At 45.7% G+C, this 144,179-nt stretch overlaps 2 protein-coding genes and 1 long non-coding RNA gene across 3 annotated transcripts in view; 2 read left to right on the top strand and 1 right to left on the bottom strand.

The window, feature by feature from the left end:
• The window catches only part of LOC147107743 (proto-oncogene tyrosine-protein kinase ROS-like), a 281,208-nt gene extending 240,412 nt beyond the window's left edge, over positions 1-40,796 (top strand). The window contains exon 44 of the mRNA XM_086007024.1: positions 28,678-40,796. Within this exon, the coding sequence (XP_085863150.1) occupies positions 28,678-29,429 (752 nt within the window). The 3' untranslated portion in view covers positions 29,430-40,796. The remainder of the gene's footprint in view (positions 1-28,677) is intronic.
• An 8,293-nt stretch (positions 40,797-49,089) lies between these two features.
• On the bottom strand, positions 49,090-60,942 carry vgll3 (vestigial-like family member 3). Its single transcript, XM_086007025.1, is given in 6 exon segments — positions 49,090-51,422; positions 51,425-51,453; positions 53,985-54,054; positions 56,357-56,845; positions 58,359-58,608; positions 60,581-60,942. Coding segments are annotated over 6 exon segments (987 nt in total). The 5' UTR covers positions 60,695-60,942; the 3' UTR covers positions 49,090-51,387.
• On the top strand, positions 60,495-98,027 carry LOC147107745 (uncharacterized). The gene is made up of 3 exons (XR_015080857.1): positions 60,495-60,639; positions 94,386-94,547; positions 94,703-98,027. It is a non-coding gene; the product is annotated as an uncharacterized LOC147107745 (long non-coding RNA).
• Positions 98,028-144,179: the final 46,152 nt, after the last annotated feature.

Raw genomic sequence — 144,179 nt, forward strand, 5'->3', positions numbered from 1 at the left:
CCTTGCAATAAAGGCCAACCCCCTTGCAATAAAGGCCAACATGCCATTTGCCTTCCTTATTGCTTGCTGTACCTGCATGCTAGCTTTCTGTGTTTCTTGCATGAGGACACCCATATTGTGCACAAAGATAAGCTTACAAAGCATAAAAGTAAAATATTTTGTCCCAATACAATTGGGTATGACCACCGCTGCTAGCTGTGGGAATTCACAAATTTGAAATGCTGATGAAGAAAGTATAGTATAGAAAAGTACGCTTTGCAGATATGTACTATAATATCATGGATGGCGTAAATGAACAGAGAAATTCCCTCTGAGTTGAAAGGGCAACCCGTGACAAAACAGAGGGTCCAGCAAGCATGAGGAACAATCACATAGGCAGTCAATGCAGTCTCAATGATCTTTTACATTTGTAAGGATCAACAGATCAAGGTATCTGATTTGAAGACAAAGCAAGTAGTGAGGATCACTGTGAATTACCTTACACTGCTATATATGACTGTGACAGTCAGTTAATTTAGATGGTCATATGTTATTGAGTACTAACTGTATGAGATGCTGGAGGCTGCAGTGGGTAGAATTGCGGATTCTACCAATCAGTTGGGAAGTGGTGTGCAGCATGGGTTATCTGCTCTGCGTACTGCCATTGAGAGAATATAGCATCAGTGACATCTACTGGGGAGACCTCAGGTACACGGGTGGTGAGCACAGTTAGATCATTTCAGAGGCCGAAGCCCTGAGAAAATTTTAACCTACTTGGAAACAGTAGACACAGCTACCAAGAAGAAATTTATAGACCTCACATCAGTGCAGCAGTCAATGCATGGAGAGATCAGTGGCTGCTTCTCAGCCACCACCAATTCCCTGCTAGCACCTCCATCCACTCAAGTGACAGAAGAAACAGCTTAAAGCATGCCAGTCCATCCAACTGCATGTGCAGGAACACCCGAGTCTGCAGTATGTGAAATTAGCTGGCCAGTGGAGTTACAAGTAGATCCTTAAGAGACCTCCGCAGAGTCTTCCACATTTACTCCTTCCAATAGGACATCATTTAAAATAAGGCAGGAGAAAGAACACTGCATATTACACCACACAATGCTGTAATTGTCATTTTCTGATAGCATGTTATGTGCAGTGTCCTTTGTAAATGAAAACGCTAATCTTCCATTTTAGACAATGAAACATCAGTCAAAAAAAATGACAAAGAAATGGTTATATAGAATGGTTCTATCTACACTAAACTGCATTTATGCATGGAGTTGAACTACATATACATTCAGCTATCTAGTATGTAGTTTACAAATTAATTGATCTGAATTATTCCATTTTCTTGCACTAATCACTATCAGTCCTCTTCAGGGCATTGAACAAGCTTGAGCTGTACTGCATATTCTTAATGGGAACCCTCAGGTTTTTTTTTGTACGGTGCACATGTGGACTTTGTCTCTTTACTTTTGTTCATTAAATTTTATTGGCAGTTCGAGTATACATGGGTATGCAAATTGACACTAACCATACGTTGACAGAGTGAAGGACAACATCACATTCAAGGTCTGCAGATATCCCATAGAAATTAACAAAAAAAGTAATCAGTCGCAGTCTTTACCTTATGAGAAACAAATGTTGCATTAAATTTTAGACATAGGATATTCTGGTTTTATTAAACAGGATTACACGTTATGAGAACATGTCTGAATATGTCTCTTTATAGTACAGATGGGGATACTAGGAAGATATGATATTTTTGTTTTTGAACATGTTACAAAACTGCTACTGGAGCCCTCAAAAGGTTAAACTAGTAATTTATTTTGCCTATTTGCACAATAATAAACATGGTTTAAAATTAGCTTCTGTTTCTGTGCACCTTCAAGGTCATTGATTAAATTCATTGTTAAAAAATCTCCACACTCTGGAGAGTATTGCCAGGATTCGCCTCTTCAGGGCAGAATTCTGGTAGGTGGGAATTTTGTCTGCCTCTCTGGATCTGCCCTAACCTAACCCCTTCCCTGGGTCAGGGGTCACTCTATGCAAAGCTGACGACAGCAAGATTCCCGCCACCAAGAGGGAGACTACCTGTGCAAGGGTGGAAAATCCCAGTGGTGCTGCAGTAGGTAAGTGGGGCCAGATTGGAGAGACAGGAGGCCACGACAAGACCCTTTTCCTTCATTGGGGGGAACTTGTGGCACTTTACTGCCACTCCCCAAGGCCTACCGCCACCATCCAGTGAATCCGAGGAAGAGGCGGTAAATCGAGTGGATGGAAGGCACCCGGGCCCTAGTACCCACCACCATTTGCATACAGTGGATATGGAGGGTGCTTCCGACAGGGTTGAGTAAATGCAAATCCCGGTGGAGGCACTAGGGAAGCCTCACCACCTGAATTTTCCCTCATTCTTTGCCATGATCCTGCCCAATTTCAGGCAGAATTGCAGAGGTGAATTCCCTTAATGGGTCATATTTTCCTATGGGTGTTAAGTGTAATGAAGTAACAAAGGTGAATAATGACTGATTTTCATAAGGTAAGACAAGAACTGTTCAGTGACTTGGTAACTAGAGGGCGTAAGTTTAAGATCATCACCAAAAGAATGAAGGAACTGGTTAGGAGATTTTGTTTTATATATGCAGAGGGTTATTGGGGTGTGGAATGCCATTATCAAAAACAGTGGTGGAAGCAGAATCCATAGTAAATTTTAAAAGAGAAATGAATAAATATTTGAAAAAGATACATTTGGAAGGATATGGGGAATGGGACTCATCAATAGCTCTTTCAGAGAGCTGGCGAATGGCCTCCTTCTATGCTGTAGCATTCTATAATGCTATGAAAAGGGAGCAAGAGTGTACAAAGTGGCAACTTTATACAACAGTAATATAGGGAACTTTTATTAAGTGGTGAGCGTGGAGTTCTCTACAGGACTTAATGCTATGCTGCAAAGTTGTCTGTTCTGGCAGTGTGTTCAGTCCATCCATTGTGTTCTGCCCTAGGGCAGGTCCCAACTCAAGTCTCACACATGAGATTTTTGAGCCGTTTACTAGGGAAGAGTATCTGAGCTGGTTTCCTGCAGCCTCCCTCATGGTTTTTATCTTCAGAGTACCTTCTCCTGGGTGGGCTGCAACTAAGGCGAAAGAGCTCCACCTAACCTTAAGGATTGAGGTGGTACGTGCCCCCACTGGATGCAAGTACTCCCACTGGCCATCAATCCAGTATTCAGAACAGATGCTCCATGCGCCAGGACAACAGCAACAACTTGTATTTATATAGCGCCTTTAATGTAGTAAAACGTCCCAAGGCACTTCACAGGAGTATTATAAAACAACATTTGACACCGAGCCACCTAAGGAGAAATTAGGGCAGGTGACCAAAAGCTTGGTCAAAGAGGTATGTTTTAAGGAGCGTCTTAAAGGAGGAAAGAGAAGTAGTGAGGCGGAGAGGTTTAGGGAGGGAATTCCAGAGCTTAGGGCCTTAGCAGCTGAAGGCACGGCCACCAATGGTGGAGTGATTGAAATTGGGGATGCTCAAATGGCCAGAATTAGAGGAGTGCAGATATCTGAGGGTTGTGGGGCTGGAGGAGATTACAGAGATAGGGGCGAGACCATGGATGGATTTGAAAACAAGAATGAGACTTTCGAAATCGAGGCGTTGCTTAACCAGGAGCCAATGTAGGTCAGCGAGCACAGGGGTGATGGGTGAACGGCACTTGGTGCGAGTTAGGACACGGGCAGCAGAGTTTTGGATGAGCTCAAGTTTACAGAGGGTAGAACGTGGGAGGCCAGCCAGGAGTGCGTTGGAATAGTCAGGACTAGAGGTAACAAAGGCATGGACGAGGGATTCAGCAGCGGATGAGCTGAGGCAGGGACAGAGTTGAGCGATGTTCAGGAGGTGGAAGTAGACTTAGTGATGGCGCTGTTATGTGGTCGGAAGCTCATCTTGGGGTCAAATACAGTAATCCCTCCCCAACCGCGGGGGATACGTCCCTGAAAACCCCCATGGTTAGTAAAACCGCGGTTGGCAAATACTGTATAAATGTTCAAATAACACAATAAAAAAGAATATAAAAGCAATAAAATCATGTTATTTACCTTAATCCTAAATTAAAAACCGCGTATACGTAAAATTCACTGCCGCGGTTGGCAAAAGTTGTCGCAGAGAGGAAACCATGTGTACTTGAAATCCACGCATGGCAAAACCGCGGTTGGGGTGGGATTCCTGTATAACACCAAGGTTGTGAACAGTCTGGTTCAGCCTCAAGCAGTTGCCAGGGAGAGGGATGGAGTTGGTGGCTAGGGAAGGGAGTTTGTGGCGGGGACCAAAGACAATGGCTTCAGTCTTCCCGAAATTTAGTTAGAGGAAATTTCTGCTCATCCAGTACTGAATGTCGGACAAGCAGTCTGACAGTTTAGGCCGGAATTTTCCCGTTGCCGAGCGTTCGGGTTTGGGGCGAGTGCGTCGGGAACCCACCGTCATCCTGCCACCTCGCGCATTTAACTCCGGCAGCTTTGAAGGCGCAACATGGACCCGATCGGCAGAGGCAAGAGACCTCATTCAAGTCATTATCTGCTTGTTGAGAGACCCTGAAGAGGGTTTTTAATGCCAGTTTTTGACTTTTACTGCCGGAGCACAGGATTCACACATCTCGGGTACCTCGCCTGTGAAGGAGGCGGAAGCTCCGTGGCCTTGGCGCGTTCATTCATTGAGATCTGGGAAAAGCACATAAGTACTCCAACATTACACCTCATTACCTTGCCTCATGGAAAGGCTCTTGCTGACTCCATTTTGTCCACAGATTTAGGTGTCAGCAGTTTGCAGGTCTTTTCTGAAACCTCGGAAGCCACTCTCACCACATTGCTATTCACTATCACAACATTGAGGGATTGGCCTTCTGATCTACACTTTACCTGCCATCTACATCAGCATGGGTGCCGCTTATACTGTCTGACCTTGGACCTCAGAATCGGACCAAGGTGAGCCCCACCAACAGCAGCAGCAGCAGCAACCTCAACAGCAGCAGCTACAGCAACCACAACACCAACCTTCTCCTCAACGACCTGACGCTCCACAGGAGAGAGGGGGGCACCACAGGGCTGCAGCGTGCCAGAAGCGACACCCCCAACACGGGGTATACAGGCAGCGGATGAGCTTCCTCAACATGACTGAGCAGCAGTGCTTCAGGAGGCTCAGGCTATTGTGCCAGGTCATCGCAGACATTTGTAGCTTGCTGGAACAAGACCTGCTGTCTAGAGGTCCTGGTGGGCACTCCTTACCAGTGGCTGTCAAAGTCACCACTGCCCTCAGCTTTAAACTAAATAGTGGGGGGGGGGGGGGGGCGCGGGATGGGAAAGGTACAGGTGAAGGGGAATTCAGTGAATCAAAGAGAAAGGAGAAGGCAATAGTGCAGCGTAGCAATGGGGTAATGATAGCGAAAGTATGACGGGAAGAGACAGAGTATACAAACTTAAGAGTGCACCAGCAAATAGGGTCAGAGTAGAGAAAGCTGGTAAAAAGACAAAATTAAAGGCTCTTTATCTGAATGCACGCAGCATTTGTAACAAGATAGATGAATTGACAGCACAAATAGAAATAAATGGGTATGATCTGATAGCCATTACAGAGACATGGTTGCAAGGTGACCAAGGCTGGGAACTGAATATTCAGGGGTATTTGATGTTTCGGAAGGATAGGCAGAAAGGAAAACGAGGTGGGGTAGCTCTCTTAATAAAGGATGAGATCAGTGCAGTGGTGAAAAATGATATTGGCTCAGAAGATCAAGATGTAGAATTCGTTTGGATGGAGATAAGAAATAATAAGGGAAAGAAGTCACTGGTGGGAGTAGCCTATAGACCCCTTAACAGTAGCTACACTGTAGGAGAGAGTATAAATCAAGAAATAATGGGGCTTGTAAGAAAGGTACTGCAATAATCATGGGTGATTTTAATCTTCATATAGATTGGACAAATCAAATTGGCAAGGGTAGCCTTGAGGACGAGTTCATAGAATGTATTCAGGATGGTTTCTTAGAACAATATGTTGTGGAACCAACCAGGGAGCAGGCTATTTTAGATCTGCTAATGTGTAATGAGACAGGATTAATTAATGATCTCATTGTAAAGAATCCTCTAGGGAAGAGTGATCATAGCACGATAGAATTTCAAATTCAGTTTGAAGGTGAGAAACCTGGGTCTGAAACTAATGTCCTAAACTTAAATAAAGGCAATTACAAAGATATGAAGACAGAATTGGCTAAAGTGGACGGGGAAAATAGATTAAAGGTTAAGATGGTAGATAAGCAGTGGCAGACCTTTAAGGAGATATTTCATAACTCTCAGCAAAGGTTTATTCCAGTGAGAAAGAAAGACTATGAGAAGGATGAACCATCTGTGGCTAACTAAGGAAGTTAAGGATGGCATCAAATTGAAAGAAAAGGCATACGATTTTGAGAAGATTAGTGGTAGGCCAGTGGATTGGGAAATTTTTAGAAACCAGCAAAGGATGACTAAAACAATAATAAAGAGGGAGAAGATAGCTTATGAGAGTAAACTAGCAAAAAATATAAAAACAGACAGCAAGAGCTTCTACAGGTATATAAAAAGGAAGAGAGTAGCTAAAGTAAACGTTGGTCCGTTAGAAGATGAGACTGGGGAATTAATAATGGGAAACAGGGAAATGGCAGACACTTCGACAAATATTTTGTATCGGTTTTCATAGTAGAATACACTAAAAGCATCCCAATAATAATTGATAATCAAGGGGCTATAGGGAGGGAGGAACTTAAAACAAACACTATCACTAGAGCAAATGTACTAGGTAAACTAATGGGGCTAGAGTCATAAGGGGAAAAATTGAGTTGCGCCCCCTTTGGGGCGGTAACTTCGCCGGGGCGCTACTCTTAGCGCCTTGAAAAATTAGCGCCCCCGCAGCCGAAATTCATCGGTAGCGCCCCAAGAGGGAAACGGGGCACTACTGGAAGCACCCCGCCTCCCTCTTGGGGCGCTGCGAGGGAATATCGAGGAGCTATGTGCTGCAGTACTGCAGGCCTTCCTCCCCTTCTTAAAGGGGAGGGGCCTTGCGCAGCGCGAACTGGGGCCTAGCTGGGAGCGCAGCCGTCACTCCGCGGGGGGGTCTGGTCAGGAGGCTGGAGACGGCAACGGGGGCAGGTGGCCAGCCAGCAACAAAAATGGCCGCCTGGCACCTCACCTTTAATTAGCGCCCATCCGACGGTAAGTCGGGGGCGCTACCAAAGATCGCGGCCGGGGCACGAGCTGGACACTGCACACAGCAATGACGTCATCGCCGGCGGCGCAGCACCGCGGAGTGCTAACGGTTACCGCCACCGCTAACCACCCGCTGAATTTCGTGAGAGGCGTTGGCAGCGCCACGCCCGGGCGTTAATTGCTTTGCACCCCGTTAGGGCGCTAATGAGAGGCGCAAAGCAACCAAATTTTTAGGCCATAGAGTTATAACAGCACAGAAGGAGGCCATTCCTCACATCGAGTCCGTGCCGGCTCTCCGTAGTGCAATCCAGTCAGTCCCAATCCCCCGCTCTATCACCATAGCCCTACAACTTTATTTCCCTAAAGTGCCTATACAGTCTCCCCTTGAAAACATTGAGTGTCTTCGCTTCCACCACTTCCATCGGCAACGAGTTCCAGGTCCTCACCACTCGCGCGTAAAAAAGTTTTCCCTCACACCCACTCTGTGGCCTAGAAATTGGGTTGTGGGCTCGCCAGGGCTGTAGCGCCAGAAATTTTGCGCCAGCGTTAATGCGGCAGCGCCCGACGAAAATTCGGTTGCGCCGGCCCCAGAGGGCGGCGGGCGCTAAAGGAGGGTTTTAGCGCCTGAAAACGGGCGTTGAATTGGGTTTCCCGGCGCTAATCCCCCACTGCGGCACCCGATGCAGTGCGGCAGGCTGGGGAACTGCAGGCCTCCTCCTTCTGTTAAGGAGGAGCTGCCTGCAGCCGACAACTGTCCGGCGGATTCCCCCGACATCTGAGCCCGGCACCTCGGGGAAGTGCCGGGCTCGCAGCACACACCCATCAGGGCCGCGGGGGGGGTGATGCAGGAGTCCGGGAAGGGAGGTGCGGGCAGGCGGCCGCCGGGAATGCGGCCGGCCGCCGCTCCACCTTTATGCGCCGGCGCAAAGGCGTGTAAGAACACTTTTCACATTCGTTAGTTGCGCCTGCCACGGGCGAGGCGGGCGCAACTGAATTTGGGCTTGGGGCCGGGTTACCACGGCAACCGGGACGCTGCGCACACCGATGACGTCATCGGTGCCGGCGCAGCGCTACCGGCTAACGCTGATGGTAAGGCCCAAGTCAATTTGCAAAACGGCTATAAGTCCGGCGCAAGGCCCTCTAGCGCCACTAATTGGGCGCTAAGCCCACTCAATTTCTAGGCCTGTATCTCTTGCCCAAAATCTTAAATCATTGTCCCCTAGTCCTTGTACCATCAACTAGTGGGGACAGCCATTCCCCGTCTAGCCTATCCAAACCCATCATAATCTTGTACACCTCTATCAAATCACCTCTCGACCTCCTTTGCTCCAGTGAAAACAAATCCAGCTTCTCCAACCTGTCCTTGTAGCTAAGATCCCCCATCCCTGGAACCATTCTGGTAAATCTCCTCTGCACTCTCTCAAGGGCCTTCATATCCTTCCTAAAGTGTGGTGACAAGAACTGGATGCAATACTCCAGTTATAGTCTAACCAGTACTTTACAAAGGTTCAGCATAACTTATCTATTTTTCTACTCAATACCTCTATTTATGAAACCCAAGATCCCATATGCTTTGCTAACCACTCTCTCAATATGTCCTGCCACCTTCAGGGACCTATGCACATTAACTCCCAGGTTCCTCTGTCCCTGCACACTCTTTAAAACTGTGCCATTAAGTGTATATTGCCTCATCTTGTTCCTTCTGCCAAAATGCATCACATCACACTTCTCTGTATTAAATTCCATCTGCCACTTGTCTGCCCATTCTACTAGCCTTCCTATGTCCTGATGCAGTCGATTGGTATCATCCTCATTGTTTGCCACACCCCCAAGTTTGGTGTCATCGACAAATTTAGAAATTTTACTCTCTATTCCAATATCCAGGTCATTTATATATATCAAAAAAAGCAGTGGCCCCAGCACTGACCCTTGGGGAACACCACTGTCTACCATTCTCCAGTCTGAAAAACAGCCATTTACCACAACTCGCTGTTTTCTGTCCTTAAACCAATTCCTTATCCAAGCTGCCACTGACCCATCTATTCCATGAGCCTCAATTTTGTTAACCAACCTTCTGTGTGGTACTTTGTCAAATGCCTTCTGAAAATTCATGTAGACAACATCCATTGCATTCCCTTCATCAATCCTCCCTGTTACTTCATCAAAAAATTCAATTAGATTAGTCAAACATGATCTGCCTTTTACAAATCCATGTTGGCTCTCCTTAATTAGCTTAAACCTCTCCAAGTGCCCGTTAACTTTTCCTTGATTATTGTTTCTAAAACTTTACCCACCACTGATAAACTGACCAGCTTGTAGTTACTAGGATTGTCCTTACACCCTTTCTTGAACAATGGTGTCACATTTACCACTTTCCAATCCTCAGGCACCACCCCCACATCTAGGGAAGATTGGAAAATTATGGCAAGCCCTTCCGCTATCTCCTCCCCCAATTCCCTTAGCAACCTGGGATGCAAGCCATCTGGACCAGGCGACTTATCTACTCTAAGCATACCCAGCCTTTCTAGTACATCCTGTCTATCAATTTTCACCCCTGCCATTGCTTCTCCCTTTTCCACTTCTACCGATATTTTGTCAGCATCCGCCTCCTTAGTAAACACTGATACAAAGTATTCATTGAGTATTCTAGCCTTGCCCTGTGCCTCTAAGCATAAATGACCTTCTTTGTTCCTAATAGGCCCCATCCTGCCTCTTACTACCTGCTTACTGTTTACATGCCGGTAGAAAATTTTTGGGTTCCATTTTATCTTAACCGCCATTCTACTCTCATATTCTCTCTTTGCCAATCTTATTTTCATCTTCGCATCCCCTCTCAACTTATTGTATTTGGTCTGGTTCTCCCTTGAAGAATTCACCTGACATGCATCACACACCCTCTTCTTTTGTTTCATCATCTTCTCTATCTCCCTCGTCATCCAAGAAGCCCTTGCTTTAGTTCCATTACCCTTCCCTCTTGTTGGAATGTACCTAGCCTGTACTTGGAACATCTCCTCCTTAAAGATCAACCATTGTTCCATTACAGTTTTTCCTGTCAATCTTTGGTTCCATTTTAACCTGGCTAGATCCTTTCGCATCCCATTGAAGTTAGCCCTATTCCCGTTTAGAAGTTCCACTCTAGATTGTTCCTTGCTCCTCTCCATTGCTAATCTAAATCTTATCATACGATGATCACTCGTACCCAAGTGTTCTCCCACAGACACTTGGTCGACCTGGCCCTCCTCATTCCCGAGCACCAGATCCAGCAATGCCTCCTTCCTAGTTGGTCCAAGAACATACTGGTCAAGGAAATTCTCCTGAACACATTTCAGAAATTCCTCCCCCTCGATTCCCTTTACCCTAGCATTATCCCAATTGATATTTGGGTAATTAAAGTCCCCCAATATCACCACTCTATAGCTCTTGCATATCTCTGCAATTTCCCTGCAGATTTGCTCCTCTACCTCCCTCTCACTATTTGGAGGTCTATAGAATACCCCCAACAGAGTGATCTTACCCATTTTGCTCCTCAGCTCCCCTCAAAAACATCCTCCCTTTCCAACATTACAATGTCTTCCTTAATCAACACTGCCAGCCCACCTCCCTTTTTTCCTTCCCTATCTTTTCTGGACACCTTGTATCCTTGAATATTAAGTGTTCAGTCCTCACTGTTTTTAAGCCACATTTCCATGATTGCCACAACATCATATTGCCACACAGCTAATTGTGCTTGTAGCTCACCAACCTTATTCACCACACTTTGTGCATTTACGTACATGCATTCTAAACCCATTTCTGAGTTTTTCGTAGTCTTTCTTGGTCTGCTCCTATCTAATATGGTACTACATCCGCCTCTAGTACTACTTTCTTCTCTAGTACTATCCAACACACTCACTCTTCTATGGACCTTATTCCTCATTTCTACTTCTATATGCTGGTGCCCATCCCCCTGCCAAGCTAGTTTAAACACTCTCCAACAGCACTAGCAAACCTCTCCACGAGAAAATTGGTCCCGGCTCTGTTGAGGCTGACAAGTACCCTGAACTTGATGGCCTGCATCCTAGGGTCTTCAAAGAAGTGGCTGCAGAGATAGTGGATGCGTTGGTTGTAATCTACCAACATTTCCTGGATTCTGGAGAGGTCCCAGACAATTGGAAAACCGCAAATGTAACTCCCCTATTCAAGAAAGGGAGATAGAAAGCAGGAAACTATAAGTCAGTTAGCCTAACATCTGTCATTGGGAAAATGCTGGAATCCATTATTAAGGAAGTAATAGCAGGACATTTAGAAAATCATAATACAATCAAGCAGAGTCAACATGGTTTAATGAAAGGGAAATCGTGTTTGACAAATTTCGTAGAGTTCTTTGAGGATGTAACGAGCAGAGTGGATAAAGGGGAACCAGTAGATGTAGTGTATTTGGATTTCCAGAAGACATTCGATAAGGTGCCGCATAAAAGGTTACTGCACACGATAAGAGTTAACGGTGTTGGGGGTAATATATTAGCATGGATAGAGGATTGGCTAACTAACAGAAAACAGAGAGTCGGGATAAATGGGTCATTTTCCAGTTGGCAAACTGTAACTAGTGGGGTGCCACAGGGATCAGTGCTGGAGCCTCAACTATTTACAATCTATATTAATGACTTGGATGAAGGGGCTGAGTGTACTGTAGCCAAATTTGCTGATGATACAGAGATAGGTGAGAAAGCACGTTGTGAGGAGGACACAAAGGTCTCGATTTTGCCATTGGTGCGGGCTGGGGGCGTGTCAGCCACTTTTCGTGTTAGCCACCCGACTCCAATTTGATGTGGGAAAAATATGCGATTTTCCCCTAATTGGGCAATTGATTTCCAGCGTGTGGGAATCCCTGGCCCACTTAGTCTTTCCATCCTGAAAGTCGCCTCCGATGAAGTCATCAGTGCTGCTGGATTTAAGGCCTGCAAGCAGCCTTGCTTCTTCTGCAGACTGCAAACCTTATACCCTTTGCTGTGATAGATTCCTCCAGCCAATATGTCCAGCAGTAGGCCAAAGTCTGCACCAAGGTTTGATGACGCTGCCCTGCAAGCTCTGGTGGAGGGAGCAAGAGGAAATAAGGAGGTGCTCTTCCCTTCCGCAGGGAGGAAGAAGCCTCCCCAGCAGACAAAAGCTATGTGGATGCAAGTGGCCCAGGAGATCAACTCTTTGTCTATGTGCCGCAGAACCTGGCTGCAGTGCAGAAAGAGGTTTCATGACCTTCTGCGCACTGGAAAAGTGAGTATGACTTTCCCATCACCCTCAATCTGATCCCTATTGCCTCTCCTCACCAGCACTCAGCTTTGACAACCTCTTCCTCCACATCCCACTTGACACTGACATCCCTGCACCCTTACCCATTCCCTCTCTCTCTATGGTCAGATTCACCTAACTATTCGACTATGCAACCCTCACACTCCCTATCGCTGTGATGCTATGAAAACAACTTACAACACACAGGGACGGCCCTTGGTTTTTCCACCTCACTTCATCTTTGTCTCCTTCTAAGCATCTATGCTATGGATTCTCTACACTCACTCCTTCATTCTCATTCAAACTCCACTTGTCTCCCTCATTGCAGGAAAAGAGAGCTCACAATAAGAGGGAAAGAGCGAGGACAGGAGGAGGGCCACCCTCAGTAGCCCAGCTCACCCCCTGGGAGGAGGTGGCCCTGGAGATCGTGAGAGTGGAGGAGGATTTGCAAGTGGGGGACAGACAGACGGGTGCATCAGAGGAAGCTGGTGACAGAATAGTTTATCATCTCTCTCATTGACATTGCATGAGTCACTGATAATGATTCTGATGCTCTAACTGATTGACTTTTAATCATCTGCAATATTCAATGTGCATGTAACCTTGGCCTCACATCTCTGACTCTTTCCTTTACTCCCCCACAGGACCATCGAAAGCCCCCGTCCCCACTATCCAGGAGGAACAGCCTGAGCCTCCAGACTCCTCAGAGGAAGCTGCAGCCTCTGAGGGCGCAGCGTCAGCAGATTTCAATGCACCAGCACCAGCGCAGACACTCACACCTCGGTGGTACCTTTGTGAGATAATGCAGTGTTGTCACATGGTGTATCACAGCTCACAAGTGAGCATCAGCAGATGGTGGAGTTAGGGACAGCAGTGGAGAGTCCTAGTCGGAGGGTGCAGGACTCTGCCAGCTCGGCTGAGCTGCATGTCGACCCTCTGCCTCTGGGTCCATCCAGAAGAAGAGCGGTGCTGGAACTCCAGGAAGACGTGCAGGAGTCTCTAGCAGGTTTTGTCTCCAGGGTCGCTGCGAGTGAGGAGCGAATGGAGGAGTCCATCGATAACATGAGCAGAGCCTTTGTGGAGGCATTGGCGCATGAACGCATCACCACGGAAAGGATGGCAACCTCCGTGGAAATGATGGCTACCTCCATGGTAAGGCTGGCTACCGTAGAGGAGAGGAGGGCTACGTCCATGGAGGAGCTTAGTCGCCTGGGTATCGAAAACATGGTATTTGTTCAGAATAGACTGACATCTCTTGAGTAGCGATGGTCAGCTCTTGAGCAAACAAACCAGACCTTCAGGCAAGTCCTCGGGAGTAGGACTTCCAGTACAGAAACGGGTCCTCATGGCTCCCCTGAATTGCAGCAAGGTGCTGTCAAGCCACTTGCTAGCTCTGAAGTGGGCTGACCCATGAGAGGGATGTTGGTGGCATACAGCAAGGAAGTGGGGGCTCCTCTCTAAGCGCTCACACGACCATGCCACTGCAGAGCCCTCGGTCAGAGCCCCACCAGAGTCCCCATCCAACTGAGATCGGCGTCTCAACCCCTGCACAGCCGCAGGAGCAGCAGACTGTTGCCGAGCCCTCACAGGTTCGCAACCCCAGAGCACGCCCGCCAAAGGTGTCAAGACAGGAGCAGCAAGAAAGTGAGCAAGGGGCCTCCACATCTGCTGAAGCCACAGGGGAAGCACCACATAGGAGCACGTGTAAGAGGAAGGTAATGCACAAGTAGTCACAAGGGTAGTCACTTGGGTGAAATGTTCTGTTTAATGTTGAAAAGCCATCAGTTGGCTATTGTCATTAAAAATTCTGATGTCAACTGTTGCAGTTGTGGCATGCGTCATATCGCTAATGGGGCTTCCACATTGAGGGCTTAGGATGACTTGCAATTGTCAGTATGGCGGTCAGAGTGGTAGGAACTGCAGGTTCTTCTCCATTGTCGATGCTCTGATAAGAAGCTGCGAGGCAAAAGTGCTTGATTGGCTAGGCTAAGCAAATCCGGCCAAGATGAGTGCGTGCCTTGCATCCCGGCCAGCAATATGCTCGCAAGCTGCTGGCGCCGGTTGCGCTTCTGCAAGCTGGTCGTTGTCGCTCTCCTCCTCCTCCTCCTCCTTATCTGAAGAGGCTATGTGATGAGCTACTTGGTCGTCAGGAATCTGCAAGCCATGACGCTGAAGTGCACAGCAAACCACGACGATTCTGGAGACCCTGGCTGCTGAGTACTGCAGGGCTCCATCTGATCTATCCAGGCATCTGAAGCGCATCTTCAGCAAGCCGATGGTTTGCTCGATTATGGATCTGGTGGAAATGTTGTTGGAGTTGTAGCGCTCCTCAGCTTCATTGGATGGGCTCCTCAACGGCGTCATTAGCCACGTCTTCAGGGGATAGCCCTTGTCTCCAAGTAGCCATCCGTTAAGTTGGTCTGGCGGACTGAAGAGCGGAGGCACACTAGACTGGCACAGGACGAAGGAGTCATGGCAACTGCCAGGGTACGTGGCACAAACATGCAAAATTTCCTTCTTGTGGTCACACACCAGCTGTACATTGAGGGAGTGGAAGCCCTTGCGGTTGACAAAAATACTTGGATTGTGATGGAGTGACTTAAGGGCCACATGTGCAGTCAGCGATGCCCTGCACCCTTGGAAAGCCTGCCAGATTGTCAAACCCAACTGAACGTGTAGTTACATTGGCTTGATCCTTGGAGAAATGGATGTGATTGTGCGCGATGGCGAAGAGGGCATCGGTTACCTGCGTGATGCAAGTGTCTGTGCCGCCTGGGAGACGCCACTGATGTCTGCTGCTGATCCCTGGAATGAGCCTGAAGCAAGAAAGTTGAGTGCAGTGGTGACTTTGACGGCCACTAATAAGAGGTGTCCACCTGCACCTCTAGGCTCCAGGTCTGCTGCAGCATTGCACAGATGTCACCCGCTACCTCTCGCGAAAGTCTAGCCTCCTTTGGCACTGCTGCTCAGTCATGTTGAGGTAGCTCATCCTCTGTCTGTAGGCCCTGTTTGGGGGGTATCTCCTGCACCGACGGGCTTCCATGCGCTCGCGCCTTCTGGCCTGTGAAGGTTCAGGTGGGTGAACAGCAGCTTGGAGCTCCTGCTGTTGCTCCTGCAGTTGGTGCTGCTGTTGTTCAGGGTTCTGCTGCTGCCATGGCTGGTCTTCGTCCGAATCTGATGTCCAGGAGGAAAGGAAATAAATGGTTCCCATTCTTCTGGCATATACCTCAGTTGAGGAAGTGCTCATTCAAGGTGGGGAGAGGGGTTTCCCAGGAGGTCACACTGGAGATGGGTGTCAGGCTCCAAACTTCCACAACAATGAGTAGGCCTGTTAAAAGTTCCCCCAGACCTGAGACAACAAAGTTCTGCCACCTGCAAATGATTGGTGAAAACTCCTTTTTAATGGTGGAGCTGCAGCTGTTAGTAAGCAATCCACTTGTGCTGCCGCCAGGTTTCACTGGCGTGTTTCAGAGGAGGCGTGCAGCACGTGGGAAAACTGTTAAAATCAGAAAGGCCTCTCAAAATGGGATTATGGAGGCACTTAACTGGTTGTTAAGGGCCTTAAGGGCCTATCCCGCCTCTTGGAGGCAGGATGGAGACAGGGTCAGAAAACTTGCATGTGGGAAAATTGCTCGGAGGCGGGATGGAAGCGGGATCGGGCCCGCCCGCCAGTTTTTGCGATTTTAACACCTCACGCCTCCAATCCCCCCTCCTCGTGCCTGGCAAAATCGAGCCCAAAGAGTCTGCAAAGGGATAAGTGAATGGGCAAAAATTTGGCAGATGGAGTATAATGTGGGAAAATGTGAGGTTATCCACTTTGGTAGGAAGAATAAGAAAGCAAATTATTATTTAAATGGAGAGAGACTACAATATGCTGCGTTACAGAGGGATTTGGGGGTCCTCGTACATGAAATACAAAAAGTTAGCATGCAGGTACAGCAAGTAATTAGGAAGGCAAATGAAATGTTGGCCCTTATTACAAGGGGGATGGAGTATAAAAGTAGGGAAGTCTTGCTACAACTGTCCAGGGTGCTGGTGAGACCACATCTGGAGTACTGCGTGCAGTTTTGGTCTCCTTATTTAAGGAGGGATATACTTGCATTGGAGGCAGTTCAGAGAAGCTTTACTAGGTTGATTCCTGAGATGAAGGGGTTGTCTTATGAGGAAAGGTTGAGCAGGTTGGGCCTATACTCATTGGAGTTTAGAAGAATGAGAGGTGATCTTACTGAAACATATAAGATTCTGAGGGGGCTTGACAGGGTAGATGCAGAGAGGATGTTTCCCCTCGTGGAGGAATCTAGAACTAGGGGGAATAGTTTCAGAATAAGGGGTTGCCCATTTAAAATGGAGATGAGGAGGAATTTCTTCTCTGAGGGTTATGAATCTTTGGAATTCTCTACCCCAGAGAGCTGTGGAGGCGGAGTCATTGAATATATTCAAGGTGGAGATAGACAGATATTTGAGCTACAGGGGCGTCAAGGGTTATGGGGAGCGGGCGGAAAAGTGGAGTTGAGGGCAAGATCAGATCAGCCATGATCTTATTGAATGGCAGAGCAGGCTCGAGGGGCCAAATGGCCTACTCCTGCTCCTATTTCTTATGTTCTAACTTCTTCGCCTCCAGTTCCTTCCAGGGATCTGCAGCAGACTTTTGCGGGACCTCGCAGTCGGCCACTCACAGATGCATCACACAGGACACCGATGCCCTGTCTCACAAGTCAGCCAATTATATCAACTTTGCCACTGATGAAGCCAGTGTTACTGAGTGGGTGCTCGCCTTTGTGGCTCTGGCTGACTTCTCACAGGTGCAGGACGTCATCGACTGCACACATGTGGCCATGAAGGCACCCCATCTTTACCCAGGAGTGTTTGTGAATCACAAAGGCTACAATCCATCAATGTGCAGCTCGTCTGCAACCATAAAAAGATGATCATGCATGTGTGCGCCACATTCCCTGGCAGTTGACTCTTTCGTGCTGTGCCAGTCCACCCTTCCTCAGCTCTTCGCACCTCCAAACAGACTTACCGGCTGGCTGCTTGGAGAAAGGGCTATCCACTGAAGAGCTGGCTTATGACACTCTTGAGGACGCCAAGTACTGAGGCCGAGGAGAGTTATGAGAGCCACATGTCCACCAGATGTGTCAAAGAACAAGCAATAGGCATGCTGAAGATACACTTCAGATGCCTTGACAGATCTGGAGGAGCCCTTCAGTATGCACCAGCCAGGGTTTTCAGAATCATCATCATTTGCTGCGCGCTGCACAACATAACGCAGCAGCGAGGATTGGAGCTGCATGAGGAGCAAGGCACAGAGCGCACAGCTTCTTCGGAGGAGGAGCAGGCGGAAGATGAGGAGGAGGAGGAAGTACCTGAGGTGGAGATGGCACCAGTAGTGGCACACATTGCTGCCCGGGATGGCCTCATCATGGCCAGATTAACTTAACTTGCTCCAACGCAGCCACGTGGCTGCCACATGCTGTACTAAGTTTCCCCCCACCCCAACGACACCATAAAGCATCCCTACAATGACCAAGCCATTCCTCTCACCCAAACCCCCAGTGCTTGAGGGTAAGTAATGTCTCCCCATTCACTCCAAGTGACAAAGCCACTTCCAAGGTAGCAGGCAAAAATGGACAAGACCGGAAAGTGGTGCAAAGAAGTATACTAACATTTTTTCATACACCCATGTGCATCTACTTTTGTGCATTTTTTCTTTTCCGAGTGCTTCTCCGAGGTGCAACCCCTGTGGCTCCAGCAGTGGTAGAGGCAGGCTGCTCACTTCCCTGCTACGTCTCGTTAGACACTTTTGGCGGATGTCCTCTGGGTTTTGGAGCCTGTGATGGCCCCGCCCAAGTCTGCTCCTCCTGCAACTGTGCAGGGGCAGACTCGGCCATCGAGATCCAAGGAAGCATCTGGGGCTCTGACTAAGGGGAAGGCAATGGGTGGGAAGTGTCAGTGCTTTGAGAAGAGCTCCCACTTCCCTGTCCCCTCTCACCATCATCCCTCTCATGGGCCACCTGCACTTCCCTGCTAGCAAGGAACTAGAGAGCACCTTGCTGCACAGCAGTGGGGCGAGGAATGCCCAAGTCTACGTTCATATCCCTCCTAGAGAGGAGCTCTATGAACATCTGCCATCTGTTGCCCACAGCTAGCGTGTGCTCCTGTGAGTGGCACATTTGCTGCTGAATGCAGATGGCTATCCTTTCCATGGAACAGCACATTGTCGCCATCACCTGCGACATGGTGGTGCTCATGTTGGAGATGGACTCCTCCATTTTCTGCACATTTGCAGACATCATGGCTGCAAAAGCTGCCAGAGCCTCATGCGATTGTTGCTGCCCTTACAAGATCACCCTCTTTCTCGATGGCCCCCGAGGCTCAGCATCTGCATGCTCAGCATGGAGCGTCCTGCGCCCTCCGGCGCGGAGTCTCCACTGCTGTCCCTGTCAACACCATCTGCTCTTGCTCACTCGTGAAGTGTGAGACACCAGGTAACAACTCTATGACGCACCGGACCCACCGAGGTGTGCGTATCTGTGCTGGTGCTGGGTACGTTTGGGTCTGCTTGAAGGGATAATTACTAGTCCTAGTCCTTTTCGGGCTACCCCAGATCAGGCATATTCCCCAGACGTTCACCTTCAACTAAAGTTAGAGATAGCCGAATTCTATAAGATGCTTAATTGGGTCTAAAGGTCCAGGCTATCTCTCTCTAAAGGAATGGAATGACTGAAGATGTTACCATCCTCCAGATAGCACTTTTAATAAGTTTAACTAGACTGTAACCTTCCGGATATTATGAGGGTCTGGAAAACCCCCCAGAATTCTGCAACTCCTCACAAAAGAGTATACAGAAATTGAGTTTGTGAGTTTGATACAGAAATACTAATTGAGACGATTCTAAAAATATATAAATTTATTAAAGAACCGACATTCAGTTAACAGCTTGTGATTCAATCGCGACTTTAACAGTTCAAAATACAAATAGCTTACATTCCTTATTCTCAAATCTTAACTTCGTACATTTTTACATTTCTTATTATTTCTAAGTCCAGAATATCCACCAAAATCAAATAAGAGTACCTCTTGATCCCCAAGACTCAAAGAATTAAAAACTTACAGAGACTGCCTCTGAAGTTGAGAAACGCTTGCCCTTTCCAGCGACTTCTGACTTTCCATCTGAAAAGCTCTATTTTTATACCTTTTTTAGTGGTTTATTCTTTGAAGTTTTCTGCTGATGTAAGCTAATTATCTCTAGTCATTCTTTGTTGAATTCTTTTCTATTCTTACTGTCATTTCAGCTGCCAACTCTCAGAATCCTGTCTACTGTATAGGTGTTTCAAAAACTTATCATAAAATGGCTACAACAGATGTATCTCTTTGATGTCATTCTTATCGAAGGTCTTCCATTCAATTCTTAATATCACCTTAACTGGTTATTATCAGACGTCGTGACTCCTATGTGTTCCAAGTTCAACACAAACACAATGTGATTGCTTGGTGCATCTATTGAAGTCATATTTTCAAAGTGTTCTGTAGGTATCTTTTACAACATGTAAATCAAAAACACTTCAATTAGGGTGTTTGTTTTCCTAGCCACCTTAGTTGGTTATATTACTGACTTATGTTTCCTGTCTTTCATTTGATGTTACTTTTATCAAAGGCACATGGTTTTTTAATATTCTGTGTTTCTGTTCAAAGTGTAAGTTTTTAATACTTTACTTGGGCATTGCTATTGTGTTGGTTCCAAACTGCAGCCATTCTGGAAGCTACAACTTGCTGTTTCAATAGGGCCATTGTCTTAGTATTAACAATCAATTCCCATTTCAAAAGCTTGTGTGGTGTTTACAACTTGTGTTAACAACTGATCTTATCTCAAAAGCCTGTGTTCTGTTTGCAGCCTGTGTCATTGAGGCTTTTCAGGCTTTTAAACCCAGTATGTCATGTATTAATAATATCAGAAATCTGTTCATAGGATGGTGTATCTCTTGGAACATGACTATTTCCTTTACATGCCGATGGTGCATCCTCGGAGGCTGGAGCTTCCTCTGAGGAGTCGTCTTCCTCCTCTGGCTGGATGGTGGCGGGGGACACTTGATGAACCTGTGGGAGAGTAAAGAAATGAATTAGAAGTGTTATAATAAGAATGGGTAACGTTACCATTATGCACATGATGGCATTTCACTGGCTGTTGACATCAGTCACCATATGAGTGACTGCTGTATGACATGTGGCTGTATGAGATGTAATTCTGTCACCAGGTTGCTAGGATGTCCCCCTCTCTCCATATCCCACAACCAGCAGCACTGCAACTCCCGATATCTCCAGGGCCCCCACCTCTGCTGGTGTTAGTTGGGTGAATACTGGAGGTCCATCTCTGGTTCTCTGCCTCTCTCGTATGTTCTGGGCTCTTTTCTCCTGCAAGGAGAGAAAGAAGAGAAGTTGGAGTGAGAGTGATGGAATGAGTGTAAGGAATGGATGGGTTAAATCTAAGGAGGGTGACTATGAGGGAGTGGCATAATATTGCCAAATGGCCTCCTTCTGTGGTGTTACTTGTTATGATTGCATTAGGATGAGGGTGAGTGTGAGGGGTGGTTAGTCAGATGGGGATGTGAGTGTGTACATAGATGTGCAAAGTAGGTTGGTGTGAGGAATGATGTGCAGGAGTAGGCTTGGGAAGGCAGAGTGATGGGGATATGGCGACAGGCATTTCAGGATGAAGGTGAGTGTGGCATTGCACTCACCTTTCCTGACCTCATGAGATCATTGAATAGTTTCCTGCACTGGATTCAGCTCCTACTGACCACATCCCTGCTGGTGACCTCTGCTATACCCAGCCAGGCTCTTTTGGTGTCTTTTTGGAGGTCCCTTGCACCTATCTGCAGGGAACAGGACCTCCCTGCCTCCACCAGAGTATGCAGGGATGTGTCAGAAAATCGTAGTACAGCCCTCAGCCTTTGACTGTCCATCATTTATAGTTTAGAACAGTACTCAACCCTTTGTATTTCAGCTTCCACACTCCTCTAGCAATCTTCAAATAGTTGAGTGTGAGGCTGCTTTAAATATCGGCGCTGGAAACGAGTCACCAATGACGTCATCAGACCCGCACCATTTAATTGGGCAGGGAAACGCGCATTTCTGCTATAAGTGGGGCCATTAAGTTAAAGCCGCCCTGAAGAACTCATTGAGCAGAACATCGCGTTCCCGACCCATTACATGGCCTGCACACATTCCGGCCTTAGATACAGTGGCGCGGAAGAGAGAGGTGGTGGTGAGGTAGAGCTGGATGTCATCAGCGTACATGTGGAAACTGATGATGTGTTTTCAGATGATGTCGCCGACGGGAAGGCTGTAGATGAGAAATAAGAGGGGATCCTTGGGAGACACCAGAGGTAATGGTGCAGGAGCAGGAAGAGAAGCCATTGCAGGTGAATCTCTGGCTACGATTATTTAGGTAAGAATGGAACCAAGCAAGTGCTCTGGACCTCCAGAGTGGGGCCGAACCTAATCCTTCTGACTTGGAAATGGAGACAGCGGTCACTCTGTTCGGACGCGAGTGCCTCGCTGGATGTCAACCCAGTATTTAGAGACCATATTCTGGTCTCCGTTTGCTGATGCTGTCTAGATTGGGGCTCGAACCCTTCAACTTCTTACTCAGAGGCGGGAATACTCCCACTAGGCTCATTCCAATGTGTTTAGTATATTGCAACATATCTACAAAGCAACATGGTATTGTGAATAAATTTAGTGCCAACACTAATTCTGCAAATTTAAACTTCCTTTTAAACGGACTGTAGTAAGACAATATGCTGAAGTGTTGGCACTTTATTTTTATTGAAAGTTAGGAACATAGGAATTGCTAGATGAAAAAAGATCACGGTCCATTTAGTTCACCTTCTACCATCCTGGTAATGGAGTTGTTGACTAATTATGGCAATGAATCAGTCTACAACAAAGTTAGACCTTTCTTTTTCAAAAGGCTGTTATTTCAAAGCTAGTTAAAATGCAGCTTCCAGTTTGAGTTAATATGAATATTTCTTGAGCAGTTTTGGGCGTTTTTATTATGCAGCTTATTTTTTAGTGCTGTGATTTCTGCAACAAACAGTGAGACATTCAGTCCATGTCCATACAAATGATGCCTGGTGTTAGAAATATGAAACTGAGAAGCTAGATAACTTTGAAAAGGGGATACTGTACTGCAGGCTTGTTAAATCTCACAGCGCTTGTCATAATATTTATTAGGCCGCTCATAGATTTCCTGTTTAACTTGGTAACAGTTAAGATGTATTGATTAAAGATGTGATTTAAAAGCAACAAATTTTCATCGGTAGCTCCTAGGCAAACTAAAGTAGCTTTTATTACTCAAGGACGAACACAAGTATTCAGTTCTGATGAATGGTTGCACCCAGAATTAAAGGCTGCATTTATACCAAAGTTAAATCTCGGAGACTGGTAGCTACAGAATCAATTCCAGCCTGGCAGAACTGGATTAATTTCGAATCGAATCCACAGGATCAGGAGGGAGCTCTGCGGATGCACTCACAAGCACTCAGAGCTTTGCCCCCATCCATTGAATTTGTATTGAGGTGGGATTGTCTACATTCTCAAAGCAGTTAAAACAACTCTTGTGTAAGTTTACAAAAATCTGCAGAATATTCATGGTATCCCGAGTACTTTTGAAACCAACTTTGGAGTTAGATTCGAATCTACAATGGGCCGTATTTTGCGATCCCTACGGGAGCATACGAGGTGCAAAGCGCATGCGCTAAAACCCGGAACTTGCGACCTGTCAAGAATCCTCTTGACAGATCCTCCGTATCCCCAGGAGAAGGGCCTCTGCGGGTGGAGAGTTGCGCTATTTGCCCAACTTCCGCCCGTTGAGTGCCTGTGAAATTCTTATGCCTGGCACAAGCAGGTGTGAGGCCTGCTTTTACCAGCATAAGAGATTTAAAATATAGAAAAATAAAATGTTATCACTCATTTATACCTTGAAAACCCTGTCCAATAAGGTAAGTGTATTTTTAGCCCCGTTAAAACATATAGGGGGAGAAATTGGGTATAGCCCTGTTTGGGGCGTTAGAATTGGCGCTGTGCAAATTTTTCGCCAGGCGCAACTTATCACCACCTCGAGCGATATTGGGTTGCTGCGCCCCTAAAGGTGACTGCGGCGTTGATTCAGGCACTGCACGAGAGTCTTAAGGCGCTAACCCGGTGGCGCTACTCAATATGTCGGCGGCCAGGCGCAGCGCAGGTGCTGTCAATAATCGATTACCCTGAGACATGCTGGCGCCGGCCAGCTCTTAAAGGGGCGGGTCAATTAGGAGCAGCAGCCACACTCTGCGCCTTGTAGGCCTTAAAATCGGCGCTTGCTTTCTGTGGCGTTCCAAACTTTGAACATATGGAGAGGGTGAGGCAGAGAGCGGAGTGCTTTACCGATGGGGCATTGGATGCTTTGGTTGGGGAAGTGGAGCGCCGGCGAGCTGTGCTGTACCCCGACAATGGCAGGAGGCCTTATCAGAGCGAGTACCGCAGGGCTTGGAGGGAAGTTTGTCAAAGAGCCACCTCAACCAGCGTGGTGGCCAGGACTCCTGTGCAATGCAGGAAGAAGTTCAACGACCTCACTCGGGTCGTTAGGGTGAGTGCCTTTTTCGCCATCTTCTTCATCCCTCCATCTGCACCTGACATTATGGCCAGAGGGTGCGCGAAACCCCAATGGCCATCTGTCAGCCAGCACCCATGGCCCTTTCTGGAAACACACATGCACATTCAGCTCAATGCATAATGGAAGGGCTATTCTACCATGGGGGGCATGTGATGTCAGCTCAGGCCAGCATGTTTCATCACTTCCTGTCCTTTCTCCTGCAGGCCAAGCTGGCCAGGAACCGGAGGGAGCAGCTTCGCACCGGAGGAGGCCCTCCTCAGCTGCAGACACTCATGGACCTGGAGGAACGAGTCCACCAGGTTGTTGGAGGCTGGATGACTGGTCCTGTCACCACTGGAGCTGCCGACCCCATTGTGCACAGCGATGGTAAGGTCATCACCTTTTTGAACTCTCTCCTTCCACTTCTTCCCCCCACCAACATGCTTTTTCACTCTGGACCCATGTCAGAGCATTGCAGCACTCATGCATCCCTTGCTGCCACCCTGTCCTTTTCGCTAAAGCCACTCTTCAAACTCCCTGCTTTCAGATGCTGCATCACCAGCTCGGGAGCCGGGCCCTCAAGCTGCCACTGTCACTGACTCCGGAGGCGATGAGCAGGAGGAAGCTGGACCATCCCTGCCACCCTCAGGCGAGCCAGCCCCTCTGCAGACTGGGGAGACTACTTCCCTGGAGGGGAGCAGGGGGGAATGCTCTGAGGAGGAAGCAGTTCCAGGAGCCAGCGGGCTGCAGCAATGCAAGGGGGGTAGGGAAGCTCGGGGGCCATCTCCCTGGAGGGCGAGTCAGGCCGCGAGTACTGCTGCACAGAGCGCAGAAGAGGTGCGTTCCCTCGCAGAAATGAGCGCCCAGGCTCGGCTCAGGCTGCAGTGGCAAGGATGCCTGAATCCATCGAGACACTGGCAAGGAGTGTCCAAGACTTCGGGGCAACACAGGCAAGGAGTGCGCAGGACTTCGGGGCAGCACAGGCAAGGAGTGCGCAGGACTTTGGGGCAGCACAGGCAAGGAGTGCGCAGGACTTTGGGGCAGCACAGGCAACGAGTGCGCAGGACTTTGGGGCAGCACTGGAAAGGACTGTCCAGGACTTCGGGGCATCGCTGGAAAGGACTGTCCACGGCTTCGGGGCAGCACTGGAAAGGACTGTCCAGGGCTTGACCGAAGCAGTGAAAAGGACTGTCCCGGCCTTCAGCGAAGCACTGGAAAGGACTGTCCAGGGCTTCACCGAAGCACTGGCACCTGCCACGCAAGTGCTGAGTGCTGCCACGCAGTCACTCGCTGGTCTCATGCAGACGCATATTGAGGCCACGCGACCAATGACTGCTGCTACCCTCGCTGGATCAGGCGGGATTACCCGGGGCCCTTGCAGCACCACAGCAGGGCCTCAATCTGTGGACCAGCCGATTGGTGCGCATGCTGCAGCGCTGCCCCGTCAGAGTGCCAGTGTGTCGTTCGACCAGGGAGCTGCTGTCCGCTCTCAGGATGTCAGCATTCCTGGTGCCACCGCTGGCACGTCTCCACTGCAGCTGCCACCACCTGCAGGACAGACTACTTCCACCCATGCACAGTTGGAGCAGTCAGCATCCGGGCCCTCCAAGGCCAGAGGTCGTCCAGGACGTCCCTCAGGGGCATCTGCGCTTTTGGACAGCCAGCAGGCCTCCCCCAGCCTTGATGCAGCCACTGGGGTCCCATTACGGAGGAGCTGCAGGGAGGGAAGGGGCCGACCTCGCAAGAGAAGTAGATCACCATCAAGGGGGAAAGAGTAGAAGGTGCAGCTGAGACGTCTTATTTGTAGAAATCAAGGCCGTGGATGCTGGTCTGAATGTTAGTAATGTTTTGGATAGTCTCCCGGGTGTGCGAGGCACTTATGTGTTAGTGTGTTAGTTTTGCTTTCTGTTGCCATTGCTTTGTCATGTTGGAAGGAAGCACATTTAACAAAATAAACAACTTTTTTTTATTGACATTGGCCATGTCTGATATTTACATTCACTGCCCTTCATAGGCTGTGGGTTATCCGGACGGTTCCATTCCTCCTCATCGAATGGCACCAAGCATTCCGTCAGAGGGGCCTAGAAGCGGCTTGTTATCAGCCTCTGACGGACGGCCCTTCCAGTTTGTACCTCCTTCCCGTCTTGGTCCTCCTCCTCCTCCGCTGGTGCTTCAATGGCTGGTGGCATTGGCTGTGTGCGTAGGATGGCGAGGTTATGCAGCATGCAACAGACTATGACGAAGTGGGAGAGTCGCTCTGGTGAGTACTGCAAGGCACCTCCGGAATGGTCCAGACAGTGGAACCGCTGCTTCAGCACACTGATTGTGTGCTCCACAATGTTCCTCATCACCTGATGGCTCGCATTGAAGCGCTCTTCAGCAGGAGTGCTGGGCGAACGGAGCAGGGTCATCAGCCATGGGCACAGAGGATAGCCCTTGTCTCCGAGAAGCCAGCCTCCTGGGTGAGCCGAGGCCTCGAATAGGTCTGCAACTGAAGTCTGGCGCAGGATGAAGGCGTCGTGGCTGCTGCCAGGGAACTGCGCATTGACTGCGAGGATCAGCTGTCGGTGGTCACAGACCAGCTGAACATTCAAGGAATGGAACCCCTTGCGGTTGCGGAACTCCTCCGGATTCAAAACAGGCGCCCGCAAAGCCACGTGCGTACAGTCAATGGCGCCCTGCACCATGGGGAAGTCCACTATTGCTGCGAAGCCCTCTGTGCGCTCCCGTTGCTTCTCCAGTGTCACAGGGAAGGAGATGTACTGCCGCCTCCTTTTAAATAGGGCATCTGTTACTTGACGGATGCAGCAATGCACCGCAAACTGCGATATGTTAGCGATGTCCCCAGTTGCGGCCTGGAAGGAGCTGCTCGCATAGAAATTCAGGGCAACAGTCATCTTGACAGCCACCGACCGAGAGGTCCTGCACCTTATCTGAGGCTGCAGATCTGGCTGAAGCAGGTGGCACAGCTCAGTCACCACCTCCTTTCTGAAGCGCAGCCTTCTAAGACACTGCTCCTCTGACATGTTCAAGTAACAGAACTGCTGTCGGAAAACCCTGGCAGCGTAAGGTCTGGTGTGGCGACGTCTGTTGGCCCTCCTCCGTCTGGCCATTCCTGCCCCTCTCTCCCTGCGTCTCCGTGCCCTTTCCAGATGGTTCAGCAGCAGGACGTTCCCCTCCAATGCAGCCCCCATAGTAATAGCGCACAAGAAATTGTAAACGTTGTAAATGCTCACCAGCTGCAAGGTGATGGTCAGAAGGCTGAAGTTCCTCTGGCCAGCACTGGCTCACTGGTGCAATGGCTCTGAGTGCAGCTCAGCAACTCTGTGAAAGTCTCGAGGAAGTTGTGCTCCCAAAATGGCTGCCGCTTTTATACCAGTGCAGTCCCTTTTAAAGAGCGCCCCCCCTAGCCCGAAAGCGACTGGGGAACGTTCCAGGTAAGCAGTCCTTATTAGCGCCAGGCGGAACGGAGGGGCGCAACACTGAATTTCCGGTCCGGGGTGCCCAAAAGGCGTTGCACACTGAAATGATGTCATGATCTGCCTGCGCCCGCGAGCGGGCGCTAAGGTTTAGCGCCGGCGCAAAATGCCCACTCAATATGGGAGGAGGCGCTGGGTTCACTGCGCCCGGCTGAAAATTGGCTAACGCCCCACTTCTCGGCCTCTTTAGGCGCTAATTGGAAGTGCTGCCAACCGAATTTCTCCCCCATACTTTTTTCTAAATTAAATTTTTGTTTAAAATATTTAATAAAATGGCATTTTAAATATGTAATTTAAATTTTTTTTATTTCATGTGTTTGTATATTTTTTAAGTGATCCCCATTCATACTTGTGGAGATTCTGTACGTACGGAACTCCCATAAGTATGAATGGGGATTCCCTTCTTCTATTGGTTGGGCCAGTCCACATGATCCCAGGGGCTTGCGAACTGCATGTGCCCCGGGATACGTGGGCCTCTGCCCACACATTCCCGGAGAGACCCAGGATCGCAAGACTCCATATCTCCCGGGCCACTAGGTAAATGCGTAGATACTTTAAAGGTCGGAGGCATCCGCCCGCGGGAAGCCTCCGATCACAAATGTTGGGCCATTGTGTGACGCTGCCTCTCTGCAGGGATCTCACGGCTCACTGTTTCACGCCAGAATCGGGACTGAGCCGGATTCCAGAGTTACATAGAATGTACAGCACACAAACAGGCCATTCGGACCAACTGGTCCATGCCGATGTTTATGCTCCACACGAACCTCCTTCTACCCCTCTTCATCTCACCCTATCAACACAACCTACAACCAAAAGTTATACTTTTGCAGTTGACATGTTCGATGCTTTCATGCTTTGCAGTCCGGGAGGCCGTTTTCGGGCATTCGGTTGTCTTCATGATGACATTAGCTGGCAAATTCTCGGTGAACTAGCACACAGGCAGTCCACGTGTGGTTGTCATCAGCCCCCCACTTTTGCAGTGATCCAAAAGTGGCAGTATAACTGGAGATTTAACTTGGATTTTTCCTTCAAAAGCTGCCATGTATTTCACGCATTTTCTGTTTTCATGTCACATAAACATTTGTTTGTTTCTTAGGGGAGGAGCGCGAAAGGCAGAAAAGCGATGATGACAGTGCTACTGGTATAACGCTGACATCAATGGCCAATGAAGAAGGAGATGGACTTCATTACGTCATGTATCATCACTCCCCTGACATCTGCTCAAAGGTTGATTCACTTGAAATGAGAAGTGATCCAAGTATGCTGCAAGAGGGAGCTATCAACTATGCTTATGTAACAAGCGGAGAAGATGAGGAAGCTGTCATAAGCATCGAGTACTTAGATGGTCAGGGGGATTATGATAGATGTCACAACAGGCAAAGTCTGCCTCTATACAAAAAAACAGCTGTGCGTGCTGCACCAGATTCAGTGAATAAAGACAATAGACGATACAGTTTACACAGGACTTCTAAATGCTCAATAACCAAGTCACAGCAACTAGAAAAGAAATCCATTTCTATCACACCTGGGCCAACAGAATTTCAAAATAGCAGCACACAGCCTAGTTTAGATGGTATGACTGTTCCATTCCTGTTCTGTACCACAGTGGAGTGGGAAAATACACCATTAACACCAACAAAAGACAAGTACCGTAGTGGGATCAAAGATGCAGTGAGCTGCTGTGTCTCTGAAGTCAGTAACACATTTAAATGCAGCAAAAATCCAGAGGGATGGTTAGAGCCGAAGGGAGCGTATGAGGAAAATAGTGAAAAGATAGAAGAAGCCACTATTAACCAAAATAATATCCTGATTGCTGCAACTAACTTAGAGGAGCCAGTCTCCATCTGATAAAGTCGAAATTTGTTTTATCTGATTTTTTAAGCTCAAGTTTTATCTACTAAAAGACCTTCTGATTTTCCATATGTGCAACTTTTCTTTTAGATTGTCATTTTTTTTAATCAATCAAGAAATTTTAGGACATGTCTTAATTGTAGAATATAAGAATATTATGTGTATTAGGGTTTTAGGGGGAAAATTGAGTTGCGCCCCCTTTGGGGCGCTAACTTCGCCGGGGCGCTACTTTTAGCGCCCCCGCAGCTGAAATTCTTCGGTAGCGCCCCAAGAGGGAAGCGGGGTGCTACTGGAAGCGCCCCGCCTCCCTTTTGGGGCACTGCGAGGTACTTCAGGCCTTCCTCCCCTTCTTAAAGGGGAGGGGCCTTGCGCAGCGCGACCCGGGGCCCAGCTGGGCCACCAGGGATTGGAGTGCTGGCAAAAGAGCCCGGCACTCAAGAGAAGTGCCGGGCACATGGAGCGCAGCCAGCACTCCGTGGGAGGGCTGGTCAGGAGGCCGGGGACGGCAACAGGGGCAGGTGCTGGCAGGCGGCCAGCAACAAAAATGGCCGCCCGGCACCTCGCCTTTAATTAGCGCTGCCCCGGCCGCAGGTAGGCCCCCCGACCCTGTCGGACATAGCGTCCAGCAGTAAGTCAGGGGGCGCTACCGAAGAACGTGGCTGGAGCGCGAGCAGGGCGCTGCGAACGGTGATGACGTCATCGCTGGCGGCGCAGCGCCGCAGGGTGCTAACAGTTACCGCCGCCGCTAACCTCCCGCTGAATTTCGCGGGAGGCGTTGGCAGCGCCGCGCCCGGGTACTAGGGCGCTAACGGGAAGTGCAAAGCAACTGAATTTTTAGACCTTAGTGTAGAAATACTACTGCAGGCGTCACAGGATAGACTTCATGTTATGACTGCTGATGGACAATGACTTTTTCCAAATTGGGTAGGTCTCCTGGTTCATGGTATACAGATAAACCAGATCCTTGTGACAGCACATCTTAAACTTTAGAAATTTGTGATTATAAATGTGGGTTGTTGAATGTGGGTTTGCAATAATCATCCTCATATCACAAGCTATCCCACTCTCACCTACCATGCTTAAGGGGTGGTGGGCATGCCCACCTCATTCACAACAATTTAGATATGTTTTAGGAATTAACATTCATCCTGAGTGTTTGGTAGTATTTTAATAGAAAAGTACTTTTGATTTCTTTTATTCAAAAAGATGTTTTGATAAAGAAACATTCTGAATTTTGTATTCTTCATAAGATACAATTTGATGAAGTCATTTTCAATGTGACTTCCTATGTGCCTATAACTTCTCCCCACCCTAGTAGTGCAGATAGTAGTGCACTGATGCGCAAGGTTTGGTTGAAATTGTCTAGCTTCTCTGGCCACCATGAAATGAAATTTCCAGAGTAGCCCATACCATGTGCATATTAGCCAGCTTCCACATCATCCAAAATACAGTGGGGGCAATTTTCAACTGCCACCTGTCCTGTTTACACTGGAAAATAGGGCCAGTTGAAAAGTGATATATAAAAAAAATCATCTACCCGCTAGCCATCACGTTCTACTCAATGAGATCGTCAAGCAGGCCTTGAAATGGGCATCTAGCATTCCCACCTGTAACGGGCAGGAGCCTTATTAAAATATTTAAATTAAGTTCCCACACCCAATGGCATTTTGTGTACCAAAGGATGGAACACAGCGTAGGGTACATTAGCGTAGTGGTTAAGTTACTGGACTAGTAATCCAGAGGCCTGGACTAATGATCCGGAGATATGAGTTTAAGTCCCACCATGGCCGCTGGGAATTTAAATTCAGTTAATTAAATAAATCTGGAATTAAAAAACTAGTATCAGTACTTGTGACCGTGAAACTACCGGACTGTCATAAAAACCCATCCAGTTCACTAATGTCCTTTAGGGAAGGAAATCTGCCGTCCTTACCTGGTCTGGCCTATACGTGACTCCAGACCCACAGCAATGTGGTTGACTATTAACTGCCCTCTGAAATGGCCTAGGAAGCCACTCAGTTGTAAGAAACCGCTACGAAAAACAATAAGAATAAAACTGACGGACCACCCGGCATCGACCTAGGCACCAGATTCGGACACGACAAAGGCACACCCAGCACAGTCGACCCTGCAAAGTTCCCCTGACTAACATCTGGGGTCCTGTGCCAAAATTGGAAGAGCTGTCCCACTGACCAGTCAAGCAACAGCCTGACATAGTCATACTCACAGAATCATACCTTTGAGCTATCGTCCCAGACTCTTCCATTACCATCCCTGGGCAGACCCACCAGCGCAGACCCACCAGGTGTAGCGGCACAGGGGTAAACAGTCGGGAGGGAGTGGCCCTGGGAATCCTCAACATTGACTCCAGACCCCATGAAGTCTCATGGCATCAGGTCAAACATGGGCAAGGAAACCTCCTACTGATTACCACCTACCGCCCTCCCTCAGCTGATGAATCAGTACCCCTCCCTGTTGAACACCACTTGGAAGAAGCACTGAGAGTAGCAAGGGCACAGAATGTACTCTGGTTGGGGGACTTCAATGTCCATCACCAAGAGTGGCTCAGTAGCACCAATACTGACCGAGCCGTGAAGGGCATAGCTGCTAGCCTGGGCCTGCAGCAGGTGGTGAGAGAACCAACACGAGGGAAAAACCTACTTGACTTCATCCTCACCAATCTACCTGTCACAGATGCATCTGTCCATCACAGCACTGATAGCAGTGACCACTGCACAATCCTTGTGGAGACGAAGGCCCGTCTTCACACTAAGGACACCCTCCATCATGTTGTGTGGCATTACCACCGTGCTAAATTGGGTAGATTCAGAACAGATCTAGCAGCTCAAAACTGGGCATCCATGAGGTGCTGTGGGCCATCAGCAGCATCAGAACTGTATTCACCACAATCTGTAACCTCATGGCCCGGAATATTCCTCACTCAGTCATGCCAGGGGACTAACCCTGGTTCAATGAGGAGTGTAAAAGAGCATGCCAGGAGCAGTACCAAGTGTACCTAAAAATGAGGTGCCAACCTGGTGAAGCTACAACACAGGACTACATACATGCTAAACAACGGAAGCAGCAAGTTATAGACACAGCTAAGTGATCCCACAACCAATGGATCAGATCAAAGCTCTGCAGTCCTGCCACATCCAGTCGTAAATGGTGGTGGACAATTAAACAACTAACAGGAAAAGAAGGCTGCATCAACTTCCCCATCCTCAATGATGGCGGAGTCCAGCACGCGAGTGCAAAAGTCAAGACTGAAGTGTTTGCAACCATCTTCAGCCAGAAGTGCCGAGTGGATTATCCATCTCGGCCTCCTCCTGAGGTCCCCACCATCACAGAAGCCAGTCTTCAGCCAATTCAATTCAGTCCACGTGATGTCAAGAAACGGCTGAGCGCACTGGATACAGCAAAGGCTATGGGCCCCGACAACATTCCAGCTGTAGTACTGAAGACTTGTGCTCCAGAACTAGCCATGCCTCTAGCCAAGCTGTTTCAGTACAGCTACAACACTGGAATTTACCCAACAAAGTGGAAAATTGCCCTGGTATGTCCTGTCCACAAAAAGCAGGAGAAGTCCAATCCAACCAATTACCCCACCCCATCAGTCTACTCTGAATCATCAGCAAAGTGATGGAAAGTGTCGTTGACAGTGCTATCAAGCGGCATTTACTCACCAGTAACCTGCTCACTGATGCTCAGTTTGGGTCCCGCCAGGACCACTCTGCTCCAGACCTCATTACAGCCTTGGTCCAAATATGGACAAAGGAGCTGAATTCCGGAGGTGAGGTGAGAGTGACTGCCCTTGACATCAAGGCAGCATTTGACCGAGTGTGGCATCAAGGAGCCCTAGTAAAACTGAAGTCAATGGGAATTGGGGGGAAAACTCTCCACTGGCTGGAGTCATACCTAGCACAAAGGAAGATGGTTGTGGTTGTTGGAGGCCAATCATTTCAGTTCCAGGACATCACTGCAGGAGTTCCTCAGGGCAGTGTCCTAGGCCCTACCATCTTCAGCTGCTTCATCAATGACCTTCCCTCCATCATAAGGTCAGAAGTGGGGATGTTTGCTGATAATTGCACGGTGTTCATTTCCATTTGCAATTCCTCAGATAATGAAGCAGTTTGTGGTTGCATGCAGCAAGACCTGGACAACATTCAGGCTTGGGTGATAAGTGGCAAGTAACATTCACACCACACAAGTGGCAGGCAATGACTATCTCCAACAAGAGAAAGTCTAACCACCGCCCCTTGACATTCAAGTGCATTACCATCATCGAATCCACCACCATCAACATCCTGGGGATCACCATTGACCAGAAACTTAACTGGACTAGCCACATAACTACTGTGGCTACAAGAGTAGGTCAGAGCCTGGGTATTCTGCGGTGAGTGACTCACCTCCTGACTCCCCAAAGCCTTTCCACCATCTACAAAACAGAAGTCAAGAGTGTGATGGAATACTCTCTTTCCTGGATGAGTGCAGCTCAAACAACACACAAGAAGCTCAAAACCATCCAGGACAAAGCAGCTCGCTTGATTGACTCCCCATCCACCGCCTTAAACATTCACTCCCTCCACCACCGGCGTACTGTGTCTGCAGTCTGTACCATCACTGCAGCAACTGAATAAGGCTTCTTTGACAGCACCTCCCAAACTCGTGACCTCTACCACCTAGAAGGACAAGGGCAGCAAGCGCATGGGAACACCACCACCTCCAAGTTCCCCTCCAAGTCACACACCATCCTGACTTGGAAGTACATTGCAGTTCCTTCATCGGCGCTGGGTCAAAATCCTGGAACTCCCTCCCTAACAGAACTGTGGGAGTACCTTCACCACAAGGACTGCAGTGGTTCAAGATGGCGGCTCACCACCACCTTCTCAAGGGCAACTAGGAATGGGCAATAAATGCTGGCCTTGCCAGCGACGCCCAGATCCCATGAATGAATAATAAAATGTGCCATGCATGCGCTTCCTATTGTTACCAGGAACTGAGTGGCCACTTACAAAACAGCTCCAGAAGGTTTTTTAAAACAGTGATTTTTGTAGGACCAGAATGAATGCTGCTCCTGGCCCAACAAAAATCTCAAGGTCTGCTGCTCAGTGGCCTCCCCCAAACTGCCTCTATCCGTTTGGGCCCTGACTCCTGGCTCAGTCCCATGCATGAGCCACCAGATTCTCTGCCCCCTCCCTCCAATGGCAAGCTGCCTGTGTGTGCTTGCCCAGCACTGGCAACTCACACAAAATATTTAGATAAAGCTTGACTGTGGAAATGTTTCAGGGCTTTCGCTGGACCCATCAGGTAGGCGGAGCGTACAGCCCGCCCATGTCCTGGATTGCCTCCCCCACCCCCTTTTTTGAAAGTACTGCCTTTTTTTGGTAAAATGGCATTTTACGTTTACGGTGCGATTATGCTGAGTGAGCAAAGATAGATGACCTTGGATCAGAAGGTACAGTGTTTGCAAGTGATATGGGGGAGGGGTGGGTTGGAGGAATGGCTGCCAGGGTGTAGAGGAGGTAGACCCAGTGTTGTAGACTTGCATGCTTTGGGATTGATTGTTGCAGAAACAGTGGGGCCACAGAGACGCCTGTAAGTGCAGTCTGGTTAGAGAGATGTCATTAATCCAGGCACTCTAGGCTTGGAAAATGCTGATCTTTTATTGCCTTCTTTTGCTTTACTGAATAACAACATTAGAGGACTTGGAATGGCCTTAGAGTTTCAGAATTTGAATAAGCATAGTAACTTCCCAGCACGGTTAAATACCACTTTAGCTTTTTCCATTCTCCCTTGTGTTTAATAAAAACTATTGTTTTAACTACACCCAGTTGACTCCAGTGCTTGGCTGTGTGTGTGAGAGAGAGATATGCCTGTGTAACCTTTTGAAAAAGGAAACAAAAAACACAACGCAGTGTGCACTGCACTTGTGGAAGAGCAAGTACACATTTTCACAGAGGGCGTGTGAAAGTGCTTTCTTTTTCCCCACCCCAAATACATATTTGGATTATAACTCCAGTCCAATGCAAAAGATACATTCAGTAGGCAACATCAGTTTTCAGTGTAACCAGTGAAGAAGAAAACAAGTGTCTCCCGTCTGTGCTCTGCTAACATTAAAAATTAACCATCCAGGGAACCAAGCTCTCTGCATTCATCCAGGCGTGAAAGTGCAGAGTATCCTTGTGGCTAACTTCAATGCAATCGCAGTTGCTGGTATAACTCAAGTCAGTCGACTGCCAGTGCAGTACACAGACACTGGTAGTTTCAGTGTAACTGCAGCCTTAGCTTTCTATGCTTTTTCAATTTTTAGACATTTCACATGACTTACACATGAGAAATTTAAAATTAAACCTGACTACAATTATTCCCAAATTCAACTTTTTATAGCAGGTAAGCTTATTTTGATGTGTACCATTTGATGTTTCACAGCTAAAGTAAATCTCATAAAAGTAGGTTGAGATACTGTGAAAAGGCCTAAAAATAAGTAGAGTCTCCTGATGCCCCAGATTTCAGTTGGATGCAATTCGGATAATTTGATAGCTTTCAAGTTACCAGTTCTTTAGCTCATTGCCTCCTTATAACTGTTATCCCTTCCACTGCTATTCATGTGGCTATTGGAAACAGTGAAATAAAGTGTTTTAAATGTATACATTTGAAAAAATCAAAATGGCTTTTTAAAAATTATAATCACCTCCTTTCCCTTAATTGAAATTTCCCCCGATGGAAAAGGTAAGCTTCCCTACTACCAGCAAAGCTAGTTATAAAATATCCAGCCCTGGTCAATCTGCCTACACAGCTTGGTTGCATTAAATAACAGTGCCTTATGGTAGTAATAGTCTTTTTCTACACCATTCATTAATTCATATCCGGGGAGAAAAACGTAATCAGAATTGATATGGCTGTCATTCAAACAAAAACCAATAAAGGTTTTACAAGCCTGCATGCAATTTATTTAAGCGCATTGAATGTACTATCGAGGACAGGTGCATGTGTTTGAAGTGAACAGTGTGTTGCGCAATATTTCAGAATCTTAGGCCAATCATGACATACCATTAGCGTCATGTGCCTGAGCATTTGGTGATTTGAGACGTCAGCTGTATCCGTTGACCCCAATCCAGTTCCATCACTAGGACATCAACTAAAATGGATGATCTAAATATCATCTGCCATTCATTAAAAATAAGCCTTGTAATTAAAATTGAAGGAAATGAGCAGAATAGCTGCCCAAATTCACACTTGCTTAACAAAAATAAGCAATTTTTATAGTATATTTTTAAACTTGCTTAAATCTACCTTCCTCTCATGACCCAATTCATCAAAATTAATTCAACATTAAAGCGCTGTTTATTTATCAAATTTAGCATGACTTTAAAAAAAAAATGTATCTTGACAATCGATCCCCATCTCGCTCCCACAGTGGTGTGGAATAGCAGAGATCAGCTCTATAACCAAGTAGGAGCTCTATGCTGATTGTTAGTTTACTATCCACCAGTTGTGCTTAGATTATGTCCAATGTATTTTCAGTTTTATTTTAAAGTTAGCACATATTTTAAAGGAGTATTCGAGAACCAACATTTTGAATACGTTGGGTTTTCTGTGCCCATGAATTTCATGTAAATGACAGAAACCTCACTGATTATATTATGAAAACATCAATAATGTAATTTCATTATAAAAATGGTGTTACAGAGTCTGACTTTGATCATTTTGTTTTTAAGATAGAATGGAGTCATTTATTTAAAGAATTAAAAATGTTAATTCATAATCTTTTATTTCCTATTCAGGTGGATGGCCTATGACAGGAAATGGAACCTTGGTATTTTATATCATTGTGGCTTTTGTGACTCATTGTCACTAATGAGAACCTCAACACATCACTCGGTTAAAGGCAAAACCCTTCAGTATTATAATTCAGCTGCAATTACTTATCTCCAAATATAACTAGTTCTCGACTTTCACCCATCTTTAAATTAGAATCTAAGTTTGCACTGTATGCAGTTACACAAACATTGACACTATATGCTTTGCAGCAGACACATGATGGATTCATTGGCACATGTTTCAAAAAGAGAACAAATTGGTTCAAATTGTTCACTCAGAGTTAACAAGGTTTCAGCCTGTGTATAACAGGTATAGCTTAAGCAAAAAATGAAAACTTCCTATGATTGCCATATGGTCTGGTACCTTGAAAGGATGGTAGTGCTTATGAAGCATTAAGCTTTAAACAGCTGGCATTGTGTATGTGATTGTTAGCATAGTCATCTGTCTAATTATACAGGAATGCAGCAAAGTCCATGTTATGTTTTGACAGCTCAGTTCACGGAGTTCCCTTAAGGCTTCCAATTAGACTCTGGATAGAGGAAATACTTGTAAAAATGATTTTGTGTCAAACAAATAAATTTTTAGAGTCATTACTGCACTTATTTCCAGTCATATTTAAAATACTATAAATATTTTTAAATGCTGTTTTCTCACACTGGTCTCTTTTGGATTTGTGAATGTAATTCAGGATTTTATGTAGAGGAGGTAATTATATGAATGTGTTATTAAACATGCAAACAGCAAATTGCAAAGTAACCCACATGAAAGTTACAAAAAAAATTATTTAGAAAGGATTGTCACAGGGGTAAAAGTCAGGAATATTTCCTGACCTGTTATGATGTTTTGTTGTAGGTATGCAAATAATTCCACAATGCAATAATTGCATCTGTGTAATATGGAAATGCAGGGTCTGTGACAGGCTTTCGGAAGGTGATTTAAGAATATAAATGTTTTTAACATTTTCCTCAGCAGCAGCTCTGTAATTACTTTTGATGCACACTTTGTAAAAAACGCAGGGATGGATTGTAGCGCTTTTGTTTTCAGTGAGCAGAAGTGGGTTAGGAGGTAAGGACCACTGCTTTGTTTTTCAGTAAACTACCAATCCTTGTTTTGAAACCCGGACTTCGGCCGGGATCGAAACAAAAAAGTTTTAAAAGCCTTTTGCTCTGTACAGATGGGTGAAGAGACACCACGATTCTGGTGAAGGTTTTAAAAACCTACACTGTTACCATAGGGATGTTTTCAGCTCAATTCCATCCACAGTGGTGATGGTGAATGCTTTCGATGATCTTTAGAATGACATGAATCCTGAATAGTTTCCAAAGTGAGAAATCAGTAGAAAATCTGTTTGAAGATTGACCTTTATAAATTCTTTAGTGACAGTTTAATTGTAAGGACTGCAGTGGATGTAAATTCAACCTGTATGCTGGGTATACAAATTGACTTATTCACTAATCTGAATTTCCGTCTTGCAAGACTAAAATAACTCATAAAATAGTGGATTCAATTGCTAGAATTTAAAAGTATTAGATTAAAATATTAAGTTTCTGTCTTCAAAACCAAAGTCCATCAAACAATGGTACTGGAAATTTACTTTTATTTCCCCCCCCCCACAGAAAAAGCTGGAAACATACAAGTCAATCAACGCCTGTGGGGAGAACAGTCTATGTTTCAGTTGTGTACCCTTCATCAGAACTAAAAAAATAAGAGATGGATATCAATATGATCAGAAATAGAGGCAGTGGAATTTTTTTAAAATATATTCTCTCCTGCTCTCTTATGATGGGATTAATATGCATACCTCTTATTTTTCAGTTGGATTATGGGCACGCACCTAAAACATAGACTGTGTTCACGCCACAGAAGCCGACTGACCTGTTTCAGCTTTTTCTGTTTCAGTTTCAGATTTTCAGCATCTGCAGTAGTTTGCTTTTGGCCTCAATTAATTTTTTCCCTCCTGAATTTAAGAACTAAATAAGAACATTAACAAAATTCAGACCAGCAAAAAGCCATTTGGCCCCTCAAGCCTGCTCCATCTAAAGCCTATGTATGATTATTCTATCATAGACTTGATCCCCTACACTAAGTTCCTTCTCCAGCCTTCCTTGAAAGAAAATTGAACATAGTTAATATCACTCTAATCCTTAATTCCTGTTCTCAACAGATAATGATCCAGCTGCTTTTTAAAGAAGCTAATCGACTCTGAATGAACTACCTTCTCAGGGAATCTGTTCCACTTGTGCACTATTCTGAGAGGATACAAAAATGTATTTTCTGATGGGGACATATGGGGAGTCCAAAACTAGGGGTCATAAATATAAGATAGCCACTAATAAACCCAATAAGGAATTCAGGAGAAACTTCTTTACCCAGAGAGTAATTAAAATGTGGAACTTGCTACCACAGGGAGTGGTTGAGGCGAATAGTATAGATGCATTTAAGGAGACGCTAGATAAGTACATGAGGGAGAAAGCAATAAAGGATATGCTGATAGGATTAGATGAAGTAGAGTGGGAGGAGGCTTGTGTGGAGCATAAACACCGGCACAGACCAGTTGGGCTGAATGGCCTGTTTCTGTGCTGTAAATTCTATGCATCTCCAGTAGGGCAGTTCTTTGCACTTCCGAGAACTGTATTTATGGCCGCTTGGTCACTTGTATGTGGGAGGCAAATTTCATAACATCCACCAGGAAGTCGTGCTAGATTGGGCATGAGGACAGGCCTTGGGGGCCTGCCAAACCAAGAGGAAGAGCAGCTACTGAGCTACCTGCAAAAAAAGGTTTTGCTAAATGTTTTGCCTGATGCTAATTAGGCCTGTGCATAACTGCACTCTCTAACTTTGCTTGAGGCTTTGGATTTTGTACTTGTCCATGCTCATTGTCCAAGTTAAATTTACTTCAACTACATCTATAACTTTCATTTTTTTAATGCATGGTACAATTAAATTGTAGCTTTATACTGCTCAATCAGTTATACATTCAAAATGGAAAATCCCCCACCCCATGAAATTTAAAAATGATATGAAAAACTTAGTATATTACTTAAAATGTTACTATAGAGTGATAGAAAGGAATATTTTCTAACTATTTTGAAATCTTTAAACTTTCTGTAAGTCTTATTTCAACCAACGTGGCATGAAATTCTTTTCAGATCAATCTCTGCAGGTATATTTGGCACTGCAAAATAAAAAGCTTGATTTTATTTCAATTTGTGTTAAATTGGGCTATCTTGATTTAATTGCCAATATTTACAATATACATTCACTGCACATTAAAAATGTGTATGTAGAGCAGCAGCCTGATCTAAAGGGAACAATATGCCATGCCATTTGGAGCTGGGAAATTCAATTTGAGAAAACCCTGAACAATTTATTTAACAAGTTCTAATTAACCAATTACCTATGATTGCTACATACACACAAAAATAGAATGCTTTACTGAATAATTGATAAGAAAATGTAATCCATAATATTTCCATTCATTAAAATGATTTGTAGAACATTTGAGCATGGTACACAATTAAAAATGTAGTTTTTGGCTCATTTTCATCTTCCTGCTTATTCCAGTGAGATACCACTACATTTAAGTTACTTGCCTTTACGAGTATTTTTCAAGCTTTGAGTAAATGTTTTCCTACTTTGAAATGGAGTTACCCAGACAGATGTTCAACCATTAATACTATGAGGCATCTGGAGGATCAGTTAGGGAGTCCAATACGATGTAATTAAAATCACTATAATTGCCCACATGCATTATGTTTGAAAAATAAGCCACTGTCCCTGTATCCAAATTCAAGGTTTAAATGTAATCAATCCATGTGAGCATTATTTAGGGTCTTTGTTGATCAGAATCTTCAACAAGTAATCATATGTATTTGCATGCAGCACAATAGATTAGAAAGTGGCAAATCGATCAGCAGAATTGAGAAAAATTATTCTGTTGTGTAAGGTTTACAAAGCAGGACTATTGTTCACTCACTGCCTATTGTTTGATTGTGAATCAGAATTGATGATAACTGAACAAATTTACAGCCCAAGTATCTCATCCCCCTGACTGAATTAAAATAGTGTGGCAGTGGATGGCAGCAATAAAGCCATAATAGGGAAAATTGAGGGGAAATTTTCAAGTGTCAATGAAGTAAGCCACGTTATTCGTCACAATACTGCTTAAATGTAATTTAAGAATCCATATTTAAATTTTGAAGAGCAATTTTTAATTGTCATTTGTCCTTTGGTCAGGATTAAACATTGACTTCTTTATCAATCTTAAAATAAAATGCAGCTGTCTGCAATGATCTTGACCCATTCTTCATCACAAAAGGATCGATTTTCCTGATTGACCAGTCTTTCATTCGTATCTTCAGTCCAGGGCGAATGGGTTTGAAGTCTGTTATTTGGGACAAAACTGATGGAAGTGAAATAGTGAGTGCATTTACACTACAGCGAGACTGGTAGCTGCAGTTTGGGATCCAGTCAGGCAGTACCTGGTTCATACTGCTTCGCTCCTGCCTGGCTAGAGCTCCAACAGTCCTGTCCAGGAAAGAGCTTGGTGTGTGCATGTGCATTCTCTGTCAACAATTAACATGTTTTAAATATGTGTAGAAAGTGGAGGGGAGAGTGCCAACTCGCTAACAATGTAATGTTTAAAAAGTGTTAATGGTTCAAAAGATCCTCCGAGCACTTTTAAAATTTAGATTTAAACACTACATTGGATCGACACTACGGATGATGCCAAATGGAAGTGGTGCGAGACTTCTTCCTCCAGGGAATCTCATTCCACTGCGCGCGAAAGTCAGGTTGGGGTCTGACTCCTGATCAATACTGCATGTTTACTAACAATGCAAAGTGAAAACATTTTTGCACTGATGCTAAACTTGTACATGTAAATGCACCTTAGGTTTATGCAAATCATCAAGCTGTACCGGTCTGTACTAATGACACACACATTGGGAACACATTGGTGTCTGAGATAATTGTCAAAAAAAAGTTAACTACATCACCAAAAGCTGAAATCACGTTTATTCCAGCAGGACTCGAATTATGTTAATGAGGATCATTTAGCACCATGAGCCTTTTCTTACAATATTCCATAAAGGCTGCACTATGTTTGGATTGTTACCCTAAAGGGGAAGAAATGGCTTGTACTGCAAGAAGGGATCTCATCAAAAAATCATACTTAAATTAATCTGTGGTTCCTTCATTCAATGTAACCATGTCAATGCTTATTATACATCTTCAACCCATGATACTGTATACCCTCTTGCCCCTATCAATTTTTCCGTAATTGAACCTAGATGGTTTTCACCGAAAGCTTGTTTGTCTACCTCCTTTAAATAGGTTTAATTTCCTTAGACGAGTAAGAGCTTTTATATATGTTGCTGCAGAAATAGTGGTTGAACACAAATTGTACATTAATAAGGTTTGAGGGAATGATATTCCATACTGGCTTTTTTACATTTTTTTTTGTTTTCAGGCCATAGATGGAAATGAGAGAAGGTTAAAATCAACTTTGAGTTGCAATTAGGAGCCAGTTAGTGGGGGCTCATTAGCTCTATTGGTTAGCGGTGCAAAGGGTGCAGGTTCAATCCCCATACTGGTCATGTACCTTGCTTGGTGCTGCTTTGCCTAAGTCGCAGCAATTCCTTTCAACTAAACACACACACAAAAAAGGCAAAGCAGAGCTATCATCTATCAAATTACTATAAGTGTCAGCATTACTGACAGAAAAGTCACAAAGGATCTGTTAAACCCTAGGCGAAATGTTGCCCCACCCCTAAGAAGTGTCTTCTGTACCAGGCATGGGAGGAGGCAACTTAAAAGTTGTCATCACAGTCCCAGATGTGGCTGAGGGAGATCTAGCTCTTGAATCCCAGCAAGCTACCAGTGAATCCTACAGCTAACCAATATACTTTACCCTTGAATGTTAGTGTGCTCGGTTAGCTAATACATCTGAAACAAAGCACAGGCACCAATCACACACTGTAGAATAGATGAAGTAAATGCCTGCACATGACTTGAACATTATGCTGAGTATTTATTAGCAAAAGCCCAGCATAAAATAAGGGGGCGGGATGGTGCCTGAAGACAAGGAACTGTTGGCAATGTTGGATTGGAGGAGAGAGGAGGGCTCTGGGTAGTAAGGGGGACAAGGAAATGTCAAAGATCGTCTGGCTGGAGATGATGACCACAGATGCATGAAGGTCATGAGAGATGGCCATGTTGAGTGGATGACCAAGGCTATGGGTAGGGTAGTTCATATGAAGGGTAGGATTGAGAGATGGTTGTGGATTCGAAGGAAAGGAGGTTTAATGAGTTGAGGTGAAGACGTTTACATCACAGGAGACCACACGATCTATTGTACCTGTGCTGGTTCTTTGCTAGAGCAATCAAAAACTAATCACACTGCCTTGTTATCTCCCTATAGGCCTAGATCTTCCTCTGCTTCAAATATTTATTCACTTTTCCCATAAAAGATGGGAAAGTATCTTTCTCTGCTGCACTGAAAATATTGTGTGTCTCTAGACTCTCCTAATGACTATAGTTCCCATCTCTGGCATTATCTTTATGAACCTACCCTGTGTGCTCTCTATGGCTTTAATATCTTTTCCATAGTAAATATAATGGAAAAGAAAATTGGGCCGGCTAGCAATGCACTACCATCCAAGATGAATTTTACCCTTAATATTATTAGTGTTTTCTTTACCCGCAGCAACTGCATGAACAAACCTTTATGTAAGCAATGATCAGTTTTGCATATATCACGTGTTACTGAATTTCAATCTGTATGGCTGTATATCTAGAGGATATATTGATTATAAACACATATTAAAATGTCCAAAAAGTAATTAAGCAAAGTTCATCTCCATTATTCGCTTCAGGCTTGCTGGCCGCTATAGATGTCACCCCCTCTTCAGGCCCAGCAGCACAGGTGCCATTGTGTTCTTCAGAGGATTTAATTAGTTCAAGCAAAACCTATTTCTATAAACTCAAATTCAATTTCCAACTAAACAGGCATCCAGCTCCTATTTGGTGAATAATTGACATAGCATTGACTACTTTTATCTACTACTGTGGAGGAAAACTTTATTTCTTCTCGCCTCGAGGCTTAATAATTTTAGATATATGTCGTCTAGTTTTTCATCTCAAGTCAAATAACCCATGTTGTCTATAATCTGTGTTAGCATCTGACTGACCTGGATCACACATCCCGCCACCCCCGCCTCCATAATTTTCTTTTCTCCAATAAAATAAAGTTCAATTCTGCAAGTATCTCTTCATAACTCGAGAGCCCTAATTCCCAGAAATTGCTGATGTTTTTAAAACTCATACAGCAATGCACCTCTTTAACTAGAAGGGAGAACAAGGATGCTGTGGTCAGTTTCTTCACGCCCTTAAAAGGGACTGCCTATGGAGCGCCTGAAGAAACCGACCGCAGGATGCACGGTATATGCTGCTGGCCGTCACAGACCAATTTGGCAATGGGGCCTGAAACAGGCGTTAGGCGGCTCTAGCTCCTCCTCTGAGGCAGCAAGATAAATGATTTAACTGTTACAACAGTTACTTCAGTATTACTGATTCTGCAATATTTCTTGAGTTATATTTCCTATTATGGAGCTGATCTCTGTTAGACCATCTCTGGTGGGAGGGGGAGGGGAATTTAACACTACTTGGCTTTAGATTGGGATCTGACGCAAGTTAAACTTCTACTTTCATGTCTAAGCACACCTGAAACTGCTTTACATTGATGTAAAAGCTACCAACTCAATCTGCCATTAAAAATACCACAATCGCTTGCTTATTTCCTTGCTCACCTGCATACCACCAACTGTAGAGCAAGATAAATATGCAAGTAGTGAAATTATTCTCAGTACATTTTGCATTGTATTGCATTGAACACAAAAAGATAGCCAAGTGTGAGGTACAATACAGGGCGCATTAACTATGTATCACAATTGTAATACAATTTTGGTATCGTAGGAAACTTCTTTAGTTGCTAGTGCTATGTTAATGGTATTCTATTATAATCTTACTGTTAGTTCTATGTCTTTATAGGCACCAACCTATTGCTAAACATACAATATAAAACTGAGTGTGCACAGGTGCAAAAATTCAATGGTGGCAAAGCCTTCCCCCCAAAAAGTACGTTTTAAAAGTAAAAAAAATCCTCTCGTTCCCCACTGTATCACAAATCACTGACTATCCCATACAAGGCTATCCAAGTTCTAAAATTGTTTACAGCAGTCGAGACCAGCGAGCAGTACACCGTGCAAGTATTTAAGTACATACATGCAAAGCTCTGCCTTCACCAACAATTCAAGTAGCCAGTGTAAACACACCATTGCTGAAAGCCATGTCGACACTGAGCTCTTGTGGATATTAATTACTTATCCAGTTACAGCTTGGATAATTGGGCACTAGTTAACAAGGAAGCTGGACAAGATATCAGCAAGCAGTATCTTACCATTTTTTTGCGACTGTGCTCCTCTGTCCACACTGTTCTTATATTTACAAATATATGTGTAAATGATCTGTGCAGAGGCATCCCTCAACCAAGCATCATAACAGGTTCATCCGCCAGCGATGGCCCAATTAGCAGTTTATTAATGTGCGTCTGAGCTGCTCAGCGCCATTCCATCTTAATGCAGTTTAATTATACACATGGCACGCACTGATCTACTATTTTAAATATTTTGCATGAAATTTGAAAGAAGTGGGAACTAATCTCAGATTTATACTCCAGTGAAGGTACTGCTATCACGATAATTGCTCGGTTCTGGGGCTCCGCTGTGAGTTTAACCTGTTTCAGTGCATGGCTGAAGCATACATCTGCAGCATTGACACGTATTTGAAATCCGTGACTTACATTGAGACGGTCAGGAGGAAACATTGCTCCTCACTTTGAATTAAGAATGAGAATAGGCTGTTCATTCTACAGACCATGTATAGTCTGCTCTATCGTGGACTTCGCCCAATTTATTTAATCTCTCGAGGGAAGATTCTGCTGCTCCAGAACGCCAAAGATGATTTGAGCAAAACCCCAGAAATCCTCTCAGCATTTTAAAAATCAGGATCATGTCTTTCAGTCTTCTGTTCCCTAATGAAAACACAGGGAGTTTGTGACTTTCCCTTCAGAAGTTAGAATGTACCTTCTGGAATTAACTTTGTCCCTCTTCTCACACGCCACGCTGCGTCAAATGTCCTTTTGAAGGTAAGACGCCTTCATCTATACAAAGTTAGAAATAACTTGTTTTTAGTCAGAAGAGCCTGAACTGCGTCCCAGAAATATACTTCAGTGGCACACCGGGAATCAAATACTTCAGTGGCACACCGGGAATCAAATGCTACAAACCCTGTTTCAGAAAGTCAGGAAAATCCTTTCCACAGTAAGGGTTTTGCATACGCTATATCTTTCTCATCCAACTGAAACGTACGGGTTAATTTGTTTGAAAGTTGTTTCTGGCCCACAAGAGTAAACTGTGGTTCATATTACACTACCTTCAGGACACCAGAGCATCTATAACTTTGGGTGCATTTATACTGCACCGAACGAATGGCTCCCGAAGTCACTTTGGTTTTAGACTGCTGATTGACACCAACTCTCCCTAAACCCAATAAACCCAATCTCACCCGCTATCTGGATGAACAAGTGAAGACGACCAAGAAGCTTGTAGAGACTGGGACCCCTGCCTTGTAGGCATGAGGGCTTGTGACTTTGTACAAAGAGCTGAGACTTGAGCTCTGTAAATGTGATCTACTGTAAAATGTTCAAATTTTAAAATAAAAAAAAAATGACAGAAAAAAAAATAAAACTTGGTGGCGCCCACTGGTGCTATAAAAAAAATAAACCCAATCTTACCTCCTGGGTTTATATTTTATCATGACGTGTGTGTGTGTGAGGGCATCATAATGCTAGGACTGCATGCGCACATGACAGCTCATCATTATAATGCAAAACGTTTGCTAAAGCACACCAAGAGGGGCCAGCAACTGCTTAAAGAATTCCCCTGAAATCCCCAACGTTGCCTGTTGCAGCCGCTCCACCGTGCATGTTTGAACCTGACCTGCGGATGACCACGTTGGTACTGGCTTCTGCGGTGGGCAATTCGGGTGTAAAACCACCAGCTCCTGGGAGCTTCCCTTCAGCAGTTCCAGCAGGATCAATGGGAGATCATTGGCCTCAATCCCTAGTCACACTCTACCTCCAGCTGCTGCATAAATGTACTCTCATTGTCCTTAATCAAATATAATCAGCGGATATCTTTTACCAGGGCATAGTTGTGACCTTCTAGAGTGTAAACACATTTGCTGTGGATGTTAATGTGACTTACAAGTGTTACTTGCCATCCGCCTATTTATATTTCGATGAAGGGATTAAGATAGTTTCCGATCATCGCAGGGAAAGGCGCTGAGTGGTGCTTTAGTTGCTCACTTTATTTAGTGTCCCGAAAATCTTACGAATATCTTACTCATCGGTTATGATCAAGTTGAGACTTCCATAAAGTTCTGTTGGTCAGAAGTCAAATCTAAGAAAGCTAGAAGTGAAATGTGTGACTTTATATTAACTGCAGATCCCAATGGCTGTAATCAAACTCGATTGGAGCCCAATGCTGCCTTTTAATGCTTTAAAGGAGATCGCGTGTTGTAGCGCTAAGAGAGGATTTTACAGCTATTTGAATTTACAAATGTTTGAGATTTAGCGGTGCAATAGCATCAGGTTTATCAGCAGACCTATTACTTTCCACGAACGGAACTCCTGAAGTTCTCTCGATTTTGTCTCGAGAAGTCACATGTCCATTCTCCCGACACCGGTATCACAGCTGCCTGACATTTACAAGCCAATGGAGGGAACCGATTATTGATCTCCACAGTGCACATTACAGGGTTTCCAACCAGAGCAGATCACGACAGATGTTCCGCATGTATTGTTGGCAAACGCTGCTGTAATAGGAAATCTCGGAATCTATCATTGATTATTGAACAACCTATCACCGATCTGCACCCATCACAAACATTGACATTATTATAATGATCAATCGCGGTTTTCAAACTGGCCGATGTATTCAGATGGTTATATTTGGCAAAATAAAGGTTAGAATTGGTCTTACTGTGTACAAATGTCTGAGTTTGTTCTTTACAAGTTGATATAATTTTCACTCTTGTAAACGCTTCAATATCCTGAGTTGCTTTACTGTTGGAAATGGGCAAACTACATATATATGGGAGAGGGAGTTCTAACTATATATTTAGATAGCATTCCCTTTAGAAAGTTTAAAATCGTTGTGCTGTATATGTAATGCTATTTTTTGATAACCATTCGGTTTCTGAGGTTAATTCTTCCTACGCCTGTCCAATAGTTTGATCCTCTCTGTCTGCAATGTTATAATGTTAAAAAAAAGCCGCTCATTAACACACAAACTATGACAGCTGCAGAAATTTTAACAGAACAAATTCATAACAAGCTTTTGTCCGTCCCTGCAGATGGTTTAAATCTGATCCGTCAACAATTTCACCACTGGGGAAATTACACTGATTGGTGGTTCTGTATAAAGATAAATGACTGAAGTTGTTCTTTTTCTAGAATCGGCCTAATTGTGTGTATATAACATGTGAGGTCTGGAAAGAGGGCAAAGAATGTGACACTCTTTACTGTCTATTAGAACATAATTACTTGATTATGTCTTATACCGTTAAAATAGAACTAAAATGGCAAGAGGCGCAACTAACATCGATGTTTGCAAGTTAAGTTTTGTTTGCAAAGCAGAAGACTGCGAGTTAAAATAAAATTCTCCCTTGAGCAGTTATTGAAGAATCATACATATTCGAATTGTAAGCAATGTTTTCAGCAAGTATTCGTTTTATTAACATCAGTGAGTTTTACAGTTTACTGTACAAATAATACTGAAACAAATTCGCTGAGAGAAATTTGCTACAAAATCTTCCCTTGGTTTTTGCCTCACTTTTACCGCCAATACGTATTTTCATTATAAACAAGAGAACAATATATGTAACATCTTGGAAAAATATATTCAACACAGAATCCTGACTCCATTTTTTTTTTAAAACGTCCAATTTTTATAAAGACTTTCAAAATTGATAGTAGACAATAATGTTACCATGTTGTACACTGTTGCGGGGGGGGGGGGGGGGAGCTGGATCTGAAACGTCATTCATTCCCTTCAGAACTATTTACAGTTTGCATTTTAGCTCCAGAGCAGACGGGTCGTGTGTGCATTACTTTTTCACTATGTCCAATGTGGTTTTTACCATGATCTGCCAGACCTTCTTTATAATAGCCTGACTAAATACAACCTCGAATACGAAATAACGTGTCTTATAGCTTCCTGCTGAGTGAGAGCAGCTTAGAAAACACCCTTTTATCACCTCCCTATAAGATAATTGGTATAATAACTCTCAAACTTGGCACCACTGAGGGTAGGTTTATTAATTTGCTTACAGGAAAAGATAGTTCCATATTAAAAGTGGGCCAAAATAAAAGCTGGTATGATCAAATAATTAAAGGCATAAATAAGGAACACATTAAAAGATTGCTAGTTCTATTGCCATCTAAAAGGTGAAACAACGGATGCCATAAAATGTTATGCCAAATTTATCAACCATTCCTTTTACAATTATCAGCCATTTAACTTTAAAAAAATCCTTGTACAATCTTGATGCAAAGACTTTTGGGGGAGAAATTCTCCTCGTTTGCGCCTCCCGTGGGGGGTGCTAATGGGGCGCTAAGGCCTTTTAGCCCAGCCGCAGTGCTAACCGCGCCTCCCGCCAAATTCTGCGAGAGGTTAGCGGTTGCGCCCCGATCTCATGCGCCCGGAGATCATGACGTCATCTCCTGGCACATCGTCCCAGTAGCGCCCTGGCAGAAAAATTCCCCTTCGCCCCCTGCAGCAGCGTCGGGTGATGGCAATGACTGCTACATGGGACGCGAGCAGGACAGCCAGCCGCTAGCGGGGCAGAAGTTAAAGATGAGGAGGCTGGCTGCCCTGAAAAAATTGTCGGCTTATTTGAAAAATGTGTTTTTTTGCTCTGGACATTTGAGTGCCGGGCTGATTGCAAGGCACCCCCGCACCCCGATGCTGCAGGTAAATCAGGGAATTTAATTCAGGGAAGAGCCCCCGCAACGTGTCAGTGCCACGTGGCCCAGTGCGTGGCGCTACTGAGCCGTGTGCCCCGGGTCGCGAACCTCCCCCCTCCAGTGCTCCACGAAGGAAGTGGAACATTTGATTTAGCGCTCCACTTCCCTCTTGGAGCAAAAGGTGGGAATTTTAGAAAGGCTGGAAGAGGTTAGCACCTAGCGCTAGCTTTTCCAGCTTTTCTGATTTAGCGCCCCAAACAGGTCTCGAAGGGAATTTCTAGCCCAGTTAAACTGTGTCCTAAAGATGACGAACACTTTCAGTGCCCTCTTTTTCTCTTTGGTTTCACTAAAATGCTGTTTTAATTCCAGAGAAATACTTTTTCCATTATTTCTTTTTTTACAATTACATGGTGGAAAAACGAATATGCTGACTGTCAACACAATGTAGAACCATTGCGCATGCTCCTATAGTAGACCAAACAAAATGAAAGGACTTTAAACCTGTATTACTTTAGGGCATGGTAAAAGTGCTACTGCAGTCCACAAATGGTTAACTGTACTTAAATAAGTAAGAAATCAAGAAAAAAAATGCAGAAATCCCTGGTAGAGTCACAATACATTTTTAACAAAATCACAGTAATAGAAATTTATAAAAACTCCAATACTTCACATACCTTTAAAAAAAAATCACAAAAATAAAAGAATTTTCTGTTGTGCCTAATACAATTTTCCACCCAGTGCTTCACCCTCAGAAAATGTACTTGACACAACCCAGCAAGTTGTGTTAATGGTCCTCTAAAGCCGTCAAATTCTACATAAACCAGGTTATGAAACCCATTGTTGCCCTGTTATCTTGCTGCAACATTAATTATTGATTCACTTCATCACTCTTAGATCACCATAGATTCCACAAATTTACTTTGCATTTACTCTCAAACATTTTGGCAGCTTGTTCAGAGTAGATCCACGTAGAAGCCCCTTTATTTTCCTTCGTAACAATTCTGTAGATAATTGGTTGAGAACAAAGACTCTGGATCATCAGTTTTATTCCATCAGATTGCAGAGAGCGATTTTTTCTTCAGCCTGTGAGGGATCCGCCATACCAAAGGGCTGAAACCAAGATGAAATGGAAACATTTCATTTACAATATTGCAGAACCAAGCCTAAACAAAGTCGATCTAGAACCAAGTCGGCTCTTTGCTTTTCTCTTGATGCAGAAGCCCTATTAAAAGAATTGGAAATGTAACTATGTAGCAAAACTAGCTTCAAAATATAGTTTTCCAACTTATCAGCGATTGCCTTAAAGTTATCTTCTTTCTTTTTGGACAAATAAAAAGGAGGGAAATATTGGAAATCCCACTCACAAATTGATCCTAAGATACCTGTGAATTTTCATGGGTTGGGAAAGGGTTAATGAACAATACACTGTATTGTAACAAAAGAGGAAGGGAATGTATTTTATTATTTTGGAAAGGATCAAAACTGGAACCTTTGCGATTAGTATAGCTCACACCACATGATGCAAGAAATCACTGGAAGGGAGACTCTAGCTTAACAGATTATTTAATGATTTTTTAAAAAGTTTCTTTCACCAGTACATACCTACAGACTGTCAAATAGCAACAGAATAAATATCTGACAAAAATAATAAAAGAAGTTTATTAAAGATTGCAAAAAAAGGCAAGAATCTATGATTTGTTTACTTTAAGCTGTTGGTGCTTGTTGACTGAAATAATAACTGAAATATTGATCATGCTTGTTATTTTCTGAGCAACAACACCATGCTTTTGGTGTAGCACTTATAAAAGTTCACAATACTTCTACTGCAGCTTTAGCAAAGAAGGAAGGGGATCGTGAAAAGATCAGAAGCAAGCTCTTAACAGTAAAATGCTGTATTGAGCCAATAAAATATATTATACAATGGTAGCTTAGGCTTAAATCTTTGAATATGCTAGCATGGTGACACAGATGTTGGTACGCTGATACAATGTGCTACTCAGGGGTAAGGCATGGATTTTCCTTAAGGATTCCCTTCATGGGGAGTTTCCCATCTTGGCCTTTCCATCAAGGTGGAGCATCAACTAAAGATTAGCTATCTCTTCAAAGGATGGAAGGAGAGCTCCTAGAATGAGTTGCTCCAGGTTGGTCTTCCACATCTCCTAGCAACCAGCTGAAAACTAACACTGGCATAGGCCCTGGTGCACATTACCCAGCCCTTCAGCTTGAATGTGCCATGGGGAGAATTAAAAGGAGGGACTTTTATTTGAATGGGTTAAATAAATAGGAATACTGTCAGACACTGCATATTATAGGCAACTTCATTGCTTTTATTATTTTTTTTCAATTTTGTTATATGAAAATTGTCATTATAACACACATGTAATATTTTTGAGTGTAAAATGTAATAAATTGGTTTACAAACTAACAATATTTATATTTAGGTTCCAATCCTAATTTTCAGCTGCCACACTTTGTCTTTTGGAATTCTCTCCAAAACCATTCTGCTTCATTAGCTCTCATCCTGCCTTTAAAAACCTCAAATAAACTCTTTGTTCCTTCTCCTCTATTCTCATCAATTCCTGTTTGATGTCCACCTATCCTCATTGCATAGCACTTAGACATTTCTTTTTACAAGAGCAGCACTGTATAAACATAACGTGTTGAAGTTATTTTTTCCAATTTTCTTTTATATCCTCTCCTGAAGATAATGACTCTTGCTGAAGTATAGCTCTCGGATACCTTGCAGATTAGTCAATCTTTAAGTGCGAGTGTGAGAAGGCCATTTGACTGTGAGGCATCACAGCTGAGCTTGGTTCTGTTCTTGCCTGACATTCACATGTGCACTTTTCAAAATGGCCACTGGATAGTTATCGGGAGGGATCCCCTCCAACTTAGCTGCGATCAGTTAACTCATCATAGACCACAGAGGGAACCTGGGATCATCTGTATGGCTGAGTACCAAAGAGGGTGGTGACTTTACTTACAAAGTCATTGTGGGAACTTTATGTTAAATTAGAAACAAACAGTAACAAGAGTATCATTTAAATCCAGTTTTATTTATTCATGTTCTGTTCAGGACTAAGGGAATATGAAGGAAAGACTAGCAGATAATATTTTTAAAAAGAGAAAGGCTTTTGCAAGCATATAAAAAGTAAAGAATAATTAAAGAGCAGGTAGGACCACTAAAGAATGAAGAGGGAAATCTAGTTGTGGTGGATGAAAGTATTATGGAGATATTAGATATGTTGAGGACAATTTTTAACTTCACTGCCTGGGCGGTAACCTGGCGGAGCCAGGTGTTGTAAACTACACTCATCTGTTGTAAAACCTGCCTGATTTTCATTCCATTGATTTCAACGGAACAATAATCGGGTGGTTTCTACATTGGGTGGGCAATCTGCTCTGCTAGGTTACCGCCCAGGAGTGAAGTTGAAAATTACCCCCGTTGTGTCAGTTTGGTGATGGAAATGAGATTGCTGGTGTACTAGAAGAAGATAGGGCACAATTGTTAGAAATGCCTACAGAAAAGAAATTGGTTCTGAAAATATTAGCAGAACTCAAGTGGATAATTCAGCTGGCCCTAATGGCATGTGCCCCAGGCAATTGAAGGAAATTAGAGAGAAGATAGAAGAGCATCTGACCACAATTTTTCAATCATCCTTAGATATGCAAGTTGTGCTGGGGGACTGGAGGGTAGCCATTGTAATACTTCTGTTGAAGAAGGGAGAGAAAGATAAATCAGCTAACTATAGACCTGTTAGTTTAACGTCAGTTATGTGCAAACTTTTAGAATCCATAATTCAAGACAAAATTTGTGGGCATTTAGAAATGCATGGATTAATAAAAGGCAGCCAGCATGGATTTGTTAAAGGCAAGTAAGGCTTGAAAAATTTAATAGAGCTTTTCAATAAATGATTGATTGGATAGATAAAGGGAATACAGTAGGTGTGGTGTATATGGATTTTCAGATGGCATTTCTCGCAGGAGGCTGGTTAAAAAAATTTAGGTGTACAGTATAAGAGGAACTGTGTTAGCATGGATGGAAAGTCAGTTGAGGGACAAGAAACAAAGAGCTAGGGTAAATGGATATTGCTTAAATTGGAGAAAGGTTGTAAGTGGTGTACCCTAGAGTCAGTGCCAGGTCCCACTTTTGCTCTTGGGATATATAGATGATTTGGACTTGGATATAGGGGCAGTATATTGAAATTTATTGATGATCCAAAAGTATTGGCCCAGAAATTCGGGTCTCCATGGGTGAGTACGCACGGGGTACTCACTTGTAGGCCCAACGAAAGTACCGGTTTCGTGCATGCACTGCGCATGCGCAGGAAACCGGCACTTCCATTCCCCTGAAAGAAGGGGTTGACAGGTGGAACTTATGTTTTTTTTGCAGGTTTCTCCAGGAGGGTAAGTCTCCAGCAGTTACACTTTTAAAAAGCAGGCACAAGGCCTGCTTTTAACAAGGTAAGTGGTGAATTAATTAAAATTAAAACATTTTTGCCACAGGTTTATTATTTTTAAATACTTTAAAGAAAAGTAAGTTTATTTTTAGCCCCGTTAGAAAATGTAATTAATTTTTCAAAAATTTAAATTATTGTTTAAAAGTTATTTCATGTAATTTATAGTTATTTTAAAAATGTGATTTAAAAAAAAAATTATTTGAAGTTTTAGTGATGTTTTGGGGCTTATAGTATTTATAGGTTTGACAGCTCTTCCTGTCAAATTTATAAATGGGCATTCCCTGCTACCATTGGCTCTCCATGGCCCACGTGATCCCAGGGGACACTTCGAACTAACTGTGCCCCTGGGATACGCAAGCACTGCGCGTCGGCAGTTGGAGGAGGCCCAGGATCGGAATCCCACGCGGGCCCACAGCTCAACGGCCGGCGCGCTAGGTAAGTGCAGGTCGGGGGCTTGCACCCGCAGGAAGCCCCCGACCCGAATTTCTGGGCCATTGAGTTTGGCAAGCAACAAGAAGAACTGTAAAAGACTTCAGGAGGATAGAGCCAGGTTAGCAGAATGGGCAGGCAGCAGGCACAAGCAATTTAATGTGGAGAAGTGTGAAGTAATGTATTTTTGTCGAAGAACAATGGCAATATATACTCAATGGAAAGATTCTGAAGGGTGTGGAGGAACAGAGAGATCTAGGAGTTCAAATACATAATTTTCAGAAAGTGATAAAGCCATAAAAAATGTTAACAACATTTTGGGTTTTATAAATAGAAACATAGAGTACAAGAGTAAAGAATTAATGATAAATTTGTAGAAGAATAGTTAGCCCACAGTTAAGAGTATTGTGTGCAGTTTTGGGTGCCTTGTTACAGAAAGGGTATTAAAGCCAGCACAGATTAACTGGGATGATGCTAAGATTGGAAAACTATAGTTATGAGGAGACACTTGAGATACTGGGGCTATTTCCACTGAAGCAAAGAAAGCTAAGAAGAGGTTTACTAGATTTTTTTTTAATTATAAGGGGTAGTGTGACTAGGGAAAGACTATAATCCTCTGGTTGGAAAGTCAGTAGTGAGGGGTTATCAGTTTAAAATAGATATTAAGTGAGTGATGAGGGAGATTAGGAGAAATGTCTTTATTCATGGGTAGTTGAGGCAGAGACTATAGCATATTTTAAGGGAAATTTGGATAATATTTGAAAGGGAGGAAGATACAGGGCTATAGAGAGACAGCAGGGCAGTGGGATTAGTTTGGATTGCTCCAGCAAAGAGCCAGTACTGACACAATGGCCTGAATAGTCTCGTAGTGCTGTAAACTTCCATGGTTCATATTGTTTCATTAATTCCAGCCTGTGAGAATATTTAGATAAATACCTTTTTTATAATTAAATTCAGTATCTCCAAATTTATATATTAGTTATATTTTTAATGTTTCTTCAGGGCTTTGATGAAAAGTAATATTCTACTTATTTGAAGTAACACTATATGAAAATCTTAACAAATAAAAGCATTGGCGATATATCCTGGTACAAACAATTTAAAGGAAACAGCTTCCTTCTTACCTGTGTCAAAGTTTACCCCTTGTGCCATATCCAGAGTTCCGTGAAAGGCTCCAGCCCATGAAGAACTAGCAGCAGTAGCAGTAGGATCTGTCTTTGTGACCTCACCCGGTGCTGTGGTAATCCTTGCTGCCCTCACTGATGGTACCAACAATGACCCGTAACGAGGGTCTAGATGTGGGCTATGATGGTGGGTGTGGGCATGTGGGTGGTGCATATGCGGGTAAACCTCATGCACAAGTGGGTAGCTGGAACTCCCTTGTGATGCCAACGTGTAGGGCCATGGCTCAGCATTTGGTGGGGGAGCGCTGGCCTGGTGTAGTCCATGTCCAGGCCAAGCCATGGGATCTGGGGAATGAAACACACCACTAGTCGCAGCGGAGAAATCGGGGTGACTCCCACTCAGACAGGGTGGTGCTGGGGCTTGGTAAGTGCTGCTCCAGAAAGAAGCAGGGAAATTGTTCTTCTGACTTGTAGAAAATGGTGATCCTTCTGAAAACAAAAAAGTGGAATTAAAATTTGCTAGATGCTTTGGATTTTCTTTGTAATATGCTACTTTATATAGATAGAATATATGTGTGTATTTGTGTGTGTGTATATATATATATATAGATAGAAAATATATAAATAAAAATAGATAGATAGAATATATGTAAGATAGTATATATATAAAAAATTAGAACGTATATATACACACACAAGATATATATATTCTAAGATAGATATATATATACATACAGAAGATAGATATATCACAAAGTACAGTGAATCTCTGGACAGCGTGAGCCTTTACCTCTCATCACCTCTATAAATGGTTCACTCAACGGATCAGAACCGAACACAGAGGAAAACAGCATCTGTTACTGTCTATATTCACTGGAATAAAACGACATCTCTTGTATTGGCATGAGAGTGTTAGCGTGAATAGGGTGACGGATCGTAGACTGATCTGAAATCTTTCCTAACCATTAGTAAACGTGTTAGTAGCCTTTCTCCGCCAATGTTTTTTTTTAATTTGCACGTTTCGGATAATATTCCGCATTGTGCCTTCACCGTCATCTTGTTATAAAATGCAAATATATTAGAGATGTAAACAGCAGATTTTCCAAAATCATGAGGTTCCATTTGATAAAACTAAATCGATCCGATTTGGTGATTGAGAGCTGTCGCTGGAAATTCAGTCACTGCAGTTAGAACGTGGCATATCGGTCGTTACAATTTTTCCTAGTTAATTATGTCAATTATGTCATCTGTTGAATACCATTGCCACCAAGGTGCACGAAAATAAACAAAACGTTAAAATCGCCAAGAGTAAAGTTTAGCAGAAGGATAAGGGACCTGCCTGGGTAAGAGGCGTCAGTATAAGTTACTCTTTAGCAGGTTTGCAGAGTGCAGTTAATGGTACAGTGCATGTCTGTCAGTAAAACTCCAACTGTGTACTTTATATTACAGTTGAACAGAAAAAAAAACGTTTTCAGAAGCAAACACAAAAGTGCGATCTCTTTCCAAAGACCATCAGAGGTACCCGACCTTCGAGCTCGTTTATAAACCAGAGAACATTTATTTTGGGACGTGGTCATTATTGTAAATAATTGGAGTATGGACTATGCATAATTTCATTCCGTCCATTGTAATCGCATTTCCTTTATCGCTGGTTGCAAGATTAAGTTATCAAATGGACAGTAAAACCAAATAAGTATAATAAAATAACGTCTTTGCTGTACATTGGATCGCGGTGCGTAAAATGTTCAAATATTGCACTTGAAGACATACTCCAACTGAAACAAGCTCCGAATGGACGCCTGCAGATGGAGATTCTCCAGTTGAGGACTCGAGGCCAAGCTTCTCATTTAGTCCCATCTCCCTCCGTGCGCGGTAATTAAAACCCGTCAGCATTTCTTCACACAAAGAGTGGCTTTAGCGAAATATTTACCAATAACCTCCGAAATAAGCCAAGTACTGTTCATTAGAGCCAGTGTTCGTTCTCTAAAGTTGCGGACCCTACCTTTCCACACGGAGCTGGAAGAAGCCCGGGGCTTTGAGCTGGGGTTGTCGGCGCTGAAGTTGCTGGACTGGCTGAGGGCTCTGCTGAAATGTTCGTCTACCACGGCGCCAATGTCCCCCTGGAAGTAGGTGAGCAGCACACATCTGGAACGGATGTACTCGGCCTCAGGAGGCTGCTCCTTCTCGCTCTCTTTACTCTGCGAGCTGCTCTCCGTCGACTCCTGCATCTTGCTGTACAGGGCTAACTTCTGCTGCAGAGAGACAGGACCAAGAGGCAGTTCAGACACAACTTCACCCCCTCACAGCTGCAATCTCCAGGCACAAATCTCCCTCCCAAAGCTCCACTCTCCTGCTTCGGGAACAAATTGCATTCTTACTGTACTCCCCTCCCCCTCCCCCTCCCACCCCAAAAAAACAGCCCCATCAGAAGTACAGGGCTCAACACACCTTACAGAAAACATTCGCTTTACCTTTAATGGCAAGTTTCATATCATAACTTGAACCTACTATAGATACTGGGCCCTTTAAATATGCACTACTCGATGTTCAATGATTAACTTCAGTGATCTGTTTGTCTTAAAGTGGAGCATTTGCTGAACAGTATTATTCGAATGTTATTTTTATATAATTAATATTAAGTATGGTTTATATATTTATTAATAGAAATATACTAGAGTCCAATGTCTATAACAAGCCCAGTTATGATAATGCAGGCCTTTAAGATATGTGTTTAGCTCGGCATTGCGTGTGCAGAATATGATTTCATGAGAAAACCGGGTACTGGGTCCCTTAAATAAAAGACCACCACCAGACATCCAGGATTCCAAGTCATCCCTCTTTCTTTTCCAATGTTTTTCTGCTCATTGTTGCTAGAATATCATTTCCCATAATATCCAATATCAATCTCTTTAAAGTGTCGCTTTCCCACGGTTTATTACTGTGCTCCAGCGTGTCTGCTCGCAGAACTATTCACATCTTGAATAAGTTTAACGTGGCATTATATACAGGGCAGTGTTGGAATTATCCACATCACTTCGCACGGCAGCAAATTAGACGTTAAACAATGGCAGTTTCGATTTATCCTCATTCACTTGTGTTATTCACGTGGGCTATTCACTCGGGTTATGCACATTGGGTTATTCCCATTGGGTTATTCACGGGCTATTCCCATTGGGCTATTCACTCGGGTTATTCCCATTGGGTTATTCACGGGCTATTCCCATTGGGCTATTCCCATTGGGCGATTCATTGGGTTATTCCCATTGGGCTATTCCCATTGGGCGATTCATTGGGCTATTCACTTGGGCTATTCCCATTGGGCTATTCATTGGGTTATTCCCATTGGGTTATTCACTTGGGCAATTCCCATTGGGCTATTCCCATTGGGTTATTCACTCGGGCAATTCCCATTGGGCTATTCCCATTGGGTTATTCACTTGGGTTATTCCCATTGGGTTATTCTTGTGTATGTTTCAACAGGTACAGTTGATTGTTTGATTTGATATTTGTTCCATGTTGTGAAAGTGATTCAATGGCCTTTTCACAAACGACGGATGTCAACATCACTATTAATGTAGTTGTAAGTTTGCAAAAGATTGGCAGATATTAAATGGTGCATTTCCAATTTTATTCAGTTGGAACTTTGCACCGCACTGTCACTGAAATTGTCAAATATGCTCCACGCATCTCTTTTTGTATTTTAATGCGCTTTACCAAACTACACCGAGTCATAAAAATATCTGCATGTGTCACAAACAATGTAAAAGTTAGTTTTTTTAATGACCCCTTGATCATGTGGAAATCTTATTAAATATAAATCCTGTTTTATCCTGACCATTTTGCATGCAAGAAGAAGAAGAAAACAAAAACTATTTCCATTTCTCTTGCTCTCCAGAATAACACATCCATGAATCAGATCAGCCGAGTTTCCATTTCTGAGAGCGCTTTTTTGGACTGACGACTGAAACTTGGGGAGAACACACCCCTCCGACCGCGGGCTGCTATGCAGAGAATTTCAGTGCAAGCTTGTCAGACATATCAAAGAGATCGCGTCATGTGTTGTCAGACGGAATGAAGAAACCACAGCGGAATTTGACAGCTGACTCGCAGCCAGTTTACAAGGCAGCTGCTAATTCGCCTCTCCCCTCTCTCCCTCCCTTCACCCAGTTTGTCTCAATCAGACGTCAATCAGACCTTGGCGGGCAAGGCTGGCAGTTTCCTTACCTGCTGAGAGTGGTGGTGATGGTAATAGGCTGCGGTGTAAGCTGCGGCGGCTGCTGCTGGTAAGTACTGGTGCGCTCCATAAGACTGATGATACATAACATCCAGACAACTCATGACCGACCCCACTCTTCGATCGCTCGGCTTGAACGGTTGGGGGGGGGGGGGGGGGGGAGAAATGCTGCTTAAATCTCAGGCGGGGCTCGTCCCACGCATCCTCACTTTATAAGTGCGCGCTGGAGATGGGGGTGGGGTGGGGGGAGAGAGAGAGATAAAGTATTAACATAAACACAGTGCGAGCCCCCTCTCCGCCTGTCGGGTGCTGGGACTCTCTAAAGTTTGGGGCTGATTGATCGGAGCATCAGCAACTCCGCCTGCACAGAGCGGGCTCACTCCTGATTGGACAAGACATTGGTCCTTACTAATCCTTTTCATTGGACAGGGCATCAGCAAGCACCGCCCAATCGCAAGACTTTTTTTTCCACGATTTTTGCAGTGCTATTATTTTTTTAAAAGCTTTTTCTTTGAGGCATATACTGTTTTAATATGAACACACATATTCACTATTGCACATCAACACGCCCAAACGTATTTGATCTGTTTTGAAAACAGCCACAATTCTGTGCAAAGTATTGCTGTTACTGCTTTTCTAAAGCGTGCGCACGTATTTAATGAAGGATATCGCAACAGCAGCCGTATGTGGTTGGGTTTATTTCCAGGGGCAGAAATCAAGGCTTCGGAATCAATGCAAGGTTTGCGATTTCCCAAGTACAGACTTTAGGGCAATTTTGACAGTTTAAGGTGGCCTTAGGCTGCGGTAATGCGGTGACCGGCACCTGTAAAGTGCATTGCCCAGTTCGGACACCGGAGTTATTTTGCCTGCTGCGCATCACAGTGAGGGCAGTGACACAGGAGCTCTGTGCAGATGGCTAACCAGGAATGTTACGATAGCACAGGTGCTCTCCGAACATTTAAAACGCTGAAATACAAGTTTGGAGAGTTCTGGTGCACCAACAGATCATCTGGGCACTTTAAAATGTGACTAGTTATACCCAACTTAAACTGATGTAAAATAGTCCCTGTGGTGTGTCTCGCATCGCTTGGCTTTAGTGTGCTTGGGAGCCAGCCTTAGCCCAGTGGATAGCACTCTCACCTTCTGAGTTTGAAGGTTGTGTTTCCAAGTCCCACCCCAGAGACCTGAGCACATAATCTAGGCTGACACTCCACTGCAATGCTGAGGGAGTGCTGCACTGTCGGAGGAGCCGTCTTTTGGGTGAGACATTAAACCGAGGCCCCGTCTGCTCTCTCAGGTGGACGTAAAATATCCCATGGCACTATTCCGAAGAAGAGCAGGGGAGTTATCCCCGATGTTCTGGCCAATATTTATCCCTCAATCAATGCCCAAAAACAACTGATCAGGTTGCTGTTTTTGTGAAAATTGGCTGCCATATTTCCCTACATTACAAAAGTGACTACACTTTCAAAATAAGAGTACTTCATTGGCTGTAAGGTGCAGTGGGACTTCCTTGCTTGCTTCCTTCCTTCCTTCCTTCCTCCCTGCCTCCCTCCTTCCCTTGAAAAAATAGGAGCAGGAGTAGGCCATTCGGCCCTTCGAGCCTGCTCCGCCATTCAGTATGATCATGGCTGATCCTCTATCTCAATACCATATTCCTTCTCACTCCCCATACCCCTTGATGCCTTTTGTGTCTAGAAATCTATCTATCTCCTTCTTAAATATATTCAGTGACTTGGCCTCCACAGACTTCTGTGGTAGAGAATTCCACAGGTTCACCATCCTCTAAGTGAAGACATTTCTCCTCATCTCAGTCCTAAATGTCCTACCCCATATCCTGAGACATTGACCCCTCGTTCTAGATCCCCCAGCCAGGGGAAACATCCTCCCTGCATCCAGTCTGTCTAGCCCTGTCAGAATTTTATACGTTTCAATGAGATCCCCTCTCATTCTTCTAAACTCTAGTGAATACAGGCCTAGTCAACCCAATCTCTCCTCATATGACAGTCCTGCCATCCCGGGAATCAGTCTGGTGAACCTTCGCTGCACTCCCTCTATGGCAAGTATATCCTTTCTTAGGTAAGGAGACCAAAACTGCACACAGTACTCCAGGTGTGGTCTCACCAAGGCCCTGTACAACTGTAGTAAGACATCCTTGCTCCTGTACTCAAATCCTCTTGCAATGAAGGCCAACATACCATTTGCCTTCCTAACTGCTTGCTGCACCTGCATGTTTGCTTTCAGTGACTGGTGTACAAGGACGTCCAGGTCCCTTTGTACATTAACATTTCCCAATCTATCACCATTTAAATAATACTCCGCCTTTCTGTTTTTCCTACCGAAGTGGATAACTTCACATGTATCCACGTTATACTGCATCTGCCATGTATTTGCCCACTCACTCAACTTGTCTAAATCGCCTTGAAGCCTCTTTGCACCCTCCTCACAACTTACAATCCCACCTAGTTTCATGTCATCAGCAAACTTGGAACTATTATATTTGGTTCCCTCATCCAAATCATTGATATATATTGTGAATAGCTGGGGCCGATCCTTGCGGTACCCCACTAGTCACCGCCTGCCACCCCGAATAAGACCCATTTATTCCTGCTCTCTGTTAACCAATTTTCAATCCATGCCAGTATATTACCCCCAATCCCATGTGCTTTAATTATGCACACTAACCTCTTATGTGGGACTTTATCAAAGTTCTTCTGAAAATCCAATTACACCACATCCACTGGTTCTCCCTTATCCATTCTACCAGTTACATCCTCAAAAAACTCCAGTAGGTTTGTCAAACACGATTTCCCTTTCATAAATCCATGTTGACTTTGTCTAACCCCATTGATATTTTCTAACGTTATCACATTGCCCTGTTATCACAACCTTTATAATAGACTCTAGCATTTCCCTATTACTGATGTTAGGCTAACCAGTCTGTTCCTTCCTTCCTTCCTTTTCTCCACTTTCTCCCTTTTCCCTTTCTCCTTTTTCCTCTTTCTCCCTTTTCCCCTTCCTCTCTCCCTTTTCCTCTTTCTCCCTATCCCCTTCCTCTCTCCCTTTTCCTCTTTCTCTCTCCCGATTCCCCTTCCTCTCTCCCTTTTCCCTTTCTCCCTTTTCCTCTTTTTCCCTTTTCCCCTTCCTCTCTCCTATTCCCCTTCCTCACTCCCTTTTCCCCTTTCTCCCTTTTCCTCCTTCTCCCTATTCCCCTTCCTCTCTCCCTATTCCCCTTCCTCTCCCCTTTTCCCATTCGTCTCTCCCTTTTCCCCCATCTCCCTTTCCCCTTTCTCCTTTCTCCATTTGTCCCCCATTCTCCCTTTCCCCTTTCTCCCTTTTCCCCTTCCCATTTCTCCCTTTTTCCCCTTCCCCTTTTCTCCTCTTTCTCACTTTACCTCTTTCTCCCTTTTCCCCTTTCTCCCTTACTCTCTCCCTTTTCCCCTTTCTCCCTTTTTTTATTTGTTCATGGGATGTGGGCATTGCTGGCAAGGCCAGCATTTATTGCCCATCCCTAGTTGCCCTTGAGAAGGTGGCGGTGAGCTGCCTCTTGAACCGCTGCAGCCCGTGTGGTGAAGGTACTCCCACAGTGCTGTTAGGGAGGGAGTTCCAGGATTTTGACCCAGCGACAATGAAGGAACGGCGATATATTTCCAAGTCAGGATAGTGTGTGACTTGGAGGGGAACTTGGAGGTGGTGGTGTTCACATGTGCCTGCTGCCCTTGTCTTTCTAGGTGGTAGAGGTCGCGGGTTTGCGAGGTGCTGCCGAAGAAGCCTTGGTGAGTTGCTGCAGTGCATCTTGTAGATGGTACACACTGTAGCACAGTATGCTGGCGGTGAAGGGAGTGAATGTTTAAGGTGGTGGATGGGGTGCCCATCAAGTGGGCTGCTTTGTCTTGGATGGTGTCGAGCTTCTTGAATGTTGTTGGAGCTGCACTCATCCAGGCAAGTGGAGAGTATTCCATCACACTCTTTACTTGTGCCTTGTAGATGGTGGAAAGGTTTTGGGGAGTCAGGAGGTGAGACACTTGCTGCAGAATACCCAGCCGCTGACCTGCTCTTGTTGCTACAGTATTTATGTGGCTGGTCCAGTTAAGTTTCTGGTCAATGGTGACCCCCAGGATATTGATGGTGGGGGAATCGGCGAAAGAAGTCTGGAGCCGAGTGCTCCTGGCAGAACCTAAACTGCGCATCCGTGAGTAGGTTATTGGTGAGTAAGTGCTGCTTGATAGCACTGGCAACGACATTTTCCATCACTTTGCTGAATATTTTTGAGTAGACTGATGGGGAGATAATTGGCCGGATTAGATTTGTCCTGCTTTTTGTGGACAGGACATACCTGAGCAGTTTTCCACATTATCGGATAGATGCCAGTGTTATAGCTGTACTGGAACAGCTTGGCTAGAGGCGTGGCTAGTTCTGGAGCACAAGTCTTCAACACGACAGCCGGGATGTTGTCGGGGCCCACAGCCTTTGCTGTATTCAGTGCCGTTTCTTGGTATCATGTGGAGTGAATCGAATTGGCTGAAGACTGGCTTCTGTGGTGGTGGGGACCTCAGGAGGAGGCCAATATGGATCATCCACTTGGCACTTCTGGCTGAAGATGGTTGCAAACGCTTCAGCCTTGTCTTTTGCACTCACGTGCTGGGCTCCACCATAATTGATGATGGTGATATTCATGGAGCCTCCTCCTCCTGTTAGTTGTTTAATGGTCCACCACCATTCACGACTGAATGTGACAGGACTGCAGAGCTTTGATCTGATCCGTTGATTGTGGGATCGCTTAGCTCTGTTTATAGCATGCTGCTTCTGCTTTTTAGCATGCATGTAGTCCTAGTTGCAGCTTCCCCAGGTTGGCACCACATTTTTAGGTACGCCTGGCACTGCTCCTGGCATGCTCTCCTACACTCCTTATTGAACCAGGGTTGGTCCCCTGGCTTGATGGTAATGGTAGAGTGAGGGATATGCCAGGCCATGAAGTTACAGATTGTGGTGGAATACAATTCTGCTGCTGCTGCTGGCCCATAGCGCCTCATGGATGCCCAGTTTTGAGCTGCTAGATCTGTTCTGAACCTATCCCATTTAGCACGGTGGTAGTGCCACACAACACGATGGAGTGTGCCCTCAGTGTGAAGAGGGGACTTCGTCTCCACAATGACTGTGCAGTGGTCACTGCTACTAATGCTGTTGTGGCCAGATGCATCTGCGACAGGTAGATGTGTGAGGACAAGGTCTCCCCCTTTCTCCCTTTTCCTCTTCCCCTTTCTCCCTTCCTCTCTCCCTTTCCCCCTTATCCTTTCTCCCTTCCTTGCTTTCATCCTCTATCCCTTTCTCCCTTCCTACCCTTCCCCTTCCTCAAAAAGCAATGACATAAATGAGGAGCCAATGGTTTGTTAAGTACTGCTCTTTGTTTTTCTTCACATAATGCTATGGGATCTTTTGTGTCTACTTGAGAGATCAGACAGGAATTTGGTGTAACATCTAATTAAAATATGGTACCACCAACAGTGCCGCTCTCTCAGTACTGCACTGAAGTGGCAGCCTATACTATGTGCTCAAGTCTCTGGAGTGGGGCTTGAACCCATGATCTTCTAGCTCAGAGGCAAGACTGCTGCCACTGAGCCAAGGCTACACTCCCTTCATAATGCAATAACTGAATTATGCCCTCTGCTGGACCAGCTGCAGGCACAGCTCTTAAAGAAGGCCCTAAATAGGATCTGAGCCCACAGCCAAATTATTCCTGCCATCATGGAACTGCTTTGGCAATAAACTGAACTTTTCTCTATCTGTCATGTAGCTCTTTCTACCACTACTAAAGTTTCCATTTAGAAAACATTTTATTTCTTCATGGTGGCATTCTCTGATTTTGGCCCAATCATTCCATACACATCCTATGAGGGGGAAAGTTCCTTACAACAAAACCTGACAATTTTCCTACAGTTTCCCCGTAGTGCATGCTATTGTGTGTCTTTTCAATCCTAGTTCCTTTACAGTAGCTATCTGTTGCTATCCAGCAGGAACCTTAGGGAATTAAGATGGCAATTCCTTGCCTTTAGTTTTGGTCCTTTTGCCATTTAAGAACAATGTAGAGAGATTGAAACCACTCTGTGTGCCATGGCTGGAATGCCACCCAGGTTTCACAAAACATTTCTTAATGAGGCCAAGAATAGGTGCTGGCAATGATATACCTACCATGTGAGTCCTCCACTGCTTCCTTATGTGGTTGGCTGTGAGTAAAGGAACACTTGCAGGAGAAGGAAGGATGTGTGAAAGGTATTCTGAAACTTCCTACAAGTTGCTGCTAAATGGTTGATGGTGTGTCACACAGTGAGGGCATGACAGATGCAACCAGGAAACTTGCTTATTAAAGTGCATTGTTACAAGGTGCCACCACCTCCAGTAATCTTGGCTGCTCTGGAAAGGTCACTGAACTTCTTCCTGCATTGAGTAGGCTTACAGGTTTTTTTTGGAGGTTGCCTTCATTGCCAAAATGTCCACTGGGTCAGCAACATGCCCTTGAAACCAAAGATCTGTGTCCTCCTTTGCTAGATTCCAGACATTTACACTTCAACTGAAGAATCTTTAAATTAGTTAGCTTGGTGCCCAGAAGAAACACCTGTCAGACATTGCAGTGAGACAAAATGGTAAAGGCACAACATTTAGAACCTTTAGAACTGCTATAACCAGTTTAAATCAACAGCAGCACCTGCTTTTCCTCACTCCCAGAGGGGACTCCCTATAGAAGGTGCTAATAGCACTGGGAACCTACCATGAGTATTTAATGAAATCCAAGGAGAAAAATTGGACTGCCTTTTGGCGGTCAACACTTGTTTTGGAAATCCCTGTCAGCTTTTTTGCTGCTGTTCGATCCTGAAGCTAAATGTAATGTAGCCACAAGAATTATGAAGCAGGACATCTGTGATCTGGGTATGCAGTAGTGAACCACCAAATGCCTGATGGTTCTTAAGTCTGTTGCTATTGTCTGGTAGGAGTCTATGGTAAGAAGTTGCGTGGCTTTGTCACTTTTGTCACTATTGTCAGTCCAGTGCTGATGTTGCTCCTTGGTTGAAGTTCTAGTTTCAGGAGATGACACACATCATCATTAGCGAGATGCAGCCTTCTCAGAAATAGCTCCTTAATGAGGTTGAGGCCGTTTGTCACACCACCTTGGGTCATACAGTGTCCTCATGGTCCTCCTCCCATGGCTGGGTACCTCACTGATTGTCCATTAGCTGGTGCATCAATGCTGCTCTGTGGACTGAAGCAGTTAAGTTGCTCCTTTCAATGTCTGCTGCTCTGCTCTGTGGTGGATCTTTGGTAACTCTGTCTGTTACATCGATGCTACCTTTATAGCGGGCATCATAAACACAATGTGGGCTGGTAGGTAAGTATGGGCAAATTAGTGATTTGCGCTTTTGCCTTTAAGTGGCAATTAACTAGCCAAAAGAAAATGCCAAAGCAAGTTCCTTGCTTTAATGTGTGTGAAAATGATTTGGTCCTGCATGAAATTTTAGACAATGGGTTAAAATGAGTAAACCTTCTTTTAATGTTAATGAACAAAATGACTAAACATTGACACACACATAGCACATCCAGTATCTCTAACACACAGAGAAAGTCATCTGCTATGAGTTTTCAATTTGATTCAGGCTCATTCCTACAAGCTTAAGATGCAATAAAAACTATGGCCTAGAAATTCAGTTGCGTCCGCCAGCCGTTAGCGCCATAAGAGGGGTAGATTTCCAGCGCTAGGCACTTAGCGCCCGGGCGCAGGCTGATCTGCGCCTACGCCCAACTTCAGTTGACATTTAGCGCCGGCGCAAAGTGTTTGCGCCCGCTCAGCTGCGCGCGCAGCTTATGACGTCATTTCGTCGTGCAACGCTGTTTGTGCGCCCCAAACCGGAAATTCAGTGGCGCCCGCCCAATGTGGGCGTGGCGCTGTTAAGAACTGTGAAGTGGAACGCAGCAGAGGCCCTGCGGGCCTCGGGGAGCGCTAATTAAAGGGCACTTAGACTGAACTATAAAGGCCAGCCATTTTGCTGCAATGACTTTAGTGCTTTGGATTTCTGCACAGAGACCAAGGAACAGACCTTCCTGATTTGGGACAACATAGGAGAGGTATTTTTGGCTTCTGGCCAGAGCTTGGAAATTTCACTCATTGTGATTTCATTGTTTGCAAGTTTATTATGGGGGCTGCATGGGGTTCCAACCCTCAGTTCCAGCATTATGTGCGAAGGGCTCGCAGACGCTGTGTGAGAGGGCCAGCCATGCCTAGACGCAGAGGGGCCATCAGGCGTCGGCAACGTAGGCCTTACCCACTCAGGGAATACCGGCAGCAGGTGTCCTATCTCACCATGACTGCCGCGCATTGTGTTAAGAGGCTGCGCTTCAGAAGGGAGGTGGTTGCAGAGATCTGCCAGCTGCTTCACAGAGATCTGCGTCCACAGCTGATGTGCAGGACATCTCTGTCGGTGGAAGTGAAGGTCACGGTGGCTCTGAACTTTTATGCAAGCGGCTCATTCCAAGCCGCTGCTGGGGACATAGCGAACATTTCCCAGTTCGCCGTGCATCGCTGCATCCGGAAGGTCACCGATGCCCTTTTCGCAAGGAGACACCAATTCATCTCCTTCCCCATGACCCTAGAGAGGCAGGAGCAGCGTGCAGTCGGATTTGCCAGGATCGCCGACTTCCCCATGGTGCAGGGCGCCATTGACTGCACGCATGTGGCTATGCGGGCACCTATCGATAATGCCGAGGATTACCGCAACCGGAAGGGCTACCATTCCCTCAATGTACAGCTGGTGTGTGACCACAGGCAGCGCATCCTAGCTGTCAATGCCCGCTTTCCAGGAAGCAGCCACGATGCATTTATCCTGTGCCAGACTACTGTGGCTGACATGTTCGAGGCACAGCCTCCACCAAGGGGATGGCTTATTGGGGACAAGGGCTACCCTTTGTGTACATGGCTCATGACCCCGCTCCGCGCGCCCAGGACCCCTGCGGAGGAGGCATACAACGAAAGCCATCAAGCCACAAGGAACATCATAGAGCAAACGATTGGCGTCCTCAAGCAACGGTTCCGCTGCCTGGATCGATCCGGCGGATCTCTACAGTATTCGCCGGATAGAGTCTCCCAGTTCGTCGTCGTTTGCTGCATGCTGCACAACCTGGCTATCCGCAGGACTCAGGCACTGCCACCTCACGTTGGACCACCACCTCAGGAGGACGAGCAGGAGGACCATGAGGAGGAGGAGGAGTACCAGCCCAGGAGGGAGCCACAAGGTCCAAGGGCCGTCCGCCGGCGGCTTATTGAACGACACTTCTAGGCCCCCTGTCAGGGAATGGCTTGTGGCAATGAACGCACCTGAATGCAGCCGCTCCGCAAGCCCTCAGCCGGTTAACGCAACAACCACTTGAAACATGACACCTGGACAAGCTGAATAAATAAAAAGCTTTATTTAACAAACTCAGGGCCCTTCCCACATGAAACAGAAAAACAGACAACACCCCCAAAAAACAGTCAAAAACATATCTCACTCCCACAACCTGGGGAGGAATAACAAAACTTGTCCATCCAATTGGCCTTCATCCTCGGCCTTACCAAGACAAACCCCCCCATACAGAACACAAACACCCCCATATAAAAAAACAGTTGCCTTCATCTTCGGCGTTAGCAAAATAAGCCCCCCCCCATACAGAACACAAACACCCCCATATAAAAAAACAGTTGGCAACACACTCTACTTGGTGTGCCGACAGGGCGAGGCCTTGTGCAGGCTTCTCCGGCCGCTGCCCGACCTGTTGCTCCGCCTCAACCTGGGCCCTGTGGGTGTTGCAAGGCTGGGGGAAAGCTCCTGAGGGGCACAATGCGTGACGGCAGATGCCCTTGGGGGTCGGCCTAGACGAGGTCCGGCCCTGGAGGGGCCGGCTGCTGACTGCTGCAGCTGTGGCTGGGCAGCATCAGTCTCTCCAGCAGCTCGTCGCAGCTTGGCTGGGGGAGTGGCAGTGGCGGCTGCATCAATGGGGGCAAGCTGGCTGATGCCAGGCGCTCGCTGGTCGCCAGAGACACTGGCACTCGGCCGGCCTGGCACTGCAGCAAGCGCAGCAATCTGGTGAAGGTCAGACCGCTGTGCTGCAGCAGGGCAGCGGGTGCCCTGGCGATGCTTCCGTGACACAGCGAGTGTGGCAGAAGTGAGTGCCCGAACTGCCCTGGTCTGTGCCCGCATCAGATCAGCCAGTGTCTGCATGGCACCACTCATGAACTCTCGACTCGCGTCCTGTGCTGCCGCGAGTTGGTCGACACCCCTGGCCTGTGAGTCCCCGAAATCGGCCACACTATGAGCCAGGGACTCAATGGCCTGAGGCAGCTGTCCCACAACCCCCATGAACTCGTTGTGGCGCCGCTCCGAGGCCGCGGACATTTCATCAAGGAGGCGCACCTCCTGGGCGAGGACCGTCTCCGGACTGGAGGCCGGACTCTCCCTCTGGGGAGAAGGCCGCCGAGCTGCCCGACCCTTCCCGCGTGCCTGGACGCCACTGGGCCCAGGAGCTACACCCCCCTGCAACACTTCCCCCTGGCTCTCCTCCAGGCAAGACGTGTCCCCTCCATTGCCATCCCCTGGCGCGGATGAGGGTTCCCCCGATGTGCCGCCTTCCTCTTGGTCCTCGTCGTCCTCCTCTTCCGAGGGACTGGCACTCTCAGCTTCAGGGACCTCCTCCTCACCAGCTGAAAGCAGGAAGGCACAAGAGTAGCTTTAGAGTGAGGACAGGGCGTCAGCGAGGGAGGCATGATTGGTGGCATTATGCGCATTGGTCGGACAGTGGCAAAGGATGTAGATCTGAAGCGCAAGGGGAACGAGAGAGGTGCAAACAGTCATGTCCTTACCATTGGGGCCCAGCACAGGGTCGGCATCTCCAATAGCAACGGGGCCAACCACCCGGGCACGCATGAGTCGAGCCACGCGCTCCTCCAGGTCACTGAGCTCCTGGAACTGGGCACGGCCTCCCCCAGTGACAGTCCGGCTCCTCAGATTCTGCGCCAGCTTGGCCTGCAAGAGAAAGGATGGCCTCTAAGTACAGTGTGGTGCCCTGTTGTTGTGTGCACTGCCTCCCATGGTCGAATAGCTTGGCCAGTGTGGTGCCCTGTTGTTGTGTGCACTGCCTCCCATGGTCGAATAGCTTGGCCAGTGTGGTGCCCTGTTGTTGTGTGCACTGCCTCCCATGGTCGAATAGCTTGGCCAGTGTGTGAAGTGCAGAAAGTGCTATTGATGATCATGCCAGTGCCATAGCTGCGGGAGGAGGGCTGGCCATTAGGCCTTTGAGGTCCCTTTGCCCATAATGTGAGGTGCACATGCAAGGGTGAGGAGGACACTGGAAAGGGTACTCACCCTGACCAACCGAGTGAGGTCGTTGTACTTCTTGCGGCATTGGTCACCAGTCCTGGGGACATCGCTGTTGGCTGACACCCTCAGGGCGATTTCCCTCCAGGCTCTCCTGTACTGCCTCCTGGGAGCCTTCTTGCCACTGTCCGGGCACAAGATCTCTCTGTTCTTTTCCAACCCCCTAAGCAGCACCCTCAAAGCATGCTCTGAGAAGCGCTGTGCTCGTTCACGGGCCTTCTGCATGGCTTCAGGCGCTATTTGGGTCCACCAGCAGTGTTCAGGCCTAGCTGCAGGGCTCCACTATCCAGGGCGTGGCAGCAGACAAAGTCGACCCTTCCCCCTTTAAGAGCTGGCCGGCGTCAGGGTGTCTGCTGTCAATCAAAACATGACCGCACCTGCGCTGCGCCCGGCCTCGGCGTTATCAGTCCGCACCGCCGGCTTAGCGCCTAAAGATAGGAGTGCAATGCCAGTTTCAGTGCTCACCCAAACTCCTTGGCCAAAGCTACTGAATTTCAGCGAAGTGGCCTCCACTTTCCGGCGGGCGCTAACTTTACCGCCCGCCCGACTTTACCGCCCCAAAAGTGGCTGGACTGAATTTCTAGGCCTATGGCCTAGAAATTTGATGGCGACATGCCCGTTGTTCAGGCGCAAAGCGGGTGCCTAAGTATCCAATGTGTTGGGTAGGACGCATGTTCTTATTATGCACCGGAAGTGGGCCGCTCGCCATATTGGTAAAGGCAGAAAAAGAGGTGTTCAGGATCTACAGTTGAAACAGGCATTAGGTCCTTTGTATATGAAATAAGGGTATTCAATGTCTGTTTGAGGCCCCCTTTGTAAAACTGGGCTGCCCTGAACGCAGCCATTGCATGTTGCATTAAAAAAAAAATGGATTTTTAAAAATTTATTCATTCACGGATGTGGGCATCACTGGCAAGGCCAGCATTTATTGGCCATCCCTAATTGCCCTTGAGCCACCTACTTGAACTGCTGCACTCCATCGTAGCAGCTTCTTTTTTGATACAACGGAGTGGTTTGCTAATGACCATTTCAGAGGGGAGTTAAGAGTCAACCACATTGCTGTGGGTCTGGAGTCACATAGAGGCCAGACCAGGTAAGGACAGCAGATTTCCTTCCCTAAACGACATTAGTGAACCAGTTGAGGTTTTACAACAATCTGGTAGTTTCATGGTCGGCATTACTGGAATTTTTATTGCAGATTTATTTAATTAACTGAATTTAAATTCCCTAACTACCATGGTGGGATTTGAACTCACGTTTGACTGGATTATTAGTCCAGGACTCGGGATTACTAGTCTAGTAACATAACCACTATGCTTCTGCACCCATGGATATGGCTTCACCAGCGGTCCTTAAAGGGACTGCTGAAGGCCATTTCCAGAGAGGTAAGTTTTTAAACAAGACTTAGCTGAATGTGGTTCTGGAGGTGCAGGCGTGCGCCACCTGGCTCCAGCTGAAGACCGCTGGCCCCTGTTCGGCAACTTCCTGTTAGCCCCCTCCCTGTCCCAGTCAGTGCCCCCTCCCTCAATCGCTGTCGCTTCCCTCTCCTGATCGCTGCCTCTCCCCCTCCTGATCGCTGCCCCCTCCCTCTCCCGATCGCTGCCCCCTCCCTCTCCCGATCGCTGCCACCTCTGTCTCCTGATCGCTGCCACCTCTCTCTCCCGATCACTGCCCCCCTCACACTCGCTGCCCCCTCCCGATCGCTGCCCCCTCCCTGTCCCAATCGCTGCCCCCCCACACTCGCTGCCCCCCCCACACTCGCTGCCCCCCTCACTCGCTGCCCCTCCCTCACCCAATCGCTGTCCCCTCCCTCACCCACTCGCTGCCCGCTCCCTCACCCACTCGCTGCCCCCTCCTTCACCCAATCGCTGTCCCTTCCCTCACCCACTCGCTGCCCCTCCCTCTACCAATCACTGCCCCCTCCCTCTCCCGATCGCGCCCCCTCCCTCTCACACTTGCTGCCCCCTCCCTCTACCAATCACTGCCCCTCCCTCTCACACTTGCTGCCCCCTCCCTCACCCAATCGCTGCCTCTCCCTCTACCAATCGCTGCCCCCTCCCTCTACCAATCGCTGCCCCTCCCTCTACCAATCGCTGCCCCCCTCCCTCTACCAATCGCTGCCCCCCTCCCTCTACCAATCGCTGCCCCCTCCCTCTACCAATCGCGGCCCCCTCCCTCTACCAATCGCGGCCCACTCCCTCTACCAATCACTGCCCCTCCCTCTACCAATCGCTGCCCCCTCCCTCTACCAATCGCTGCCCCCTCCCTCTACCAATCGCGGCCCCCTCCCTCTACCAATCACTGCCCCTCCCTCTACCAATCACTGCCCCTCCCTCTACCAATCACTGCCCCTCCCTCTACCAATCGCTGCCCCTCCCTCTACCAATTGCTGCCCCTCCCTCTACCAATCGCTGCCCCTCCCTCTACCAATCGCTGCCCCTCCCTCACCCAATCACTGCCCCCTCCCTCTACCAATCGCTGCCCCCTCCCTCTCCCAATCGCTGTCCCCTCCCTCAGCCAATCGCTGCCCCTCCCTCACCCAATCGCTGCCCCCTCCCTCTACCAATCGCTGCCCCCTCCCTCTACCAATCGCTGCCCCCTCCCTCTCCCAATCGCTGTCCCCTCCCTCTACCAATCACTGCCCCCTCCCTCTACCAATCGCTGCCCCCTCCCTCTCCCGATCGCTGCCCCCTCCCTCTCAAACTTGCTGCCCCCTCCCTCACCCAATCACTGCCCCCTCCCTCTACCAATCGCTGCCCCCTCCCTCTCCCAATCGCTGTCCCCTCCCTTACCCAATCGCTGCCCCTCCCTCTACAAATCGCTGCCGCTCCCTCTACCAATCGCTGCCCCTCCCGCTACCAATCGCTGCCCCTCCCTCTACCAGTCGCTGCCCCTCCCTCTACCAATCGCTGCCCCCTCCCTCTACCAATCGTTGCCCCCTCCCTCTCCCAATCACTGCCCCTCCCTCTACCAATCGCTGCCCCCTCCCTCTACCAATTGGTGCCCCCTCCCTCTACCAATCACGGCCCCCTCCCTCTACCAATCACTGCCCCTCCCTCTACCAATCGCTGCCCCCTCCCTCTACCAATCGCTGCACCTCCCTCTACCAATCGCTGCCCCTCCCTCTACCAGTCGCTGCCCCTCCCTCTACCAATCGCTGCCCCTTCCCTCTACCAATCGTTGCCCCCTCCCTCTCCCAATCACTGCCCCTCCCTCTACCAATCGCAGACCCCTCCCTCTACCAATCACTGCCCCTCCCTCTACCAATCGCTGCCCCCTCCCTCTACCAATCGCTGCCCCTCCCTCACCCAATCACTGCCCCTTCCCTCTACCAATCGCTGTCCCCTCCCTCACCCAATCGCTGCCCCTCCCTCACCCAATCACTGCCCCCTCCCTCTACCAATCGCTGCCCCCTCCCTCACCCAATCGCTGCCCCCTCCCTCTACCAATCGCTGCCCCCTCCCTCTCCCAATCGCTGTCCCCTCCCTCTACCAATCACTGCCCCCTCCCTCTACCAATCGCTGCCCCCTCCCTCTCCCAATCGCTGTCCCCTCCCTTACCCAATCGCTGCCCCTCCCTCTACCAATCGCTGCCCCTCCCGCTACCAATCGCTGCCCCTCCCTCTACCAATCGCTGCCCCTCCCTCTACCAATCGTTGCCCCCTCCCTCTCCCAATCACTGCCCCTCCCTCTACCAATCGCTGCCCCCTCCCTCTACCAATCGCTGCCCCTTCCCTCTACCAATCGTTGCCCCCTCCCTCTCCCAATCACTGCCCCTCCCTCTACAAATCGCAGACCCCTCGCTCTACCAATCACTGCCCCTCCCTCTACCAATCGCTGCCCCCTCCCTCTACCAATCACTGCCCCCTCCCTCTACCAATTGCAGCCCCTCCCTCTACCAATCGCTGCCCCTCCCTCACCCAATCACTGCCCCCTCCCTCTACCAATCGCTGTCCCCTCCCTCACCCAATCGCTGCCCCTCCCTCACCCAATCACTGCCCCCTCCCTCTACCAATCGCTGTCCCCTCCCTCTCCCGATCGCTGTCCCCTCCCTCTCACACTTGCTGCCCCCTCCCTCACCCAATCACTGCCCCCTCCCTCTACCAATCACTGCCCCTCCCTCTACCAATCACTGCCCCTTGCTCTACGAATTGCTGCCCCTCCCTCTATCAATCACTGCCCCTCCCTCTACCAATCACTGCCCCTCCCTCCACCAATCGCTGCCCCGCCCTCTACCAATCGCTGCCCCTCCCTCTACCAATCACTGCCCCTCCCTCTACCAATCGCTGCCCCTCCCTCTACCAATCACTGCCCCTCCCTCTACCAATCACTGCCCCTCCCTCTACCAATCACTGCCCCCTCCCTCTACCAATCGCTGCCCCTCCCTCTACCAATCACTGCCCCTCCCTCTACCAATCACTGCCCCTCCCTCTACCAATCACTGCCCCCTCCCTCTACCAATCGCTGCCCCCTCCCTCTACCAATTGTTACCTCTTCCCTCTCCCGATGGCTGCCCCCCCTCCCTGTCCTGATTGCTTTCCCCCTCTCCCAGTCGGCTCCCTCCCACCCAATCAATTCCCCAGCTGAGGGTCGTTGTCATTACCCTGAAACTACAATCCTCTTCACCAGCTCTGCCTGGGGACATTTGCAGCTCACCTGTCTCATGCAAATGAGGCATAGGACCAATATCGGGGGCCCATCTCTCTAGTGTAGGGATCCATCCGGGAGGCTGGTAGAAACCAATTTCTAGGCCATGTTGCAACATTAATGTGCACTAAAATGTGCAAATAGAATTGATTAGGAACATAATGATACCATCATTATGATTCCGCTCCTCATTAATATCCATTATTACTAGCTGAAACAATACCTACCGTTTGAGTAATGTTTTGAAAGTCAAGGAAAAGATCCTTATACTCCTACACATGTCTGCTCTAAGCCTGATTATAAATAAGTGATTATCAGAGTAGTCTGAGGTTAACACTGAAAGGGAAATAAAAAGAAAGCACAAGAGAGGGAAAATGGATGCAAAGTGCTAAGTAGAAACAAATACGCTTAGTTTAAATTAAATCAAGGCTTCTTTTACATTCTTGCTTCAAGTTTTCCCTCCCAAATTAAATCCATTTTTTGAAGCCAAGTTCCTACTGAGTTTGACATGTTGTGTATTATTCTATCCAGCTTCATCTCCGCTACAGTTACTTGTGTGTGTGACAAGTTTAAAGTACAATTAATTATAATGGAAATGAGATTCCATGCAAAGCCTAAATAAAATCAAAGTAATAAATTATTATAGACATTGCGTGTGTACAATTCCAGATAGAACAGAATGGAACAGGTTAATAAACAACTTGTCATACTTTGAAACTGGGTCTGGAAATTTAAATTTCAAAATGCATCTTAACAAACTCATGATCTACCTAATCATGCCTTGGATTAAATTGTTGTAACAGTTTAATTGTGTCCACCCCATATTTACTGACGTTGAATTACATCAACTACTTTTCTACTCATTCTTTCATCTTTTCAGTATCCCCCTGTAGCTAGAGACTTGGGGGGAAAAATTGAGTCGCGCCCTTTTGGGGCACTAACTTTGCCGGGGTGCTACTTTTAGCGCCCCAAAAAAATTAGTACCCCCGCGGCCGAAATTCATCGGTAGCGCCCCAACAGGGAAGCGGGGCTACTGGAAACGCTCCGCCTCCCTCTTGGGGGGCTGCGAGGGAATATCGCAGCACTACATGCCGCGGTACTGCAGGCCTTCCTCGCCTTCTTAAAGGGGAGGGGCCTTGCACAGCTCGTCCCGGGGCCCAGCTGGGCCACCAGGGATCGGAGTGCCGGCAAAAGAGCCTGGCACTCAAGAGAAGTGCTGGGCTCACGGAGCGCAGCCGGCACTCCGCGGGGGGGCTTCAGAGGAGGCCGGGGACGGCAATGGGGGCAGGTGCTGGCATGCGGCCAGCAACAAAAATGGCCGCCCGGCACCTTGCCTTTAGTTAGCGCCGCCCTGGCCGCAGGTAGGCTCCCCTGACCCCGTCGGACATAGTGCCCAATGGTAAGTCAGGGGACGCTACCGAAGATTTCGGCCGGGGCGCGAGCGGCGATGTTGTCATCGCTGGAGGCGCAGCGCTGCAGGGCGCTAATGGTTACCGCTGCTGCTAACCTCCCGCTGAATTTCGCGGGAGGTATTGTCGGCGCCACGCCCGGGCGTTAGTTGCTTTGCGCCTAGGGTGCTAACAGCTGGCGCAAAGCAACCGAATTTTTAGGCCTTCGTTTTTGGATGGTACAGTGGTAATGCAAGTTGAAGCAGCACCCATTTAATGCTGTGGAGTGGAGGGTTGTAGGATGCACCTAACTATCCCCCTTTTATCAGTGGGCAAAAACTGGGCAATAGCGATTCAGCCGCCTGGTTTTCACCCCACCCATTTTAATTTCCATTGAATGGGCGGCCAAATTGCTATTGTCCATTTTACAACTCGCAATAAAAGTTAATACCCCCAATGAGTCCAGATCAAGTGCTGTGAGCAGGTAAAGCAGGGTTAGAGGGTGTGGGGTGGGGGTGAGGGGAGAAGAATGGGGGAGGGGAAGGAGAGGAGAGGAGCGGGAAGACGAAGGGTGAGAGGAAGTGAGGAGATGAGAAGAGAAGCGGGAGGGGAGGGGTATAGGGAGGCGAGAGGAGTAGAGGAGAAATGACTGGGGAGGGAGTAGGAACAGTACCTCAGCAGGGGGTACAAAAATCCCCATTGCTGAGGTACTTTCCATACTCTTCTCCTCCCCAAACTGAGATGCTTCTTCACCCACCCCCACTCAAGTACTTTTCCGTCACCTTTACCTCACTGAGATATTTTTCCTACAACCTCCCCACTGAGAGGGATGGGGGAAGTATACCTCAGTGAGAGTGGTGGAAGCCACCCCACTAGGTACAGCATTGGAAAAGTCCTTCAACGGGACAAACTACCTCAGAGGGGAAGGGAAATTGGAAAAGTACCTCAGCGATGCATGTCAAGGTATTTAAAGGAGAAAATAACTCAACGAGTAAGTAACATCAAAGATTGGAAATCAAACTCAAGTCTATATACTTAACTATAGAACTACTGAAAGATGCCATTTCATGTAGCACACAATGTACAGAATCAACCACACAATGGGCCAGTAATTCGGGTCCCAACGCGTGAGTAAGCACCGTGTACTCACGCGTGGGCCCGATGGAAGTGCCGGTTTTCAGCATGCACAGCGCATGCGCGGAAAACTGGCATTTCCTTTCCTCTGAACCAAGGGGTTCAGAGGTGGAATGCGTGCGTGCAGGAGTCTGCGCGTGTGCGCTGAAATTCCTTTTTTTTTACAGGGTTGCCCGTGCGATAAGGCCTCCAGTTTTTACGCAAGAAAAAAGCAGACGTAAGTACTTAGTTTTAAAAGGTAAGTGGTCTATTAATTAAAGTTAGAAAAATGTTTCCACAGGTTTATTATTTTTAAAGACTTTACAGTAAGGTAAGTGTATTTTTAGACCCGATTTTTAAAAAAATTATTTTTTTCAAAAATTTGAATAATTGTTTAAATTAGTTTTTTTACAGTTATTAATAGTTCATTTAATTAGTGGGATGTTTTTTTAACTTTTATTTGAAGTTTAAGTACTGTTTTGGGCGCCCGGAGTTTTCATGAGTTTGACAGTTCTTACTATCAAACTCATGAATGAACTTTTGCAACCTCCGATTGGTTGCCCAGTGCTCACGTGATCCCAGCCGGCTCATCGAACTAACTACGCCGCTGGATCACACAAGCACAGTGCGCCGGGACTTGAACCGGGCCACTGACAGGAAATCCACGCGGGGCCAGGCTTCAACTGTCGGCGCGCTATGTAAGTGTAGGTCGGGGGCTTGCACCCGCGGGAAGCCCCCGACACCAATTTCTGGGCCAATATTAATTGATCCTGCTCATGGAAATATTATGAAGAATCTCTCATTTGTTTGTTACAAAGCCATTGAGACCAAGTTGCACAACATCTTAGGTTTACATTTGTGTTTGTCAAATATCACACCATTTTTATTTCTAATTTATTATATGCTTAATGAAATGTTTCCAAATACATTCATGGTTAGAATTTAGATTGTTGCTTAAGGACTTCCTAGGGTTGTGTGATACTTACTATTTGAGTTTCTTGACTGGCGGACCATGTATGTCACAGGATTGGCTCAGTTTCAACAATTTTCTTACACATTAAGAAATAAAACTGAAGTCTGCCCTTTTCTAAAAATGTTAACAGGAAGAAAGAGGAAAAAAATTGTGATTTTAAAACCATTAGAATGCCTACCTTCATTTAAATAACTTGCTGTTACACATTTTGGCATGGCTTCTTTAGGATACTTTATTTCTGAGTTTTATTTCATAATTTCACGTTATACGATAATCGGACAGGACTGAATGCTTTTAGAACCATCAGAACTGTCGGGATTAATCAGACCTTACTTCAAGTCAATCAAGGTACTTCAATGAGGTCAATCAACTGTATATAGAGCACATCTTAATCTTGCAAGTCTGTTCCAGAAATGTGCTCTCCATTATTTAGCAACTGCCGTTCTTGTTTTCAATGTCCTTTTAAACTTGGATGTCAACCAAAATTGTGCATAAAGTTGAGGCAGAAGAATTTAAAATGAGAGTTGCAGTTACAGGTTTGTTTATTTAGTGTTTGTCCCCAAAGAAGTTACATATAACAAATAGGCAATTAAAATGCAGCTTTACAAACTTTTCATTTCCCTGAAAGGAACTTTCTGGGGCACATCTGGCTGCTGTCTAATGTCTAATGTTTGCTGGATTTTAAAATTCTCATCCTTGTTTTCAAATCCCTCCATGGCCTCGCCCCTCCCTTATCTCTGTAATCTCCTCCAGCCCCACAACCCCCCGAGATCTCTGCGCTCCTCCAATTCTGGCCTCTTGAGCATCCCCGATTTTAATCGCTCCACCATTAGTGGCCGTGCCTTCAGCTGCCAAGGCCCCAAGCTCTTTAATTCCCTCCCTAAACCTCTCCGCCTCTTTTTTCTCCTTTAAAACGCTCCTTAAAACCTATGCCTTTCTGCCCTAATTGCTCCTTATGTGGCTCGGTGTCAAATTTTGTTTGATAACGCTCCTGTGAAGTGCCTTGGGACATTTCACTACATTAAAGGTGCTATATAAATGCAAGTTATTGTTTTTGCTGCTTCAAAACTGGTCACAGCACTTCTTTGAGGTAAGGAAGAAGTTCTTGGGTATGAATACATTAACTGGCTTTATTTGAGCATGCCTATTATTGTACGTGCAAGAATTGCTGGCGCTTAGAAATAAAACAGGGAATCAGGCTGGAGTGATAACACATTTTATTTAATTAAAAAAATACACTTAAATGTTCATTCAGAATTACAATTGGCTAGAAATACCAGATAATGCACCACATCAATTGTCAAAATCAAAATTTGCTAGCAGGAGAAGGCATGTCCCTCGACCCCCTAGGAAATAAACCTCATGCCAGTCGCACTCGCATCTCCTTTCAATAATTTTTAATACAAAACCTGCTGGTAATTCTGCTTTTGTGTGCTGCAATAAAAGTGATTAAATGCATATGGGTCTACCTACAGCTTAAGTTATGACAAATCTATGTCCTACTGCGGTTTCAGTCTGACTTCTCTACTATACATGGAATCACAGAATTTTACAGCACAGGAGACCATTCAGCCTACTTTGCCTATGCCTAAATACATGAAGGGGAACAATTTGTAGGGCTATGGGGGAAAGAGCAGGCGAGTGGGACTAATTGGAGAGCTCTTTCGAAGAGCCGACCCATGCACAATGGGCCAAACGGCCTCCATCTGTGCTGTATGATTCTATGCCAGGTCTCTAAAAGAGCCATCTATTAACTCCCATTCTGCCTTCAATATTTGAAAAAAATATTTGTCCACTTCCCTTTTGAAAGCTATGATAGATTTTGCTTCTATTTCATTTTCTGAAAGGCATGCCACCTAACAACACTGGGTAAAACAAAATCTCTAAGCCCCTTGTTCTTTTGGTGATCATTTTAAACTTATGCCCTCTAGAGACCAACTCACCAACCAGTGGGAATAGTTTCTTCCTATTTATCATGTTAGTCTCATAGCTAACGCCTCTCATCCATGATAATCATATACTCAGGGTTGTTTTTGAGTTGTCAGCTTTTTGGATCTCTGTTAGCTTGTTTAATCTGTTGGTCAGCTTTTACAAGTCTTCTAGATTGCCATGTATGCAGGCAATAGGTTAACTCTGCTACACCCCATGTGAAGGCCTGAAGGGATAATTACAGTCCTAGCCCTTTTGGGCTATCCCAGATCAGGCGCATTCCCCAGGCGTTCATCTTCAACTTAAGTTAGAGATAGCCGAATTCCATAAGCTGCTTATATGGGTCTAAAGGTTCAGGCTACCTCTCCCTAAAGGAAAGGAACGACTGAAGATGTTACCGTCCTCCAGATAGTACTTTTAATAAGTTGAACTAGACTGTAACCTTCCGGATATTATGAGGGTCCGGAATACCCCCCAGAATTCTGCAACTCTTTACAAAAGAGTGTACAGAATTTGGGTTCGCGAGTTTATACAGAATTACTCTTTGAGACAATTCTAAAAATATATAGTTTTATTTAAGAGCCGACATTCAGTTAACAGCTGTTGAATCAGTCGCAACATTAACAATTCAAAATACAGATAGCTTACATTTCTTATTTCTCAGAGATCCTTATTCTCAAATCTTTACTTCGTTACATTTCTTATTTCTTACTTATTTCTAAATCCAGAATAGCCACCAAAATCAAATACTTTGACTTCCCGAGACTCATAGTTAAAGACTTACAGAGATGCCTCTGAAATGTTGAGAAACGCTTTGCCCGTTCAGCGAGTTCTGCCTTTCTGTTGAAAAGGTCTATGTTTTATACTCTTTTTGCATTGGTTTCTTCTTTGAAGTTCTCTGCTGATGTCAGCTAATTGTCTTTATTAATTCTCTCTTTCGAATGCTTTCTATTCTTACTGTCAATTCAACTATTGCATGCATAATCATTTCTCTACCTCTAGGTGTTCCAAAAACCATCATAAAAACAATGACAGCAATGGTTTCTGTTTGATGCCATTCTTATCGAAGATTCTTCATTCAATTCTTAATATTGACTTTACTGGTTTTAGCAGACGTTGTGACTCCGTGCTGCTCCAAGTTCAATACAAAAACCATGTGATTGCTTGGTGTCATCTATTGAAGTCATATTTTCAAAATTGTCTTGTTGGTATTATACTTACAATATGTAAATGAAAACCACTTTAGCTGTGTGTTTACTTGTTTTCTAGCTATCTCAATTGGTTGTATATTTAATCTTATGGTTCCTGTCTCCCAAGTTTAACATAAAACCATTTAACCAGCAGGTGTTTCTTTTACTTGATGTCATGTTTTCAAAGGCACATGGTTCTTTTAATGTTTGTGTTTCTGTTTTATGTGTTAGCTCTTAACACTTTAAACTGGGCATTTTCATTGTGTTGGTTGCAAACCGTAGACCTTTCGGAAGCACCAATGGTTTGCTTCAATCTTTCATTGTTTTAGTATTTTAACTAATTCCCATTTCAAAGCTTGTTTACAACTTTGTTATCAACTGATCTTTATCTCAGAAGCCTGTATTCTGTTTACAGCCTGTGTCTCCAAGGCTTTAGATTTTTAAACCCAGTATATCATTTAATAATATCAGTATTCTGTTCATATTATGGTGTAGCTTTCTGAAACATGGCTTATTCCCTCACAAAGGGAGATGAAAACGGAATGTCTGGTGTTACTGAGTTTGTACCAGTGCTGCCAGGTAGACAATCATACTGCTACTAACATTAACACACCACTGCCCAGTTACTGCTATTAGGAAAATCTTCATAGTAGAAGGTGGAGAATTCAGTTTTTCACTGATTAGTTCAAATAGCAACTACTGTGCTCTAAGTGAGTATGCTTCCCAGTTACCTGAAAGGGGCTCTGTGCCTCCTTAGTCAGAATCTTGCAGAAAACCCAGTAGCCAGCACTTCATTTACATTCTCCACACAGGGAGCTCTTGTGGCTTTCAGATTATGAACTAATGTATAGAAAAAAAAACTGATTATGAAAAACACGATCCACTAATGACGAGTTGAATCAAAAACCGTACTTATTGCAAATTTCACATTGAAACCTGCTCGTAATCTGAAGAGGAGCTGTATTATGTGATTCAGTTCCGTTTACAGCACGACTAAGAAACAGTCATCCAGTCTTTTCCTTCTGAATATTAGCACTTAAAATAAAACTTGTGCTAATGTGTAGTTCAAAGTGAATGTAATCCTTTGATGCAGTGACAATATCTGACCAAAGATAAGTATCCTCACACAATAGGTTAATTAAGGATGCAGTTTTACTATAGCTACCAGTCTGACCAGTATCTGTAGAAAGTGATATGCGATATGTTACACTGCTAACTGCACCGTGCACTAAGCTTAGAAAGACCTACATATGCATGCATGGAGTTCCGCTCCCCAGGCAGGTTATTTTTAGTGTTATGAGAGAGGGTGGGAATGACCAAGGTTGCAAGTTTTAAACCATAGGGGATGCTGGTCTATTTACAGAGACTTCAATTAGCTGTATACATGAGTGAAGTGAGTATGGAGAGAGCACGAATGGTAACATATACTATGAAACTTGTAGCAGGTCAAACAGGAGAATTGGTTGGTCATACCATAAACCTAGGTGGTCTATGGCTGTTTTATTTACCTATTTTTCCTTTAAGTCTCCACTACAATTCTTCAAATAAACCAATGGTTTTTGTGGCGGAGATACTTGATAAGTTAAAGGCAGTTAAGATTAACAAAGCTCCTGAGCCAGATGGTACCTAATGTAGAGCTCTTGAAGAGGCTGGAGAACTGATAAGGTTCTGTCTATATCTCTCAGTGTTATGTTCATTAATAAATAGACATTCTTATTATGAACACAGCTAGCTTCTAGCTAGTCATTTATTCAGTACATGTTCTCTAGGTACAGTATCTGTAGAGATGCTGCATGTGTGCTCCTGTGTGCAGGCTGCCATCTTGACTGCTGCCTTGTGGGTAGCCTAGCCTCATGGGTAATGTAGTCTTAATATAATATATAGCTGGGTAGTGTAGTCTTATACATACAGCTATATACAGCTCTACTGCTCCACCTAGTGTCCACCACAGAATGACATGTTATTGATCACTACATCCCCCTTTCTTTGAGGTTTAACAAAATCAATATCAATCAACTTTCAAGAAAACAATAAAGATAATATCAGTAACACTTTTGTTAGTGCTCTATAAACATAAACATTTTCAAAACAGTCAACACATTTTCAAAGCTTTACATTTTACTCAAAGATTAAGTCTATCAGGCTCTTTTACTTCACATGTGGATCTTCTCAACACGGGTAAGTCTGATGTGTCTTCATGAGATTGTTCTGGCAGTGAATGACAAGATGCAGTTGCGGCATTGTCATCAATCTGCTCTTGTATAGATCGAGGTCTCCTTGCGATCTTTGCTTGGAGAGGGTTTCAGTGTTTCCTTCACTCTTCATGCCATAACTCTCAATGTAGTCAATGCACTCTCGAAAAACTGCTGGCAGCTGGATCCCATCATACAGCATAGTCCTCTCAGCAGCCTCGGCTAATGGAACACCAAAGATTGGCCTGAGGGAAGAAGGAGTATCCACCGGAACTGCTTCCTGCTCTGGTGCAGGCTTCTTCTTTTTCTTTTTCTCTTTCCACTGCTTAACAACATCTGCTGCGGTTATATCTTTGGACTTTTTCTCCTTGTGTTTTTCCTCTTTGTGCTTTTCTTCCTTTGGCTTCTCTTTGACCTTGAAGTCTTTTTCTTTCTTCTTGGAGAAACTAGGCTTTTTGAAGACATGGATACCCTTTGGCCTTTTCATCCTTGATGGGCTCTCTGCTTCATCACCTGAGTCATCTGGTCTGCTTATGGCACAGTTTATATGGTAGACTCTCTTGACCAGTTCTAAGTCTTCACAAGCTTTGTCACCTAGTATCGAATCAAGTCTTTCAGCCACAACAGAAAACATGAGATGATGCACTTTGTCTTTGACTGTCACTTTAAGTCTGCATACACCTAAGCTATCTATTTTCTGTCCATTATAGTCCTTCAGTAGTACTGACTTTTTCTGTATTTTGGGCTTTTCTTTCATATTGTTAATGTCACTCATACTGATTAAGTTTGCTTTTGCCCCAGTGTCGTTTCAATGTAACTAATGCTCCATTTATCTGCAGTGGGATCATCCATTTGTCCTCTTTTACTGCATTAACTTTATGTTCAGCATTGTCTATTTCTGAGGGCTGCACATTTTCTGTATCTTTTTTGATATCGTCACATGACACCATTCCTACAAAAAATGTCTCACTTAAATCAGTGTCCTCAATCACATTAACTCGTTGCCCTTTCTTTGTTTTTACTTTTGAAAAGCATTGTTTGGCAAAGTGATTCTTTCCATTACACTTTGTGCACATTTTTCCAAACGCTGGGCATTGTCTTAACTGGTGTTTGTAACCACAGCGTTTACAATTAAAAATTTCATCCTCCGATTGCTTTTCATTTCTGCTCTGCCCATGTTTCTTCCCCTTGTAGGACACAGCACCGACAGCAGCATTATCACTCATTACATTCGCATCATTGTTGATTTCACTGAAAGTCTTCGCGTGCTTTTGAGCTAGCTCGCTGGCTTGGCATATTTTCACCGCATTTTCCAAATTTAGTTCGGTTTCTCTCAACAGACGTTCCCTGACTTTTTTATCATGAATACCAAACACAATCTGGTCATGAATCATGGATGCTTTGAGCTCAGAGAAATTACATGTCTGTGCTTTCAGTTTCAAATCAGTTATAAAGCTATCAAAAGTCTAATTTTGTTGCTGTGTCCGAGAACAGAAGATGTATCTTTCATAGGTCTCATTCTTTTTGGGAGAGCAATGTGCATCAAATTTTTTTATCACATCTTCTAATTTTTCTCTGTTCTCCACTGGATTAAATACAAATGTATTAAATACCTCTATCGCCTGTGGGCCTGCAACCGTGAGCAGCAACGCTATCTTCCTTGCGTCTGGCTTCGTACCGAATCCGATGGCTGCAATGTAGAGTTCGAATTGCTGTTTAAAAGTCTGCCAATTGTAGTCGATTTTTTCTGTGAGATTCAAACGCTCTGGTGGCTTCAAATTCTCCATGTTGCTTTTCACAATTTTCAGCAGATCTTCACCACCCTGGTACCATGTTATGTTCATTAATAAATAGACATTCTTATTATGAACACAGCTAGCTTCTAGCTAGTCATTTATTCAGTACACGTTCTCTAGGTACAGTATCTGTAGAGATGTTGCATGTATGCTCCTGTGTGCAGGCTGCCATCTTGACTGCTGCCTTGTGGGTAGCCTAGCCTCATGGGTAATGTAGTCTTAATAAAATATATAGCTGGGTAGTGTAGTCTTATACATACAGCTATATACAGCTCTACTGCTCCACCTAGTGTCCACCACAGAATGACATGTTATTTATATCTCTCAGAACCTCAGCAGTATCAGCAAGCCAATTTAAGAAAGAGCCAGCATGGATTTGGAGGGGGAAGAACCCACTGACAAACCTCCTTAACCCTTTGAGAAAGATGCAAATAAAAGAAGTAGTGAAACTCCCCATCATCTTGCTTATTTGGACTTTCAAAAAGCTTTCAACAAAATTCCAGATGCAATACTTCTAATGAAACTAAAGCCTCAGGGCTTTGGGAGAAGAAGTTGATTAAAGAAATGGAACATAGAGGAAGATTGCCACTGGTCACAATTTCTAACAAAGTCTTAAATCGGTTCTTTTGGAATGCTTTTCTCTGCCCTTGTGCCAATGTCAGCTTGGGGGAAAAGATGTTGAGTGAAGTCTCCTAGGGTTCAGTGCAGGCACCCCTGTTGTTTACTAATCTGTAAGCCTGTCAAGATTGCTGAAGAGGAAAAAAAATAGGAAGCACTGTAAAGCCAGAGAATGCAGTAAAAGCTTTGCAGAACAGTTTAAATCAGCTATGTATTGGGCAGACAAGTGGCAAATTTAACATTGATGAATGTAAACTATTACACACTGGTTGCAATGGTTTGCATCATAAGTGCAAAATGAATGGGAATGACCTGGCAGAAGGAGGCTCAGAAAGGGACCTAGGGGTGATGGCAGACTCATTAGTTACAAAGTCTAGACAAAATCTAGACAATGTGTTGAAGCAATTTAAAAAGCTAATGGAATGCCAGGACATATACACATTACAATAAAGTCTCTGGAAATCATGTTATGGTGTAATGATCAGACTCCACTTGGATTACTGTGCTCAATCTGGTTACCACACCATCCAAAAACAAATACATAAATTGGAAAGGGTGTAGAGAAGAGCAACAAGGCTGACCCCAAATATAAAGAGGGAGAGCTACAGAGCAAGATTAGAGAAATGTAAGCTTTCTGTTTCCTGCCCTTGACTTTTATTTTAGTCCTTTAGATAGGAGTGCAGAATGATCAAGACTTTCTCATTGGCTTCCATCATTGTTGCTTTTCTGACTGTAGCACTGAAATTCCTTTCGTTGCTACATTAATTTAAAAATTGATTTGGAAAGTGGAGGAATTCACTAGTCATCTGTGTTTACACTTCTGTGATGATACTTATCTCTTTGAAAATGGATCAGCAAACCTTAGCAAAAATGTTTAAAATGTTTTGAGCCTATTAAGGCCTTATTAAAGGGCAAACCAGGAAACAGACAAAATTATGTAACATTGGACATGAATCATAGAATGGTTATAGCACAGAAGGAGGCCATTCAACCCGTTGAGCCCGTGCCGGCTCTCTGCAAGAGCACTTCAGCTAGTCCCGCTCTCTCGCCCTTCCTCCGTAGCCCTGCAAAAAATTTTCTTCAGGTACTTATCCAATTCCGTTTTGAAAGCCATGATTGAATCTGCCTCCACCACCCTTTCAGGCAGATCATTCCAGAACCTAACCACTCGCTGCGTAAAAAAGTTTTTCCTCATGTTGCCTTTGGTTCTTCTGCCAATCACCTTAAATCTGTGTCCTCTCCAATTAAGGGCCACCCGGCAACAGGTGACGTCACAGACTGAAATTTCATCTGTCAAGAGGTTTTGACAGATGAAATATCAGCGTTCCACAGCTGTTTGAAGCTGTCAAACACTGACAGTCTTACTTCTAACCTGAGTCCTTCTCCATAGACTCAGTTAGAAATCTCTCCTGCACAGAAAGCTGAAGGCTGTCACTTTTGACAGATCGCAGCCATTCTGCTTTCTGTGCTGGTGAGATGAGGGACTCCCAAGACCTAAAGGAAGGAAGGCTGAAAAGGTAAGAAAAGGTAATTTACACTTCTTTGATCACTTTAGACACACCAAACACACTTACCTTTGCACTCATGTACACATCACTCACCTGAACACCGACATCTCGACCCCTCCAAGTCCTTCAACCCGACGGCCCGCCTCCTCTAACTTGGCGTGGTTTGGAGCCGTCGGGAATCCCACACTTCAACCTTAAAAATAGGGATTAGGCTAAAAACTGCCTGTTAACTACCTGCTAACAGGCAGTTAATTGGCACTAATCCCTTCCCGCGGGTCCCAGTGTGGGGCGGGTACCCGTCTCCTTTGAAACTAGCATGGAGGTGGGTTGGGGGCGGGATGGGGTCGGGACCCTTGATTTCGGGATTTTAACCCCCCGCACGCCTCCAATCCCGACTCCATGGCCCAATGAAAATCCTGCCCTATGCCTCTATTTATGAAGCCCAGGATCCCGTATGCTTTTTTAACCACTTTCTCAACCTGCCCTGCCACCTTCAATGATTTGTGCACACATGCCCCCAGGTCTCTCTGTTCATTCACCCCCATTAGAATTGTACCCTTTAGTTTATATTGTCTCTCCTTGTTCTTCCTACCAAAATGTATCACGTCACACTTTTCTGCATTCAATTTCATCTGCCACGTGTCCGCCCATTCCACCAGCCTGTCTATGCCTTCTTGAAGTCTATCACTATCGTCCTCACTGTTCACTAAACTTCCAAGTTTTGTGGTATCTGCAAATTTTGAAATTGTGCCCTGTACACCCAAGCCCAAGTCATTATTATATATCAAGAAAAGCAGTGGTCCTAGTACTGACCCCTGGGGAACACCACTGTAACTACCTTCCTCCAGTCCAATAAACAATTGTTTATCGCTACTCTCTGTTTCCTGTCACTGAGCCAATTTTGTATCCATGCTGCCACTGTCCCTTTTATTCCATGGGCTTCAAATTTGCTGACAAGCCTATTATGTGGCACTTTGTCAAACACCTTTTGGAAATCCATGTACACCACATCAACTGCATTGCCCTCATCAACCCTGTCTGTTACCTCATCAAAAAACTCAATCAAGTTAGTTAAACATGATTTGTCTTTAACAAATCCATGTTGGCTTTCCTTAATTAATCCACACTTGTCCAAGTGACTGTTAATTTTGTCCCGGATTATCATTTCTAAAAGCTTCCCCACTATCGAGGGTAAACTGACTGGCCTGTAGTTGCTAGGTTTATCCTTTTTTGAACAAGGGTGTAACATTTGCAATTCTCCAGTCCTCTGGCACCACCCCCGTATCCAAGGAGGATTGGAAGATTATGGCCAGTACCTTCGCAATTTCCACCTTTACTTCCCTCAGCATCCTAGGATGCATCCCATCCGGTCCTGGTGACTTATCTACTTTAAGTACAGCCAGCCTTTCTAGTACCTCCTTAGTATCTCAACTACCTCCTCTTTCACTATGACTTTGGTAGCATCTTCTTCCTTGGTGAAGACAGATGCAAAGTACCATTTAGTAACTCAGCCATTCCCCCTGCCTCCATACGTAGATCTCCCTTTTGGTCCCTAATCAGCCCCACCCCTCCTCTTACTACCCGTTTACTATTTATATGCCTACAGAAGACATTTGGATTCCCTTTTAAGTTAACTGCCAATCTATTCTCATACTCTCTCTTTGCCCCTCTTATTTCCTTTTTCATTTCCCCTCTGAACTTTCTATATTCAACCTGATTCTCACTTGTATTCTCACTCTGACATCTGTCATATACGCCCTTTTTCTGCTTCATCTTACTCTCTATCTCTTCCATCATCCAGGGAGCTCTGGCTTTGGTTGCCTTACCATTCCCCCTCGTGGGAATGTACCTCGACTGTACCTGAACCATCTCTTTAAAGGCAGCCCATTGTCCAATTATGGTTTTGCCTGCCAATCTTTGATTCCAATTTACCCGGGCCAGATCCATTCTCAACCCACTGAACTTGGCCTTTCTCCAATTAAGTATTTGACTCTAGATTGCTCCCTGTCATTTTCCATAGCTAATCTAAACCTTATGATACAGTGATCACTGTTCCCTAAATGTTCCGCTACTGACACTTGCTCCACCTGACCCACCTCATTGCCCAGAACCAGATCCAGCAATGCCTCCTTCCTCGTTGGGCTGGAAACATACTGATCAAGAAAGTTCTCCTGAACACATTTCAGAAATTCTTCCCCCTCTCTGCCCTTTACACTATTACTATCCCAGTCTATATTAGGATAGTTGAAGTCCCCCATTATCAGCACTCTATAGTTCTTGCACCTCTCTGTAATTTCCCTGCAAATTTGCTCCTCTATATCCTGCCCACTAATTGGTGGCCTATAGATTACACCTAGTAGTGTAATGGCACCTCTATTGTTTCTTAACTCTAACCAAGTAGATTCTGTCCTTGACCCCTCCAGGACATCCTCTCTCTCCAGCACTGTAACATTCTCCTTAATCAATACTGCCACGCCACCTCCTTTCTTTCCTTCCCTATCTTTCCTGAACACCTTGGGGGAAAAATTCGGTTGGTTTGTGCCTCCTGTTAGTGCCTTAAGAAGGCGCTAATGGGGCGCAAAGCAACTAGCGCCCGTGCGCGCCGATGTTTGCGCCGCTCACGAAATTAACTCGATATTTTGCGGCGGCGCTAAGCACTACCACCACGATCCCCTGCGCCGGCAGATCGTGATATCAGTCGAGTGCGCAACGCCCCGGAGCGGATATTGAGTGGCGGCCCCTGTCTTACCGCCTGCCGCTACCAACGACAGGTTGAGAGGAGCGTTTTGCATTCGAGAAGGGACTGGGGGAGCGCTATTTAAAGGCAGCCGCTTGATGCCTTTTTTTGTCGGCAAAATTTTTGCACCACACATTCTGAGTGAGAGAGAGACTGCAGGAGATATTCAAAGCTGTGTTGAGGAGTTTTGGGTACTGAGCAGCACTTTGCAGGTTCTTTCTGATTTGATATTCCTTGCATCGATTTAGAAGAGACTATGGGGGCTGCACTCTGAGCTCTTTCCCTGGGCCTCTCCTTTGTTCTTTCCAACAGATTTGGTGTACAGGTCTCTCCAGGCCGAGATTCAAGGCTGCAATGAGCAGGGTGTGGATGGAGAGCAAGATCGACCCTCTCCTTTAAGAACTGGCCGGCGCCATTGTGTCTGTGTTCCATTGCTGACTGACATCACATGAGCTTCACCAGCGCTCTGAGGTAGTGCCTCACTCCTCGGCCTTTGCACCTTAAGACAGGTGTGTAGCGCCTGATTTAGCGCTTCAATCACCTCCAGGGGCGATAAAAGCCAATTTTGCAGTCGGAGGCGATAATTAGCGCCAGGCGCTAATCTTTGCTCCTGGCCAATAATTATGCCCCAAATGGGGCGATACTGAATTTCTCCCCCCTTATATCCAGGAATATTTAGTACTCAATCCTGCCCCTTTTTGAGCCAGGTCTCCGTTATTGCCACAAAATCATATTGCCATGTGGCTATTTGCGCCTGCAGCTCACCAACCTTATTTACCACACTTGGTGCATTCACACACATGCACTGTAAACCTATCTTAGATCTTCTTGTATTCTCTCGCAGTCTGACCCCACCTAATTACTATTTCTTACTCTAGTGCTATCTGTCTCTCCCAATCCTTTATGCACCTTGTTTCTCCTTTCTAATGCTACATCCTGGTGCCCACCCCCCTGCCAAATTAGTTTAAACCCTCCCCAACAGCACTAACAACAACTCCCCCCTCCCCCCTCCCCCCTCCCCCCAGCGAGGACATTGGTCCCAGGTCTGTTGAGGTGCAACTTGTCTGGCCTGTACAGGTCCCACCTCCCCCAGAACCGGTCCCAATATCCCAGGAATCTAAATATTCCCTCCTGCACCATCTCTCCAGCCACGCATTCATCTGCTCTATCCTCCTATTTCTATACTTCAAGAACTGGGCATTTAATGTAGCTTAAACCTGAATTGATAAGGTAAATGAGGAAAAAGTATTTTGACTGAGCGTTGAGTCAATAACTAACGGGCATGAACGTAAGATAATCTCCAAAAGAATGAAGGGAGAGGTTAGGAGAAATTTGTTAATGCAGAGTTGTCCTCCCAGAAATAGTGGTGGAAGCAGAATCAATAAAAAACTTTTAAAAGGGAATTGGATTGAGCAATATGACTAAATAAAAAGCTTTTTCAAGCAGCCAGCATAGACGCAAAGTTCCAAATGGTATTATAAGTAACAGACATGTGGAAGAGAGATGTGTAAAGTCTGAGGGGGAAAAATTGGGTATCGCCCATTTTGGGGCTGTAATTATCGCCGCCGACCACAAAATTCGTCTCCAGCACCCTGGAGGTGATTGGAGCACTAAATCAAGCGCTACACACCTCTCTTAGGGCGCTAATGTTGGGGAGCAAGGTGCTACTCAGAGCGCTACTCAAGCTCAGGCGATATCAATTGCCTTGTACTCAGACAGACTGGCGCCTTCCAGTTCTTAAAGGGGAGGGTCCACCTTGCCGCACAGTCACACCCTGATCATTGCAGCATTTGACCTTGGCCTGCAAGCAGTTAAAAATCTTCATCCAAGATTTATGATGGATACTCAAAGGCCCAGGGATGAGTTCGTTGGTTTAGCGACCAGGCATTGGTGGCTCTGGTTGGCGCTGTGGAATGGCGACGGGCAGTGCTCTTTCCAGAGACTGGCAGGAGGCCATTGCCCTGCAAGTTTTCAAGGGTTTGAAGGGAGATTGCCCAGCATGTTTCATCGAGGGGCCAGGTCCAAAGGATGCATGCGCAGTGCTGTAAGAAGTTCAACGACCTCACTCGGGTGGTCAGGGTGAGTACCTGCTTGAAAAACCTCTACATCCTACCATCTCAACCTCACTCTGTGCACAGATGGTGTAAGTACCCAAATGCCCCAACACTCACCTAACAACTATGTCCATCTCATAAAAGTCACATGCACATCCCACACCTTGCACACATTAATGGCTATTCAACTATGGTAGGCACATCTGCCAAACACATGGCTGTACACTCACTCACACACTGTCCTTTTTCTTGCAGACAAGCTTTCACATAATCGCAGAGAGCAACAACGGACGGGAGGAGGACAGGTGGAGCTGCACCCCCTCACACAATTGGAGGAGAGAGTCCACAGACTCATTGCCAGCCATGTAGTCGGCGCTGTGGCTGGTGGAGAGGTCAACCCCCTTGGGGACAGCAATGGTATGTTCATCAGCTTTCTCTCCTCTCTCATACCACTTCCCCCTCACAACACCAACCTTTTACACTTTCAATCCAACTAACTGTCTCCAGTCCTTGCTTCCTTCCTGCCGCCCTGCCCTCATGTTAAAGCCATTCTTGTACCTTCCTGCTTTCAGATAGTGAACCACCAGCTGACCAGCCTGTCCCTCAGCCTCCCAGTGACAGCGACGCAGCAGAGGAAGAGGATGACGAAGCCTGCGCCCCACCGCCTGCATCTCCCGGGGCAACACTTCCGATATTGGGGCCACGCGTTCACTGGAGGAGAGTAGGGGGTTTGCATCTGATCTGGGTGAAGCTCCGGGACCCAGCGGGCTGCAGCAATGCTATGGGGGTAGGAAAGCTCGGGGGCCATCTCCCCAGAGGGTGACTGCCCGCACGAGTTCTGTTGCACAGGACTCGGATGAGGACCTCGATATAGCGGCCATGAATACTCACGCTGTGAGCATGTATACAGAGCTCATGGGTGCAATGGAAAGGGTGCCCAAACGCATGGATGCACTGGCTAGGAGTGTGGAGGAGCGCGCCGTCAGCACAGCATATATTGTTCACTCTACGTTTATACTGATGTGGTAAGAATGAGTTTTGTTAGCTAATGAATTGTTGTGTTTGTTTGTTATTGGTTGCGCTGAATAAATAAGACAGTTTGTCAGATAAATAAAGATTTTTATTGGAGCTTTACAACTTTGCTCATTTGACTCATTGGAGCTTTGCCCGGCAATAGGGGCTGCAGGATGTTTGTGATGATGTGCTTGTTCATCCCAAAAGCCATCTTCTCTGTCATTCGTCAAAAGCGGTGCCTTATCAGGCGTTCACGGACGGCCCTTGCAGAGGCAACATTGAGTGCCTCCCTCCCATGTTGGTGCTGCTCATCCTTCTCTTCATCCTCCTTCTCCGCCTCCTCTCCCTCTTCCTCCTCCTGAGGTGGTTCACCAATCCCTGGTGGCAATGGCTGGGTCCTCAGAATTGCGAGGTTGTGAAGCATGCAGCACACAATAAAAACCGATACTCGATCGGGGGAGTGTGGCAGGGCTCCTCCAGAGTGGTCAAGACTCTGGAACTGCTGCTTCAAGATGCCGATCATCTGCTCAGTGAGGTTCCTGGTGTCATTGTAGGCGAGCTCAGCAGGAGTGTTGGGGTTACGGAGCGGTGTCATCAGCCAGGTGCAGAGTGGATAACCCTTGTCCCTGAGGAGTCAGCCACGAGATTGATGCGATGGTTGGAACAGGTCTGGGACACCAGTCTGGCGCAGGATGAATGCATCGTGGCTGCTGCCAGGATAGTGGGCATTGACAGCGAGGATGCGCTGTCTGTGGTCGCACACCAACTGTACATTCAGAGAGTGGAAGCCTTTGCGGTTGCGGAACACCTCTGCATTTTCATGAGGTGCCCGCAGTGCCATGTGCGTGCTGTCAATGGCGCCCTGAACCATGGGGGAGCCTGCTATCCTAGCGAAGCCACATGTGCGTTCACGCTGTTTGTCCCGGGTCATGGGGAAAGATATGTACTCCCTTCTCCTTTTGTAGAGAGCATTTGTGACCTACCGAATGCTGCAATGGACAGCGAACTGGGAGATGTTCGCTATGTCCCCAGTTGAAGCCTGGAAGGAGCAGCTGGCATAGAAATTCAGAGCCACCGTCACCTTCACTGTCACCGACAGAGATGTCCTGGTCCTGAGCTGAGGTTGCAGATCTGGTTGCAGGAGGTAGCAGAGCTCAGTGACCACCTCCTTGCTGAAGCGCAGCCTTCTGAAACACTGCTCCTCAGACAAATGGATATAGGAGAATTGGTCCCGGAATACCCTGGGAGGGTAAGGTCTCCTGTGCAGAGGCCTGTTGGCCCTCCTCCCTCTGGCCATGTTTGTCACTCTCTCTCTCTGCGCCTCTGCTGCCTCCGAAGGTGAAGCTGGAGGATGATGCCCCGAGTTAGTACAGCCCCCACTTAATATTGTAAATGTGGTAAATATGAATCTCAGAGAAATAGGAACCTGAAAAATGTTGCTCAGGAACAAAACTCCTTGTAGGATAGCGTTAAATTTTGATAGAGTAGATAGAGAGAGAATGTTTCCACTTGTGGGGAAGAGCATAACTAGAGGCCATCAATATAAGATAGTCACCAAGAAATACAATAGGGAATTCAGAAGAAATTTCTTTACCCAGAGAGTGATGAGAATGTGGAACTCGCTACCACAGGGAGTGGTTGAGGCGAATAGTATGGATGCATTTAATGGGAGGCTAGACAAGCATATGAGGGAAATGGGAATAGAGGGTTATGCTGCTAGATTTAAAGGAGGAAAGATGAGAGGAGGCTCGTGTGGAGCATAAATGCCGTCATGGACTAGTTGTGCCGAATGGCCTGTTTCTGTGCCGTATATCCTATGTAGTCCAAAACTGGAGTATTTAGAGAGGGTGCAGAAAAGATTTACAAGAATGGTTCCAGGGATTAGGCATTTCAGTTACGTGGATAGACTGGAAAAGCTGGGATTGTTCTCCTTAGAGCAGAGAAGATTGAGGGGAGATTTGATAGAGGTGTTCAAAATCATGAGGGGTCTAGACAGAGTAGATAGAGAGAAACTGTTCCTATTGGTGGAAGGGTCGAGAACCAGAGGACACAGATTTAAGGCGATTGGCAGAAGATCCTGTGAAGGAATAAGCCATATAACCTATTCAGAAAAATACACTATCTTATGAAAGAATCCTGGCCTTATCAAAATATGACAAACTGGGTTTGGAAATTTAGAAACCTAACTATGAAATAGCTATGAAAGAATTCTGGCTATTGAGATAAGACAGTTGTTGACCCTGAATAAATAACCTTATTGAAACAGAAGGTGAAGGGGTCCGACAGGCTGAACTTTTAGGAATGAAACAATGGTTCACCCTGGATAAGGTGTTCTAATTTAAACTTTGTAAAGATGGCACATAAGATAAGGAACATCTGCCCTCGTAAAGATGACACAAAATAAGGAACACCTGCCTTTCACACCGTTCTATATGGTGACCCTAGAACACCTGGAGATGAGACAAGATTCTGGCTGATGTAGCAGTAAGAATTGCAGAAGTCAGCAGAAAGATGAATAGGGATGAATAACTTGCATCAGCAGAAAACCTTAAAGGAAATACCACTGAAAAGGGTATAAATATTGAAGTTTTAAATGGGATATCAGACTCGCTTTAATCGGGCAAAGCGATTCTCAGCTTCAGAGGCAGCTCTGTAGTCTCCAACTCTTTGTACCTCGGGGATCAAAGGTATTTGATATTGATGGATATCCTGTATAGAGAACTTTAAGAACTGTAATACTGTAGCAAAGTTAAGATTTAAAAGTAAGATTCTCTGTTAAAAAGATAGTATTTTTTTCTCTTTTTAGAACTGTTAATGTTGCGATTGATTGATTCACCAACTATAAATTGCATGTCGGTCCTTTTAATAAATCTCTATATATTTTTAGAATTGTCTCACAATTGTCTTCTGTATCAAAAACTCGCAAACTCAATCTCTGTACACTCTTTGGTGAAGAGTTACAGAATTCTGGGGGAGTTTTCCGGACCCTCATAATATCCGGGACGTTACAGTCTAGCTAAACTTATTAAAAGTGCTATCTGGAGGACGGTAACATTCTCGGGTTGTTCCTTTCCTTTAGGGAGAGATAGTCCGGACCTTTAGACCCAATTAAGCGTCTTTAGGATTCGGCTACCTCAAGCTTTAGTTGAAAGTGAACATCTGAGAAATACGCCTGATCCGGGGTAGCCCTAAAGGGGCTAGGACTAGTAAATATCCCTTCAATCCAAAGGCAACATGAGGGAAAACTTTTTTATGCAGTGAGTGGTTATGATCTGGAATGCACTGCCAGAAAGGGTGGTGGAGGCAGATTCAATTATGGCTTTCAAAATGAAATTGGATAAGTACCTGAAGGAACAAAATTTGCAGGGCTAAGCGGAAAGAGTGGGGAGAGGGACTAGCTGAAATGCTCTTGCAGAGAGCCAGCATGGGCTCGACGGGCTGAATGGCCTCCTGTTTTGCTGTAACGATTCTATGATTCTATAATTCAAGGAGAGGGAAGCAAAGCCCACTGACTCCCACAGCTACCTGGACTACACTTCCTCCCACCCCACTTCCTGTAAGGACTCTATTCTATTCTCCCAGTTTCTCAGTCTCTGCCACATCTGCTCTGACAATGCCACCTTCCCTACCAGTGCTTCCGACGTGTCTTCCTTTTTTCTCAACCGAGGATTCCCCTCTACTGTGGTTGACACGGCCCTCGACCATGTCCATTCTATTTCCCGCACTTCTGCTCTCACCCTTTCCCCTCCCTCCTGGAACCACGATAGGGTTCACCTTGTCCTCACCTTTCATCCCACCAGCCTCCACATTCAACGGATCATCCACCGCCATTTCCGCCACCTCCAGCGTGATCCCACCACCAAACACATCTTCCCCTCACCTCCCCTTTCAGCATTCTGAAGGGACCGCTCCCTCCGTGACACCCTGGTCCACTCCTCTATCACCCCCAACACCCCTTCCCCTTTGCCCGGCACCTGCACATGTAAGCGCAGGAGATGCAACACATGCCCTTATACCTCCTCCCTTCCCACTGTCCAGGGCCCCAAGCACTCCTTCCAGGTGAAACAGTGATTTACTTGTACTTCTTGCAATTTAGTATACTGTATTGTACCCCACCCACCCGCCCCTTCAACCACCGTCTGCCCCACCTGTGACAGAGACTGTAGGTCCCACATTGGACTCATCAGTCACCTGCGAACTCATTTTTAATGTGGAAGCAAGTCATCCTCGGTTCCGAGGGACTGCCTAAGAAGAAGAAGAAGATTAGCTGCTCATGATGCGGTCTCCTCTACATTGAGGAGACCAAACGCAGATTGGGTGTCCGCTTTTCGGCACAGTCTGTAAGGGTGACTCCGAGTTTCCAGTCACCTGTCACTTTAATTCTCCGCTCCACTCCAACCTCTCCATTCTCGGCCTCTTACACTGTTCTAATGAATCTCAATGTAAGAAACATAGAAACATAGAAGATAGGAGCAGGAGTAGGCCATTCGGCCCCTTGAGCCTGCTCCACCATTCAGTGAGATCATGGCTGATCATCCAAACTCAGTACCTTGTCCCTGCCTTCTCCCCATATCCCTTGATCTCATTTAGCATTAAGAAATATATCTAACTCCTTCTTGAATATATTTAATGAATTGGCCTCAATTGCCTTCTGTGGTAGAGAATTCCATAGGTTCACCACTCTCTGGGTGAAGAAATTCCTCCTCATCTCTGTCCTAAATGGCTTACCCCTTATCTTTAGTCTGTGACCCCTGGTTCTGGACTCCCCGGCCATCGGGAACATCCTTCCTGCATCTAGTCTGTCTAGTCCTGTTAGAATTTTATAAGTTTCAATGAGCTCGTAAGCTCGAGGAACAGCGCCTCATCTTTCGATTAGGCACTTTACAGCCTTCTGGACTCAACATCGAGTTCAACAATTTCAGACCATAACCTCGGCCCCTATCTTTTTTTTTCATTTTTTTTTCTTTCTCACATGGCAGCTGTCTCTCATTCTGCCATTGCCATTTACACTTCATCTAGACTCATCTTTTGTTTCTTAAATTGTCCCATTACCATCTCCTTTTGCCTTGCACCATCATTCCTTTTGTCTCTTAATCTCTCCTGCCTTCCATCCTATCACACACCTTCCCCTTTGTTCTTTCCTCCCCTCCCCCTGTAGTGTATGTACCCGTCTACCTTTAAGAGAACTATTGTATGTAACCGTTCACCTTTAAGAGAACTATTTTAGGTGTGGCACTACTTTGTTTGGCTTCTGTATACGGTAATACCGACGGTGACCACACCAGTATATAAGTGTTGTGCCAGGAGTTATTGGGCAGATTCGCCCTGACCTTCGAATAGTAAAGTCCTGTTTTAAGCTACTCTTGGAGTCTGTGTATTAATTAACTAAACAACCCACAGACTTTACAGTGGCGACAAGTCTGATCGTACCCTGCGGCAACAATAATTCCGAAGCAGTTAACAAGCGTCGAGAAGAGGCAACCGCCCTCGTCATTCTGCTGGGAGAAAACTCGAGTCTGCAGAGCTGGAAAGGAGGAAGAATTCAGAGACAAAGACTTCCATCAGCAACAGGCACTGACTGTCCCTTCTGCCATGGTGAGGAGTGAGCCGATCAGCACGAGAAGCAAGGCGGCCACGGTGGCTGTGAGTAAGGGAAAAGTAAAAAGAATAACCGGAGGATAAGGGCGGTGCACTCGACCACGGTCGAGGGGGAAAGGAGCCGGACAGAAGTCGAGCCCAGAGGCGCTGAGACTGGGGCAGCGTGGAGCAAGGAAGCCGCGGTACAGACAGGCTGGGGACGCAACGGCGTCGTGAGACAGCTAGACCGCGACCGGCGAAAAAGGCCGGGCAGCGACCGAAGCCACGAAGTGCTGCGACCGGGAGCGTAGGCGCGGGAAGATATAAAAACTCAGCCGCAGCCGGGGAGGGAAGCACCGGACTGCGAGACGGCTGGGAGAGGCGTTTGGGAGCCGAGCGAGGGAGACTGCGCGAGAGCCAGTCCAGCGGCTGAAACTGTTCTCCGTCAACGGGGTGTACCCAGCGCCGGTAGAGCCGAGAGAGCGGGAGAGAGACCGAGCCCGAGCAAGGGGAACTGAGCGAGAGCCAGCCCAGCGGCTGAACCTGTTCGCCGTCAACGGGGTGTACCCAGCGCCGGTTGCCTTGCCGAGAAAAGGGAAAGCACTGAAGCCGACGCGCAGGCTGTGAATCTGAAAGCCAGCGGCCGTCGCCTGTGGGGGAAAGTGTACCCCTCCCGCTAGGGAAGAAACGCGGGAAGCCGCCATTAGGCGGGGAAGAAGACAGAAGTGGGAAACCGCCATTGATGTGGGCGGGGAGAGAAGATAAGCGCGGGAAATCGCCATTTTTGCGGGAAAACCGCCATTTTGGAAAAAAAAAAATAAGTTAAAGAAATAATTCGGGGGTTATCAGAAAGAGAGGAAGATGCCTAAGCGTGGTAACATCAACGATTTTAATGCCGAGGTAGAAGACTGGGCCACGTACGTGGAACGCATCGAGATCTATTGTGAGGCCAATAAAATAGAAGAAGATGACAAAGCTATAACCTTGCTAAACTCGATGGGCGCGAAGACATACGGGCTCTTGAAGCATCTACTATCACCAGCTAAACCGGCGGATCAGACTTTCGATGATATTGTGGCTGTTCTGAAGGATCACTTGAACCCCACACCGTTGATGTTGGCGGAACGATTCAAATTCTATGCGAGAACGCAACGGAAAGACGAAAGCAACGCAGAATACTTGGTCGAACTGCGTAGACTAGCGAAATACTGCCAGTTTGGAGGGAATCTGACAGAGGCATTGCGAGACAAGTTCGTGTGCGGGTTGGCAAAGGAAGGAACGCAAAAGCGACTACTCGAAGAGAACGACCTTACACTTGACAGGGCTGTCCTTATTGCAGCATCGCACGAAGCCGCAGCGAAGGGAACTGCGGAAATGCAGCTAAAGACAGCAGCACTAAGTGTGGATCAAATTACCTCGACAACAACAAAATGCTATCGTTGTGGGAAGACAACACACGACCAGAACCAATGCTGGTTTAAGAACCAGGAATGTAGGAAATGTGGCAAACTGGATCACATAGCTAAGGTATGCCGGTCAGGGAAGAAGACCAACAACCAAAGGACCAACAACCAAAGGAAGCCATCACAGGGAAAGTACAACAAGGTACACAAGGTGGCTGAGAAGAGTTCAGACGAACAGAATTCAGACTCAGACCCAAACGGCCAGGAGCTGGGTAGTCTGAGAATTCACAATGTGAGTAAGGAAGCTGACCTACAAACTATCTGGGTCATGCTAAAAATAGCTGGAATCCAAGTGAAAATGGAGTTGGACACTGGATCAGCTCTATCAGTCATAAATCGAAGGGATTACCACCGGCTATTCTCACATATACCCTTAAGAGATACCAAGTTCGTATTGCAGACATACACGGGGCATAAAGTATACCCCATGGGAAAGATAAGAGTCAAAGTGAGAGATAGGGGTAAAGAACACCCAAGAATGAACTTATACGTACTACATGAGGGAGGACCACCACTTCTAGGACGGGAGTGGATCAAGAAAATAGACATGGAATGGCACTATCTAAAAGCCATAACGAGTGAGGACTCGGTGCAGACAATCAGCTCAGATTCTGAAACGGATGACGTTAAGACCAACCCAAATATGAAAGACAAGGCTGAAATGGACTTGCCGACGAAGGTTGGAAAAACGAAGGCATGCATAAAGGCTTATGCTCCAGAGAAGAACAAAGTTTCAGAACAGAACTCCACCGAACAACGACAACCTAGTTTGACAGAAAATTCTGAGCCTGTTCAAGTTACGGACATATCCATGATGGAAGAACACCGAGCTCGGACTCAAACTTATTTCAAATTACGACAACAATTAGAACAATTGAGTTACCGTCTCGTACAAGAGATGAAAACAATGAAAAAGTTCTATGACACCGAATGGGAGAATCTGGAAAGACAACAGAAGCAGCTAGCTCAAGCAGAGAGCGACCATAGAGCCATCGTGACCAATTACCGATCACATCTCCCTTATGCTGTTCAGGAGTTAGAATATTTGCAGGAAGAAGCAAATGAAGAGGAATCTTCAGGAAGCCAGGATTTTATTCCAGTTCTTCTCTACGACTCCTTACAAGCAGAGTGTGAGAAGTTGAAAGAACAGTATGAACAGGCCCAGGCTACAATTCTGGAAGGGGTTAACTCGGCAACCTCCGAAAAGCTAGTTTCAGTGGAAGCATATGAGCAACTGAAGGTTGAACATGAGCAAGAAGTCCAAAGGCTGCAGGAAATTCTTGATGAGCTCAAGGCCAAGACAGACTCATCGGTAGAAGTTCCATCCATAGATGAGAAATTAGAGGTGAAAGACATGGCAGAACATGAAAGACAAGATGTACAAGAACTCATAAAAATATTAAAGGAAACCCAAGACAAATATGGGGCGGCAATGACCGAGATTCAACAACTTGAAGAACAGATTCAACTGGGAATCCGTTCAGTGGAAGAAAAGGGAACTGTAAGAAACACAGAGACTGTAAGAATGGCCTCTGAACATGAGCTAGAGAGCATCAAGGCGCAACTTCTCCGAGCGCTGGAAGCCAAAGTACAAGAGGAAAAGAAGGTGAAAGCATTGGAGGAAAAGGTGGATGAAATGGAGAAGACTCTGACCCACAGTGTTCCCGTGGAAGAGTTAACGGTCAGCCAACTCCTTCATATGCTGAAGGACAAGACTCTACAATGGGAACAATCTGAACACGAGCTTCAATCTTCAAAGGGAAGGAGTTCGGAGCTCTCAAAAGTTATGGAAATAGCTGAGGTTGCAACACAGATTTTACAGGGATGCCAAAAGTACGCTGAATCACGTCAATGTGAACAGCAGAATGTTGAAACAGCTGCTCCAGTAGAAGGATTGAATAGCCTGATCAATCAATCCCCGAAGGAAGGGGAAGTATTGAAATCACAAACGAGGTCATTAGTGAAGGATTTGCAGGAAACCCAGGAAGAGCGGGATGAATATGAACGCATGAAGAAGTCTCTTCAGGAAAGATGTCTAGGGAGGGAACAACAGTCGGCTAACGTCCAGTTGGGTACGGAAGAAGTAGCAGGCCCTCTCGCTAGACTAGCTCAGGACGACACCGAATATTACCATGACCTGTTGAGTGACACGGAATATTACGATGACTTGGTCTGCCCAGCTTGTGATGAAAACTCCCAAAGTGCAGAAATCAGGATGAAGCACTTAAAGTCTAAGGAACATAGGGAGATGGTGGCGCTACAGCTGGCAGCGGATAAGGGAGCCCTGAGAGTCTCCAAGAAGCAGAAAAGAAAAAGACGAAGCAGAAGACGATAACCATCTAAATCATTATCACTTCTATCAGATCATGCACGTGGGCCCCACGAAGGGGGCCAAATCAGTTGGAAAGTAGGAAAAATTACCAAGGCAGTCCAGCTGTTTGTAAAAGTCAGCACTGCTGGTTCAGCAGGACGGAAGTTCAAGCTGTTAAGCCAAGGGAAAGACTATTGGATGAGTCACGCTAGAAATGTGAACCGGCTACACCACAGAGATGTTGTTCGGACCGAGTCAAGACCAGAGACTGAATCTGTGAACTGTTCCCGCAGAGACTGAATCTGTGAACTGTTTCCCGCAGAGACTATATCTGTGAATTGTTTTACATGAAGTTGATTATATGTTATGTTTAATGGGGAATAAGTATGTTGTAAGCTAAAAAGGGAGGATTGTAGTGTATGTACCCGTCTACCTTTAAGAGAACTATTGTATGTAACCGTTCACCTTTAAGAGAACTATTTTAGGTGTGGCACTACTTTGTTTGGCTTCTGTATACAGTAATACTGACGGTGACCACACCAGTATATAAGTGTTGTGCCAGGAGTTATTGGGCAGATTCGCCCTGACCTTCGAATAGTAAAGTCCTGTTTTAAGTTACTCTTGGAGTCTGTGTATTAATTAACTAAACAACCCACAGACTTTACACCCCACTTTCCCTGCCCCTACATTTGCTTAAAAACCTGTTCCATCTCCAGCTTTTTCCAGTTCTGATGAAGGGTCATCGACCTGAATCGTTAACTCTGTTTCTCTCTCCACTGATGCTGCCTGACCCTGCTGAGTGTTTCCAGCATTTTCTGTTTTTATATTAGAAGGAAATAAAGATTTGATTAAGAGAGAGAGAAAAAAGACAGAAAGGAAAAGTAAAATAAAAATGTTATCTTCATTGGCAGTAATTAACATTTAGCACATCATTAAAAGCATCTCTGCAAGATAATCCAGGCTTAATTACATATGTACAGACCTTAAATGGCTCCAAAATGGGCTCCTTGCATCACTTCAGACCAACTCTACATAAGAACATAAGAAATAGGAGCAGGAGTAGGCCAATCAGTCCCTCGAGCCTGCTCCACCATTCAATAAGATCATGGCTGATCTGATCCTAACCGCCAATCCACTATCACAGAACCATCTCCTGAATCTAACAGAATTAGACACACGAAATAGGAGCAGGATCAGGCTACACGGCCCCTGGGCCCGCTCCGCTACCCACAGGGCCATGACCGATCCGAACCTAGACTCATGTCCAAATTCCTGCCCGCTTCCCGTAACCCTTAATTCCCTTTACTTCTAGGAAACTGTCTATTTCTGTTTTAAATTTATGTAATGATGTAGCTTCTACAGCTATTTGGGGCAGCATATTCCATGGACCTACCACCCTCTGAGTGAAGTAGTTCCTCTTCATCTCAGTTTTGAAAGAGCAGCCCCTTATTCTAAGACTATGCCCTCTAGTTCTAACTTTCTGTGCGAGTTTAGTTCGTATCTACCGTGCAAGTACAGCAATATCACGCCACTCAGTGCATTTCAATGGTGAGTCAGACAGCAAGATGGCGTTTTGGCGAAGCTAATGGCTTAAATATACAAACAGGAGTCCTAAAACAGTTGTAGGATCCCGATCACAATTTTCAGGTATAAATAGGAGGAGTGGCACCGCATCGAGTGGCCTAACCAGTGGTCCTTAAAGTGACTGCAGGAGGCTGTTGAAAAAATAGCTGAAGACATATTCAATTTTTAATTTTATGGGAGCAGGAGATTGAGGACCCGGGAGGTTGGTGCCATGGGGACGGGGTGGGGGCTGGGGGGAGAGGGGAGGGAGAGCAGAGTTTGGGGAGCCTGGAGTTCGGGGCTGTGGAGGAGTAAGATCGGGGAGCCTGGAGGTCAGGGCCGGGGTGGCAGGAAGGGCAGAGTTCAGGGAGCTTGAAGGTTGGGGCTGGGGTGGGGTGGGTGTGGGGGGGTGTGGTGCGGAAGGAAGGTCATAGTTCTGGGAGCCTGGAGGTTGGGGATTGGAGATCTCGGGGCCCGGGGTCGGGGGGGGGCGGGTTTAGGAGAGGCTGCAATCGGGAGTGGTGTTTAACGTGCATTCCTGCGCCCCCCAGCTCCACATTCAGGTAAGTAACTTACCTTTTTTGTTGTAGGCGTTCTGCAGGGTTGATTTCCCTTTACATTTATTTGCATGATCTGATGCTGCACATTGAGGTAGTTGATGGGATTGTGAAAAGGGGCATATGAAGCAATGTATAACTCTGGACATTGGCGAATCCTGCTGTGTGGTAAAATTGAATTGCCCTGTCATGTTGGTGCTGTCTGTCCATGGGGAAACAAGTGTACTGGGCAGCTCTGGTAAATAGTGCATCGATGACTTGCTTGATCCGTTTGTGCACAACTGATTGGGAAATATTACTACAGGCCCGAAAGGCAATCTGAAATGACCCTGCAGCATAGAAAACCTTTACCTTTACAGCCACTGGAAGTGCGGTGCCTATGGTGAGGTTGTCTGTATGTCTGTTTCCAGCATGTGGCATAATTCATTGATGGTTTCCCGAGTGAAACGTGGCCACTGCAAGCACTATTTAGGCTTCAGGTGGAGTCATGAGTGCCTTGCTGGCATGTGCGGATGCGAGCGTAACAGTGGGTGGGACCTGTTGAGTCTGTGTGTCCCAGTTATGCGTATGATCAATCACTGGACACAGACAACAAGAATAACTTTTAACAGGTCTTTACTATTCGGAGGTCAGGGCTGAACTGCCCAGCAAATCCCTACACAACACTTATATACCGATGTGGTCACCACCGGTATTACAGTATACAGCAGCCAAGAGAAAGTAGTACATCTCTTAAGGTAGTTCTCTTAAGGTGGAACAGGTTACATACACCACAATCCTCCCTTTTTAGCTTAACAGTTATATCCCCATTTAACATAACATAATAACATATATATATATATACAACTTCATGCAAAACAGTTCAAAGATCCAGTCTCTGAGGAGGCCTCCTGATTCGAGTTGGATAACGCCTTTCAGGGGTCTCTGATTCTCGTTGCTGGGGTGACTCATCTAGTTGGTCTCTTATGGATTGGACATCATCATCAGGTACATTCACTTCTGAGGTAGATGCTTCAGGTTCACTAACTTCTTCCACGGTTGTCTCTGCCGTAACCAGGGGTTCGACCCTTGTTCTCGATTCTACCAGCTGGTCAGCATGACGCCGTATTACATTTTCACCAACATCTACCATGTACATCAGGGGTCCTTGTCTGGCCCGAATTGTTCCAGATTGCCATTTCTCGTTTTTATAGTCCCAGGCTAACACTGGTTGTCCTATTTCGAAACTCCGAGTGGTCTTGTTATTTATATGCTGGAACTGTTTGTTTTCAACTTCCCTCCGCACATTTGGTTTTAACAAGTCCAACCTGGACCGCAACCTCCTGTTATAGAACATCATGGCAGGACTTTGGTTTGTCACTGCATGAGTGGCGTTTCGATATGCCAGTAGGAATTTGTCCACCTTGTGTTGTAGTGGAATCTGATCTTCGCTCATGGCCTTTATTGCTTTTTTGAACGTTTATACAAATCTCTCGGCCAACCCGTTTGTAGCCGGATGATATGGGGCAGAGGTATAATGTTTCACCCCATTCTTCTTCATGAATTTCTGGAATTCTTCTGACACGAACTGCGGTCCGTTGTCTGAACATATTTGTTCTGGCAATCCATTTCTTGCAAATATCGTTCTTAGCACCGCGATCGTCTTTTCCGAGGTAGTGGTAGTCATCTTAATCACTTCTGGCCATTTAGAATGTGCGTCCACCGCAATTAAAAACATGGAGTCCATGAATGGACCAGCAAAGTCAATATGTACACGTTGCCATGGGGTTGAAGGCCATCCCCATGGATGCAGCGGTGCAATCGGAGGTGCATTTTTCACTTTTTGGCACCCTGAGCAGCTTTTCGTCAGATCTTCTATCTGTTGGTCGATACCCGGCCACCACACATAAGCCCTAGCAAGGCTTTTCATCTTGACTCCCCCCAGATGACCTTCATGCAGCTCCTTTAGAACTCTCTCTCTTAACTTAGGAGGAATAATCACCCTTGTTCCATACATCAATGTTCCTTGACAAACGGACAGCTGTTCTCGTCTTGCTGAGAATGCCGGTAACAGTGGATCACCATGTGCTGGCCATCCCTTCACTGTCACTTCGTAGACCCTGGACAGTGTCGGGTCGTTCCTGGTTTCTCTTTCAATATTTGCATTGGGTGACTGGTAAACATTCAATGATGGTCGAGTGAAATAACTCAACAGGGTCAACCGTCGGTGCCTCCTCCTCTGTAGGTAGTGGCAGGCGCGACAGCCCATCAGCATTACCATGCTGCTTTGTACCTTTGAATTCAATCTGATATTGATGTGCCCCTAGGAAAAGGGACCATCTCTGGAGTCTCTGTGCTGTCATCACCGAAACACCCTTCTTAGGGTTAAAAATGGATACCAACGGCTGGTGGTCTGTCAGAAGCGTAAACTTTTGGCCCTGCAGGTAATGATTAAACTTCTTTACTCCCCACACAAGGCTGAGAGCCGCCCTATCTATCTGAGCATAGTTGCGCTCCGTGGAGGTCAATGATCTGGATGCGAACGCGACTGGCCTCTCCAGGCCATTTGGCAACTTGTGTGAGAGTACTGCCCCAATACCATATGGAGAATCATCACAAGCCAAACGAATAGGCAGCGTTGGGTTGAAGTGAGCCAACACTTCCTCTGAGGTGATCAATGCCTTGTTTTTGCGAAAGGCCCTCTTACAGTCCTCGCTCCACTTCCATGGTACTCCCTTCTGCAAAAGAGAGTTCAGCGGGTGCAGCACCGTGGATAAATTTGGCAGAAACTTATGGTAATAGTTAATCAACCCTAGGAACTACCTCAACTGGGTTACATTATCCGGAGCGGGAGCCTTCACAACAGCTTCGATCTTGTCAGGAGACTTATGAAGCCCCTCCTGGTCAATGACATGACCACAGTACGAGATCCGCTTCTGAAAGAACTCACATTTCTGGCGATTAACTCGAAGTCCATATTCTTTCAATCTGGTGAGCACCAGTTCCAAATTTGCAAGGTGTTCCTCGTCATCATCTCCTGTAATCAGAATATCGTCCAGGTAACATTGTGTGCCTGGAATTCCCTGTAATACCTGCTCCATGGCCCTCTGCCAAATTGCTGGAGCCGATGCCACTCCAAAAACCAGTCTATTATACCGGTACAAGCCTCTATGCGTGTTGATCGTGAGATACTGGCGTGACTCTTCCTCAACTTCCATCTGTAAGTACGCCTGTGCCAGGTCTATCTTGGTGAAGTGTTTCCCGCCAGACAACGAAGCGAAGATATCCTCAATCTGCGGAAGTGGATACTGCACCGTGTGAAGCACCGGATTAACAGTGATCTTGAAATCTCCACAGATGCGAACCTTCCCCAGTTCCCCCGGCTTGTTGCTCGATGAACGCTTCATGACGGGAACAATGGGCGTAGCCAAATCACTCCAGTCTACCTTAGACAGTACTCCTGAACGTTCTAGCCCTTCCAGCTCAGCTTCCACAGCAGGTCGTATCGCATAAGGTACCGGTCTGGCTTTGAAAAATTTCGGGTTTGCATGTTCTTCAACCTTGATGTTTGCCGTAATTCCTCTCAGTGTTCCCAGTCCCTGTTGAAACACCTCTTTAGCATCGTCCAATATTCTGGACAATCGTTTAGGTTTGACATCTTTTTTGCCGGAATCTACCGTTAGTGCTTTTAAGGAATGCCAGTCCATATTTACTTTCCTAATCCACTCCCGTCCCAGTAGTGGTGGACCTCCCTCAGGTAGCACATATAAGTCCATTCCTCGGCTTTCTTTGCCCTTGTGGACCACCTTTACCTCTATCCTCCCGATAGGGTATACTCTTTGCCCCGTGTATGTTTTCAATACAATCTCCGTATCCCATAGGGGAATATGTGGGAATAACCTTTTGTAATCTTGCTTATTCATGACCGTCAATGCCGATCCAGTGTCCAATTCCATCTTCACTTGGACTCCTGCTATCTGAAGTGTGACCCAAATTGTTTGGAGGTCTGCTTCCTTACCAACATTGTGTACTCTTAGACTACCCAGTTCATTACTGCTGGAGTCTGAATCTGACTTCTGTTCATTCGAACTGTTCTCTGTCACCTTGTGTACCTTTCTGTACTTTTCCTGCGGTGACTTTTTGTTGCTGGTCTTCTTTCCTGACCGGCATACTTTAGCTATGTGACCAAGCCTGCCACATTTTCTGCATTCCTGATTTTTGAACCAGCACTGGTTCTGATCGTGCGTTGTCTTTCCACAACGATAACATTTTACTGTACCCTAGACCATTTGATTGGTGCTGAGTTCCGGTGACCGTAGCTGCATTTCCACCGTGCCTCTCGCTGCGGCTTCTTGCGATGCTGCAATAGTGACAGCTTTATCAAGCGTAAGATCATTCTCCTCAAGCAGTCGCTTTTGTGTTCCTTCTTTTAACAATCCACACACAAATTTATCTCTCAGCGCATCTGCTAGTCCTGTTGCAAACTGACAGTACTTCGATAGCTTACGCAGTTCAATTAAAAATTCAGCGTTGCTTTCGTCTTTCAGCTGCGTTCTTCTGTAAAATTTAAATCGTTCCGCTATCATCAGCAGCGTGGGGTTTAAATGATTTTTCAGGACAGTAACAATATTCGCGAAAGTCTGATCCGCCGGTTTATTTGGTGATAGAAGGTGCTTCAATAGCCCGTATGTCTTCGCACCCATTGAGCTTAATAAGGTTTGTGCTTTCTCATCATCTGTTACCTTATTTGCTTTACAATAAACTTCCATGCGTTCTACATACGTGGTCCAATCTTCGATATCGCTATCAAAGGTATTAATGTTCCCATGTTTAGGCATCCTTGCAAGTATTTAAATTTTTCTTTTTCTCAAAATGGCGGCTTCCCGCGCTTGTCTTCTTCCCTGCCTACTAAAATGGCGGCTTCCCACGCTTGGCGGTCTTTCCCGCGCTCGTCTTCTTCCCCCGCCGACTACAATGGCGGATTCCCGCATTTGCCTTCTTCCCCCGCTGGCTGCAATGGCGATTGCCTTGCTGCTGCCGTTCTCGCCTCCCCAGCGGTTCTCAATTCCCCGACGCTGCTTTGCCTCGCAGCCCCGCTTGCAGCGCGGCCCTTTACACCGGCTGCGTTTGAGTTCTCCGCGGCTCTCGTGCCTTAAGCTGCCCCAGTCGCTGCGCCTCTCGGCCTCGATTGCAGCCCGGCCCTTTTTACCGGCCGTGGTCGAGTTCTCCGCCCTTATTCCTCCATTTTCCCTCCCCTACTCCACAGCCAACGCGGCCGACTTTCTGCTCGTTACGCTAATCGGCTTACCCACCACCGTGGTAGAAGGGATGATCACTGCCTGTCGCTGATGGAGGGCTTCGTGGCCAGAATTTTTTTTCTTTTTAACCCGGGTTCTCGATGCCTCCCGTGCGATGGTGCTCAGCAGGATGATGAGGGCGGATGCCTCTTCTCGACGCCCGTTCTGAGGACGAAGCTGCCTTGGATGTAAAACTGCCGCAGGGTAAGATCGGACTCTTCGCCACTGTTGAGTCTGTGTGTCCCAGTTATGCGTATGATCAATCACTGGACACAGACAACAAGAATAACTTTTAACAGGTCTTTACTATTCGGAGGTCAGGGCTGAACTGCCCAGCAAATCCCTACACAACACTTATATACCGGTGTGGTCACCACCGGTATTACAGTATACAGCAGCCAAGAGAAAGTAGTACATCTCTTAAGGTAGTTCTCTTAAGGTGGAACAGGTTACATACACCACAGGACCAGACGCCTCCTGTGTTGCCCGATAAGTCCGTCCTCCTCGCGTTCCTCCTCCTCTTCCTCCATGGAGCACAGATAGAATGGTATTCCACTGTGGTACGTGTGAGATAATAAAACATCAAGCCCTAGAGCCCAAGGCAGCAAAGTAGGCATTGAAGCAGGATTCTGCAGGAGCACATAGCTGTAGCATGAAGCTAGGAAGTAGAGGAAGCGTAGGCGTAGGCAGTAGACGCACGTTGTAATGTAGTTGTCACCTAATAAATTTTGTGCACTTTAATTCTCTGTAGTTTGGCTTTTGTTGGGAGGGCCATATTATGTCAACAGATGCTAGACTGTTGCTACATGCCAGTTACGGTGAAGTAGATGGGAATATATAGCATGGCATTTATCAGCAACTCTGTGGTGATAATTTGTTGGTTCTTGTGCATGGCCCAGATCCAGGAATTAGTGGAAGCTGTTATCTATTAATGTGTTCTCCACCAATCTTCCTGTCTGCACCTCTGCTTAGTTCATTTCCTTCTCCTCCTCCTCCTCTGTTACTGCTGAACAACGAGCTTTCACTTTGTTCTTTTTGTACTGTGAAGTTATGCAAATTGCAGTAGACTGTAATCATTTTTGACATCTCTGCTAAGCTATAGAGGATCACCCTGCTGGAGCAGTCCAAGCAGTGACATTTTTGTCTCAGCTTACCAATGGTATGCTCTACAAAAATCTGGCATGTGCTCCTTGTATTTACATTCCACTGCTGTTCAGTGGTTTTTTTGGGGGGGTGGTGGTCATCAGCCACAGCTGCAAAGGATAGCCTGGTCTCCCACAGCAGCCATCCATCCGATAAAAACCTGAGCTTTCAAATAATGCAGGCATTGTGAATTACTCCATAATTAAGGCATTATGGCTGCTCCTAGCATATCAGGCATTAACTTGCGTAGCCATGTTCCTGTGGTTAAGGCAGCACCTGAACATGAATCAAATGTTGGGTGAGGAGCCCCCATGCCCACATTGCTGCCACTTATACTCCCAGTGCTGTTGGGAACCTGACCACCTGCTCTGTGTCCTGTCCAGCTGATGTCTCCTATTCAGATGGAAAGTGATAATCATATTGGGCTGGATTTTCATTGAGGAGGTGGGTAGGAGGCGGGGCTACAACTTTCGGGGTTGTAGTCCCGCCTCCATCGAGTTGTAGCCAACCCACGCGATTTTCACTTGATCTGGGCCATGCACAAGAACCAACAAATTATCACCACAGAGTTGCTGATGAATGCCATGCTATATATTCCCATCTACTTCACCGTAACTGGCATGTAGCAACAGTCTTAGCATCTGTTGACATAATATGGCCCTCCCAACAAAAGCCAAACTACAGAGAATTAAAGTGCACAAAATTTATTAGGTGACAACTACATTACAACGTGCGTCTACTGCCTACGCCTACGCTTCCTCTACTTCCTAGCTTCATGCTACAGCTATGTGCTCCTGCAGAATCCTGCTTCAATGCCTACTTTGCTGCCTTGGGCTCTAGGGCTTGATGTTTTATTATCTCACACGTGCCACAGTGGAATACCATTCTATCTGTGCTCCATGGAGGAAGAGGAGGAGGAACGCGAGGAGGGCGGACTTATCGGGCAACACAGGAGGCGTCTGGTCCCACCCACTGTTACGCTCGCATCCGCACATGCCAGCAAGGCACTCATGACTCCACCTGAAGCCTAAATAGTGCTTGCAGTGGCCACGTTTCACTCGGGAAACCATCAATGAATTATGCCACATGCTGGAAACAGACATACAGACAACCTCACCATAGGCACCGCACTTCCAGTGGCTGTAAAGGTAAAGGTTTTCTATGCTGCAGGGTCATTTCAGATTGCCTTTCGGGCCTGTAGTAATATTTCCCAATCAGTTGTGCACAAACGGATCAAGCAAGTCATCGATGCACTATTTACCAGAGCTGCCCAGTACACTTGTTTCCCCATGGACAGACAGCACCAACATGACAGGGCAATTCAATTTTACCACACAGCAGGATTCGCCAACGTCCAGAGTTATACATTGCTTCATATGCCCCTTTTCACAATCCCATCAACTACCTCAATGTGCTACCTCATTTTAGATTAGCAGCATCAGATCATGCAAATAAATGTAAAGGGAAATTTAGGACCACCCAACAACAGGTGACGTCACAGATTGCCATTTCATCTGTCAAGACCTTTTGACAGATGAAATATCAGCGTTCGACAGCTGTTTGAAGCTGTCAAACACTGACAATCTGTACTCCAGGTTAATTCCTTCCTCTCAGGATGATTTAGAGATCTCCCCGGAACAGAAAGCCGAGGCTGCAGATTTTGACAGCTGGTGGCCATTCTGCTTTCTATGCCGGTGAGATGAGGGACTCCCGAGACCTGAAGGAAGGAAGGCTGTAAAGGGAAGTAAAGGTTAGTAGAACTTCTTTAAACACTTTACACACACCAAACACACTTACCTCTGCACTCATGCACCCATCACTCACCTGAACACCGGACATCTCAAACCCTCCATGCCCTTCATCCCGATGGCCCGCCTCACTAACTTGGCGTGGTTTGGAGCTGTCGGGAATCCCACATTTCACCAATGAAAATAGGGATTAGGCTAAAAACTGCCTGTTAACAGGCAGTTAATTGGCACTAACCCCCTTCCACCTCAGGGAGGCGGCTCCCAATGCGGGTTGGATACCTGCCTCCTTTGAAACTGGCATGGAGGCGGGTTGGGGGTGGGGTGGATTTCTGTCCCCCGATTTTGGGATTTTAACCCCCCACACACCTCCAATCCCGCCTGCATGGCCCAATGAAAACCCTACCCATTGTCTCTTGAAAATATTGTCATTTGCTTGATATATGTGTGGATAGCAGACTATCTGATGTGGTAGATGTTTCCTGCTTGGAAGGATCTGGTGCCATAAAAGCTTACCGCTGTGGTAACACAGCTGTTACAAGTTTTAGGTCTGTCTAAGATATTCTCTCGGGTGCTGGTCAGCCCTATAAGAGATCCGAACGTCTCATATTCGGGAGTGTGCCTGCACTGCCAAATGTCCAATTATATGATAGTGTAACCCAAGGGTGGAGCAGGACCTCCTTTTGATTTGAACTGGATATCATGTCCTTCACATGTGCCCTCACATGTACTTCTCCAAGCTTTCAGTCAGCAAACTGAAAGACACTTTAGTGAAATAAGAACTGAAGCGAATCTTCAAGCTGCTTTATTTTACAGACAGTATGTGAACATACCGAGTTGTAAATAAACCTAACTTTTGCCACACAATTTCACTTCTCTCCTCGAAAGAGGAGAACAAACAATAAATAGAGGGAACGGTAGCATAGTGGTTATGTTACTGGACTAGTAATCCAGAGGCCTGGACGAATGATCCAGTTAGACGTGAGTTCAAATCCTACCACAGTAGCTGGGGAATTTAAATTCAGTTAATTAAATAAATCTGGGATAAAGAGCTAGTATCAGTAATGGTGACCATGAAAAACTATAGGATTATAAAATTCTAACAGGCCTAGACAGACTAGATGCAGGAAGGATGTTCCTGATGGCGGGGGAGTCCAGAACCAGGGGTCACAGTCTAAGGATAAGGGGTAAGCCATTTAGGACTGAGATGAGGAGGAATTTCTTCACCCAGAGAGTGGTGAACCTGTGGAATTCTCTACCACAGAAGGCTGTTGAGGTCAATTCATTAAATATATTCAAAAAGGGGTTAGATATATTTCTTAAGGGACATGGGGAGAAAGCAGGGGCAGGGTACTGAATTTGGATGATCAGCAATAATCTCATTAAATGGCGGAACAGGCTTGAGGGGCCGAATGGCCTACTCCTGCTCCTATCTTCTATGACTAGTAAGGGCATCAAGGGATATGGCGATAAGGCCGGTGAATGGAATTGAGGCAGAAGATCGGCCATGATCTCATTGAATGGCGGAGCAGGCTCGAATGGCCTGCTCCTGCTCCTATTTCTTATGTTATCATTAAAAACCCAGCGGTTCACTAATGTCCTTTACAGAAGGAAATCTGGTTGACTCTTCACTGCCCTCTAAAATGGCCAAGCAAACCATTCAGTTGTAACAAACCGCTACAAAAACAAAAATAAGAATAAAACCTTGGCACCAGCTTCGGACACGACAACGGCACACCCAGCCCAATTGACCCTGCAAAGTCCTCCTCACTAACATCTGGGGACGTGTGCCAAAATTGGAAGAGCTGTCCCGCAGGCTCGTCAAGCCTGGCACAGTCATACTCACAGAATCATACCTTTCTGCCAATGTCCCAGACTCCTCCATCACCATCCTCCATCACCATCCCCTGGGTATTGTTATATCCGTGTATCTTAATGTTGTGTCCTTCAATAATCAGACAACAGACTGCAGGGAACGATCAACAGGTGTTTACTGAATGAGGGTTACTCTAGAACTAACTGTACAGATCACTACTCAGGGTTTATATACAGGTGTGGTCACTGCCGGTACTACAGTATACAGGAGCTGTAAAAAGTAGTTCTCTCCCTTAAGGTATATATACATTACATACATTACAATTCCTCCCCTTTTAGATTAACACTACCATAATACTCATTTAACAATTAACATTTTTATTATACAATGTTATATGAAAATAGTCCATTCATATATTCAGTCTGTGGGGAGGCTTCCTGATTCTTTCTGGATAACGCCTTTCCCGATTGTTTCGCTCTTGGTGCGGAGGCGATTCTAGCACCCTGTCGTCAGTTGATTCATCAGCTTCCAATGCTATTGTTTCTGAGGTAGATGCGACCTGTACGTCGGGTTCCTCACCAGGTACGTATGGCCGAGACATGGGGTTGACTCGTTCCTGTGACTCTAGGATCTGGTCAGCATGGCGTCTCACGATGTTCTCCCCAACATCCACTGTGTACATTAGTGGCCCCTGCCGTGTGCATATCGTTCCTGGTTGCCATTTCTCTGTTCGGTAGTCGCGGGCCAAGACTTGTTGCCCTACATTGAAGCTCCTTGTCGGCTTCTCATTGATGTGCTGGAATTGCTTACTCTCAACATCTCTTCATACATTTGGTCTGAGCAAATCCAGACGAGATCTCAACCTTCGGTTATAGAACATCATGGCCGGGGCCTGGTTGGTGACTGCATGTGTCGCATTTCTGTAGGCTAACAGGAAATTGTCCACCTTATGCTGCAGTGGAATGTCGTCATCGCACATGGCCTTTACTGCTTTTTTAAAGGTTTGTACGAACCTCTCAGCCAATCCATTTGTGGCTGGATGATACGGGGCGGATGTGTAATGCCTTACCCCATTCCTTTTCATAAATCTTCGAAACTCTTCGGACACAAACTGTGGTCCGTTATCAGAGCAAATCTGCTCTGGCAAGCCGTTCCTGGCAAAAATGGTCCGTAGGACTGCAATAGTTTTCTCCGTGCTGGTGGAGGACATTTTGATCACCTCAGGCCATTTCGAGTGCGCATCCACGGCTATTAAAAACATTGAGTCCATGAATGGACCAGCAAAATCAATATGCACCCGTTGCCATGGAGATGAGGGCCACTCCCATGGGTGTAGAGGGGCATGTGGTGGTGCATTTTGGACCTTCTGGCATCCTGAGCAGCTCTTTGTCAGGTCCTCGATTTGCTGATCGATCCCCGGCCACCACACATAACCCCTAACAAGGCTTTTCATTTTCACCCCTCCCAGATGACCTTCGTGAAGCTCATTGAGCACTCTCTCCCTTAACTTGGGTGGAATTACCACTCGGGATCCACACATCAAGGTCCCCTGGCATACTGACAGCTGTTCTCTTCTGGATGAGAATGCTGGCAACAGTGAGTCGCCATGTGCTGGCCATCCCTTCACCGTCAAATCATATACCCGAGACAGTGTCGGGTCATTTCGGGTCTCCTCTATACCAGCGTTAGTTACTGGCAAGCATTCAATTATAGTCGAATGAAATATTTCGACAGGATCCACTGTTGGTGCTTCCTCCGCAGTAGGCAGTGGCAGGCGTGATAGCCCATCAGCGTTTCCATGCTGTTTCGTGCCCTTATACTCGATTTCATATTGGTGCGCCCCTAGAAAAAGGGATCATCTTTGTAGCCATTGCGCAGTCATCGCCGGAACGCCCTTCTTTGGATTAAAGATGGAGACAAGTGGTTGGTGGTCAGTCATCAAGGTGAACTTCTGCCCGTTGTAATGATATCAGCAAATAGAGATGGTATTTGCCTGTTTGATTATGATGCCTTACCAGCATGTTTGCATGTATTGATTGCTTGTGCCTGACCAGCAGAGGGCATGTGACAGAGACAAGCAAGGCAGTTTAGTTTGGTTTCAGTTTCGTTCCAGATGCATCACTAGCATGATGTCTCCTGTAAATGCTGTTATAAAGAGTTGAACAGACTTTAGATAAAAAGTCATTCTCTTTCATAAATGTCTCGTCATTGAACCCAGATACAAATCGATACATGGTGTCAGAAGTGATTGAAAGAGATGAAGAGGAAAAATCTGAAGTTAAATCAGCTCTCCACATATTAGCAAGCCAAAAGAGAACATCGTTACTTACCATTGGAGAATAGCTAACGAAGTGAAAAAATGGAAGGTTTACACCCACCGGCGAAGCTTCAGTTGACAGGTAATGTGGCTGAAAATTGGAGAAGGCTCAAACAACGTTTGGAGTTGTATTTATCAGCAATCGGAGCTGACGAGAAAAGTGATAAATTGAAAGCGTCAGTGTTCTTGCATGTCGTGGGTGATGAAGCGCTGGAGGTGTATAATAACTTAACATTCGCTGCTGATGGAGACAAAATGAAGCTAGATAAAATAATGGAACAGTTTGAGGCCTACTGCATACCTAAACGTAACGTGACGTTTGAGAGGCACAGATTTTTCACATGTGTACAAAAAACGGGAGAGACTATTGATCAGTATGTGACTGAACTGAGAAACCGAAGCAAAACATGTGAATTTGGGGGACTGACAGACTCGCTGATAAAAGACAGACTGGTGTGTGGTATTCCAGATAATGGTCTAAGGGAAAGACTGCTAAGAGAGCAAGACCTAGACCTGGGAAAAGCCATAGCACTGTGTAGGGCTACAGAGACTGTGAAGTTGCAGGCAAAGGAGCTGTTCAGTGACAATAGCTGCAATGTGGATGCAGTGAGAATGAACGGACACAAACCGTTTAACAAAAAGAGCGTCAATGTGAAAAAAGAGGCGTGGCCAGCGAACAAAAATGAAAGGGGCAATCGAAAGTCATGTAGTCGATGCGGTACACAGCATACACCAAAAAAGTGTCCAGCATATGGTAAAAAATGCAATAGTTGCAACAAAAACAACCATTATGCACGTTGCTGTAAGAACCAAGCGCAACAAAGCAAGGTCTATACAGTAGATGAAAGCGAGATAGAGGAGTTCAATGTAGATGTTGTGTCTGAAAACAAAAAAAGAAAAAAGAGACTGGATGTTGACACTAAAAGTGAATGACATACATATTCCATTTAAATTGGATACTGGAGCACAAGTTAATGTGATATCAGAGACTGATTTTAAGAAAATTAGACCCAGACCAAAGATACATGGAATAAAAGTGAAAGTGACAGGATACTCAGGTACTGATATACCAGTGAAAGGAAGATGCATTGTCAAAGTAACACACAAGGACAGAGAGCACACGCTAGCATTAATCGTGGTGCCAAAGGATGTGCAAGCCATACTAGGTTTAAAAGCCTGTGAGAGACTGAACCTGGTAAAGAGAGTCCTCGTTGTGGAAAGCGAAGGAGAGACAGTCTATGATGAACTCATGAAAGAGTACAACGACCTATTTAAGGGTCTAGGCTGCATTCCAGGAGAACACACGATCAGAGTAGATAAAAGTATGCCAACGGTCATACATCCATGCAGAAAAGTGCCGTTTGTTCTTCAAAAGCAACTGAAGGCAGAGTTGGACAGGATGGAAAGCCTGAGCGTGATTCAGAAGATAGATGAGCCAACTGAGTGGGTGAGTTCCCTCGTCGTTGTGGACAAATAGAATGGAAAGCTCAGAATTTGCCTGGATCCAAGAGATCTAAACAGAGCAATAGAGAGAGAGCACTTCAAGCTTCCTACACGTGAGGAAATCATGTCACAGTTTGCAAATGCAAAGTATTTCAGCAAGTTAGATGCATCATCAGGATTTTGGCAGATGAAATTGGACGAAGCAAGTTCAAGACTGTGCACGTTCAACAGTCCATTTGGCAGATACAGATTCCTAAGGTTACCATTTGGCATTGCCTCAGCTCCTGAAGTGTATCACAAAACTATCCATATGATCTATGAGCATCTGGAGGGAGTTGATACATCAATGGATGACATCATAGTATGGGGAACCACGAGAACTGAGCATGACGAGAGACTGAAAAAAGTGCTGGAAGCAACAAGGAAAACAAACCTGAAGCTGAATAGAGAGAAATGCCAGCTCGGGGTGACAGAACTGACATTCGTGGGAGATATCCTTAGCGGTGAGGGCATCAGACCAGATCCCAGAAAGGTGTCCGCCATTGAGAATATGCCAAAACCACAGTGCAAAAAAGACGTGCAGAGGTTTAATGGAATGATCAACTACATGGGTAAATTCATATCCAACCTCTCAGAAAAGATGGCGCCACTGAGAAGACTAACTGAAAAGAACATAGAATGGGAATGGAATCATGAGCATGAGAAGTCATGGAGCGATCTAAAGAAACTGCTCACAGAGGAACCAGTTCTGAGGTTTTATGACCCAGCGAGACCCATCAAGATATCAGATGCATCACAGAGTGGGCTCGGTGCCGTTCTTCTGCAAAAATATGACTACTGGCAACCTATTGCATATGCATCGCGCTCAATGACAGACGCGGAGACGCGATATGCTCAAATAGAAAAGGAGCTGCTCAGCATCACATACGCCTGTGAAAGATTTCACCAGTTTGTGGCAGGACAAGCAATCAGTGTAGAGACTGACCATAAGCCCTTGATTGCATTGTTCCAAAAGCCACTAAATAGCTGTCCGCTTAGAATACAAAGAATGATGATCAGGCTGCAACGCTATACACTGAATGTTGCGTACACACTGGGTAAGCTGATGTATACAGCAGACACATTGTCCAGAGCTGTTGACCCAAGTGAGCCCGCAAACACCAAAATGGATGAAAAAGTGAACGCCTACGTGGACATGATCACAAGTGCACTGCCCATAGCAGATGCAAAAATGGAGCTCATAAAGACTGAGACAAACAAAGATGAAACAATGAGACGACTGAGGAAAAGTATCTTGGATGGAAGGCCTAACATGAAGCAAGACTGCTCACCTGACATGGCAGAGTACTGGAACTGCAGGGCGGAACTATCAGTGGTTGAAGACATCATCTACAAAGGAAGTAAAATAGTTATCCCAAAGAGTCTGAGAAAAGAGATGCTAAAAAGGATCCATGGAGGACATCTGGGAATCAAAAAGTGTAAGCAAAGAGCACGAGAGGTGATGTACTGGCCACGAATCAACCAAGATGTGACAACTGAGGTGTCAAACTGCACAATATGCCTGAAATATCGAGCAAGCAATCCGGTAGAACCACTAAAGCCACACCCAGCGCCAGACAGACCTTACCAGAAGGTAGGCGCTGACCTATTCGTATGTCAAGGGAAGGACTATCTTGTAGTCACAGACTATTACTCCCTGTATCCAGAGGTTTGTAGACTGTACACCACCACTGCAGATGCTGTGATAACATGTATGAAAGCCATATTCTCCAGGCATGGCGTGGCAAGCGAGGTCTTCACAGACAACGGACCCCAGTTTTACAATGCAAGTTTCCGACACTTTGCCAAAGAGTGGGACTTTGTCCACACAACGTCAAGTCCTCACTATCCACAGTCCAATGGAGTAGTGGAAAAATCGGTCCAGACAGTGAAAAGACTGATGTACAAGGCAAGAGACGGTGGAACTGACTTCTACCAAAGCATACTTGTATACCGCATAACGCCGCTCGAGTGTGGTAAGTCACCAGCCCAACTCCTGATGGGACGTCGGCTAAGGTCAAACCTACCCATCCTGGAGAACCTCCTGAAAACAAAAGAGGGGGAGAAAGTGAGGAAGTTCAAAGAACAACAGAAAGAAAAGCAAAAGTACTACTATGACAGAGGAACACAAAACCTACCTGAACTCCACACTGGTGACCAAGTAAGGTTCAAAGACAAAACAAACACATGGACTCAGAAGGGAACTGTCCTGAGTGAAGTTCAACCAAGATCATACACCATTCAGACAGATGAGGGTGCTGTTCTGAGAAGAAATCGTCGAGATCTTCTCATGGGACCAGCCATAGCAGGTCAAGAGACTGATACTGTTGAACAACCTGATCACACAGCTGAGAACACATCATCTGAGGCAACAACTCAGATTCAAGGACAATCAATCAGAAAATCCTCAAGACACGTGAAGCCTCCTGAGAGACTCATTGAGCAAATTTAAGGACTATTGTTATAGAAGGAAGTAATGTTATCTTATTCTTTCTTCAAGTTCTAGTGTATTGACATATTTCATGTGAACACACAAAGCAAGGTTAAAAAACCTTGATCATGATAATGATAATGTAAGTTCATTAAGTGTTACAGTTAAAATGCAGATTAATACGAAGAAAACATGTTGTTAGTTAAAAGTAAAATACTTTTGTTTTAAGAAAAGGAGATGTAATGATATCAGCAAATAAAGATGGTATTTGCCTGTTTGATTTTGATGCCTTACCAGCATGTTTGCATGTATTGATTGCTTGTGCCTGACCAGCAGAGGGCATGTGACAGAGACAAGCAAGGCAGTTTAGTTTGGTTTCAGTTTCGTTCTAGATGCATCACTAGCATGATGTCTCCTGTAAATGCTGTTATAAAGAGTTGAACAGACTTTAGATTAAAAGACATTCTCTTTCATAAATGTCTCGTCATTGAACCCACATACAAACCGATACACCCGTGCAGATAGTGATTGAACTTTTTCACTCCCCACACTAGGCTGAGTGCCTCCCTGTCAATCTGGGCGTAGTTACGCTCGGCTGAGGTTAGTGACTGAGGCGCAAAGGCTACTGGCCTCTCTGAGCCGTCCGGGAATTTGTGCGACAGCACCGCTCCAATGCCATAGGGTGATGCATCACACGCCAACCGAATTGGTAGTGCTGGGTTGAAATGAGCCAACACCTCTTTTGATGTGATCAATGCTTTGCTCTTCTGGAAAGCTTGTTTACATTCGTCACTCCACTTCCATGGTACCCCCGTTTGCAGTAGAGTGTTCAGTGGGTGTAGTACGATAGACAAATTCGGCAAGAACTTATGGTAGTAGTTCACCAGCCCGAGGAACGACCTCAGTTGTGACACATTTTCCGGTGCTGGAGCCTTGACTACTGCCTCAATCTTTTCAGGGGACTTATGTAACCCCTCTTTATCAATAACGTGGCCACAATACGAGATCTGCTTCTGGAAAAACTCGCATTTGTGGCGACTAGCTCGGAGCCCATATTCCTTCAATCTAGTGAGCACCTGCTCCAGGTTGGCGAGGTGATCACTGTCATTTTCGCCCGTGACCAGGATGTCGTCCAAATAACACTGGGTCCCTGGAATCCCTTGCAGGACTTGTTCCATTGCCCTTTGCCAAATAGCCGGAGCTGATGCTACCCCGAACACCAGCCGGTTGTATTGGTAGAGACCTTTATGAGTGTTGATCGTGAGGTACTGTTTCGAGGCTTCTTCTACCTCCATTTGCAGGTACGCCTGGGCCAGATCAATCTTAGTGAAGCGTTTCCCTCCAGATAGTGAGGCGAAAATATCTTCAATCCGCGGAAGTGGATATTGTACAGTGTGAAGGACTGGGTTCACTGTCACCTTAAAGACCCCACGGATGCGAACCTTCTTTGGTTCCCCAGGCGTATTACTCAACGACCTCTTCATTACAGGAACGATGGGTGTAGCCCACTCGCTCCAGTCCACTTTGGACAGTACTCCTGAACATTCCAAACCTTCCAGCTCTGCTTCAACGGCTGGGCGGATCGCATAAGGTACCGGTCTGGCCTTAAAAAACTTTGGGCTTGCATTTTCCTCTATTTTGATCGTCGCTGTTATGCCTTTTAGTGTTCCAAGTCCCTGCTGGAACACTTCTTGTGCGTCAGTTAGCATTTTTGACAGTCATCCAGGTGTGACATCGGCATCCTTTTTGGCATCTACAGTCAGTGCTTGTATGGAATGCCAATCTAGCTGTATCTTCCAGATCCATTCACGTCCTAGTAGTGGTGGTCCTCCATCTGGCAATACATATAGGTCCATTTTTGGTGTTTCCTTGCCGTTATATATAACGTTCACCCTTATTTTTCCTTTGGGGTAGACTTTTTGCCCCGTGTACGTCTTCAAGACAATCTTTGTATCTCTCAAGGGTATATGTGAGAATAGCCACTTGTAGTCCCTTCGGTTTATGACTGTTAGGGCTGATCCTGTGTCCAATTCCATTTTCACTTGGACTCCTGCTATCTTGAGCGTGACCCAGATAGTTTGGTGATCCTCCATTTTGATCACATTATATAGTTTCAGACAACCCAGCTCCTTGCTTCCGGAGTCTGTATCACTTTTCTGTTCGTCTGGACTACTCTCCGTCACCTTATGTACCTTCTTGTACTTCTCCTGTGGAGATTTCTTGCTGCTGGTTTTCTTTCCCGACCTGCAGACTCTTGCTATGTGTCCTACTTTTCCACACTGTCTGCACACTTTGTCCTTGAACCAGCAATCATTATGGTCGTGTGTTGTTCTGCCGCAGCGATAGCACTTCACTGTTCTGTATGACATTTCATTTGTGCCATATTCTTGCGGTCTCCGTTGCATCTCTGCAGCGCCCCGTGCTGCTGCTTCATGTGATACTGCCATGCTGAAAGCCTTGTCCAGCGTAAGATCCTTTTCTCATAGAAGCCGTTTCTGGGTTCCTTCACTTTGAAGCCCACACACAAACTTGTCCCTTAAAGTATCTGCTAGTCCCGTTCCAAACTGGCAGTGTTTCGATAGCTTGCGCAGTTCCGTTAAATACTCAGCATTACTTTCACCTTTATGCTGGTTCCTTTTGTGAAACTTAAATCTTTCTGCTATCAGCAGCGGTATGGGGTTTAAGTGGTCCTGTAGGATTGACACTATGTTTTCAAAATCCTTTTCTACTGGCTTCTCTGGGGTTACTAGGTTTCGTAGTAAGCCATATGTTTTTGCACCCATTGAACACCGGCTGCGCTCTGCTCTCTCTCGTCTCTCTCCCCATTGACGCCGCTCGGTCCTGAACACCGGCTGTGCCCTGTGCGCTCTGCCCTCTCTCTCTCCCCCGTCGACGCTGCTCGGCCTTTTTCTGTGCCGCTCGGTCGGGCTCTAGCCGCCGCCGTCCGGGAAGGGTCTGCGCAGTACCTGTTGCCAGCCCGTTTCGCTGGACCACTGTGACTGGAAAGCCAAGCCTGGCTCTCGACAGCCTCCCCTGCGATGCTCAAATCTCCGCTGGATGACTGGGCGGTTGCCCGTGGTCGACGCCCGTGCTTCTGGACTCGACCTCCTTCCACTGTTCTCCAGCAGCGAATCCCTGGGAGGTGATGCAGAGTTGCAGGTAGGTTCGAATCTGCGTCATCGCCAATGTTATATCCGTGTATCTTAATGTTGTGTCCTTCAATAATCAGACTGCAGGGAACGATTCAACAGCTGTTTACTGAATGAGGGTTACTCTAGAACTAACTGTACAGATCACTACTCAGGGTTTATATACAGGTGTGGTCACTGCCGGTACTACAGTATACAGGAGCTGTAAAAAGTAGTTCTCTCCCTTAAGGTATATATACATTACATACATTACACCTCCGACCCGAATTTCTGGGCCATTGTCTTTTTTTCTCACCTTGCATTCACGGGCAGTGCCTCCAACTTCTTCCTCCTTTTAAGGATTCATTACCTCCTCTCAACAACAACAATAACAACTTGCATTTCTATTGCGTCTTTAACGTAGCAAAATGTCCCAAAGTGCTTCACAGGAGTGTTATCAAAATAAATTTGACATCAAAGCACATATTAGGACAGATGACCAAATGCTTGATCAAGAGGTATGTTTTAAAGAGCGTCTTAGAGGAGGGGCAAGAGGTACAGAGAGGAAGAGCTTTGGGCAGGGAATTCCAGAGCTTAGAACCGCAGCAGCTGAAGGCACGGCCGCCAATGATGGAGCGATTAAAATCAGGAATGCTCAAGAGGCCAGATTCGGAGGAACGCAGAGATCACAAAGGCTTGTAGGGCTGGAGAAAAGTTACAGAGATAGGGAGGGGTGAAGCCATGGATGGATCTGAAAACAAGGATGAGATTTTTAAATTTGAAGCATTGCTGTACCGGGAGCCAAAGTAGGCCAGCGAGCACAGGGGTGCTGGGTGAACGGGACTTGGTGTGGGTTCGGATACAGGCAGCAGAGTTTTGGATGAGCTCAAGTTTATGTAAAAACAGAAAATGCTGGAAATACTCAGCAGCTTAGGCAGCATCTGTGGAGAGAGAAGCCGAGTTAATGTTTCAGGCCGATGATCTTTCATCAAAACTGAAATAAATTAGAGATGTAGCAGGTTTTAAGCAAGTGCAGAGGCAGGAAAAGGCTGGGGGAGGAAAGAACAAAGGGAAGGTCTGTGATAGGGTGGAAGGCAGGAGAGATAAAAAGACAAAAGTGATGATGGTGCGAGGCAAAAGGAGATGGTAATGGGACATGTAAAGGAACAAAAGATGAGTCTCTGCCTTAAACATGGTTAATGACGTAGGAAGGGCCAGGAGTTTCCATGGCCCTGGCCTGAGATGCGCTGAACAAAGCATTGGCGGCCTGCACCAGATGGAAGCAGGCGCACTGGCTATTAGAGTAGTGGATATGGGGTACGCTTGACTCCAGGCCTGGAGGCTGTCCTGGATACCTGAAGATTGAGTACATTTTTTCTACTGCATTTTAGCCCCCTGTCTTCTTTCCTGGGAGAGGATTTCTAGCGGGGGTGATGGAGGGGGAGTGGGGGTGATGGAGGGGGAGTGGGGGCAATGGAGGGGGAGTGGGGGTGATGGAGGGGAAGTGGGGGCGATGGAGGGAGAGTGGGGCAATGGAGGGGGAGTGGGGCGATGGAGGGGGAGTGGGGGCAATGGAGGGGGAGTGGGGGCGATGGAGGGGGAGTGGGGCGATGGAGGGGGAGTGGGGGCGATGGAGGGGGAGTGGGAGTGATGGAGGGGGAGTGGGGCGATGGAGGGGGAGTGGGGGCGATGGAGGGGGAGTGGGGGCGATGGAGGGGGAGTGGGGGCGATGGAGGGGGAGTGTGGCAATGGAGGGGGAGTGGGGGCGATGGAGGGGGAGCGGGGCAATGGAGGGGGAGTGGGGGTGATGGAGAGGGAGTGGGGGCGATGGAGGGGGAGTGGGGGCGATGGAGGGGGAGTGGGGCGATGGAGGGGGAGTGGGGGCAATGGAGGGGGAGTGGGGGCGATGGAGGGGGAGTGGGGCGATGGAGGGGGAGTGGGGCGATGGAGGGGGAGTGGGGGCGATGGAGGGGGAGTGGGAGTGATGGAGGGGGAGTGGGGCGATGGAGGGGGAGTGGGGGCGATGGAGGGGGAGTGGGGGCGATGGAGGGGGAGTGGGGGCGATGGAGGGGGAGTGGGGCAATGGAGGGGGAGTGGGGGCGATGGAGGGGGAGCGGGGCAATGGAGGGGGAGTGGGGGTGATGGAGAGGGAGTGGGGGCGATGGAGGGGGAGTGGGGGCGATGGAGGGAGAGTGGGGGCGATGGAGGGAGAGTGGGGGCAATGGAGGGAGAGTGGGGGCGATGGAGGGGGAGATGGAGGGAGAGTGGGGGCAATGGAGGGAGAGTGGGGGCGATGGAGGGGGAGTGGGGGCGATGGAGGGAGAGTGGGTGTGATGGAGGGGGAGTGGGGGCGATGGAGGGAGAGTGGGGCAATGGAGGGAGAGTGGGGGCGATGGAGGGGGAGTAGGGGCGATGGAGGGAGAGTGGGGGCGATGGAGGGGGTTGGGGTGATGGAGGGAGAGTGGGGGCGATGGAGGGAGAGTGGGGCGATGGAGGGAGAGTGGGGGCGATGGAGGGAGAGTGGGGGTGATGGAGGGAGAGTGGGGGCGATGGAAGGGGAGTGGGGCGATGGAGGGGGAGTGGGGGCGATGGAGGGGGAGTGGGGGCGATGGAGGGCGAGTGGGAGCGATGGAGGGGGAGTGGGGGCGATGGAGGGGGAGTGGGGTGATGGAGGGGGAGTGGGGCGATGGAGGGAGAGTGGGGGCGATGGAGGGAGAGTGGGGCGATGGAGGGAGATGGAGGGAGAGTGGGGGCGATGGAGGGAGAGTGGGGGCGATGGAAGGGGAGTTGGGCGATGGAGGGGGAGTGGGGGCGATGGAGGGGGAGTGGGGATGATGGAAGGGGAGTGGGGCGGTGGAGGGGGAGTGGGGGCGATGGAGGGGGAGTGGGGACGATGGAAGGGGAGTGGGACGGTGGAGGGGGAGTGGGGGTGATGGGGGATGTAGCGGCAGCGATCGGTTCCTTTACTTTTGAGATCGGAGGTTGTTTGGCAGTAATTAAGACTTATCACATCATTAAAAAATTCACTTACACTTGAATGGACAAGCCTAACTTTTTCTGGCACTTTTATCAGGTATCAGTACCCCAGCTTCACGTCTTTCCATATATTTGAATGCCCATTCTCTTGGCGAGAGTTATTGCGAAGCTTCTGGAGGAGCAGGGCTACTTGGACAACAACTTGCTGATTTCCGCTTTTAACTGCACATGTGCGGTCGCTGGAAGTTGCTGTTCGGTTCCATCAACCCATCCTCACCATTATTTTTATCGCAAAATCCAATAACTTTTAAAAGGGAATTAGATAAATATTTGAAAAGGAAAAATTTCCAGGGCTATGTGGAATGGCAGTGGTGTGAGACTAATTGGATAGCTTTTTCCAAGAGCTGGCACAGGCACGATGGGCTGAATTGCCTCCTTCTGTGCTGTATCATTCTATGATTTATAGAAGGTAAATTTCTTGAAATACTATTTATAAAAAAAGTCTTTATAAAATACACTTAATAAAGCACTTTAACCTTGCCCCATATATGAAGCTGTTGCTTGTTTCTATTTGCTTCGTGATGCACTTATCATTGAGTGTAGCAATGCACTTAATATAGAAACATAGTTGTTCATGAACTTTATATTCTGCTATTTTTAGGTATCTCATGTAAGTATTATAATTGGTCCAGCAGAAGAGACAAAAGATTAAAAGATGTGTTTGAAACTTTCCATTGTAATTTTTTTATTATTCATGGCCTGGGCTTTATCTATAGTAATCATCTATTGGTCTCTTAATTTCAACAGCAATATATGATTCTCTAGTGGTTTCAGGCAGAAGTACAATTCAAATAATAGCTTTGCTAAGTGATGCTTATAATAAATAAAGGTTTTTAATTCTAGGGCAATAACCGAAAACAGAAAGAAACCATATACAAATAATTGCTCAGTTTGCATGAAATCTTTCGATATCCACAGGCCTTTAACCTCCTGAAGTTTTTCTTCGAAGAACTAGTTCAACGGGGAACCCTCGGTCTCTGAATAACATCAGTTGCTTTATTTTATATTACATATCTTATTATTAGATTTTTGATCACCATTCCCCATCTTATTAATAAACTTTTTGATTATATCTGATAAGAGTGTTTTATTAGCAAGCATTAATTTAATAAGAACAGAAAATGCTGGAAGCACTCAGCAGGCCAGGCAGTATCCGTGGAGAGAGAAACAGTGTTAACGTTTCAGGTCTGGGACCCTTCATCAGAACTGGAAAAGGTTAGAGATGTAACTGATTTTAAGCAGGTGCAGAGACAGGGAAGGGTGGGGGGGGGGGGCGGAGGAAAGAATTGAAGGAACAGTCTGTGAACAACGTTGAAGAGGCAAACGGAAATCCCGTCGGAGAGAAGAGCAGGTCTTCACTATAGAGGATACAAGTAACATCCCAGAAATTGCTGTAAATCAGGAAATGGGAGAGAGGGAGGAACTCAGGAAAATTATAATCACCAGGAAAGTGGTACTGAGCAAATTGTTGGAGCTGCGGGCTGACAAGTCCCCGGGTCCTGATGGACTTCATCCTAGGGTCTTAAAAGAAGTGGCTAGTGAGATAGTTGATGCATTGGTTTTAATTTTCCAAAATTCCCTAGATTCGGGGAAGGTTCCAATAGATTGGAAAATAGCGAATGTAACTCCTTTATTCAAAAAGGGAGACAGAAAGCAGGAAACTATAGGCCAGTTAGCTTAACATCTGTCATAAAGAAGATGTTAGAAGCTATTATTAAAGATGTTATAGTAGGGTACTTAGAAAAGTTCAAAGTAATCAGGCAGTGTCAACATGGTTTTGTGCAAGGGGAATCATGTTTAACCAATTTATTGGAGTCTTTGAGAAAGTAACATGTGCTGTAGATAAAGGGGAATTGGTGGATGTACTGTACTTAGATTTCCAGAAGGCATTTGATAAGGTGTCACATCAAAGGTTATTGCGGAAAATAAAAGCTCATGGTGTAGGGGGTAACATATTGGCATGGATAGAAGATTGGCTAGCCAACAGGAAACAGAGAGTAGGCATAAATGGGTCATTTTCTGATTGGCAAGGTGTAATGAGTGGTGTGCCACAGGAATCAGTGCTGGGGCCTCAACTTTTTACAATTTATATAAATGACTTGGATGAAGGGACCGAAGATATGGTTGCTAAATTTGCTGATGACACAAAGATAGGTAGGAAAGTAAATTGTGAAGAGTAAATAAGGAGGCTAAAAAGGTATATAGATAGGTAAGTGAGTGGGCAAAGATCTGGCAAATGGAATATAATGTGGGAAAATGTGAAGTTGTCCATTTTGGCAGGAAGAATAAAAAAGAAGCATATTATCTAAATGGTGAGAAATTGCAGAGCTCTGAGATGCAGAGGGATTATGAAAGAATAAGCAATATACCTATTCAGAAAAATACACCATTCTTTGAAAGAATTCTGGCTTTATTAAAACATGACAAACTGAGTTTGGAAATCTAAAAACCTAACAATGGAGAAGCTGTATTGTTAACAACATACGGGCTATGGGGATGGGATGGTTGTTGACACTGAATCAATAACCTTGTTGAAACAGAAGGTTGGAGGTTCCTGACGGTCTGAATCTTTGGAAAGAAGACAATGGTGCACCCTGTTAAGGTGTTCTAAAGTACACTTCGTAAACAGGCACATAAAAGAAGAAACATATGCCTTCATAAAAATGACATCAAAAAGAAACACCTGTTGTCATATCGCTTTTATGTTAAACTTAGAACACCTATGGAGGAGAGACACGAGTCTGTGTTACAACCAGCTGAGGTGACTTAAGAATTGCATAGATCACCCTGGTTGAGGTGTTCTAATTTACACTTCATAAAGAGACACAAACAGAAGGCCTTGGTAGAGATGACATCAAGTGAAATGCACCTGCTGTTACACGGTTTTTTATGGTGGGCTTGGGACACCTGGGGTGCAGACATAATTCTGCATTACTACCAGCTGAACTGACTGTAAGAATAGCAGGGGTCAGCAGAAAAATGACTAGAGATAATTAGCTTACATCAGCAGAAAACTTCAAAGGAAATACCACTGAAAAAGGATATAAATATTGAACTTTCAAATGAGATGATAGACTCACTGTAAAGGGGCAAAGCGATTCTCGGCTTCAGAGGCAGGATCTGTAAGTCTACACTTCTTTGTCCCTTGGGTATCAAAGGTATTTGATTTTGTTGGATATCCTGGAATAAGACTAAGAACTGTAAAACTGTAGAGAAGTTAAGATCTCTAATAAGAATTGTAAGCTTACTCTTTTTGGAACTGTTAATGTTGCGATTGAAACACCTACTGTAATTACATATCAGTTCTTTAATAAATCTATATATTTTTGGAATTGTCTCACATAATACTTCTGTATCAAACTCTCAAACTCAATCTCTGTACACTGTTTGGTGAGGAGTTGCAGAATTCTGAGGGAGTTTTCCGGACCCTCATAATATCCGGAATGTTACAGTCTAGCTAAACTTATTAAAAGTGCTATCTGGAGGACGGTAACATATTTAGTTGTTCCTTTCCTTTGGGGAGAGATAGTCTGGACCTTTAGATCCAATTAAGCATCTTTAGGATTCGGCTACTTCAAACTTTAGTTAAAAGTGAACGTCTGAGGAATATGCCTGATCCGGGGTAGCCCTAAAGGGGCTAGGACTAGTAATTATCCCTTCAGGATCTGGGTGTCCTAGTGCATGAATCACAAAAGGTTACTATGCAGGTACAGCAAGTAATTAGGAAAGCTAATAGAATGTTATCGTTTATTGCGAGGGGAATTGAATACAAAAGTAGGGAGGTTATGCTTCAGTTATACAGGTGGACAAATGTAAGAAATCACAGAACACCAGGTTATAGTCCAACAGCTTTATTTGAAATCACAAGCTTTCGGAGCGCTGCTCCTTCGTCAGTTATACAGGGCATTGGTGATACCACATCTGGAGCACTATGTACAGTATTGGTCTCCTTATTTAAGGAAGGATGTAAATGCGTTGGAAGCAGTTCAGAGAAGGTTTACTAGACTAATATCTGGAATGGGTGGGTTGTCTTATGAGGAAAGGTTGGACAGACTAGGCTTGTATCCATTGGGGTTTAGAAGAGTAAGAGGTGACTTGATTGAAACACTGAGGGGTCTGAACAGGGTGGCTGTGGAGAGGATGTTTCCTCTTGTGGGAGAATCTAGAACTAGGGGTCACTGTTTAAAAATAAGGGATCACCCATTTAAGACAGATGAGGAGAAATTTATTCTCACAGAGGGTGGTGAGTCTTTGGAACTCTCTTCCTCAGAGGGCGGTGGAAGCAGAGTCTTTGAATATTTTTAGATAGATTCTTGGTAAGCAAGGGGGTGAAAAGTTATCGGGGGTAGGCGGGAATGTGGAGTAATCGGATCAGCCATGATCTTACTGAATGGTGGAGCAGGCTCGAAGGGCCAAGTGGCCTACTCCTGCTCCTAATTCGTATGTTCGTATGTTCTTCAAGGTGGGCATTTCTAGAAGAGAAGTGGCAGTGAACCAAACACTTATTAATTTAATAAGTATGTTCAATATCCAAAAATATAATAAAGGCTACAATTTTTCAGTACATATGAAGAATTGTAATTATAAAGAACCATTCTTGATCTTTTTCCCCCATTCTCTGTCCCTGCTTAGAATCACTATTTTAAATAGGATTCCTGTAAGCTGGTCTTGTGGCACAGTATGATGGTATGTGGCACAGTATGGTGATACACTGGCAAGCTGTACCATAGGACAGCAGGACATCAATTTGGCTCACCGACTCTTCACATGACAAGTTCTCAGTATTCATTGCGAGGGAGCACCAAATAGAGACCAGGGGCAAATTTTCCTGTTCCTGGGCTTTATGGATCACCTGGGCAAGGAAGATCCTCGAGCCAATTTTCTCTCCATTCATTTAAATGGAAGGAAAAACCAAGCGGCCTTCCTTATAGGTGTGCAATCCTCTCTGCCCATTTTCCCCATGGGCAGTACCTGCTGGTGCACAAATGGTGATGGGAGTGCAGTCAATGATGATTTCTACATAGGGATTGCCAAACGAGTGGTAAAATTGGATCTGTATTTCCAGTTGGTGCTGTGTGCTTTCGCAGAACTTGATGTATGTTGATGCACAGCAGAAGCAGCTATCTGTTACCTTATAATGACAGACCAATGAAATACATACAGGCTGATCTCCATGATTTCTCCTGTTGGTGCCTGGAAGCATCCAATGGTGTAAAAGTTGAAACAAAAACAGAAAATGCTGGAAATACTCAGCAGGTCAGGCAGCATCTGTGGAGAGAGAAACAGAGTTAACGTTTCAGGTCGATGACCCTTCATCAGAACTGGAAAAAGCTGGAGATGGAACAGGTTTTTAAGCAAGTGTGGGGCAGGGAAAGCGGGTAGGGGAGGAAATTCTTAAGGCTAAAGGGATCAAGGGGTATGGGGAGAAAGCAGGGACAGGGTACTGAATTTGGATGATCAGCCATGATCACATTGAATGGTGGAGCAGGCTCGAAGGGCCGAATGGCCTACTCCTGCTCCTATCATCTATGTTTCTATGTTTCTATGAAAGAACAAAAGGGAAGGTCTGTGATAGGATGGAAGGCAGGAGGGATTAAGAGACAAAAGGGATGATGGTGCGAGGCAAAAGGAGATGGTAATGGGACGAGTTAAGAAACAAAAGATGGCTCTAGATGAAGTGTAAATGGCGATGGCAGAATGAAAGATAGCTACCATGTGAGAGAGAGGAAAAAAATAGAAAAAAAGATGGGGCAGAGGTTATGGTCTGAAACTGTTAAACTCGATGTTGAGTCCAGAAGGCTGTAAAGTGCCTAATCGAAAGATGAGGTGCTGTTCCTCGAGCTTATGTTGACCTTCATTGGAACAGTGTAAGAGGCCAAGGACGGTGAGGTCTGAGTGGGAGTGGAACAGAGAATTAAAGTGACAGGCGACTAGAAGCTAGGGGTCACCCTTATGGACTGAACGGGGGTGTTCCGCAAAGCGGTCACCCAATCTGCGTTTCGTCTCCCCAATGTAGAGGAGACTGCATTGTGAGCAGCGAATACAGTATACTAAATTGCACTTCCACTAAAAGTGGCCTCTGGTTATTGCTCCTATGTGTAGGTCTGGTTATAGGAGCTGAGACAGTTCTAAGATTGCATCTCTTTTGAACCACAGCCTCCTTACACACTGTTCCAAGATAGATCAGCAGTACACACAGTGCATCAAGTAGCACTGAATCCTGAAAGTCTGGTCCATATAATCCTTGAGCCCCTTGGGCCACGGTCACCCACCTGCTGTTGCTGCTCTACCTCCCCCAGCCTTCCAAAGTACGTGGCATTGACAGGCTTGATGCAAAACTCATGGTGCAGAGTTTAACAAAAGACTTCTTTAGTAAATATCTCCTACTTTAATGCCAGCTTTAAATGGAATAAAATAATACACTGTGGAAATGAAGTAAATCCTGAGTTATTTTGTACATTCCATGGCAAGCTGCTTAACAAGCAGTTAATAAAAAATAAGGTGTTAACATCACTCTGTGCATTAACATGTGTTAGAAATATTTATTTCCAGAGGCAAATTCAGGAGCAAAATGCACTAATGTTCTGTTAATACTTCAGACCAAATGGCTAAAATGCACTATTGTTGCATTAATGCTAAAAATGACTATGCCCTGACCAGTGTTGATTTAGCCACTTAAAATTGAAACATCAAATATTGTTTCAAATTATTATATTTTTGTCGACTAAATTAAAATCAGAAATGAATTTTTAAATTTAAAACTAAAACTAAAATTTGAGACAAGGTTACATTTTAGGAATGTGTGCTCCTGGCATGGAGCCATACCCACAGGGAGTGCACGTCAAAAAATCTTGGAAGCGTGTTCGGGATTTCCTGATATGCACTCCCAGTGGGCGAGGCTCTGTGCCAGGAGCACACATTTGTACAATTTATTTTCAAAACTATAATCAAAATTACTTCTAACACTAAACAACACTGAACTTTTGGAATAGATATTAGAAATTAAAAAATACAATTATAACCGCAGTTCACATTCAAGCATCAATATATTTGTTTCTTAACATTCTCTGTGGAGGGCTGAGTTTATCCAAATGGTCACCTCCAGTTACATATTTTTAAGAGATCTGCTGGTTTTATTGGTCATTCTTTATTTCTCTTGCAGGGTTAAATCATTGTATTTCTATATTAATGATACCTTGTTTATGGCTGGATCTACCTGGATCTATCTTTTTATATTTCTATATTGTGTATTTTCTGTACAATAGGTCTTTATTCCTTCAAATTAAGTTGTCTTTTCAGATTAAGCTATGTTCTGCTTGGAATCAATTTTGCTTTCAATAAGCAATCTACACGTCCCAGATTTCATTTTTGAAACATTTTTATGAGGAAGCAAAAGTCATTTTCCCCTTTTACTCTCAATTATAAACCTGCTCAAAGCACAGAAACATTATTATAAATTCCCCATTTACTGTAACCCAGCATATTTAAACAATCATTGAGAAGTGAGAGTAAAATAGGTTGGATTTCAAGAAAAGCAGTTTTGAGATCTCAGTTACAGCCTAATGTCTGACCGTAAGAAAGCATTTAGTGAGAAAAATCCACTCATTCCACCAATCCCATTCTTTCTATAGACCGTGTACAATCTGCTCTATCGTGGACTGAATCTCTTGCATCCTAAGCAAACGTTGGGTCATTTGTAGAGAGAAATAAAGTAGAATAACACACACTTGTACAACACACTTCTTCGACAGCACCTTCCAAACCCATGGCCTCCATTACCGAGAAGGACAAGTGCAGTAGGTGTATGGAAACACCATCACCTCCAAGATCCCCTCCAAAATCTCCTCCAAGTGATACACCATCCTGACTTGGCCATCCCTTCATTGTTGCTGGGTCAAAATCCTGGAACTCCCTACCTAACAGCACTGTGGGAGAACCTTCACCACATGAACTGCAGCGGTTAAACAAGAAGGTTCAGCACCACTATCTCAAGGGCAACTAAGGATGGGCAATAAAGTGCTAGTGACGTTCATATCCCAGAATGAATTATTAAAAAAAAATCAATACTTACGTTGCACTAAAGAAAGAACTTCAGTCAATAGGAAAATGGTAAACATTTTAGTGACTATTACTATTTTATCCTGTTTATCCTTTGGTGGATGTACAAACAAATTAAATAACTTGGAAGTCATTACAGAGGAAAAGTAAGAAAGGAGCTGACTCCTACTGGGTATCATTCCATGGGCACAGTACAACCATTTGTTAGTTCACCTAAGTGACCATTCTTCATGACACTACGTATTAACAGATATGAGCACATTAAAGCTAATATTGATACACAGTTTCCACTAAATAGTCACCAGAAGTAACCTCCCTGATTAATGTTTCCCACCTCTCTCCCAGGATTAGTAATGCCAATTGCAGAACCCCTTTTTTGAGATTAGCTAACTCAACACAGACTGGGAATTGAACCTTGGACCTTCTGGTCTGCATGGAAATATGTCAGCAGCACACCAGGGATTCCTTTACCCACTAAGCTCTCACAAAACCTGTTTGAGAGCAAAACTGGCTGAATTTTGCCTGTCCTACAGGTTGAGGCACAGTGTGGAATAAAGAAAAATATGTTTCAGATGCATTCGAAATTTCCATTAGTGAGAATAAAAATTCCTGGTCAAAAATGTGGGGTCTCTTTTTCATCATTTTTGGGGAAGAGATATTTAAAATTGTTCAGACCATTACATTAGACATTACTGTTGATGATAATAGTAGACAAAATCTTAACTTGTTCATATGACATTCTTCTCTTTGCTATTTTAACAGTCATTAACCCCCATTCGCTATTATCACCGACAGTAATTTCTAGCCTAATGCTACAGTATTGTGAAAAGTGTAGCCAACTCTGTCACCACCGCCACCATTCAGGGTAAGGGTGCCTGTATTTACATGCAGGCATTTTCATTCTTCCGAACAAATTGCTGATGACTGCGTGTCTTTAAAAAAACACCTGTTACTCTTTCGAAGTTTCAGCAGCCAGAATGAAATGTATAAACCAAGCTCAAGGAAAGCAAAGAAATGAACAGATGTCAAAGTATCAAAAATACCATAAATCTCTTTGACACTAATTAGCGCTGGCCAAAATATTATGAGGCTGACTACAATTGCTACATTCTTTCATGTTTTTGAGCTGTAATGAGAAAAGGAAACTAGTGAAAACGTGTAAGTGGATCTGCCATTTTAGCTTTTAAGAGCAGGGTGCTTTTTTCTCCTTGTGCTTGAATATGGCTTTCAAGAAAATTATCGTTAGAATTTTAAGGAAAAAAAGGTCCATCTGATCATGCAAAGAAGATTTTAATCATTTGAGACACACGACTATATTTCCTATTTTAGCTTTCAAAACTTGCGCTTGAAACTGGGTGAGTGGGCAGCTTGCATTGGGGTAGCTCGACTTACCCCCTCCGATCCTGACGCCTTCCTGCAGGGTGTAATTTTAACCTGCTGTTTTTAGCAGGACCCTCCGGCAGAGAAGTCCTGTTTTAAATATGCAGATTGAGCACTGATGACACCATTGGGGACCAATTGTAAATTTAAACCCGCGGCCTGAGCGGGGAACCCATTGTACATTCTCCTCAGGCACTGCCCTCATCACCCCACTCCTCAAGAAACCCACCCTCACCCCTCTGTCCTTACAAACTATCACCCCATCTTCAACCTCCTTTCCCAAATCCATGTTGATCATCCACACAATTCCATATTTGAATTTCTCCGATCAGGTTTATGTCCCGCTAAAACACTGAAACAGCCTTTGTACCAAAGCCACAAATGACATCCTCTGTGCCTGTGACCGTGGAGCATTAGCCCCAATGTTCCCTCTTATTTTTTTTTTGTGTGCCACCCCTTTAAGGGGCTATGCAGCCCATTCAAAATACCGCACATGCGCAATTTTTCACATTGAATAGCCGGCAAGCTGGCTACGCGGGAGATTCCGAGAGCTGTGTAGTTGCGCAGCTTCAAGGGAACATTGATTAGTCCTCCTTGACTTTTCTGCATTCTTTGACACAGTAGATCACTTCACCCATTTCCAACTCCTTTTCTCCGTTGCTCAACTCAATGGGATTGCCCTCACTTGGTTCCACTTTTATCTATTCAATCATAGCCAGAGCATCTCCAGCAATGACTTCTATTCTCTACCCTGCACCATTACCTCTGGACTCCCCAAGGATCTATCCTTGGCTCCGTCCACTTCTTTATCTATCTTTATCTATATCTATCTTGTTGACATCATCCACAGTCATGTGGTCAGCTTCCACATATATGTTGTCGACAGACAGTTCTATCTCTCCACCATCTCTCTCGATACATCCATTGCCTCCAAGTTGTCAGACTGCTTGTCCGATATCCAGTCTTGGATACATAGATACATAGAAGATAGGAGCAGGAGTAGGCCATTCGGCCCTTCGTGCCTGCTCCGCCATTTAATGAGATCATGGCTGATCCTTTAATTCAGTATCCCGTCCCCGCCTTCTCTCCGTAACCCTTAACCCCTTTTGCCCGTAGAAATATATCTAATTCCCTCTTAAATATATTTAATGAGCTGGCGTACACTGCCCTCTGTGGCAATGAGTTCCACAGGTTCACCACTCTCTGAGTGAAGAAATTCCCCCTCATCTCTGTCCTAAATGGTTTAGCCCTTATCCTTAAATTATGTCCTCTAGTTCTGTTCTCACCCGCCAAGGGAAACATTCCTTCTGCATCCAGTCTGTCTAGACCTGTCAGAATTTTATACACTTCTATGAGGTCCCCTCTCAATCTTCTAAACTCCAGTGTGTACATCCCTAAACTACATAGTCTCTCCTCATAGGTCATTCCCGCCATTCCTGGTATCAGCCTGGTGAATCGCCGCTGCACCCCCTCCATGGCAAGAACATCCTTCCTCAGATGAGGCGACCAAAACTGTACACAGTACTCGAGGTGTGGTCTCACCAGTGCCCTGTACAGCTGCAGCAAGGTATCCCTGTTCCTGTATTCTAACCCTTTTGCTATGAAGGCCAGCATACCGTTTGCCTTCTTGACCACCTGTTGCACCTGCATGCTCGCCTTCAGTGACTGGTGTACAAGAACACCCAGGTCTCTCTGTACTTCCCCCTCTCCCAATCTATTGCCATTTAAATAATAATTTGCCCTCCCGTTCCTGCACCCAAGGTGGATAACTTCGCACTTGTCCACATTATAGTGCATCTGCCATTTATCCGCCCAATCGCCCAGTCTGTCCAAATCGCTCTGGAGCTTCCTGGTCTCTTCCTCTGAGCCCACCCCACCTCCTAGTTTAGTGTCGTCTGCAAATTTGGAAATGCTGCATCCGACTCCCTGATCCAGGTCATTAATGTAAATTGTGAACAGCTGGGGGCCCAGGACAGATCCCTGTGGTACCCCACTTGTTACTGCCTGCCATTCAGAAAATGAGCCGTTTATTCCAACTCTCTGTTTTCTATCTGACAGCCAGTTCCCTATCCACGCCAAAACTTTCCCCTTTATCCCATGAGCCTCAATTTTCCATGCTAATCTTTTATGTGGGACCTTATCGAAGGCCTTTTGGAAGTCCAGGTACACCACATCTACTGGCTCTCCCCCATCTATTCTACCAGTTACTCCCTCAAAAAATTCCAATAGATTAGTCAAGCACGATTTACCCTTTGTAAATCCATGTTGACTCTGTCCTATCCTGTCCCCATTTGCTAAGTGCTCCGCTATTTCATCCTTAATGATGGACTCCAGCATTTTGCCCACAACTGATGTAAGGCTTACAGGTCTGTAATTACCTGCTTTTTCCCTACCCCCCTTTTTGAATAGTGGGGTAACGTTAGCTACCCTCCAATCCATCGGCACTGTTCCCGAGTCTAATGAATTCTGAAAAATCATCCTTAGTGCATCCGCTATCTCTAGGGCCACCTCCTTCAGTACCCTAGGATGCATGTTATCAGGCCCTGGGGATTTGTCCACCTTCAATCCCTTTAGCTTCCTTAACACCATATCCTTAGAGATATTGATTTGCGTCAGTTCCTCCTTTGCCAATGTCCCTATTTTTCCCGATATCCCAGGGAGGTTTTTTGTGTCTTCCTTCGTAAAGACTGACCCAAAGTATGCATTTAGTTGATCTGCCATTTCCTTATTTCCCATTATATATTCCCCCGTATCTGACTGCAATGGACCAACTTTGGTTTTCACCAGTCTTTTCCTTTTGATATATTTATAAAAGCTTTTGGAGTTAGTTTTTATATTTTCCGCCAGCTTGTTTTCGTAAGCTATTTTGCCCCTCTTGATCATGCCCTTTGCCCTCCTTTGCTCTATCTTAAACTGTTCCCAATCTTCCGCTCTGGCGCTTTTTTTGGCTATTTTATACGCCCTATCTTTGGATTTTATGCTGTCTCTAATTTCCCCTGTTATCCACGGTTGAGTCACCTTTTTAGATTTCCTTTTATGCCAGATTGGTATAAACAATTTTTGCAATTTTGTCATTCTATCTTTAAATGTTTGCCATTGTTTATCTACCTCCAGTCCTCTCAGGAACGTTGTCCAATCAGACCTACTCAGTTCCCGTCTCATGGCATCATAATTCCCCTTGTTTAAATTCAGGACCTTAGTCTCTGAGTCAATTTCTTCGCTCTCCATTTCGAGTGAGAAATCGATCATGTTATGATCGCTCTGACCCAAGGGTCCCCGTACAACAAGATTACTGATTAGTCCCTTCTCATTGCACAGTACCCAGTCCAATATAGCCTGTTCCCGAGTTGGTTCCTCGACATATTGATCCAGATAACCATCCCTTAAACACTCAAGGAATTCCTCCTCCTCATTATTTTTACTGATTAGGCTAGTCCAATCTATATGTAAGTTAAAGTCACCTATGATGACAGCTGTGCTCTTATTGCACGCTTCTCTAATTTCCCTCGTGATGCCCTCCCTAACCTCTATTTTACTATTTGGAGGCCTATATACCACTCCTATTAATGTTTTTCGCCCCTCGCTATTTCTTAGCTCCACCCATATAGATTCTGTATTAACTGAGTTAATATCCTTCCTTTCAATTGCATTTATCCCCTCTTTTACTAGCAATGCTACCCCTCCTCCCTTTCTTTTTTGTCGATCCTTCCTAAATACTGAATACCCCTGTATGTTAAGCTCCCAGCCCTGCTCACCCTGCAACCATGTTTCCGTAATCCCAATTAGATCATAATTATTAACCTCTATTTCCACAGCTAATTCATCTACCTTGTTCCTGATGCTTCTCGCATTAAGGTATAAAACCCTCAGGCTTTTTTTATGCTCACATTTTTTATGAATTAGTTTGGCCCTTTGTTTTTTGTTCCTCACCCTTTTACCATTTATTTCTGTCTGCCTTTCACTTTCCTCTATTTCACTACATAGGTTTCTAGCCCCCTGCCATACTAGTTTAAATGCTCCCGAACTGCTTTATCAAAAATTACCCCGAGAACATCAGTTCCATCTCTGCACAGGTGTAGACCGTCCCTTTTGTATAGGTCACACCTACCACAAAACTGGTTCCAATGCCTCAAAAATTTAAAACCCTCCCTCTTACACCACTGCTCAAGCCACGTATTTAGCCTAACTATCCTGTTCTCTGTACTCTTACTAGCACGTGGCACTGGTAGTAATCCAGAGATTACTACCTTCGAGGTCCTACTTTTTAGCTTGGCTCCTAACTCCCTAAATTCTACTTGTAGGACCTCTTCCCTTTTTTTAGCTACGTCGTTGGTACCAACATGTATCACGACAACTGGCTGTTCCCCCTCCCCCTCCAGAATGTTCTGCACCCGCGTCGAGACATCCTTGACCCTTGCACCAGGGAGGCAACATACCATCCTGGAGTCTCGGTCGCGACCACAGAAACCCCTATCTATTCCCCTTACAATCGAATCCCCTATTACTATAGCCCTGCCACTCTTTTTCCCTCCCTTCTTTGCAACAGAGCCAGTCATGGTGCCATGAGCCTGGCTGCTGGTGCCTTCCCCCGATGCGTCACCCCCCCCGACAACAGTACCTAAGACGGTGAACCTGTTGCTAAGGGAGACAACCCCAGGGGATTTCTGCACTACCTTCCTGCCCTTGCTCTGCCTTTTGGTCACCCATGTACTGTCTACGCTGGCCTTAACCTGCGGTGTGACCAACTCACTAAATGTGCTATCCACACCCCTCTCAGAATCGTGGATGCTCCAAAGTGAGTCCATCTGCAGCTCAAGGGCCGTCATGCGGTCCCACATGAGCTGCAGCTGGACACACTTCCCGCACACATAGTCGTCAGGGACACAGGAAGCGTCCCTGATTTCCCACATGTTACAGGAGGAGCATGACACAGGTCCGAGCTCTACTGCCATGACTTAACCCTTATATTACTTTTTAATTTTCTAGTTTTAGTTTATTTATCGACTTTTGTTTTCCCGAAGCTTACTTAGACCAATGTATACTGTACTCCTCTTATTCCTTTTTAAACTAACCAAATCCCACTAGTTTTGGTTTTACTTTCTAGGAAGGTTTGAGGAAAGTACTTACCAGTTAGTCTTACCTCCCTGGTCTTTCGCTGACTTCCCGGTCTTGTGTCCCCTTGGTCCTACGCCGACTTCCCGCTCCTCCCGGTTCCTGCCCTGCCCGGATGAGCCGCAATTTTCTCCAGTTAAATAGTGGGAAGACTAAAACCATTGTCTTAGGCCCCTGCCCCAAATTCTGTACTCACCACCGATTCTTCCCCCTCTCTGGACATTGTCTTAGGCTGAACCAGACTAGTCACAATCTCGGCATCCTATGTGATCCTGAGCTGAGCTTTCAACCCTATATCCATCACAAAGGCTGCCTACATCCACATCCATAACATTGCCTGCATCTACCTGTGTCACAGCTCATCTGCCACTGAAACGCTCTCCATGTGTTTGTCACCTCCAGACTGGACTATTCCAACATCCTCCTGGCTGGCTTTCCATTCTCTACCCTCCATAAACTTCAGCTCATTAAAACTCTGCTGCCTCTATCATATCCTGCAGCAAGTCCGGCTCACTCATCACTCTTGTTCTTGCTGACCTACATTGGGTTCTGGTACCCAACACTTCAAATTTAAAATTCACACCCTCGTGTTTAAATCCCATCATGGCCTTTCCCCTCACCCTCTCTGTAACCCCCCTGC

This window comes from Somniosus microcephalus, chromosome 14 (genome assembly GCF_052327205.1).
Source record: "Somniosus microcephalus isolate GS21.2 chromosome 14, FLI_Smic_1.0, whole genome shotgun sequence".
NCBI classification, from domain to species: Eukaryota; Metazoa; Chordata; class Chondrichthyes; order Squaliformes; family Somniosidae; genus Somniosus; species Somniosus microcephalus.